Here is a 144,179-nt window from a genome sequence, read left to right on the forward strand (position 1 = left end):
CCCTACTGTGCATGGATGCATCAGCTTGAATGGCTTGTTACAGGGCCTCTAAAGCTAAGCTGAAGAGGAGTGGAGATAAGGGACAACCTTGCCTGATGCCATTCAAAATAGGAAATTCAGCAAAGTTTCTTCCTTTAATTTTGGTTTTTACGGTGCCTTGCTGTCCATAGATGATGGCTCGCTTTCACTTGCACTTCCAAGCACTGAAATGCTCAATGAATAGCTTGTTATCTTTTACCAAACTAATCAAAATGGTTGCAAATTATCACAGATGGAAACCAATTACTGTACTTTATGTGCAATGGAGAATATTTTTACTCACACCTGACTGAGCTTACACATACTTTTTTTTAGGAGTGGATGGTGACCTCCTTGCACCTCAAAGATTTTAACTGCTGCTGTTCCTCTTCACTGTTCTAAGTTGAAAGTAGTAAATACAGCTGGAAAAATTATTGTGCCTGTGTGTCTTCATTTCAGGCTGCACAGCAACAAAATGTGCAGATTTGGGGGAGGGGATTATTTTCTGTACCTGCTGTATATTTATATATGATTCAACATGCACATTTTTAATAAAAATTTAAACAACATTTTTCAATGCAAAATACATTTCTGATTTTGGGAGCTCATCCTTAATACGTATCTAAATTGATAGTGCTGCTGACACAAGTAATGAATTGCTTTATTAGGCATGTTATAATTAGGCTGTGACAAGGAGTCAGAAGAACTTGTGAAGTCCTTCAAATAACTTGAAAAGGATAATATGGCTTCCTGTGAATTTGGCAATGTCCTCAGGCAATTGCAGATTGCTTTTAGTGACAGTAGTTATCTGGACACATACATTAATAATATCAGCATCTCCCTGAGAAGGAGCTGAGACATGACAGCGCAAATAAAACCCCCCAAATTCAAATTTTATTACAAAACCGTTATTTGCTTTAGAAAAGTGTTCATCAGAGAACAGCTTTTAGAATATGAAAAACCATTAAATAGTGTTTGAAATCCTACTAAACAATATTGTCTAGTTTATAAATTCTATTCTGTGGAAAATTTACATCAGCATTAACCTGTATTGCAGGAATGGATGCCATATGCACAGTTTATGCAAAATAAAAAAAAAATACCTACAATATATTACTAACATGAAAATCCAAAGAAAAAAATAAAATAAGTTACTTTAACCACTTGTGTAACCGAAGTCTCTGGCCCCTTAACCTCCTTGCCGGTTATCCCGGTAACCTGCGCAGGAGGATTGCTCAGGCCCCGCTGGGTCTATTTGCATAATTTTTTTTTTGTTACAAGCAGCTAGCACTTTGCTAGCTGCTTGTAACTTCCGATCGCCGCTGCTCGCCGCCGATCCGCCGCAATCCGCCGCGCCGAGCCGCTCCCCCCGCCCCAGACCCCTGCGCTGCCTGGCCAATCAGTGCCAGGCAGCGTTGAGGGGCGGATCGGGATTCCCTATGACGTCCCGACGTCCATGACGTCGGTGACATCATCCCGCCCCGTCGCCATGGTGACCGGGGAAGCCCTGCAGGAAATCCCGTCCTCAACGGGATTTCCTGCATACTCTGATCGCCTAAGGCGATCGGAGTGGGTGGGGGGATGCCGCCGCTCAGCGGCTATCATGTAGCAAGCCCTCGGCTCACTACATGATTTAAAAAAAAAAAAAAAAAAAAAAAAAAAACCTCCTGCGCTGCCTCCTTGCCGGAGGAATTGAACCGGCAAGGAGGTTAAGGACCAAAGACTTCTGGGTAAAAGAAACAGGGCTCACCGACCTCACGGTGCATGGGCCCTTCTCTCTCGCCATGATTGGCTCAGAGAGATCACAGGGACCGTATCGCGGAGCTCTGCTGTCATTGCAGCAGAGCGAGTGGGGTGCAGTGGCGGGAGTGTGCAGTAGTGATGAGCGTAATGACCTAATTACAATTACGCTAAATTTCGCATACATCGATATTGTAATTACAGAAATGCGTAATTTTGTGGAATTACAAGCAATTACACAGAAATTCGTAATTCCTATCGTTTTTCATAATTATTATCATTTCCGTAATGGAAACAAATCAGAATTTTGTGTTTAATGTGTAAATTCGCCGTTTTCGAAATTGTGCTCCAGTCCAGAGCCTCCTGATACATTTAAAGTGACAGCACATGCAGGGACGTTTGCATTATCAGATATTGCAAGGCGCAAAACCAAGTGTCTCAGCATGCATGACCGCTAAGTGCATCTTGACAAAGAGCACCTGTCTTAGAAGTGGCTGCAGGTAGAGCCTCCTGATACACAGAGATGGCCCTGTAACGATTGTGGAATTATCTCCGTGGTCAGTGCACAAGATGTGCGCTGTCACTGTGGAAGTCCTCCACAAGCGTACAAAACGGCAGAACCCAGCTTTGGTGTAATGCACTTGTACAGGGAAATTCCCACCAGCAGATGGAGCTGTGGAGTGCAGAGGAACAACCCCTCTGCACTGCCACAGATGCCATTTGGGAATTGTACGAATTGCAACAATGCAGGGCAAGATAGCCCTCAGAGAGAGAGAGAGTGAGCACAGCGACAGAATGTATGCGTGTCCACCAATCTAGTCGTCACCCGGCGACGGTGAACACACAACAGCGGAAACCAAGTGGGAATGCAATCGCAAGAGTTGCGATTGCCAACAGTGACACAAGACCGAATAAAGACAGAGCACAAGTGTAGCAAGAAAGACGCAACAAATAACAATGATCAGAACGCCAAGGAAAATAACAAACGCACTCGCTAAGCACGGTCGCCGCACGAAAAGCGCAACAGCGACAAAGCACGCCAATGGCGCGGTCTCTGCACGAAAAGCGCAACAGAGACAAAACAAGCCAACCCTAACTAACCAATGTAACACGAAAATGAATAGAGAATGTGAACGCTTGCTAAACGGTTACCTCACCGAGCCTACAGCAAGCATTCGTTCCAGACAAGACAGACAGAAGGAGTAACCAGTAGCAACCGCAGCTCTGGCCTACACTCCCACACAGAGTACAGAAGGAACCACCGCCACTACCGCTAGGGCGGACGCGATCCAGACAGACAGACAAATGGCGCAACCAGTAGCAACCGCTGCTCTGGCTTGCACCCCTAAGACAGAGTACAGAAGGAACCACTGCCACTACCGCTAGGGCGAATGCGATCCAAACAGACAGACAGATGGGGCTACCAGTAGCAACCGCTGCTCTGGCTAGCACCCCTAAGGCAGAATACAGAAGAAACCACCATCTCTACCGCTAGGGCGAATGCGATCCCAACAGACAGAACAATTTCCTGTCGACCGCCGCTGGCGACAAGACAATCGCAACAGACAAGACAGAACTAGGCAAAACAGATAATACAACCTGACTACGCTATAAGGAATGCTAGTGCACTCCCAAGGAATTACTCTAAGATAATCTTAGCAAACGATTAGCTAAGGCTGAGACTCCAGGTAAGTTAGCAGGAACAAACCATCATGACCAGCAAGGGATTCTGGGAGGAAATGGTATTTATACTGCAAGCCATCAAAGGAAGCAGCTAAGCAATTTGCATGCCAAATGGATGCAAATTCCTCACCAGAGCAGCAGCTCAGCAAGTTGCAGAATGAAGACAGGTCTCCTTTCCAGGGACCTGCAGCATTCAGATCTACAAATTGGTCAAAAAGCTGTCTGCCTGTGCAGACAGCAGAGCAGATCATTACAGGCCCGAACTGTTCGCCGGGGGACAGTATTCAGCAAACTTCTGCTGTTCGCATTCGCGGTGAACAGCGAACATTTGGCATATTCGACCCTCCCCTTATACATCATCATTGAGCTAAACTTTGACCCCTTACCTCACAGTCAGCAGACGCATGGCAGCCAATCAGCTAGCACCCCCTCCTGGGCCCACCCCCCTATCAAAAAGTAGTTGCAGTGGCCATAACGGATTCATTCTCTGCCGGCCGCTGACTGTTAGTGAAAGCAGGGTCAGACTTGCTGCAGATAGGTAGGTAATACACTCCAGTGCATTATTATTTCACTGTATTCTGATAGTACTATTTCATTTCTCTGTGTGAGATACTCCACAGCCCACTGACACCCAGAGCTGTGCATAATGTGATTTCTGCCCTTTAGGGATTAAAATCCGACTTTGCATCAACTCTGTAATTTTTGGAGAAACTTTTGGCATTGATCCCCCTCTGGCATGCCACAGTCCAGGTGTTAGACCAGGCATGGGCAAACATGGCCCTCCAGCTGTTAAGCAACTACAAGTCCCACAATGCATTGCAGAAGTCTGACAGCCACAGTCATGACTCATAAAGGCAAATGCATTGTGGGACTGGAGGGTAACAGCTGGAGGGCCGAGTTTGCCCATGCCTGTGTTAGACCCATTGAAAACCACTTTTCCATCACTTTTGTGGCCAGAAAGGTTTTAAAATTCGCCTGCTCATTGAAGTCTATGGCAGTTCGCTGAGGACGCATGATTACGAACATTTGCGGAAGTTCGCATTTGCCGTTTATGAACGGAAAATGTTTGCAACATCTCTACTGATACATTTAAATTGACAGCACGTGCAGGGACCTTGCATTATCAGATATTGCAAGGTCCAAAACCGAGTGTCTCAGCATGCATGACCTCTAAGTGCACCTTGATAAAGAGCACCTGTATTAGAAGTGGCAGCAGGTAGAGCCTCCTGATACATTTAAAGTGACAGCATGTGCAGGGACCTTTGCATTATCAAATATTGCAAGGCCCAAAACCAAGTGTCTCAGCATGCATAACCTCTAAGTGCACCTTGGCAAAGAGCACATGTCTTAGGCCTAGTGCACACCACAGCGGTTCTGCTGCAGTTTGTGATCCGCTTGCGGGTGCGGATCCGCTAGGGTAATGTATTTCAATGGGCTGGTGCACACCAGAGCGGGAGGCGTTTTGCAGAAACGCATACTCCCGGGCTGCTGCAGATTTTGGATTGCGGATGCGTTTCTGCCTCAATGTTAAGTATAGGAAAAAGGCAAACCGCTCTGAAAAATGGCACTTCAGAGTGGTTTGCCAGGCGTTTTTCGTTACAGTAGCTGTTCAGTAACAGCTTACTGTAACAATACATGAAATCTACTACACCAAAAAGGCTTCACAAAACCGCAAAATGCTAGCTGAAACGCTACAGAAAAATAAGAAAAAGCGTTTCAAAATCTGCTAGCATTTTGCGGATCTGCTAGCGGTTTTTGGTGTGCACCAGGCCATAGAAGTGGCTGAAGGTAGAGCCTCCTGATACATTTAAAGCAACAGCACATGCAGGGGCCTTTGCATTATCAGTAATTGCAATTAATTAGTGACTTTCCTGAGTTTAGCAATTAGTTAAATTTGCATAATTACTAATAGAAACAAAATGACGTCCATTTTCTTAATTGAAATAACTTTGTTTCTATAGAAAACACAAAATTATCAAATTTGTGTTAAATGCAAATTTGCGGCGGAACGCAAAATTACACGATGGAAATTAAGCCTACAGAATTCGGAATTACGGTTTGTATTGCAATTACAAAATTACGGATTCACATCGTAGCTGCCAAATTCGTGTCCGTAATTACGGAAATGCGAAATTACGCAAATTTCAGCTCATTACTAGTGTGCAGCAGGGTAACTGAAATCTACGCCCTGGCAGGGATAACATGCCCAAACAGGGCATAGATTTCAATTAGCCCGGTCTGTATCAACTTGAACACAATTTTATTTTTTTTCCCTTTGACAGGGCCTAGATAGATGAACATTTTTGCAAACAAATATTTTCATTATGCATTTACCATATGACATGCACTTTTTCTCCCCCAAAGATACGGAAGAATTAATGCAGAATGCACAGGGAAGCTTTTACTATACTTTTCCTGCTCCTGCCGCTGCAATCCTCTCCTACTGGCTCTGGGTCTTGCATCTTCCACTATCCTCTCCAGCATGCCTTCTCCTATCCTCTTCTCCTGGCTCCTGGCAGCGCGCTCCACTTCAGTAGCAGTGGTAGGCAGGGACACCGGCCACCCACCACTGATCAGAACATCCCAGTAGAGATGGTTCGATTGGTTCACCGGCGAATGCTTCCTGGTGAACTTCCGTGGTTCGCAATCATGGAGAACCGTGAACATTTCTGGAAGTTTGGTTCACCCCCATAGTGCATCATGAGGGTCAACTTTGACCCTCTACATCACAGTCAGCAGGCACATTGTAGCCAATCAGGCTACACTCCCTCCTGGAGCCACTCCCTCCCCTTATAAAAGGCAGGTATCGTCAGGCTTTTCACTCACTCGTGTGCCTGTATTAATTAGAGAAGGGAGAGCTGCTGTGCAGAGACCTGTAGGGAAAGCTTAGTTAGGCTCTTGTAGGCTTCTTAGCTTGCTTTTTGCTAATTCTTATTGCTAAAAAAAAAGCACCCCTCAACAGCTCTTTTGAAAGCTAATCTTGTTCTTGTGATCTATTTTTTTTTTGTGTGCGGCCCACTTGCATTATATACAGCCCTGTCAGTCAGTCGCAGCTGGCCTTTGGCACCTTGGTGATATAATTACTACTGTGCCAGTGTGAGAAAACGCGGAAAAGCCGTCGCGTGTGCTGAAAGCAAGGCGGCTGATTCTGTGTCCAACGCGGCGGTTTGCACGCGTAGGCACGCGTCTGGTAGTGTGGCAGAACGCGGAAAAGCTGCCGCATGTTCTAACAGCAAAGCGGCTGTTTCCGCGTCCAAGGTGGCGGTTTGTACGCACCAGCGTGCCTTTGGAGTGGCTGGGTCTGTTAGTCCACATAGATGGGCCAGAAGTCAGGACCTTTATACCAGCAGGGGAAGTGTCAGCTGATCAGGACGATCAGCTGATTCCTGCTGGACTCATGATTGGCTGAGTGGCTCGGGCGGGGCAGCAGAGTTCAGCTACTATATATTCTGCTTGCTTGTCAGTTGCTGGTTGTCTGCCATTGCAAACACTTTGTGGAAGCATTCAGACCATAGTCAGATCCTTACAGTGTGTTTGAACCACGTGGACCTGGGAAGTCACACTGAGCCAGATTACCTTGTACTGTTATTATTTGTTAGACCAGTTCCAGGGTGTTGAGATCAAGGCCCTCACACCCCAGACTAGGAATACTGTGTATCTTCTGTGTATTCTCTAGCATAGTTCCAGGGTGTTGAGATCAAGGCCCTCACACCCAAGACTAGGGAACTGAATTGTCTTTGTGTTATATTCCAGACTAGTTCCAGGGTGTTGATGATCACGGACCTCACACTCAAGACTAGGGAATTGTATTATTATTTATGTTATGCTCCAGACTAGTTCCAGGGTGTTGTGACTACGGACCTCACACCTCAGACTAGGATTGTGCTATTACTGTATTACGTTAGCCCAGTTCAGGGCAAAACCTTTCATATTAGCTGCAGGGCTTCCTGCAACCCAGCCTCGGTCCCTCGCCCAGAGGTCCACAGGCTACAGGAATATCACCCACAGTCGGGGGTGAATTCCTCAGGAGTCTTAGGCCGCCAGCTCCTCTGGTGGTCTCCACTCAGAGTTGTTACTGTTACACCAAACACTCTCACTATTCTGGTGTCCAGAGGTTAGTAATACATCTGCATTATCGCTGATTCTGCAGATCATCGATAATCAGGCTTGGTGGTACTGCAGATCGCCAATAATCAGATTCTCTCTGCGTGCTGACACCAATCGTTACAGCCAGGTGCACATTATAATACCCATCACTGCATATACTTACCTGTTGTTCACAGTGCACCCACCGACCTACGTGAGCGCATGCAATGTCACTGTGCCTGTCCGGTACCTGTCTGTGTGGGACAGGTGCACATTGTAATACCCATCACTGCATATACCTACCTGTTCACAGTGCACCCACCTACCTACGTGAGTGCACGCAGTGTCACTGTGCCTGTCCGGTACCTGTCTGTGTGGGACAGGTGCACATTGTAATACCCATCAGTGCATATACCTACCTGTTGTTCACAGTGCACCCACCTACCTACGCGAGTACAGGCAGTGTGATATACCACTCTGTGCATACCTGTTAACTGCACCTGTGTGACTGACTGCACATTGTATTAGTCAAGTCAGTGCATACATTTCACTTCATCCCCCCCAATATGGACAAAACAAAAGGCAGAGGCAGGCCACCTGGCAGGTCTGTTCGAGGTTGCGCTGTCGTGATTTCGTGCGGCCCTCAACCAACCAAAGTACAGTGTTCAGAAGAAGTAACGTGCCATCAACCCCCAATATTGTCAGGACATAGATGACTATTTAACACAGAACACCTCATCTTTCTCAGCTTCCGTACAGAAGCGTGACATATCTTCTTCCTCCTGCTCTGATTCTGGCACCCCACTTAACACTCAGTCGGCCGCCACCACCAAAGTGCCATCACCCCAGGACTCAGCGGTGTGGACATTTTTGTGTGTGTCTGCCTCAGATGAGAGCAATGCCATCTGTACTCTCTGCCACTGAAAATTGAGCCGTGGAAAGACCAAGACCCGCGTAGGGACAACTACCTTACAAAGGCACATGATTACAAAGCACAAACTGCAATGGCATGACCACCTGAGGAAAAGCAGCACACAAAAGCAAAACCGCAGTGGAAGATACCAGGCCGCAATTTTTTCTCAAAAAAAGGTGATACCTAAACTGTACCGTGATGTTGAAAGGCAAGTTGTGACATCTCTATTCTCTGGCACACAGCGTTGGGTCAAGGGTCCATCTAACCACGGATGCCTGGACTGTAAAGCACGCTCAGGCCTGCCCGAAGACTAAGTCAGTCCCCACACACAGCATCTCTGCCTGAACGCCATGTGACTGCCTGCCCCAAGACTAAGTCGCTCCCCACACAGCACCTCTGCCCGCAGGCCGCTTGACTGCCTTCTCCACCATCACGAACAGGGTCCAGGACTCCAAGTGGATTCCTGAATTTTTAATTCCCCCTCGTGATCATTACCTTGCTGCGGTGAAGGGGCTTGCGTATCACAATGAAGCAATGACCGACGGCTATATGAGTGTCTCAGGGGGGGCACACCCAAGATAATAAGGTCGTTGCTTCATTGTGGATAGACCAGATTTGATCAGCTGGACAGTCACTGTTGTTCTATCATTGAGCTACCACAGCCCAGCGACCATTTGGGCTTGAAAACCGCCACGGCCTGCACTCTCGCCACGGTGTGCACCAGTTCAGCACGGCCGTCACAACACAAACAGCTGTTTGCGGTGCGTTACACAGTGAGTTTGGTCTGTCAGTGTGAAGCAGTACTCTAATTACACTCCGATTGATGTATACACATGCAAGATGTTTTAAAGCACTTATGAATTTAGCATTCAATGTGATTTCTGCCCTTAAAATGCTGCTTTGCGTCAAATCCAGATTTTTACCCAGGACTTTTGGCATCTATCCCACTCCTCCATGTCCCCCTCCAGGTGTTAGACCCCTTGAAACATCTTTTCCATCACTTTTCTGGCCAGCATAAGTGTTTCTAGTTTTCAAAGTTTGCCTCCCCATTGAAGTCTATTGTAGTTTGCGAAATTTCACGTAAACCGAACTTTTGCGGAAGTTCGCGAACCGAAAATTGGAGGTTCGGCCCATTTCCACAGCCCAGTCCTCCATATCTTTCTTGTTCTGTATGTGCACGTGACATCTTCGGTCTATTTCTGTCTCCTTCCAACATTTTCATCCATTAAATTCTATCTTCTTTAAAGTTCATTTCTTACGGCAACCTGTTATTCTTTCTCTCCCCCCCCCCCCATTCTTCTGCATTTATTGATAGACATCAGTCACTGTAACCAGTTGGAAATGAATGCCAACCTAGGTTTGAAAAATACACAGAAATCCAGCCTGCCCACCAAAAATCTTCCAGCAGGGTATTTAAAGGACAAGCAGCAGTAACATGGAACTATAGAGTCCAATACATTTTTCCACCTTAGATACAGAAAGGAGAAGAGGCGCCCTTTAAAACCAATAAAATAAAGAAGATTGAGGTGGCTTACCTCATAGATGACAAACTCACTTTAGATAAGGAAGTTTAATAGATTATTAAGCACAGGCAACGCGTTTCGTGGGCCCATGCCCACTTCCTTAGGCCAAATAAAAGTGCCAAAGTAGTCTATATGCCGCATATAGACTACTTTGGCACTTTTATTTGGCCTGAGGAAGTGGGCATGGACCCACGAAACGCGTTGCCTGTGCTTAATGATCTATTAAACTTCCTTATCTAAAGTGAGTTTGTCGTATATGAGGTAAGCCACCTCAATCTTCTTTATTTTATTGGTTTTAAAGTGTTTTATATATTCTGAGCGCCTCTTCTCCTTGCTGTACCCCACTCCCCCCACCTATCTAGGAGGGGGGCCTTGCACACCTATTTTGGTGCACAGGCTCTTTTGCTAAGAGAGCGAACGAGTCCAGGACTGCTGGCAGACCTGAGTGGAGTCAGGTATAATACACTCCACGTGCCTGAAGTGGTCGGTTGCCCCCTGTGCAACCCACCTTTGTGAGTACCCCTTTTTAGAAGTATTTTTTAATACTCAATACTCGTGACATACTGCACCATTTGGGCTCCCGTTTGTCTTTGTTTTTTCTTTCCCCTCCAGTACTGGCCTACTGCGTGATGGCGCTATGCTAGGGGCAGTGTGGATGATGGTTCTCATTACTGGAGCATGTGCGCACAGAGTCTCCCTGGCCTGAAAACCCTGCATTAAGGCATCTTAACACAGATGCGATGGAGTGAGGCTGCTTTCGATTTATGGAACTGACTACTGAGTGGTGAGAGCCTCAGTGAGGCAGCTGTCCTGTGTTTGCAATTGACTGCAGCTTTGGATCATCCTTATGCATTATTGTTGGATGCAATGAGAATTGTAGGATAGAATCCTGGATTTACTGCTGGCATGACATTGTGACTTTGTGTACAGCCCAGTTTGGAACTTCTATGGAACTGCTAATGTGGACCTATGCAAGTGTCTTCTATTTTTGAGGAGTATTAGAGGCTGTTTTTAAAGAGTAACAGTTGCACTTTATTGGACAGTTATCAATCTAGGATCCCTGTATGTATGGCGAGCATGGGAGCAAGTACCTATGCATGTGTGAGTCCAGCCGGCTGTACTATACCAACATATTGGAGAGTGTGGTTATCCAATGTTTTCTATTTCTGAATAAAGTTTATGGTGATTTGAAGTAGGGTTTGGTCCTTTTAGTTTTTCTCAATATTCTATCTTCCAAGACCCGTGTAAAAAAAAGAACCGCGCTCAAAAGCCAAGATGCAATTGAAACATTCATACAGTTTACCACAGCAGTCCAATACAGTTCAGACTTTTCTCTTGCGTATGGTACACACTGTAGTACAGTGCTGGGCCGAAATTACGCATGAGCGTAATTACGCATCGTAATTCAATGTAAATTTACGCGTAAGCGCTATGCATAACTTACAGTCTTATGCGTAATTATTTACGCGTAAGCAGTAAAGTGGTATCATAATTACGCTGTCTACCGTAATTGCTAAGTATGCGTAATTTTACGAAGACTTACGCGTAATTTTATGCGTAATTACTAACGTAAAAACTCCTCTTTTCCAAGAGTAGCCAATCAGTCAACATCCTAAGCAACCAATAGTATCTTCTCCCGCCCTTCAGTATATAGCGTATGTTTTGACGCATACGAATTATGTGTACGCAATAGCTGTCACATTGACGGCTATTGCGTACATATCGTCTGTATGCTTCAAAAAGTACGCATTAATGGGTATTACGGCACTACGCGTAACATCATAGCGTAAGCGCCTACATTACGGAAATCTTACGCGTAACTGCGTAAGTTAATGCGTAATTACAGTGATGAACCGTAAATAATTTCCTATGCCGTAACCGTAATTGCGTAATGCGTAATAGCGTAAAATTACGCATAACGATCCGTAAGCATAGATTTTTCCATTACGACCAGCACTGCTGTAGTATAAGCCACACTGTTATCAGTATCACATTTCCAAGACAGATGCTCCCTCACAATGTGAGGTACCACCATTAGCAGTGGCCAGTGTGTTTCAGGAACTTCTTTTTGTGAGGTACCCCCATTAGCAGTGGCCAGTGTGTTTCAGGAACTTCTTTTTGTATTCCCTAATGTCCCATTATTCTGTGAGGTATAGTACGCCCACCAGGTTCTTAAAGGACATACATGTAAATACATTCACTTCAAGAAACAACAGGAGCGACAAAGGATAAATTGCATATTCAACAGTGATGCATCATGGGAGACATAATATTCTCACTCCAACCTGAATTATCACAAATACCTTCTGTTATAAGAAGGCAAACTTTTGTTTTCTAAGAAACTAATAATACACTTTAAAAAAGGTGCCTGGATCACTTGAACCCTAACTATCCTTCTGGTTGGATGTCTCTCAAAAGGTTCCTTACCTCCACTGGAATGAAGGTCAACTGATTCAATGCCTAATTCTATGCTGAAGTGCTAGACTGTGCTGCAAACAGCAAAATCCAATAAATAACTTTGGCTGGCTGATAAACAGGGCTGGATTTGCCTAAAGGCACTGTGTGCCTACAGGTGATCCATGTATAAAAGGTGGCTCTTTGGCCACCCCAAATTGCCCCCTTTGCTCCCACTCCCTCCCTCTGCAGAGTCGCAGTGGAGTAGTTACGAGAAGAGGCTCATCAGCTCCTAACATTCCAGCGATTATCTTCAACAGTGGCAGCTCATCCAGCTCTGTCTTCATAGCTACAGCGGATCTCTCTGCATGTGACCCAGCGGCTCGTAACAGTGTGTCACATAATACATCACGTGAGCTGCCGTTACAAGCCACCGGGTCAAACGCAAAGAGACCTGCTGTAGCCATGGAGACGGCCCTGGACACTCTGCCACTGCTGAATGGAGATCATCGCTGGAATGCTGGGAGCGGGAGAGTATCTTCTAGTAACTGCTCCCTTGGCACTCTGCAGAGGAAGGGAGGGGGAGCAGAGGGGGCACCTATACCAAGCTATACTGTGGCACCTATAGCTGGCTAACCTATACTGTGGCACCTACAGCTACAGCTGGCTAAGCTATACTGTGGCACCTACAGCTGGCTAACCTAAAATATGGCAGCTATAGCTGGCTTACCTATACCCAGGTGCCTACAGCTGGCAGACCTATACTGAGGCACCTATATGCAAATTTCCATAAAACAGTTCACAATTACACTAAATTATTTATGACTTCAAAATGGAATTGATTTTGTTTAAGCCATTCATAAATTTTGCATGTTAATTGAAATTAGGAATGTGGCAGTTGTAAACTCTTTTTTGCATTAAGTGCAAAAATGTTTGTGAAAACCAGAACAGTTAGGTTAGGAGGAATAGTTGAAACAGGTAAAATTTATTTTATTTTATTTTTTTAAAGAGCTGGCAGCTGTTAAAAAAAATTGTTTTTAAAAAATTCAAATTAAAAAAAATGTTTTTAAACACTTTAGTATATCCGGAGCTCTTGGGCTGGAACCCACTAAAGCGATTTTGTGAGCGTTTAGGGAGGTTTTCAAAACACTAGCGATTTTTCTAAATGCTCAGCTAATGTTAGGCCCGGTTCACACTTGCGGTTGTTTGCCAAACGGACCGGATGACCTGACCGGATCCGGACCGGATCCGGATCGGAACCGTATGGTTCTGATCCGGATCCGATCCGGATCCGGTCAGGTTGCATCAGGTGTTCATCAGGATGCGATCCGGATCCGTTTGGCAAAAGTAACGTAAAAAACAAAAAAAATGTTGGGGTCTGGGAGGTCAGCAGAAGGGGGACCTGTGGAATCAGGCCCTCTGCTGTTTAGCACTCACCTCCACCTGCGACATGCTGCCAACATCTCCGGATCCGGATCCAGCTGTGCTGCTCCACTCCAAAATGCTTGCCCATGTGTCCCCATCCAATATCGCCGCAACAATCCGCATAGGAAGTGGGGTAGAACATCCGGATTTCTCAGCCAGTGTGTTGTGCGCTCTCCGGTTCCCATTGGTTTGTATTGGCCGGATGGTGCAGTCCGGCTCCGCCCCGGATACGGCTGCCGGAGGAGCCGGATCAAAAAATAGCGCATGTTGGAACGGAGGCCGGAGTCCGGCTCCGGTCCGTCAGAACGGACGCATGTGAACGGACGCATAGGCTTTCATTGCTATGCCGTGCGTCCGTTCCGTCCGTTCTGCAAGCGGTGCGGCTCCGGCACGGCGATTCCGGACGGCCACCGCTAATGTGAACCGGGCCTTAATGGATGGGCAAATTTCTACTGGAGTGATTGCAATTTCCAAAATCGTAAACGCAGGACATGCAGCATTTTAAGCGTTTGGGTTAGCGTTTCTGCAATGTAAAGTATATAAACGCTGGCGTAATCGCTCATCAAAACCTACACAGAGCGATTTGGCTAGCGTTTTTTAATTACTGCACACTGTTAAAAAATTTAAATGAATTTCAAGGACCAATCAGAATTGAAAATGCTAATCGCTACACAATCGCTGGCAAAATGCTTACACTTTTTAAAATCGCTACCAAAATCATCAGAAAACGCTCATGAAATCCCTTACAAAACGCTCATTAAAAACACTAGCGATTGCGATTAGCAATAGCGATTTGTAGTGGGTTCCAGGCCTTAGTTCTGTATACTTATTGTAGGGCACCGGAGGTGGGGAAGAGCCTCTTGTCCATGGTATTGACAAGGGCTTTCGGGGAGGGAAGGGATTGCCGCCCCTCTCTTCCACCCCCCCCCCCCCCACACACACACACACACATACACATACACATACACATACACATACACACATACACACAGAAACACATTATGGACCAATGCGAGCTAGTATAGCTGAAGGTGCAGACCTCCAAGAGGTATGGGTGCTGAATGCTAACTATACCAGCCTGCAAGGGTAACAGGGGGTCACAGAGGAGTGAGAAGGGGAACCCTACGTTGGCCATTTACTTAAAATGTGTATACAGAACTTGGTATAAGTTAAAGTGTGCTGAAGCAAAATCTCATTTTACCGCGAAAAATATTTTTTCTTTAAATTAAAAAAAAAAAATTCTCAGAAACTACAAGGTCTTTTTGAACTTTATTTTTTTTAACTTGTTGCCAAAGAATCAGATTTTGCATTTTAGTGTAATTACATGTAGTTGTGGAATTATGGAACATAATTATGGTTATGCACAAAATTACTTACGGTGGAAACACTGAATGAAAGCTCTGGAAAGCTCTCCTGCTTCACTTTTAAAACAAGATATCAAGTAAATAAACTCAGCAGGGAATGGAAATGGTATTAATCAGGAATAAATAACCAACTATGGTCATCTGTGCAGACCCTTCAGGTGCCCATACCCTAACAGATAGGCACCAAATAAGGCCAAAAACGTGTTCCCCCTCAGATCAGAATCTGATCAGAGAAGGATCAAATCCTTCCACAAACCTGACATAGATTTTTAAATGATTTAAGCATGAAATCCATTCAAAAAAAGCTATCCAAATGCAGCGTTGCACTGATCAATGCAGTGCAACACCATAGGCCATAGATCTACCACTGCTCCTGACCCCCCCACTGATATTTTCCAGCCAATTAATCCAAATGACTGGAAAATTCAACAAGTCTATGTGCACCTCAAATTGAATCTGAGGTGAGAGTGATATGGAAGCTGCCATATTTATTTCCTTTTAACCCCCCTGCCGTTTCAAAAAAATTGGCAGGGGGGCGGCGCAGGGTAGGGCTAGCTACATGATAGCCGCTGTGCAGCGGCATCCCCCCACCCCTTCTGAGCCTGAGGGCCTGAGAAATCCTCCTTGGCGGCTTACCCCAAACTCTGTTCAGGATAACCGGCTGATCTACTTGGCTGCAGTAGTCGCTGAATTACACCAGAAACAAGCATGGGGATAATCTTGTCAGTTCTGTCCCCTGTCCCAGGCTGATTTTTGTCCAATGTCTTTCTCCTTAAAGTTAAATGCTCCCACCTGAGCTTCCACTTTCCTTTTGCTCCAACATCTCATTTCCTTCCTAAAATGACATTCTGAATTGAAGGTTCCACTTTCTTTCAGTTCCTACAGATGATCTCCCTCTGGTGACAGCTTCAGACAATGCAAAGTAACCGAGCTCCAGCTTCCAGCTCAGATACATCTATAAAAGCATGGGAAGAACCTGCTCCAACTCAAGTAAAACTTTAAACAATTGTTTATGGTATTTCACATGCTGAAATATACTTACATAACCTCTCTTGTACAACTTATTATCATTCAAGATAATGAATTGGCCCGTCAGCTTCTCTGCTTTATACAATACCATATGAATAATCCTATTAAATACAATAGTTCACTAAAAATTGTACCATTAATGATCACTGAAGGGGAAAGTAAGCAGAAAGAGAAAGCAGTAATGTCATCCTTTTAACATGTGTACATTTGGACATAACTGAAATGCTCCAGTATTTGCTACCCTGGATCTTTCTACAGGGATTTTACTTCAGGGCAGCTGAAGTGAGAGGGATATGGAGGCTGACATATATATTTCCTTCTGAACAATGCAAGTTCACTGGCTGTCCTGCTGATCATGTGCCTCCAATACTTTTAGCCACGGCCGGCCTTTGACCTGTGCGACCGGAGCGGTCGCTCAGGGCGCCGGCCTCCAAGGGGCGCATATGCAGGGGTTTCTATTCCCCTCACTCGCGGCTCCCTCCGATCTCCGACACTCACTGTCAGCCCTGTTCAGCTGTGGGTGAATCGGCAGCTGTGATGACAGAGGGAGCCCAGTGTTGGCGCTGTGTATCTCAAATACAGGAAGTGCTTTCCTGAATGAGCACTTCCTGTATTTGAAGTATACAGCGGCTTCCCTCGCTCTGCCATCAATGCTGCTGGACCACCCACCGCTGAACTACATGGCTGGCAGTCTGAGTGCCGGGGATGGAGGGAGCCACCACAGAGGGGAACTTGTTGCAGCCCACAGGTCTGTGTGACAGGAGCACATCGCCCAGCTCCCACAGAGTGCCAGCAAACGGCAAGCAATGGGGACAGCAGAGAGGCAGGTCAGTCACTCAGGGGGCTTTACATAGATCAAAATGCAGCCTTAATGGACCGGACTTTGTGCAGCGCGCACACACACACACACACACACACACACACACACACACACACACACACACACACACACACACACACACACACTCACTCACTCACTCACTCACTCACTCACTCACTCACTCTCTCTCTCTCTCTGTCTCTCTTCCCCCTCTCTCTACTCCTACCATCCATCCCTATATCTGTCTGTCTCTCTATCTCCCCATCTCCCCATACATCCATCCATCCCTATATATCTGTCTCTCTCTCTACTCCTCCCATCCATCCATCCATCCATCCATCCATCTATCCATCCATCCATCCATCCATCTATATCTGTCTGTCTCTCTCTCTCTCTCTCTCTCTCTCTCTCTCTCCTCAAACATACATCCATCCCTATAGCTCTGTCTCTCTCTCTCATATATGTCCCTAGATTATCTATTCCTATATCCTATCTATCTATCTATATATCTATCCACCCATCCATCCATCCCTATCTCTCCCTCTCTCACACCCTCTCCCCCCCCCCCCTCTCTCTCTCTTTTTCTCCCTCCTATCCCTCCATCCCTGTCTCTCTCGTCCTCTCTCTTTCCTCCTCTCTGTCTCTACCTCCTCTCTGTCTCTCCCTCCTCTCTGTCTCTCTCTCTCCTCTCTCTGTCTCTCTCTCCTCTCTCTGTCTCTCTCTCCTCTCTCTGTCTCTCTCTCTCCTCTCTCTGTCTCTCTCTCTCCTCTCTCTGTCTCTCCCCTCTCTCTGTCTCTCTCCTCTCTCTGTCTCTCCCTCCTCTCTCTGTCTCTCCCTCCTCTCTGTCTCTCCCTCCTCTCTGTCTCTCCCTCCTCTCTCTGTCTCTCCCTCCTCTCTCTGTCTCTCCCTCCTCTCTCTGTCTCTCCCTCCTCTTTCTCTCTCTCTCTCTCCTCTCTCTGTCTCTCTCTCCTCTCTCTGTCTCTCTCTCCTCTCTCTGTCTCTCTGTCTCTCTCTCCTCTCTGTCTCTCTCTGTCTCTCTCTCCTCTCTCTGTCTCTCTCGTCTCTCTCTGTCTCTCTCTCCTCTCTCTGTCTCTCTCTCCTCTCTCTGCTCTCTGTCTCTCTCTCATCTCTCTGTATCTCTCTCCTCTCTCTGTCTCTCTCTCCTCTCTCTGTCCCTCTCTCTGTCTCTCTCTTTCCTCCCCTCTGTCTCTCTCTCCTTCCTCTGTCTTTCATCCCCTCTGTCTCTCTCTCCCTCCTCTCTCTTTCCTCCCCTCTGTCTCTCTCTCCCTCCTCTCTCTTTCCTCCCCTCTGTCTCTCTCTCCCTCCTCCTCTCTCTCTCTTTCCTCCCTCCTCCTCTCTCTCTCTTTCCTCCTCCTCTCTCTCTCTTTCCTCCTCCTCTCTCTCTTTCCTCCTCCCTCTCTCTCTCTCTCTCTCTCTCTCTCTTTCCTCCTCCTCTCTCTCTCTGTATGTCTCTCTCTCTGTATGTCTCTCTCTCTCTGTATGTCTATGTCTCTCTCTCTCTCTCTCTCTCTCTGTCTCTCCCTCTTCTCTCTCTGTCTCTCCCTCTTCTCTCTCTGTCTCTCCCTCATCTCTGTGTCTCTCCATCTTCTCTCTCTCTCTCTGTCTCTCCCTCTTCTCTCTCTCTCTGTGTCTCTCCCTCTTCTCTCTCTCTCTGTCTCTCCCTTCTCTCTCTCTTTCTCTCTCCCCCTCCCTCCCTCCATCCATCCCTATATCTGTGATGTATATATATTTGTCTGTCTGTCCATCCCAATATTACCTATTCCTCGTGTGTGTGTGTGTGTGTGTGTGTGTGTGTGTGTGTGTGTGTGTGTGTGTGTGTGTGCAGGATGAAGGGGGAGGGGGCACCATAATCAGGCTTCGCTCAGGGCGCTGTAAAACCTAAGGCCAGCCCTGCTTTTAGCCATAGACCCTGAACAAGCATGCAGATCAGATGTTTGACTGAAGTTTGACAGGATTTGCTGCATGCTTGTTTCAGGTGTGTAATTCAGACAATGTTGGAGGAAGTATTAGCAGGACTGCCAGGCAACTGGCATTGTTTAAAAGGAAATAAATATGGCAGTCTCCTTTTTCTATTCCGCCTCTGCCTCTTCCTTATTCTCTCCAGATCTCTTTATAATGACCTCACCGCCCTGCATTTCTGATGCCACTATGGGCAATTTTCCAAGTGTCACAGAGTGTATAGTATGAGAATAGATGTGCAGGAGCACAACAGCAATATGCCAGTGTGTTAACGTGCCTCAGCGAGGACTACACAGCACAGCAGCCAGAAGTCATCAGTGGAAAGGAGACGCTGGCACCATCTTCGTATTATTGCTCTTTTATTGAAGGGATAAGGACATATACAGAGATGCTTCGGAGCATTGGTACGAGCTCCTTTCTCAAGCTTATGCAGGTCATTAGGGATTTGGATAAGCTTGAGAAAGGAGCTCTTACCAACACCCGAAACGTTGCTTTAAATGTCCTTATCCCTTCAATAAAAGAGCAATAATACGAGGATGGTGCCAGCGTCTCCTTTCCACAGAGTGTATAGTAAGGCACAAGAGAAACCTTGGCAGCTGAGGTGCATTTTCTGGGCAATCGAATCCAATCAGAGAGAGATCTGTTGGCTGCCCATATACTGCAGGCCAATTCCCAATCAATTCAGCATGAAATCTTTTGGGAATCGGTATCGTGACACTGCCTTGTTGCTTCTGAAGATGTCCCCCCAAATGTTATATGTGCCCCTTGGTGCCTCCTGGTGCATTAAAATACTTTAGCTGTCCGCTGGTGCCTATCTGCTTCCGCATTGGCGCCCCACGTAGCTGCCGGCATATACCACGTAGGGCACATGTAGGGCATCATACACACACTACGTGCTATACGCCGGTAGTCATGTGTGGTGCAAATTCACTAGTGGTGACAGTGGACAGGTAAAGTATTCTAGGGCATGGGGGGAAGGGGGGGAGGGATGGGTGTTACATATAACATATGTGGGGACAGCAGCCAGGGGTTCCGTCACTTTTGTCTCTCATCCTAATATCTCATGCCGTTACCACCGTGCACCCGATTGGCCATGTTGGCCTGAGATTTCCCAGTATCAATACATCTAAAAATTATGGTTACATTTCACAGCATCCAGCACCATACAGTGATGAAATGGCCCTAAGGCAGCATACGTGTTATCTCACCTGGGCACAGGGAGAATTTTTTCATAGTTGTCTGACATTCAGGAGCTACTGGGATCACAGGAACTTATGTCCAATAAAAGATAGCCAAACACCTCTAAAAAAAAAGTAGCTAGATCACTGCACAAACTGCCCTGCATGCCCTTCTGCGCATGAGCAGACCTCCCGCGCATGCACAGAAGACCTCGACTGATGCGACTGAGCCAGTTACCGGGGCTAGTTGTGGCTGAACAGCAGACCATGGGAGGACGGCGTGGAACTCAGACTTGCTTATGGGGCTGGACGAAGCCTTGGGTAAGAATCAAATATTTACTTTAATACACCTCTGGTTTACTTTAAAAACACTGTGTTTTTAAACATTTATTCAGCTGTGGCTACAAATGCTATGCCAAAGTAAATAAGCCTCAAGGAGCTGAAGAACGTTCTGAAGCTCTTAGCAATGACTCTGTAATCAGCCTTTCCCATCTAATGTGCTTCCCCGTGCTTGTCCACCAACATGCCTCCCCCTGTGTCTTCTCCCCATACCATGGCACTCCTCCCTGTGTCTTCTCTCCCAGGGCGCCTGTGTCATGTGATAAACGCTAGAGGCCAAACACTAGTGGTCCGGCATTTATGTTGCCCTTTTAGGGTTTGGCCTCTATCATTTGTTACATAACACAGGCACCCCAGGAGAGAAAACTCAGGGAGGGGTGCCCCAACATGGACAGAAAACACCGGACAGCTGGAGGACGCATGCTGGTGGACAATTGAAAGTTAGCTCTGCTGCCAACACCCTGCATTGGTAATCCCTAAATTGAACACTGAGATTCAACTGATTTTGACCAAAAAAACTATTGTGTATGGCCACCTCAAGAGAATAGCATCCTTGTAGCTCAAACTAGAGCTGTTATATAATTCCAGTATATTGCATCAGTGTTCAGACAAGACGTGTTACCAAACCAAAGTTTAGTAAATTAAAGTTTATAACAATGTATACGAAACTACAGAAAAATATGTAGGGTCCTAACAGTTATTCAATGATGAAAGCATGGGCTGTTAAGAAAAGAAAGACTGTGGCCATAAACATGGTTTTAATATAGATATATATTGTTACCTGGGTTTACCCACAGATCAATGCTTTTTTTCATTCCATATTGGTAATGGTGTTTTTTTTCTCTACTTGCACAACTTTATTTTGTTCTCTTATCACACATTTCATTTGTAGATAAAGATTGCAATCAACACTCTAGCTGGGACTGGCAAAATAAGTAGCTAGTCTGATTTCCAAAGTATTCAGAATTGTTGCCATTGATAAGCAGGATCTTATTCTGTTTAGCAATGGAGTTTGCAGAATAAAGCAACACGGAAAATACTTTACCAAGTCAAAAGTCAAAACTTAATGGAACAATTCTAAGAAATATTCTTTAATTTAAAAATGAAAAATGAATGTTTTTTTTTTCTTTTAGTTTCTTAAATGGAGTTTTGGTACTTCTACATCTTTCTCAAGGCACTTTGTGATACCTGCTGTAGCAGTTTATCTAAAAAATATTCCCCGTATGAATTTCTAAGAACATGACTGTGGATATTTCAATAGAAGCAAAATGCATTCAATGTGTTCTATATATTCCATTTTTCACAATGTGGTTGGTGAGGATACAGGTTTGTAATGGTAAGGTATTTCATTTGCTTTTCAACTTCAATATGTTTCAGAGCCATTGCTGCAACCACTACTGTCACTGCCACCACGAGTGTTGCTGCCAAGCCAATACATAGAGGAATGCCAGCTGCTCTATTTTATTCTCCCCAACCACTGGAACTACTTTACTTTCTCAATGCATTATAATGCTGAGAGTCTTCAAACAGCTCCACTTCCACCTGACTGCATGAGTTTCAGTGGACTTAAAGAGAATCTGTATTGTTAAAATCGCACAAAAGTAAACATACCAGTGCGTTAAGGGACATCTCCTATTACCCTCTGTCACAATTTCGCCGCTCCCCGCCGCATTAAAAGTAGTTAAAAACAGTTTTAAAAAGTTTGTTTATAAACAAACAAAATGGCCACCAAAACAGGAAGTAGGTTGATGTACAGTATGTCCACACATAGAAAATACATCCATACACAAGCAGGCTGTATACAGCATTCCTTTTGAATCTCAAGAGATCATTTGTGTGTTTCTTTCCCCCCTTAGGGGGGAGTGCATAGCAGAACCACAACACTGAAGAACTTGGCAGCCTTCCAGACACAGGCTGACAAGTCTGACAAGGGAAAGATACATTGATTTATTACAGAGACTGTGATAGTACAAAGTGCTGCAGTAAGCCAGAACACATTAGAATAACTTTTGGAACTTGTAGGATGATAAAAAACAGGATGCAATTTTTGTTACAGAGTCTCTTTAAAGGATACCCGAAGTGACATGTGACATGATGAGATAGACATGTGTATGTACAGTGCCTAGCACACAAATAACTATGCTGTGTTCCTTTTTTACTTTCTCTGCCTGAAAGAGTTATACCAGGGGGTCGCCTGTGTCCCTTGATATTAAAAACTATATACTAAATCTGTTTGAGAAAGACTCCTAGTCCTCCAAACTCTACAAGGCCTTTATGATAGAAATCACCTTTGCAGTTAAGCAATGTATAGCTTTCTGATGGTTGTCCCCAATTTGTCCTACGGAGGGAGATTGGAAATCTAGGATTAAAAATTCACTCCCCTATAAGAAACTTGTTTATCAACACAGGATTTGCCCTACTAAATTCAACAAGATATGGGATCGCTGGCTCATCAATTCCAACTTTTAACATTTATGGATATGTTTTGATAATGTGATCTCCTCCCACTAAAATCCTGTTCTCCTCATTCCCTGTCTTTGATCACTACACTAATTGTATTAATGGACAAAGATGTACATGCTCTGTACATTGTATTCTTTGCACAAGCTAATGTTTCTACTTTGCACTATTTTGTACTAACTACACAGTTCCTTTTTCAGTAAAGAACCTTTTGATCAATGAAAAAAAATATGTTTTGACTGGAGTTGTGCTTTAACCTTTTCCAGACATATAGTAGGCTATTGAAATTTACCCTTTGTTTGGGGCATCTTATCCCTGCTAGGGTGTAGATTTCACTCTCAGAGGCCAGTCACATCATGCTCCTGCTGTTATCACCCCTGTACTCAGCTGTTGAACGACAGCTGAGCTCATTGGATCCTCACCCTGTGATTACTGTGAGCCAATCACAATGATCACAGCGTTTAAATAAAACATTTTTTTACTGTCAGATTGATTATTTCCTACATGTAAAGCTGATTTCTTATTGATTTTTGATTCCCCCATGGCAAATCGATCGGAAAATGGTTGGAAATCGATCGGACATGTTAGAAATAATCACCTGACAGTAAATCTGCCAGAAAATCTCATCATTTGTGCCTAGGCAACAGCCAAATGGTACAGAAAGGGTTAATCCCCTTTGTTTACTATGCTTGTTTAAAGGGGCACTATGGCGAAACATTGTAAAAGTTAAAATATGTGCAAACATAAACAAAAAAACTGCAAAAATACAATCTGATTACAAAGGTGTCAGTCAAGCCAGCAGATAGAGCTCCAAGCTAAAGAAAATTTTGCTTGCAATACTTCTTATTTATCTTAGTTTAAATTTGAAAAAAAAAACTAGTTCTAAAGGTAATAAATTACACAATAATGTGAGGGAAAAAAAACACTGTACATGTCATTTAATGACAGTTGTGATGATTTTTTTTAACAAACGAGGAAACCAACGGGTTCCTGCTCAGAGACATATTTTCTGTTTTTGCACATAGGCTAACAGAATTTCACTGCCACCTTTACTTCTGTCCATTCCATGCCGCAATAAATATTCTACTGGCTGTGTCCTCTCCACAGACGTATGCTTTTGTATACAAATGCATGAGCACATGAACCTGATTTTTCCAGTGAAGGAGAGTAAACAAAGCTTATCCTTGCTGACAGCTTGAAATGATCTATCATAAATCACGCCCTTGAGGTAAATGAGTCAATTGTCAACAAGAGGTTAATCTCATGCTGCTAGGCAATTAAAAATCCTCGGAGTAGCTAAGTCAAGAAACTGAGCACTGTTTCTGAATATGAATTGTCATGAAACTACCCACAAAGAGTAATGACTTTTAACCATAATACCAAGAAAAAATATAGGAAGTATTTTATTTTAAGAAATAAAATCTTTGTTTTAAGCCATTTTTCAGCAAGATAGTGTTTCGGCTAAATGAGTTTACTGCTTAATCTGGCCAAACACATAAAACATTTTGGGGTTATCCCACCCTGAGACTTTTATATTGATTTGTGGGTTCAGTGATTACCCCAGGGATAATGCCTCCTCCCTAACCCTACTTTGTATTAGTAAGGAGGAGTTCACATGAATGCTTTTTTAAAAAAAAAAACACCTGTAAACAAAGGCCTACAGTATATGACACAGCGCAATAGCTTCCCAATCTTTATGTCAGGATGTGGTGAATGGAAAGGATTGGTCAAAATGAAAAAATAAAATCCAGTCCCAGTCTCCCCTCGGACATGCACACTTATTCTTTTTGTAACAAATGGTGAAATACAAGAAACCTAGAGGTACTGTATACAGTGAAGATAGTAAAATGTTATTTCTTATTTTATGTAGTCTTCTTGATAGGTGGACAACTAATGATACAAACAAAATTCTGGTAAGCCCTGCATACAAAATTTTACACTGCTGCTATAGTGTTCAGCAAGGATTTTTTCTCTTACCAGTATTTCACAACATTCAGTAAGGGCTGGTGCACAGCAAGAGCGGTTCTGAGCGGTTTTTAAAACGCTTGCAGGGGGAAAACCACTTGGCTAATGAATGTGAATGGGATGGTGCACACCAGAGCGGTTCATTTTTTCCCCAAACGCAAACTCGGGTCCTGCAGCATTTTTGCGATTTTCTGAGGCGTTGCTGCCTCAATGTTAAGTATAGGAAAGTGGAAAACTGCTCTGAAAAATGCTAGATCAGAGAAGCTTTCCAAGCATTTTTTTGGTACAGTAGCTGTTCAGTTACAGCTCTACTGTAACAAAATATAAAGGGCTTGATTCACAAAAGGGTGCTAAACTCAGTTAGCATGCCTAAAAGCTGGTGTGCTAACTAGGGTGCTAAGCAGTTAGCACACCTAAAGCTTTTATTGATCACGCGCAAAGTTTAGCACGGGTTTGATCGCACCCGGTACGACGTTTTGCGCGCACCACTCAGCGTTTAAACTTTGCTCACGCTAACTTAGCGCACACAACTTTGCACATCCTAAAGGGCTTTAGCGTGCTAAGGGGCTTTTAGACGTGCTTACTAAGCTAGCACCCTTTTGTGAATCAAGCCCAAAATCTACTATAAAAAAAACGCTTCAAAAAATGCTAGGCATGTTTAGAAAATCTCTCTAAACATGGCTAGAATCACTCTGAAAAACCTCTTCAAAAACCACTGGCGTTTGCGGATCCGCTAGCGGGTTTTGGTGTGCACTGGCCCTCAATGGCCATTGTACTGTTAATTTTTTTTTTTTATTCACGTAGAGTAATCTTTTAAGCAAGGAAAGTTTCACATTCACTTGTATATAGGACAAAGCAGCAGCGCACATCTAAAAGTAGCAAACATCAATCGATAAAAATCATCATGGATCATGCAGCATAAGCTCAGGTAGAGAGGTAGTACAAAAAGTACTGCCTTGTAATGGACACGGGCAGTGTTTTGCGCACTGTAATGTGGTACAATTTAAATTCTATGAAGTTTACATCTCATCAGTTGACATTGATTCAACAGATTCCATTGCAAGAACACAGAACAGAACACGCAGTGCATTGCTAGAATTGCACATGTTGACGCGCACAATGTTAATCAATGAAGGTGCTTTTTTGTGTGCATTACATCACATGCCACTGAAAATTTTGCTTTTGGTTGTAATGCAACGTCCCATGTGGAGTTAGCCTAAGGCTTGTATTTTAAAACTAACTATACAATGTAGTGAAATGTGGTTTGAATGAAAAATGACAAATAGAAAAAAGAAAGGAAATACAAATTACTTTTTTCTTTCTTTGAAATATGTATGAACAGTCTTTCCACTAAAAGAAAACATCAAAGTGTGAGTAAAATGCTACACAAACTTTATTATATTACCATATAATGTAATTCAATCAATGATCATGATCAAGAAGTGATGCAAACATCAGAATTCAGTTCATTATTTACCAACCTTTGATTTTACATAAAAAAATTGCAAGACTTTCAAACTTCACAATACCAAATCACATTTTAAAGAAAAACTTCTAATCTCAGATGACCCTTGAATGAATATGTCTAGATTTTAATATACACTCCAAAGTTTAAAACAAGCTTCAATACAGTGTAATATGACACAAGTGAGATTGGTGTTCATTGATTTGCAGAGGATAATTTCTGCTGATTCGTTAAAACGTCTTTTCAGATAACTCTGGTTGAGATGTGAAAATCAATGCCGGTTCCCAATTTCTGTAGAGGCCTAGATTATTCTGCTTATATTCTGCCAACATTGATTTACTCATATTAGCTGTCCTCACTCTGATGCTCTGCAAAACATGTTATGCAATGTCGATTACAGTCCATCAAATTCTGTTTAATAGGTACAGAATTTTAAAAGCAGCATTAACACTTCAAACAGTTCACTTCTACACCATAATTTGCTGTGAATGAGATTTTCTCATTATATACTGCAATGTTCAAGGTTCAGCTATACAGGTACTAGCAGACAAGAAATGATCGTGCAAGTAGTTCAAATTCGCCCAATATAACACAAAAGTCAGGGAGTCAATTCAGACTTAGTGGTTCTATACAACTACAATCTATGCCCTGATAAGTCTTTATTCACCAGGTAGTTGTGGTTTTGAGCAACCTCATATAGTTTGTATTGAGAGATCTAGAGTCTCATCTGTTTGCTAGGAGTCTTCTACCAATGCTGCTTGAAGAATCTTGTCATCTTGTGTGTATACATTGTCTTCTTGTTGCTTGTAGTCTTGACCGCAGAGACATGCATGTAGCATCTGTCCCCTTTGCTCTCCAATGCTCAACTGATAAACTACTGTAAGCCCTTTTAATAAACTGCCAGGGTGATGTGGCTGTTTTACATCAGTGGCAGTGGCAAATTCAAATATGCATTAATATATAAATACGTGTAAGCATAAATAAGTACATGGACACAGGCTAGTGGGATTTCATCAGCTCCAGATCTCAAATAGGGCAGACCCCTGAGGCAGTGCTTTTGCAATCAAAAATTTAAACAGCATGATGGAAGCAGAAGCAAAAAAGATGACAAGATTCTTAAAGCAACATTAGAAAGAAGTGTAGCACTTAGAAGACTTACAGCAACCAGAAAAAGCTGTGGATCAATATGGTCCAAGATATTGTCGGTTAAATATGCCTCAGTTTGTTTTGAAGGTAGACCGGCACAAAATGGATGTGTATACACAACCCAATAGAGACAGTATTCAAGTACGAGATTAAGGGTATGCTGGCAGGCTGGGATATCTACCAGCACTAACATGATCATGTTTACAGGCGTTTTACAACTAATAACCATCCCTCTCACTGATAACCCCCCCCCCTGCCGGCAACTAATAACTCTCACCCCAAGCAAATAATAACCCTCCCACCTTAACTTCCCCACGCCCACTATTGGTTACCATAGTGCGCACCCATTTTTGGTCATGCTACAATTAGCTGCTTTCCCTACAGGCTTGGAGTCCTTTAAAAATCAACATTGCCACTATATATTTATTTATTGTATTTATAAAGCGCCAACATATTACGCAGCGCTGGACATTAGATTACGTTACAGACAATATTTAGGGGTGACATACAGCAATGACAATACAGGAATAAAAGAAAAACCAGATCACGCAGCACAGTATGAGTACAAGGTAATGCTTAGTCACTGGATGGGAGCATGGAGATTAGGCAAGTTAGGTTCACTCAGATGCATAGCATGGGTTCACAGTAATGGAGGTGCATGATCAGGTAGGACACAAAAGGAGGAGGACCCTGCCCAAAGGCTTACAATCTATATATATATATATATATATATATATATATATATATATATATATATATATATATATATATATATATATACATATACATACATACATACATACCGTATTTTTCGGACTATAAGACGCTCCGGACCATAAGACGCTCCTAAGTTTAGAGGTCAAAAATTAGAGGGAGAAAAAATAAACCTGGTGGTCTATTGTGCAGGAGCATCTTATGTACCTTTTGCTCCAAACTGTCTCTACCAAGAATGAGCCCCACTGCCCTCCCAGCACACAATGTAAGCATACACCCCACTGCTCTCCCAGCACACAATGTAAGCATACACCCCACTGCCCTCCCAGCACACAGTGTAAGCATACACCCCACTGCTCTCCCAGCACACAATGTAAGCATACACCCCACTGCTCTCCCAGCACACAGTGTAAGCATACACCCCACTGCTCTCTCAGCACACAATGTAAGCATACACCCCACTGCTCTCCCAGCACACAATGTAAGCATACACCCCACTGCCCTCCCAGCACACAGTGTAAGCATACACCCCACTGCTCTCCCAGCACACAATGTAAGCATACACCCCACTGCTCTCCCAGCACACAGTGTAAGCATACACCCCACTGCTCTCTCAGCACACAATGTAAGCATACACCCCACTGCTCTCCCAGCACACAATGTAAGCATACACCCCACTGCTCTCCCAGCACACAATGTAAGCATACACCCCACTGCCCTCCCAGCACACAGTGTAAGCATACTCCCCACTGCTCTCCCAGCACACAGTGTAAGCATACACCCCACTGCTCTCCCAGCACACAGTGTAAGCATACACCCCACTGCTCTCTCAGCACACAATGTAAGCATACACCCCACTGCTCTCCCAGCACACAATGTAAGCATACACCCCACTGCTCTCCCAGCACACAATGTAAGCATACACCCCACTGCCCTCCCAGCACACAGTGTAAGCATACTCCCCACTGCTCTCCCAGCACACAGTGTAAGCATACACCCCACTGCTCTCTCAGCACACAATGTAAGCATACACCCCACTGCTCTCCCAGCACACAATGTAAGCATACACCCCACTGCTCTCCCAGCACACAATGTAAGCATACACCCCACTGCCCTCCGCACACAATGTAAGCATACACCCCACTGCCCTCTCAGCACACAGTGTAAGCATACACCCCACTGCCCTCTCAGCACACAGTGTAAGCATACTCCCCACTGCTCTCTCAGCACACAGTGTAAGCATACACCCCACTGCTCTCCCAGCACACAATGTAAGCATACACCCCACTGCTCTCCCAGCACACAATGTAAGCATACACCCCACTGCTCTCTCAGCACACAGTGTAAGCATACACCCCACTGCTCTCTCAGCACACAGTGTAAGCATACACCCCACTGCCCTCAGCACACAATGTAAGCATACACCCCACTGCCCTCTCAGCACACAGTGTAAGCATACACCCCACTGCTCTCTCAGCACACAGTGTAAGCATACACCCCACTGCTCTCTCAGCACACAGTGTAAGCATACACCCCACTGCCCTCCCAGCACACAATGTAAGCATACACCCCACTGCCCTCCCAGCACACAATGTAAGCATACACCCCACTGCTCTCCCAGCACACAATGTAAGCATACACCCCACTGCCCTCCCAGCACACAATGTAAGCATACACCCCACTGCCCTCAGCACACAATGTAAGCATACACCCCACTGCCCTCTCAGCACACAGTGTAAGCATACGCCCCACTGCTCTCTCAGCACACAGTGTAAGCATACACCCCACTGCCCTCCCAGCACACAATGTAAGCATACACCCCACTGCCCTCTCAGCACACAGTGTAAGCATACACCCCACTGCTCTCTCAGCACACAGTGTAAGCATACACCCCACTTCCCTCCCAGCACACAATGTAAGCATACACCCCACTGCCCTCCCAGCACACAATGTAAGCATACACCCCACTGCTCTCCCAGCACACAATGTAAGCATACACCCCACTGCCCTCAGCACACAATGTAAGCATACACCCCACTGCCCTCCCAGCACACAATGTAAGCATACACCCCACTGCCCTCTCAGCACACAAAGCATACATTGCTTTGTGCTGCTTTTCATCAACCTTTCCCCTACAGTTGCATAACGGTTTACTAACCAACACCTTATTGGTCCCCTGGATGGCTTCCACAATCCCAGCTTCTCTTCAGGATCCCTGCTGGTCAGAGATCAGCGATCCCTAGAACTGCCATCCGGTACTAGTTTAGCAAAGTCCTGTGTGATTAGCCAGGCAGCCGTTCATCTGCAGGCACGCATGCAGGAAATATGACAGCATGTGGCAGATACCCAAGGTCTGGTGTGGCAAGGACCGAGGCAGCCGTTCACCTGCGGGCATCGATGTAGAAAACTGGCGTCGGGTGGGAGATCAGGGAGGTCCGCTGTGACAACGAGTAAGGTAGCCATCCACCCGCGGGCATAACACGCGATGCAGTCCAGCCTACAGCCCGCACGCTCCTCTCCTGTGCCTCCATCTCAGGATGCAGCCGCTTTCTAAAATCATAATAGCGCTACCGTTTCCGGCTCCTCTGAACTTCCTGGTTGTGGTGTCCAGTCACCACGTGACCCACGGTAGAGATGCATATGGAGGGAGCAGGAGAGGAGAATACCGCATGTTAAGTGCCCTGCTGCAGTCGTATATTCGGACTATAAGATGCACCTACTCTTCCCCCCCAGTTTTGGGGAAGAAAAAGTGCGTCTTATAGTCCGAAAAATACGGTACATACATACATACATACATACATACATACATATATATATATATATATATATATATATATATATATACATACATATATATATATACACATATATATATATATATGTGTGTGTGTGTGTGTGTGTGTGTGTGTGTGTGTGTGTGTGTGTGTGTGTGTGTGTGTGTGTGTGCATATATATATATATATATATATATATATATATTTATTTATTTTTAAAATGTGCTTACATAGACAGCAACTGGAGGCACTACAAAGCTGGAGAGTCTTTCAGTTAGCATTGTTACTTATACTGTGACAACAATAGGGAAATTCTCAATCTCATCTGTAGAACGTCGTTCTAAGAACGACTGTAAAATGAGCAATGCTTAAGCCCACATTGTGTCAGTCATGCAAACAAATTTATTAGAAATGTTCAAGCTGCATTATAATTTGATAATGACAATTTTTACTCTGCAGTGTATTACACAGAACTCTGTTCATATTTTGTGATGATGCCAGAAAGCTGCCAATTGATGCTGCTTCTATTAACCTCTGAGATGAATATGACACAACCATAGCTGGATTTGTTTGGGCCTAAGTTTTCTACCAGTTAGGGTCAGAAATTTTTGTGGCATTTATACTGTCTTGATGAAGATTAGTAACCACACGTATATATTATAAACCAAGATTTAACTTTTGAAATTGTGAAAAAATAATGAGGGTCATGATCACTATGGCTTCTTTTAATAATATATCTGTGTGGGTTTCCTCTGGATACTTCAGTTTCCTTCTAGTCCCCAAACCAATAAACCTAGACAGATAGATTAATTGGCTTTAACACCCCTCCTACCCACCCCCCAAAAAAGTGGACTTAAACTACAATCCTCTATAATAAAACCCAAGTGTCTCTGCGTCCCATCCCTGTACTTCCGGTGTGTGTGTGTCCGTGTTTTGCGCTACTGCGTATATGTGCAGGGAGGGACGCAGAGACTGAGGAGAGCTGAGGGAGGACGGGCAGGCGGCGTGCGCGGAGGGAAGCGAGTGTGCACATGTGCGGTGACTGTGCAGCAGTCATGGGGTAAATGAGAGGGAAGGAAGGGGAGGGGAGGAGAGGAGAGGTCTACTAGTAGACTAGTAGTAATATAAGATGATGACTGACTATGGTAGGCACTGAATTTTGTAAGTTCGCCTGAAGGACAGTTAGCGACATGGCATTATACAATATACAACAGGCCAAAAAAAAAATAGACACAGCATATTTGAAAGTAAACCAGTCACATTGCCTGCAGGCGGACCTCATTCCTCCAAATTTCATGTTCTTGGGAGCATGCTGCTAACAGTGACGTAGAGTGACATAACAATGCAGAGTTGCTTATATAAGGAACATTCAGCTTTAGACAATGGGCTCTATTCACAAAACTTGTCATAAACGACTTATTTAACACCTAATTGATTAAAAAAATAACCTTTCAGCACATTTACAAGCAAAATAATCACTCAAAGTAAGTTGTTCCTGATTAACTTCATTTCAATATTACTTTTCTTACCTTAATTATATTTTTGCTCTTTGGAAGCTTAAAAATGTAACATAGATAAGGTGAAAACAGGTGAAAATAGGGGAGATGATGAGTGAGACGTGGGCAGCGTAGTGAAGTAGGAGGAGGAGGCGCCCGGCCTCCTGTCACCAGGAACTTGGGAGTGAACTGCCGCGTGCGAGTGGCAGTTCGTTAGAGCAAAGAGCCGTTGAGGAGTAGTTGATGAGCCGTGGATGAGTCACTGAGGAGCCGGCTGAGTAAAAAGAGCCGGATGCTGAAAAGAGCGTGGAAGTAGGAGCTGGTCACTTTCCCTGGGTATGAGTCGATTCGTCTGTGCCTCTAGTCAGCGAGCACTTGCGAGTAAGTCATCCCTTGTGAGCGGCGTGGAGGAAAGATCTGCTAAAGAGCCTGTCAAAATTAAAAGGAGCCGGTTGCTGGAGAGAGCTGTGGGAGTCCAGATAGGCGGTAAAAGCAGGACACTTTCTGTGAGGAACCGAATCGCCTGAGTTTGCAGAGGCGTCTGGTTTGAGGAGGAAAAGTGAAGTGGCAGAGGATCCAGCTGGCAAGTGAGGGACCAGGTGCGATTGGCCTGTAGTCCTAGGTCTAAGATGACGCATGGAAGAAGGGGGAAAAGTGACAGCAGCTCACAGACCTCAGACATTAGAGGCTTTCTGGAGGTGAAACCAAAAGAGCTGGCAGGGGAGGTGGAAGGAATTGAGGAGTCACAGGCTGAGCAGTCTGGAGGTGGTGGAAGCAGTGGTGCTCACCGGCAGGTCGTGATCACGCTTACGCGTGGATTCACGACCATTTTGACGCATTCCGCCTCAGACACGCTAAGCCGTGAATAGATTTTCAACCACGAAAATCTACTTCGGCTTCGCGTGAATGCGGACAGAAATCCGCATTCACGCTCGTGAAACCCGGCGCTGAAGTCGTGGTTTGCGGAAATGCGTCAAACTATGCGGAAGTGACACATTGCAGGCCAATCAGAGTGCCCCAGCCAGGCCCTAGCAACCAATCACAGGAGGGGAGCTATGCCCTCCCCTCCTGAATATAAAGCGGCGGCCATGATGGAAAAGCTCTGTCCTTGCTAGACTGTGGTGCTGAGAGGATTATCTCCAGGCCATTGTTGTTTGAGCAAGTGCATTTATTGTGTTAAAAACAAAGCGTTTTTTTTTCTAACACTGCTCTTATACTGTACACAGTTAGCTAGTCAGTGAGTGATTGCTGTAGTTAGTTGTAGTCAGTGTAGTGTAGTGGGAGTGTGGGAGTCTAGTGATTATTTAACTGTGTGTAGTGCAGGCAGGTTCAGTGCTGCAGTGTAGTCAGTGTAGTGGGAGTGGGGATTATCTGTGTGTAGTGCAGGCAGGCAGGTTAGTGCAGCTGCAGTGTTCACTTGTATATTCCAGTGACAGTTATACACTTGTACTATTTGCAGGCAGCCAGTCACACCGCCGGCGCCGCCACTCTCTGCCAGCGCTGTTCATTCATTCTGTCAGTGAACTTGTGCCATGCCCAGTGCCCACTGCTCGCTCGCTGGCATATGAGCATCTCATTACACAGTGTGACATCCTTGTGTGCCCACTGCATCCTTCAGTGACCTAGTTGTATATCCAGTGCCCACTGCTGTGCCCACTGCATCCTTCAGTGACCTTGTACTGTGCCCACTGCATCCTTCAGTGACCTAGTTGTATATCCAGTGCCCACTGCTGTGCCCACTGCATCCTTCAGTGACCTTGTACTGTGCCCACTGCATCCTTCAGTGACCTAGTTGTATATCCAGTGCCCACTGCTGTGCCCACTGCATCCTTCAGTGACCTAGTTGTATATCCAGTGCCCACTGCTGTGCCCACTGCATCCTTCAGTGACCTTGTACTGTGCCCACTGCATCCTTCAGTGCCGTTGTACTGTGCCTGGTGCATCCTTCAGTGACCTTGTACTGTGCCCACTGCATCCAGTGATCCATTACTAGCAACATGTCTGGCAGGGTTTCGCGGGGTGAGAGGAAAGGGAGTTCAATTGCTTCAGCCACTTCTGGGACTGCTCCACGTCCAGGGAGAGGACGCCCAGCTGTACGTGGTCGTGATGCAGCAGAAAGGGGGGCAGCAAAGCCTGGGCCGAGTCAGCGGACGCCATTGTCCAAATATTTTAAAGTTTCTGGTCCCCGTGTGGTGGTTGAGCAAATGGAACCTGACGTACTCATGGACATCATGACTTCCTCCCAGACCTCTACTGTGAGCACCACTCCAAGCAGCAGCAGCAGCAGCAGCCAACGTCCCACGCTTGTTGTGACATCCACCCCAGCACCCACTGGTCAGCAGCCCTCCTAGGATGACAGCGTTCTGTCCCTCAGTCCGGCTTCTGGGAACCTGCTGATGCAAGAAGCTCAGGACTTACTGGGGACCGATGTGGCAGAGATTGAGATCGGGCCACAATCACAAGCGTTGTTGAGTTCTGGTGATGAAGAAGAGGGGTCTGTGTCTGGGGATGTAGGGACAGAAGAGGAGGCGGGGGAGTCAGAGGAAGAGCTGGATTATGATGATGCTGCTGATGATGACGACGTTGTGGACCCTAACTATGTGCAGCCTGCTGAGTCCGTGGAAGAATGGTCAGAGGCAGAGCAGGATGACGAGTCACCTCGGCCTAGGCAAGGATATCGCCATATGTCAGGCAGGGGCAGGGGCATCGGCAGCAGTGGGCGTGGAGGAAGTAGACAGGACACTGCTTCAGCCGGCACCACCACCATGCAACCCCCGGCAACTACTACCACACATTGTTCCGCTGCACCCTCTGCTAGTGGGGGCCGCAGTAAATTAAAGTCACCAGTGTGGGATTGCTTTGAGGAATGTACTGATGACAAAAGGTATGCGGTGTGCAGGTTATGCAGCAAAAGATTGAGCCGTGGGAAAAGTCTGAGCAAGATGGGTACCTCATCCCTCCAGGGCCACCTGAGAAGCCGCCACTGCCGCGAGTATGCGGACTTTAAGAGGAAGCAGGCACTGCTGGCAGGGGTTCCTGAGAGCAGAAGGCCCACCAGCGCAGCAGCATCATCCCTCCCTCAGGGTCGTGAATCCCCCACAGCAGCAGCAGTAGTAGCACGCAAGCGCTCTTCCACCTCGGCTACTCAGGACACAGACATTGAGGCTGGCAGCCAGTGTTCGTCTCTCTCCTCTGTCTCCCCTGCATCCCAGCATCGTCAGACCCTGCTGAGCGACACCTTTCAGGGTCTGACCAAGCCTCTGCCTCCAAGCCACAGGCGGATCCGCAAACTAAATGGCTTGCTGGCCCGGGCCATGGCATCACAGCTGCTTCCCTACTCCCTGGTGCAGGAGGGGAGTGCCATGCGGACGCTGCTCCAATTTGGCATCCCCGAGTGGCAAGTCCCCAGTCGCCACTATTTCAGCAGGAGCGCGATCCCAGCACTCCACAAGTTTGCGGTGGAAAACGTGGCCCGTTCCCTGGACTATTCTGTGGGCAAGCGGGTCCACGTGACCATGGACTCGTGGAGTAGCAGATTTGGGACAGGTGGCTACCTGTCCTTTACGGCCCACTGGGTGACACTGATGGAAGGGAGGGAGGACAAGAGCGCATCAGCCCAGCTAGTGGTGCCACCACGCGGGATCAGGGGGGATGCAGAAGGGTCCTGTCACGACACTCCCTCTGCACCCGGAAAGCAAGCCCGCCTCGGCAGCAGAAGCGCCAAGCCTCGGCACTGCCAAGCCCTTTTAAAATTGGTGACCCTGGGGAAGGAGAGGCTTACGGCCACCAACGTCCTGGCCGCCCTCAGGAAGCAGGAGCGGAGGTGGCTGACCCCCAGAGGCCTGGAAGTGGGGTATGTGGCAGCCGATAACGGGGCCAACCTGGTGGCAGCAGTGCAGCAGGGAAACCTCCAGCACATCCCCTGCTTGGCCCACGTGCTCAATCTTGTGGTGCAGCGCTTCTTGCGCACCTACCAGGGGATGAGCGAGCTGCTGCAGGATGCCCGGGCGGTGGTATGCTTTTTCCGCCTGTCAGCCACTGCCTCTGCACTCTTGTCCACCTTACAGCAGCAGTATGGAAGGCCACAACACCGGCTGATCATCGACATGCCAGTTCGCTGGAATTCGACTCTGGCCATGTTGGAGTGGCTGTGTCAGCACAGGCTGGCTCTTAGGGCCTACATGCTAGACCCAAGTGTCCCCAGCAACCAGCAAGTCCCCATGATTACTGCCACTCAGTGGACACTGATGCAGCAAGTATGCCTGGTGCTGAGTCCCTTCCTGGAGGCAACCAAGATGGTCAGTGAGGAGCGGGCCTCTGTGTGCCAGTGGGTGCCCTTGGTTTGTCTACTGGAGCAGGCAATGGACAATTTAATTGAGCGTGGGGATGAAGCCCTGAGGCAGTTGGAAGAACAGGAGCAGATGGCAGCACAGTCCAGCTCAGAGGAGGGCTCACAGCAGGTAGTGGAAGAGTTGGAGGTCCCTAACCTGAATGAGGAGGAGGAGGAGCAGAGTGCAGCAGGCGTTGTACGTGGATGGCGGTTTGAGGAGGACAACGACATGGCACAGGAAGAGGACAGGCATGCGTTATGGGACAATGGCGAGGACGAGGAAGATCTTGCTGGCAGGGCCCACTTGTTTCCCATGGCTGTGCACATGTTGCGCTGCCTTCGCAGGGACCCCCGGGTGATCCAGATGCGTTCAAGGGAGGACATCTGGATTACCTTGATGCTTGATCCCCGTCTGAAGGGGAAGCTGGGAGACTTAATGACGCCATCCACCACCGAGCAACGCACAAGGGAGTTGAAGGAGGCCCTTGTGCGCAGACTACTGGAAGCATTCCCCCAGCCTTCCACCCCCACTGTAACTGCTCTGCCAAGCCAGCAAGAGGTGCCTGCCATTGCCACTAGCAGCACAACAACAACAACCACCAGCAGCAGCAGCAGCAACTGGCGCCCCGGAGACCTGAAGAGCCTAAGCAAGAGCCTGTATGCAGTGCAGCAGCCCAGAACAGAGGTGCCCGCCACAGCATCCACCACCAACCAGCACAAGCAACGACTGACCACCATGGTGTCTGACTATATGGGGTCATCCAGCGGGCTCAATGACACCGACAGCCCCGTGGACCCCTTGGAGTACTGGGTCAAGAGACTGGACATCTGGAGCGAGCTTTCCCAGTACGCCCTGGAACTCCTATCCTGCCCTCCTTCCAGTGTCCTCTCAGAGAGATGCTTTAGTGCGGGCGGTGGCGTGGTCACAGAGAAGCTCTCTCGGCTCTCCCACGCCACTGTGGACAAACTCACCTTCCTGAAAATCAACCAGGCTTGGGTGGAAGGTGAGTTCCTGGCCCCTATTGTCGGACACAGGGGGACATGAAGTGGCTGCTGCATGTGCTGTTGTTAACTATGCCTGCCTTTATAAAGACAGTTACTACCTGCCTAGTGCCTACCTTGGTTAATTTTTTGGTGTTATGGTACTACTACCAGTAAGTTGCCATGGTCCTCCTTCTGAGCTGCTGAACTGACCGCCCGATTTGTCCTCCTGACTCAGTCGCTACTACACTCTGCGTTCACACTGCCCGGGTCACTGGGTGCATTTAATTTTTTGGCCAGCACTATGACGCTGTGCTACTACTACTACCACCAGTATGTTGCCATGGTCCTTCTGTGCTGCTGCTGCTGAACTGAACGCCTGCTTTGTCCTCCTCCTCCTCCTGACTCAGTCGCTACCACGGTACCACCAATGTACTCTGTCTGCGTTATCACTGCCCGGGTCACCGGGTGCATTTAATTTTTTGGCCAGCACTATGACGCTGTGCTACTACTACTACCACCAGTATGTTGCCATGGTCCTTCTGTGCTGCTGAACTGAACGCCCGCTTTGTCCTCCTCCTCCTCCTGACTCAGTCGCTACCACGGTACCACCAATGTACTCTGTCTGCGTTATCACTGCCCGGGTCACCGGGTGCATTTAATTTTTTGGCCAGCACTATGACGCTGTGCTACTACTACTACCACCAGTATGTTGCCATGGTCCTTCTGTGCTGCTGAACTGAACGCCCGCTTTGTCCTCCTCCTCCTCCTGACTCAGTCGCTACCACGGTACCACGAATGTACTCTGTCTGCGTTATCACTGCCCGGGTCACCGGGTGCATTTAATTTTTTGGCCAGCACTATGACGCTGTGCTGCTACTACTACCACCAGTATGTTGCCATGGTCCTTCTGTGCTGCTGCTGCTGCTGAACTGAACGCCCGCTTTGTCCTCCTCCTCCTCCTGACTCAGTCGCTACCACGGTACCACCAATGTACTCTGTCTGCGTTATCACTGCCCGGGTCACCGGGTGCATTTAATTTTTTGGCCAGCACTATGACGCTGTGCTACTACTACTACCACCAGTATGTTGCCATGGTCCTTCTGTGCTGCTGAACTGAACGTCCGCTTTGTCCTCCTCCTCCTCCTGACTCAGTCGCTACCACGGTACCACCAATGTACTCTGTCTGCGTTATCACTGCCCGGGTCACCGGGTGCATTTAATTTTTTGGCCAGCACTATGACGCTGTGCTGCTACTACTACCACCAGTATGTTGCCATGGTCCTTCTGTGCTGCTGTTGCTGCTGCTGAACTGAACGCCCGCTTTGTCCTCCTCCTCCTCCTGACTCAGTCGCTACCACGGTACCACCAATGTACTCTGTCTGCGTTATCACTGCCCGGGTCACCGGGTGCATTTAATTTTTTGGCCAGCACTATGACGCTGTGCTGCTACTACTACTACCAGTATGTTGCCGTGGTCCTTCTGTGCTGCTGAACTGACCGCCCGCATAGTCCTTCTCCTGACTCAGTCGCTACCACCACTGCACTCTGCGTTCACACTGCCCGTGTCCACTGACAACTCTGCTGCGATGTCATTGCTAATTGCTGCAAAAAAAAACAAAAAAAAAATTACAAAAACCTCTCTGGGGCCTTTTTGGCGTCAGCCACTCATCCTCCTCCAGCGGTACCTTCGCCGCCAAGTGCCATTGGAACTCGCCTTCACCTCTTTGACTGCTTAACGCGTATATCCCTTTTTAAAACCACTTATTACCAATTAATAGCCCCATTTAAAGTGTTGATTTCATTTTAAAATCCATTTTCTCTAGAAAAAAAAAATCTTTTGGAATTTTTTATGTTGAAGTTATGTTGCCCCTTATCACCTCGATAATCCATGCAATTTGGGGGATTGTAGCATGTATGGGGGCTTTGTTATTAACGTTAAAAGAAAAACCGCCTCCGGGCGGGAATCCACGTGTGATTACGCCATTCACGGCAGAAAATCCGCGTGGTTGCGTGGACGCGGACGAAAATCCGCATGCGGCGGGGCCGAATGCGGATTTTTTTTTGCAACCACGCGGATTGCCGAATTCGTGGATGAGGCACATCCGAGCATCCCTAGGTGGAAGTTCAGGAGCTGAAAGTGTAACAGCTAACGAGCCTGCAAAGAAGAGGAAAACTCTGTCTGTAACTGAGATGGAGGAGCAGGAAGAGGACGATGACTGGCGTGAGCGGGTGAGATCTTTGCCAACTTTGTCTGATGTAGAAGGTTTGAATGATCAATTGGAAAGATCGTTTCATAAAGAAATGTTTGAACTTAAAAATGAAGTGGTGAATATTGGTCACAGGGTAGCGGCGGTGGAGGCTAGGGAGGAGAAAGTGGAAAAATCTGTGGCTGACTTGTCTGCAAAGATGAATTTACATGGAAAAAAAGTTGAGGATTTAATCACCCAGCTCGACGATTATGAAAATTGTAGTTATTAGCATTGTTTTGAAAAATGATAAGTTAATTGAAATTGATAGAGTGCATAGATCTTTGGGGCCTAGGAAACGAAACTCCAGTAATCCAAGATATGTGATCTGTAGACTTTTGCATTTTTCAGACAAAGAAGAAATTATGTGGAAAGCCAGAGAGAGAGCCTGATACAGTTTGAGGAAGGACCTTGTCCGAAACAGCGTCTGTCGCTGTTATGGCTATCTCTTTGTCTTTTTAAACAATAAAAGAGCTATATATTACTGATGTGGTGCTGTGGACTTTTCGTGTTGGACTTTACTTGACCCATTCAGGGCTACTGGGTCTATCCACTCTAGCACACGTCTGTCCCCATTTGGGTGCTGGTCTACCTGGTTCCTGAAAGCCAGGGGTATTGGCCCAATAGAACTGGACAGAAGCATAATTAATTTGTATCCGGATTTGTAGTGGAGAACTTTATCTATTAGTAGGACAGTTAAGCCATTGCTGGATGAATTAAAGAAAGCGGGTGCAAAATATAAGTGGGGTTTCCCGTTCAGTTTGAAGTTTAAATGGGAAATCAGCTGTTTTGAGGTCTAAAGATAATTTGCATAAGTTTTGTGACATCTTGGAACTACCTCTGGTGAACTTTGAGAATTGGAGAAGTGAGGGATTTTCTGTTCCTTCCACACAACAGGATAAATGGCAGAAGAAATAGTTAGATCAACTAAATGTGATTTGGAAAATTAGTGTATATGGCTGGTTGCTACATGGAATTTGTTCCGGGGGGGGAGGGGGGGGGGGGTGTCTGCTGAGTCTCCTTGAATTCTATAAGGAAGTTCTCTATGGGTTTGGAGAATAGGGGAATGGGGTTCTCGGAGGGTGGGTGTCCTGTGGGGACAATTGGGGGTATGACAAGGGAGGTTGGTGTTTGTTGGGTAAGTGTTCTTGTTTTTTTTGTGTTGGGTTTTCCTTTCTTTCCCCTATGTGCAAAATAAATATTGTAGCATTGATCCAATGCTTCAGTTAAGTGATTGTTTAGGGGTTCTCTCATATAACGTGAAAGGGTTAAGTTCACCAATTAAGAGGGTGAAATTATGGATGGAGTTGCATAGAATCAAACCTCAAATTCTCTTTTTGCAGGGAACACATTTTTGGGGGGATAAGATGCCGGGTATGCCCCTGTCTATGTTTGATAAGTGGTACTTTTCGAATTCTCCTATTATAAAAAGGGGGTTGCTATAGCAGTAGACAAGAATTGTCCATGTGTTTTTCTGGATAAGAGACAAGATGAAATGGGCAGGTATATATTTTTGAAAGGCCAGATTAATGGGTCAGATATATACTTTTGTTAATATTTATGCACCAAATAGTTCTCAAGTTACTTTATTTAGGTCGATATCGGAGGGGTTGGAGGGTTTCAGGGAGGGTTGTGTGATATTTGGGGGGGATTGAAATTGGATCTCTAATCCTGCGATGGATGTGTCTTCGGGAACCAGGGCTTTTTCGGCAGTTGCTAATAAATCAATTAAAACATCTTTGGATAATATGCATCTAGTAGATGTGTGGAGAATGTTGTTTCCTTCTGTGAAGGATTATTCTTTCTACTCTAATATGCATACGGTATATACTAGGATTGATATGTTGTTCTTGGACCAATACTTTTTGGATAAACGTAGAGGTGCATACAGTATATTGGGAATGTTACTATCTCAGATCATGCACTGGTGTGGTTTGATTTAGAGTTATCATTAAGAAGTAGACGTGATTGGCATTGGAGACTCAATTGCAATCTGTTGGATGATCAGGAAATTAAAGATAAAATTAAGGATACAATCATAGAATATTTTGAAATGAATGAGTTGGAGGACATGGACAGGGGCATAGTTTGGCAGGCCCATAAGGCCGTGGTGAGAGGGGTTCTGATTTCCCTGGGAGCCAAAAGAAAGAGGGAATATAGGGAGAAAGTTGCAGCTTTATTACCGGAGATAGGGGGTTTAGAATGAAAGCATAAGTGTTCTTTAGATCAGGAGATTTTAGTCAAATTGAATGGGGCAAGAAATAAATTATCTGGCTTGTTGGAGGGTAGATTAAGGAAGAGGAATAGGATTTTCTCTGCTAAGTGGTTTGAACATGCTAATAAAAGCGGTAAATGGCTGGCGAGAGCCTTAAAGGGGCAAAGGAAAAGTATGTATATTTCAAAGATAAAAGATTCAAAGGGGGTGATTGAGCTGCAGGCACATAAGATTGCGAATTTTTTTAAAGAATATTATTCTTCTCTTTATGGTCTTTCTAAAAATAAGTCAGGGGACTTTATGGGGGAAATGTGGAAGTATTTGGAAGAGTCGGGAACACCAAAATTAATGCAGGAAAGGAGAGATATTATGAAGAGAGAAATAACAGAAGATGAAGTTGTTAGCATGATAAAAGCTATGAAGTTGGGTAAAGCTCCAGGTCCTGATGGTTATTCTAAGAAATATTTTTCTACTTTTTGTGAGGTTTTAGTGCCCCCTATGTGTAGATTCTTCAATCATATCAAAAATGGAGAAGTATTACCAAGAGAAGTGCTGGAAGCACATGTAACTGTTATACATAAAAATGGGAAAGATCCAACATTGTGCCAAAGTTATAGGCCCATGTAATGAATAGTGACATGGCAGCTGCGGTGAATGGCATTACCACCGCCGCTGCTTCTGGTTCTCTGCCTGCCAGTCTCCCCGCACCTCGGGTGTCTAGCACGCCGAGGACGGGTGTCTCTGCTGCTCAGAGGGTTGCATTAGCGCGTTCGCACGCTCACCGTCAGGATCTTTATGCCAGGAGGAGGCGCATCAGAGGGCACGCTCGCCGCTTCTGATTGGTTGAAGTGCAGTGGGCGTGCCTCGGGGGTCTCCTCCGTTTCTTAAGCACGGCGGATTCAGTGGCAACTTGTCTGCTGTTGTGATCACTTCGTGTTAGCGCTCAGACCTTAGTTAGATCCGGTGTGCTTTGATCCGGGAAGAAACCGGGGATTTCACACAGTGATAGGATTGTGCATTTACTGTTTATTATCTGTGTATGACCCTGCTTCGTTCTGACTATTCTTACTCTCAGTGACTCTGTACCTTTGCCCATCTGATCTTGTTGCCAACCCTGCCTGAATATCGTTACATCCCTCTGCTCAGTGACTCTGTACTTTAGCCCATCTGATATTGTTGCCGACTCTGCCTGTTAACCGTTTTATCTCTGCCTTCCGATTCTGTACTGTATCTGTCTGTTTGTTGCCAAATCGTTTAGTCTCGAACAGTCAATGGTATAGTAGAGGCGCCTCACGTAATATCAGCCGGTATTCTTTGACAGAGTTTCACACTGCAGCCACTGTAGAGGTAAATCCTAATACTCCAATGAAACAGATATAACACAAAAGCAGCAGCGCTGTGTGGTCAGTCTTAAAATGATGCAGTTCTGCAGTTCCACCTCCAGAGATCCCAATGAATGATTCTTCCACTCCTAAAAAGTGCCACTCAGTGCACAATAAAAAAGGAGATAGGGATTCTCTCAGTGGAATTAATAAAATGCAAAATTTATTTGAGTATACAGGTTTTTAAAATTGAGCAAAATAAACTCACATATAGAGGGTCCTACTCCAGTAGGAACCCTCCTGGCAACAAACGCTTCCCACTCCGTGTGGTACTACAAGTATCAGCGATCAGTGTAACATTGCCCGCTCTCGTCCCGACTAGTTTCGGCCTTCCGCCGTCATCAGGGGATACGAGAGCGGGCGGGCAAGACACAAATATATATAGTTTGATAGCCATAATTACCTCTCCAAGAGTCAGCATAGTTGCGAATGGCGCCCGCAGTACGTAGCAAGAACTTCCGGTTAGTGCGGCAATAACTTCCGGTTTACGTGAGAGGACCAAGCCGTCACTGGGGCGCATATGCGCTCCATTGCGGTATGCGGCCAAACAGCCGCATGATATATCTGCTTGCGTACAAGTAAATTGATAAATTTTTATGCAACAATAAAGTCGCATATGTTGACTCTTGAGACAGGCATCACAAATCTTCATCTTTTAAGATTCATATAAAAATATACAGCCTCTAATTATGCATAAAAACTCTCAAGCAAGTATCTAAAAATATATATATGTATAAATAAAATAAATATACACATATCTTCAATAGTAAAATTTTCAATCTGTTGTAAATAAATAAATATATCCTACCACAACCTCTATGTATTCTAACAAAATAAAATAGTACATGAAAAAATTATTGTAAAATTACATTCATGTCCTCTGTTTGCAACAGTATTTCAATCCAAGTACTCATGAGCTCCATCTTGTGGGTAAAAAATATATAAGTCTTCTTATTGTTTGCTTTTCGTAATGTCCAAGTATTGCAGAGGTTAACAGAAAAATCCTCCTACTCCATCTTGTGGGCAAATACTATATTGCACATATGTCCCTTAATTCATGTTAATAAACTATTTTTTTATTAGGTAATTATTACAATTGTATGGAAGGGGAGAAAAGCATACCGTCCTGTTCCACTTCCTTTTCATTACACTGTTGATATTATTAAGTTTCTCACCTCAGATCTTTTCTTCATATACCTTAACTGTTGGCCAAAAAACAATCCAAATTAAAGTCTATGTTTAGACCATTCGGATGCATGCAGTTTAATCTCACTATCCAGTTCATCTCCAACTTTGCTAGATCTCTGTTCATATTGTTTCCTCTCCAGTTTCTCTTCACTTGATCAATGGCTGTAAATACCAAACCCTTTGGGTTGCAATAGTGTTTCTCTTTAAAGTGAGCTGAAACGGAATGGTCCATAAAACCATTCCTTATATTTTTTACGTGTTCATAAGTTCTCTCCCTGAGTGCCCGCGTTGTTAACCCTACATATTGCATACCACACGGGCACCCAAGGAGATATACCACCATTTTTGATTCACATTTTAAAAGATTGTTAATAGGGAAGATATCTCCTCCCATTCTGCTAGTAAAAGATGGAGTTTTCCGGGCAACATTCGGGCAATGTCTGCATGCAAAGCAAAAACCACATTTGTAGAACCCTTTAAAGTCACCTAATGTGCCAGTTGGTTGATTTGGGATATCTACAGCACTCCTTGTTATCAGATCTCTCACATTTGGAGCTCTTCTAAATATCACTCTCGGTTTTTCTGGTATCAAAAGTGACAATTCGGGATCCGCTTGTAAAATATGCCAGTGTTTTTGTAAAATCTTCCTAATGTCTCTATGTTGAACACTATAGTCCGTTATCATAGATATTTCTGGCTCCTTCAAATTGGTTGCTTTTTCTTTAAATATCATAGTTTACCTATCTTTTAGTTTTACTTCTGCCCGAACTTGATTTATTTCTTCCTCATTATATCCTTTGTCCAGAAATCTCTGTGTTAGTGAGTCAGCTTCTAAATTAAAATCTGTCAACTGTGTGCAATTCCTATAAATTCTCAGCATTTCACTTTTGGGTACCGATTTAAGCCAGTTCTGATGATGGCAACTATCACTGGGTATATAGCTGTTACGATCAGTAGTTTTGAAAAAGGTCTGCGTTTTAACATTTCCATCTAATTTGCTGATAGTTAAATCTAAATAATTTACTTTTGTTGTACTATAATCACACGTAAACTTCAAATTTTCTTCATTCCTATTGATGAACTCAATAAAAGTAAGCAGAGACGTTTCATCTCCTTCCCACACAAACACTACGTCATCTATATATCTATTCCAGAATTTTAAGATGGAGCAGGAGGATTTTTCTGTTAACCTCTGCAATACTTGGACATTACGAAAAGCAAACAATAAGAAGACTTATATATTTTTTACCCACAAGATGGAGCTCATGAGTACTTGGATTGAAATACTGTTGCAAACAGAGGACATTTTAAATGTAATTTTACAATAATTTTCTCATGTACTATTTTATTTTGTTAGAATACATAGAGGTTGTGGTAGGATATATTTATTTATTTATTTACAACAGATTGAGAATTTTACTATTGAAGATATGTGTATATTTATTTTATTTATACATATATATTTTTTAGATACTTGCTTGAGAGTTTTTATGCATAATTAGAGGCTGTATATTTTTATATGAATCTTAAAAGATGAAGATTTGTGATGCCTGTCTCAAGAGTCAACATATGCGACTTTATTGTTGCATACAAATTTATGAATTTACTTGTACGCAAGCAGATATATCATGCGGCTGTTTGGCCGCATACCGCAAAAATTCACTTGTACGCAAGCAGATATATCATGCGGCTGTTTGGCCGCATACCGCAATGGAGCTCATATGCGCCCCAGTGACGGCTTGGTCCTCTCACGTAAACTGGAAGTAATTGCCGCACTGACCGGAAGTTCTTGCTACGTACTGCGGGCGCCATTCGCAACTATGCTGACTCTTGGAGAGGTAATTATGGCTATCAAACTATATATATTTGTGTCTTGCCCGCCCGCTCTCTTATCCCCTGATGACGGCGGAAGGCCGAAACTAGTCGGGACGAGAGCGGGCAATGTTACACTGATCGCTGATACTTGTAGTACCACACGGAGTGGGAAGCGTTTATTGCCAGGAGGGTTCCTACTGGAGTAGGACCCTCTATGTGAGTTTATTTTGCTCAATTTTAAAAACCTGTATACTCAAATAAATTTTGCATTTTATTAATTCCACTGAGATAATCCCTATCTCCTTTTTTATTGTGCACTGAGTGGCACTTTTTAGGAGTGGAAGAATCATTCATTGGGATCTCTGGAGGTGGAACTGCAGAACTGCATCATTTTAAGGCTGACCACACAGCGCTGCTGCTTTTGTGTTAAATCGTTTAGTCTGACCATTCTACTCACCAGTGAGCCCTCGTCACTGGTGAGGTGTCACTGTGCTGACAGTGCCCACCAGCTCCTCTGGTGAGGTATTGCCAAATCTGTCAGTACTTACTGTTTTGCCCACCAGCTCCTCTGGTGAGGTATTGCCTATCTGTCAGTACTTACTGTTTGCACCAATCACTACACTCAGTACAATAAAGTGTGACTAAGGTCACGGTATTCCTTAGTGTTGCTATATTTGAATTATTGGTGATTCTGCAGATCACCATATAATCAGATATAGTATCTGCATTGTTTGGTGATACTGCAGATCACCAAATAATCAGAACTTTGTACTTGCTGACACCAATCGTTACAGCCCACATCATTGTTCAATCTGGACATAAAGGTATTTGCAAAATTTTTAGTTGAGAGAATTAAGCCATGGCTGGGTTCTGTAATTAATTTGGATCAGGTGGGATTTGTCCCTGGGAGGGAGGGGAGGGATAATGTGGCCAAAGCTATGTCATTGTTTAAATCAATGGTCATCCATGAAGGGGATTCAGATGATGGTCTTGTCGACAAATGCGGAGAAGGCGGTCGACAGGGTAAATTGGGATTTTATTATGGCCACTTTGAAATATGTGTGGTTTGGGGAGAATATGTTAAAATGGGTTGCAGCGTTGTATTCAAATCCTACTGCACGGGTTAGAGCGAATGGGGCCCTGTCGGACGCCTTCTCCTTGTCTAATGGTACAAGACAGGGATGTCCTATGTCACCCGTTATATTTATTTTGACATTGGAGGTATTTTTATGTACTATTAGGAAGATTGGGAGTGTTCATGGGATAAAGATTGGGAATGTGGAGCATAAATTATCGAGTTTTGCAGATGGCATTTTGTTTTATGTAACGGAGCCATTAATATCGCTACCGAATTTGTTGAGAGAATTTGAGAGGTATGGTACTTTCTCTAACTTTAAGATTAACGTTTCTAAATCTGAGGTACTTAATGTGTCATTGACCCTGGGAATATTAAATCAAGCTAAGAGTACTTTTACTTTTCCATTTAGGAGTCAGGCAATTAAAACTTTGATTTTTTTAATGATATTATGAGTAATGGGAGTATTAAAACTTTGGTTAGGTTGAGGGAGGAATATGGGAAATTCCCGTTTGATTTCTGGAGATATAGACAATTAGTTCATTTTCTGGTGGAGAAGAAGAAAGCTTTCCATTTTAGTAGGGAGCTATCTGGTTTTGAAAAAAAAAATTTGTGTTGGAGGCTTATCCTAGACATCTGATTTTGTTACTTTATAAAAGCATGATTTTGAGGGGGAATGTGTTTTTTCCTGAGTATTTAAATAAGTGGGAGGAGGATCTTGGTGTTTCTTTGAATGATAATCAAAAAAGCAAAATATGTATCTTGGCTAATGCTACTTCTGTGAGTTCTAGGATTAAAGAAGTAAATTTTAAGTTATTGACTAGATGGTATAGAACTCCTGATTGGCGGTTATGTATCGGCGGGTATTTGATAGATGTTGGAGAGGGTGTGGTGCAAAAGTTACCTTGATACATTTAGTATGCGAATGCCCGTTAATCGCTACATTTTGGAAGGATGTGTTGGATTGCATTGGAAAGATCCTGCGAGAGTGTTGTTGCATGAGTCGTCAATTTCTATTAGTAGGTATAAGAAAATGATTATACCGCAGTTGTTAATAGCTGCCAAGAGTTTAATTCAAGTAAAATGGAGATGCCAGAATCCTCCTACCTTAAGTGAATGGATATATAGAGTTAATTCAGTTAAGAGCACAGAAAACCAGATGGCTCTACAGCAAGATAAGATAGAGGCGTATAATGTTAAGTAGGAGAAATGTTGTGAATTTCAGGAATCAGTGGAATATAGGGGTTTGGTGGAGGTAGGAAACGATGTTCCTTGATGTTTAAGGGTATGAGAATATTATTGAGGTTCATGGTGGGAGGATCTCTTATATGTATAAATAAGATGGGGTAATGATTTTTTTGTGGATTATAGTCTAATGGAAGAGAGGGGAGGAGGAGGAATTTTGGGGTGGGATTATTTAATTTTGTATTGTTTTGTAAGTGAAAATTGTAAAATGAAGAGACAGAATATGGAAATGTATAGAAAGTTTTTGTCTGTTAATATTTTTCTTGTATCTTCAATAATATATATATATATATATATATATATATATATATATATATATATATATATATATATATATATATAATGGAAATAGGTGAAAAAGCTTTGTGAATCATGCCCAATGGAAGTTAAAGAGACTCTGCAGTGAGTCTCAATTCCCGTTTTTAAATAATATTTATGTAAAGCTGTATAGGGCATGCTAAATCCCTGCTATCCCGCTGCAAAACGAGGGGTTTATACCCCCAAATGCCCTCTGCAAAATCCCAGACTTTCTTGGTCGTGGATTTTGCTGCTCATGGAGGCAGAGCTATGAGCTGCAGCTCTGCCTCCATGCACGTCAATCGCCGTGCGGATCTCCGCCTCTCCCCTGCCTTTCTCTGTGAAGGCAGATGAGAGGAGCGGGGAGAGGCGGCGAATCGGCGATCAGCGAGGTTTGACGCGCCAAGAGGCAGAGCTACAGCCATAAGCTCTGCCTCTATGAGGAAGCGCTCCCCAGACCTAGAAGAGGGGATTTTGGGGGTACAAACCTCTCGTTTTGCCACGGGATAGCGGCGGTTTAGCATGCTCTATACTGCTTTACATAAATACTATTTAAAGATGGGAATTGAGACTCACTTCAGAGTCTCTTTCAAGGACAACTGAAGTGAAAGGGATATGGAGGCTGCCATATTTATTTCCTTATAAGCAATACCATTTGCCTAACTATCCTAACAATCCTCTGCCTCTAATACTTTTAGCCATAGACCCTGAACAAGCGTATGCTGATCAGGTGATTCTAACATTATTGTCAGATCTGACTGGATTAACTGTTTGTTTCTGGTGTTATTCAGACACTACTGAAGCCAAATAGATCAGTAGGGCTGCCAGACAACTGGTATTTTTTTCAATGGAAATAAATATGGCAGCCATATTCTTCTCTACGCAGTTGTCCTTTAATGTCAAAATGGGTAAGACGAAAGATTTATGTGACTTTGAAGGAGGGATGATCGTCGGTGCAAGAAGAGCTGATGCTAGCACCCCTAAAATGGCAACTCTTTTAGGATTTTCTCGCCCAACAGTATCTCGGGTGTTCAATCAGCGAGTGGCAGTTGAGAAAAAAACTTCAAGCAATGACTATTCTAGTTGAAAAAGGCTGGTGAATGAGAGAGGTGATAGGCAAATAGCACACAAAGGGCTTGATACACGAAACCGTGATAACTAATATCACTGCCGCGCTAGCGTTTTCACGCGCAATGTTGCGCTTTGCACACGTTTTCACGTGCAATAGCGAATTTTCATGCGCAATTGTGGGCACAAATTTGCGATTGCGCACGAAAACACATGCAAAACATGAAATTGCATGCAAAAACGCTAGCACGGCCATAAAAGTCCGCAGCAGAAGGGCAATATCACGACAAATAACAGCTGAATTTGATGCAGGTGCATTACAAAGCATATCCCAATACATAATAGGAAGAACTTGTGGAAATGTTCAAGTAGTTAAATATAGAGGATTCACATGGTAAAAAGAGAGGATATGGCCCTACCTTTCATCCATGCCCACAAGCGCCCACAAGCCACCACAGCGTTATGTCCCATTTTCCCATTTGAGAGCCTGCCTCTGCACTGCTCTGTGTGGCGCCATCATTCATGATGTAGGATATATGAAGGTATAGGAACTTTATTGAAACATGATGCTGGCATCGGAATCATAGTGAGTACATATATATGTGTGTATATATATATATATATATATATATATATATATATATATATATATTTGGGCATTTTACACATTCCACTTGCATTTTTCTAATTTTTAGCCTGACCCCAATCAATAACACTGTATGGGAGCTTACTGCTGCATAGTGCATAGGTGATAGTGCTATGTGCTGTTTGAGATCTGTGCGTGTCGCACTCTATATGCATTTATGCAATCCACACAGGAAAGTATAAAATAAAGTTACTTATTTCAGCTGTGTGTTTGACTGCCCTGGGTTTCAGGTTGAAGGCATTATGCAGACAGATATATCATTTAATTCAAACAACTTGTAGCAGTTAAAATACGGTGGTTTATTTCAGTTTATTGGCTCAGCACAGTGTGCTGAAAAATTTGTTTCATTATAAAATTGCTCACACAAACACAATAACAGTGACTATAGCAGTTATGTTTCACAATGCATGACTTTAGCTTCCAATTTTTGTTTGAGTACCTAAACAGCTGCATTGAACAAAGCTATACCCTCTCCTTTCATTTCAGCTCATGAATAGTGCTTTATCCTATTGTAAATTTGTCAGATCTATTTTCATAATGATTTTATATGATATTATTTTCACTTATTCTTACATAAAATCATATCTTTCTTTAAAGCTGAACTGTAGACTCTGAAAAGCTGATCTCATAGTAATATCTCTTCCTCTGCTGACTGCTTGCAGTTTTTCAAAGAAAAAAAATGTATATACATTAATATAAATACAGTAAAACCCTGGATTGCAAGTAACTTCGTTTAACTACTTTGGCCTCCTGGACGTACTAGCTACGCCCAGGAGGCCATGTGCGCGTCCGCGCGCTCCCGCGGCCGATCGCGCGCGTGTACGCGTGCTCCCGGCTGTGGTTCATTAGCCTGGCAATCAGTGAATCGGGCTATGGTGCCCGATCACTGTTTCCTCTCCCCCGCTGAAAAAGCGACAGCTTCTCTCGGAAGCTTTGCTTTTTCTGGCTGTAACGTCCCCATGCGTAGCTCTAAGCGTATGTTACGCTTAGAGTGACGTCATGTAAACAAACTCATGGCCGCCATCTTGTGGCCAAAAAGTAAAACTACAACTAAAAGTGAAAAAAATAAAACTCAAGACACATTTACATTATAAAACTATAGTTTACATCCCACCCTCCCAAAAATACCCAAATAAAATGTTTAATACAAAAAAAAACAAAAAACATTACAATAAAAAAAACATGTAAATATTTACCTAAGGGTCTAAACTTTTTAAATATCACTGTAAAAATGAAATATTTCTATTTTTTTTTTTTATTTTAAACTTGTAAATAGTGATAGATGCAAAACGGAAAAAATGCACCTTTATTTCCAAATAAAATATTGTCGCCATACATTGTGATAGGGACATAATTTTAACGGTGTAATAACCGGGACATATGGGCAAATACAATACGTGAGTTTTAATTATGGAGGCATGTATTATTTTAAAACTATAATGGCTGAAAACTGAGAAATAATGATTTTTTCCCGTTTTTTTCTTATTCTTCCTGTTAAAATGCATTTACAGTAAAGTGGCTCTTAGCAAAATGTACCCCCCAAAGAAAGCCTAATTGGTGGCGGAAAAAACAAGATATAGATCAGTTCATTGTGATAAGTAGTGATAAAGTGATAGGCTAATGAATGGGAGGTGAAAATTGTTCGGATGCATAAAATGAAAATGACTGAAGGCTGAAGTGGTTAAAGGAAAGCTTAAAGAGAACCCGAGGTCGGTTTGAAGAATATTATCTGCATACAGAGGCTGAATCTGCCTATACAGCCCAGCCTCTGTTGCTATCCCAAACCCCCCTAAGGTCCCCCTGCACTCTGCAATCCCTCATAAATCACAGCCACGCTGCTGACAAACAGCTTGTCAGAGCTGGCTGTGTTTATCCCTATAGTGTCAGTCTGCTGCTCTCCCCGCCTCCTGCAGAACTCCAGTCCCCGCCTGTATCCCTTCCCTTCCTGCTGATTGGAGGGAAGGGACGGGGGCAGGGACCGGAGCTATGCAGGAGGCGGGGGAGCAGCTGAGACTGACACTACAGATGTAAACACAGCCTCACAGCACGGCTGTGATTTATGAGGGATTGCAGAGTGCAGGGGGACCTTAGTGGTAGAGATGAGCGTAATGACCTAATTACGATTTTGCGAAATTTCGCGTAATTAGTGTAATTACGATTATGGCCGTAAGTACATAATCGTAATGAAGAAGGGTTTCGCGAAATTTCGCGTAAGCGTAATTTTCGCGTAATTTTCGCATTACAGTCGTATCATGCCGTAATTTCGCATTAAACGCTACCGTAATTTCGCGTTAAACCGTAACGCTCCGTATAATATAAAAAAGCCACCGACTTTAAGGGTTAATAGCAAAGCCCCCTTAAATGCTAAGAGCCTCAAATTTGGAGAATATATTAAGGAGATCAGGAGGAATAAGAGGAAAAATTTTTTTTTCAAAAAGACCTTATAGTTTTTGAGAAAATCGATGTTAAAGTTTCAAAGGAAAAATGTAAACATTTAAAAACCCGCCGACTTTAACGGTTAATAGCAAAGCCTGCTTAAAGTTTAGGAACACCAAATTCCCAGGGTATATTAAGGGGATCAGTGGGAATAAGAGGAAAAAATTTTTTTTCAAAAAGACCTTATAGTTTTTGAGAAAATCGATTTTTAAGTTTCAAGGGCGAAAATGTCTTTTAAATGCGGAAAATGTCAGTTTTTTTTGCACAGGTAACAATAGTGTATTATTTTCATAGATTCCCCCAAGTGGGAAGAGTTTTACTTACTTCGTTCTGAGTGTGGGAAATATAAAAAAAAAACGACGTGGGGTCCCCCCTCCCAGACCTCTTTAACCCCTTGTCCCCCATGCAGGCTGGGATAGCCAGAATGCGGAGCACCGGCCGCGTGGGGCTCCGCACCCTGACTATACCAGCCCGCATGGTCCATGGATTGGGGGGTCTCGGAAGGGGAGGGGCAGCCAAGCTTTCCCCTCCCCCTCCGAGCCCTTGTCCAATCCAAGGACAAGGGGCTCTTCTCCACCTCCGATGTGCGGTGGAGGTGGAGGCCGCGATTTCCTGGGTGGGGGGTTCATGGTGGAATCTGGGAGTCCCCTTTAAAAAGGGGTCCCCCAGATGCCCACCCCCCTCCCAGGAGAAATGAGTATAGAGGTACTTGTAGTACCCCTTACCCATTTCCTTTAAGAGTTAAAAGTAAATAAACACACAAACACATAGAAAAAGTATTTTAATTGAACAAAAAACATAACCACGAAAAAAGTCCTTTAATATTCTTAATTAACCATTAATACTTACCTGTCCCTTTAAATAAATGATCCCACGCAATATCCTCGGAAATGTTCTATCAGTTACAATGTAACAAAGTTATTATGTAACAACTTTGTTACATTGTAACTACGCCGCACCCGACGCCACTCGCCGCTCAGCCGCCGCATACGCGTCCGTGCAGGACGCTAAGTCCCCGCAGCTCCCGCTGTCCACCCCGCCCACATCTGTCACCCACATGTCACCCACATGTGGGTGACATGTGGGTGACATGTGGGAGAGGCGGGGAGGGCAGCGGAGCCGGCGGGGACTTAGCGTCCTGCACGGACCCGACAGAGCTCTGAGCTATATAGCTCAGAGCTCTGAGAAGCATCTTTGTATTTGGGCTCCAAGGAGCCCCATTGGTCCTTAGCAGACCAATGGGGTTCCTTCAAATCAGAAGGAACCCCATTGGTCTGCTAAGGACCAATGGGGCTCCTTGGAGCCCAAATACAAAGATGCTTTTGAGAGCTCTGAGCTATATAGCTCAGAGCTCTGTCGGGTCCTGCAGCGCAGACGCGGTGGCGGCGGCGGCGGTGAGTGACGTCGGGTGCGGCTTAGTTACAATGTAACAAAGTTGTTATATTGTAATAACTTTGTTACATTGTAACTGATAGAACATTTCCGAGGATATTGCGTGGGATCATTTATTTAAAGGGACAGGTAAGTATTAATGGTTAATTAAGAATATTAAAGGACTTTTTTCGTGGTTATGTTTTTTGTTCAATTAAAATACTTTTTCTATGTGTTTGTGTGTTTATTTACTTTTAACTCTTAAAGGAAATGGGTAAGGGGTACTACAAGTACCTCTATACGCATTTCTCCTGGGAGGGGGGTGGGCATCTGGGGGACCCCTTTTTAAAGGGGACTCCCAGATTCCACCATGAACCCCCCACCCAGGAAATCGCGGCCTCCACCTCCACCGCCCATCGGAGGTGGAGAAGAGCCCCTTGTCCTTGGATTGGACAAGGGCTCGGAGGGGGAGGGGAAAGCTTGGCTGCCCCTCCCCTTCCGAGACCCCCCAATCCATGGACCATGCGGGCTGGTATAGTCAGGGTGCGGAGCCCCACGCGGCCGGTGCTCCGCATTCTGGCTATCCCAGCCTGCATGGGGGACAAGGGGTTAAAGAGGTCTGGGAGGGGGGACCCTACGTCGTTTTTTTTTTATATTTCCCACACTCAGAACGAAGTAAGTAAAACTCTTCCCACTTGGGGGAATCTATGAAAATAATACACTATTGTTACCTGTGCAAAAAAAACTGACATTTTCCGCATTTAAAAGACATTTTTGCCCTTGAAACTTAAAAATCGATTTTCTCAAAAACTATAAGGTGTTTTTGAAAAAAAAAATTTTCCTCTTATTCCCACTGATCCCCTTAATATACCCTAGGAATTTGGTGTTCCTAAACTTTAAGCAGGCTTTGCTATTAACCGTTAAAATCGGCGGGTTTTTAAATGTATACATTTTTACTTTGAAACTTTAACATCGATTTTCTCAAAAACTATAAGGTGTTTTTGAAAAAAAAAATTTCCTCTTATTCCTCCTGATCTCCTTAATATATTCTCCAAATTTGAGGCTCTTAGCATTTAAGGGGGCTTTGCTATTAACCCTTAAAGTCGGCGGCTTTTTTATATTATACGGAGCGTTACAGTTTAACGCGAAATTACGGTAGCGTTTAATGCGAAATTACGGCATGAACGAAACGCGAAATTTCGCGTTGAAAATTACGCTTACGGTATTTTCAATTACGATTTTAATGGCAATTTCGCTACGCTAATTTCGCATCGTAATCGCAAATTTCGCATGCGTAATTATAGTAATGCGAAATTACGAAAATTTCAGCTCAACTCTACTTAGTGGGGATTGGGATAGCAACACAGGCTGGGCTGCATAGGCAGATCCAGCCTCTGTATGCAGATAACATTCTTTAAACACACCTCGGGTTCTCTTTAAGTCATGCAAATGACGGGCTACTGAAAACTAAAGTGATTGAGCAAGCAGCTCTGTTTATTTTTCTGAAACTAAAGCTTTTTTATTGCAGCTTCTTTTGCGTGATGGCTTAATTTTATGCTGCATTAATTTAAACAGTAATTCGCCATAGCGCCCCTTTAATCTTCCTGTACAGAAAAACAATATGAGACTCATATCTTTGTTACTAATGTTCAATTTCTTAGCTGTACTACACATACAATTAATTATCTCATACGTTTATTTTCACTTTAGGTGTGCTTTAGGAGAGAATTTGCAACTAGGGTGAACCATGGCAGCAGTAGGTAATAACAGTACAATTAATTTAGATGAATATCCATAACATTTCTTTGAAAAACAACGTAAACATTTTTGTCTATAGCATTCCTGACAATGTAGGAGAGGTAAACATATACAGGCCATTAAAAACATCAATGAAATATCACAGTCAAAAAACATCATTAACATATGTAGGCTAATATATCATCCAACGTTCAATTTAATTAGTGTCACATTAACAACAATGCCCAAGGCTGCATTTTTAATGTGTCAGAAATTAGATTGAACATCAGATGCTATATTGACTTACACACATGTTGATCACATGTGTTGATGGTTATATTTTGCTGAAGTATTTGTATGTTCTGCATATGTTAATGCTTTATACATTGTTTTCTTCATTATTATTTAATATTTATGTAGCACCGACATATTTCGCAAAGATTTTACAGAGTACATAGTCTTATCACTAACTGTTCCTTTAGAGGGTCGCACAATCTACTCCCTACCATAGTCATATGTCCATTTTAGTCTAGGACCAATTTGGGGGAAGCCGGAGTGCCCTAAGGAAACCTTTTGCAGATATGGGGAGAACGTACAAACTCCATGGGATTCAAATCCGGATCCAGTGCTGCAATGTGAGAGTGTTAACTACTACATCACCGTGCTGCCCCAAACTACTTGTTTGTGTGAACTACTAACTACCGTATATACTCGATTACAAGTCGACCTTGTGTATAAGTCGACCCTAATATTCAACCCTCTTAAGCTGGAATTTTTATTGACGCAAGTATAAGTCTACCCAGCAAAGTTAATGGCTGCACTTGGGGTTCAGGAGGGGTTAATGAATGTGCTGCATACAGTATTGCAGCCATTAACCCCTCCTGTCCCTTAAGTGCAGCCAATACCTCTTCCAGGCCCCCAAGTGCTGCAATTAGTCACTCCCTTTTATGCAGCCCAGTATTTCCCCCCTGTTAATTGTTGTGGGCAGGACTTTGAGACCTCTGCTTTTTTGGCATTTGCTTTCCTCAAAGTATCACATACCACTGGGTAATTTTCTGCAAATGGGAATGTCGCTATTAGTACACACATTACTCATGGTTGCCCGTGCCTCGAGTATATGTCGACCCCTATACTTTTATGAAGTGAATCAGACCTAAATTTCTAGACTTATCCTCGAGTATACACAGTATTTACAAAAAAACAAAAACACTGTTTAACTAGGATGATCAATTCTGTTGGTGACCTCAGTCCTAGAATTTAATAGTGTCAGTAAAGTAAATAGTGGTTGTTATTTTTGTTCATATCTCACAGCATCCCTTTGCGCCAAGAAATAAAACAGTGTGTACATCGCAATAAAATAAAATGTATGACCAGTTATATGCTGTACACACTTATTATTAATAATCATTCAAGCAGATAGTCAGCCTTCAGGGGCATTTGTGTTGGAGCAAGTACCGGTATAATAACCACGATATCATCCTATAGTCTAGATTACACCAATTTAATCTATAGAACTCACCCTCTGAATAGACTTTAAGCTTTTGCTACCTTCTAAAAATAAAGCAAAAGCTTTTTTTTATAAAAACTTAAGGAATAAATATGGCGAGTAATGCACTGTAATAATGGCCTGACAAGCCCCACTGGCTCCACCACAGTAAGATGATCAATGACTGAGAATTCTACAAGAATCAGCACCTATTCTTGCCACCTGGAGCAAAATATTTATTAAAAAATTCTTATATGAGGAACTGCGAACACAGAAGCTTATGACATGAGATACATGGGCTGCCTCTTTCTGTTATGCTATTTTTACTAGATCATCCAAACCTTATTTCATTTTTCTTTGTATACATTTCTCAAAAAAAAAGAATAACCTAGTTTGTTGTGATAGAAAATTTTATTTGTGTATGTTTAGTCATTGTTTTTGTTGAAGCATATTATATTGATCTTGTTGTTGGCTTCAATGTGTAAATTTCATGTTTTGAATATAGTTGCATTTTAATTTTAACATTTTATATTCACAATACTCCTTTTTTATCTCTATACAACTTTTGATAGAGGTACAATCCCACAAAAATGACACCAATCAGTAAAGTAGGCTCCCTAACCAATCTATCCAATATATACATTGAATATTTGTGCTACATGGAGTTGTTTGTGGAATTTCATGGAATTAAATGAAAATTACATTGTTTCTTAATATGTCAAATTTTCTGTTGTTTCTCAGGCTAAGGCTGGTTTGTTTTTGGAGTATGCTGAAGGGACCAGTAAAAGTCATATCATTTAACCTTTCAGAGAACACTTATTACAGTACTGCACTTTTAGACTACTATTATTCAGTATTTAAATAGCAATGACATCCATCGCAGTACTGTACAGAGTATATAGTCTTGTCACTGACTGTACCTCAGGGGTAATCCCTACCATAGTCATATGCCCATTATAGTCTAGGTCCAATTTAGGGGGAAGCCAATTAACTTATCTTTTTGTTTTTGGGATGTGGGCAGTGCCGGATTTCTGGGAAGGCTACAAAGGCCATGGCCTTGGGTCGTAAAAGCAGTAGGGTGGCAGGGCTTGGTGAGATAAAAGGTCACATATCAAAGTAAATTGTTTATCCTGGTCGCAGCCACCCTGATTTGCTCTGCTGCCTGAACTCCATTCTATCTTTCTCCCTTCCTTTTGTGTGAAGACAGTCAGCATCTGCTGTCACCTGATGATGCTCTGCATGATGAGCGAGACATACAAGCTGCTGTGAGAAGTATCAGGGGTTTACAGTAGAGAGCGGAACCCCTTTGAGATCATTGCATTTTCATACACACATTCACAGTTTATTACTGGTCAGCACTGCTAATGACCCTCTGAGCCCTGCATTTGTTCTTATCTAACCCTGCACTCTTAAATGGCTGGCTCCCCCCCCCCCCCCCGAGGTAATGACTGCAGCAGTCTCTGTGCTACTGATTGACTCAGTTTAGTAGAAGTAGTGCATTGTACTGTGTTAGCCATCATGGAAAGCAGAAAGTTTTGAAAAAGGATGACGTCTGAATGACATTTAGTTATGTTTGCAAAACCAAAACAATCTATGTATCTCCTTCTTATGCTGAATGTATATCTAGCTTTGTGCTCTAATATCTTGTCAGTAAACAGGAACAGAGTCTGAAGAAGGGCTTATCAGTCGAAAGATTACCATTTTTATTTAAAGTACAATACATGGTAACCAGTTTCATAACTTCCTTTTGACTAATTCTAAGATCTGTCCTTCCTTGCCTTGTCCTAAATCACAAACGTGCTAAATTGACACTAACTGAAGGACACCTAAGCTACGCTGAACATACATCCCGCTTTACCCGGGACACGTCCCGCCTTCGGGGGGCGCTGTCCCAGGCTGCATGAGGTCCTGGGAAACGCCGGCCTCGGGACTCTGGCCACCGTACTGAATGAACTAGCCGCAACGTCTCATAGACGCTGCACTAGTTCATTCCCCGCAGCCCCGCTTCAGCAGCCTGCATTGTCCTCCGGCAGGCACAGGCAGAGCAGGGCTACCATCTTGCCGTAGCCCTGCTTTGCCTGTGAGCGCGGGAGATTGGAGGAGGATCGTCTGGGGGAGCTGCACACACACCAGAGGCCGGCTGCGTGAGGGGACTTCTGTGAGGTGAGTAAATGCTTTTTTTTTCCAGGTGAAATGTGCCCACATTCCGTTTACTTTGTGCTGACATGTTGCCTGCATTGCGTTTATTTTGTGCTGACATGTTGCCCACAATGCGTTTATTTTGTGCTGAAATGTTGCCCGCAATGCGTTTATTTTGTGCTGACATGTTTGCCCCCATCGAGTTTATTTTGTACTGAAATGTTGCCCGCAATGCGTTTATTTTGTGCTGACATGTTGCCCGCAATGCGTTTATTTTGTGCTGAAATGTTGCCCGCAATGCGTTTATTTTGTGCTAACATGTTGCCCCCATTGCGTTTATTTTGTACTGAAATGTTGCCCGCAATGCGTTTATTTTGTGCTGACATGTTGCCCGCAATGCGTTTATTTTGTGCTGACATGTTGCCCGCAATGCGTTTATTTTGTGCTGACATGTTGCCCGCAATGCGTATATTTTGTGCTGAAATGTTGCCCGCAATGCATTTATTTTGTGCTGAAATGTTGCCCGCAATGCGTTTATTTTGTGCTGACATGTTGCCCGCAATGCGTTTATTTTGTGCCGACATGTTGCCCGCAATGACCTTTCCTACACTGATTTGTACTCTCTTCAGCAATGGTACTGTACCTTTAACTTTTTCTAATTAATAAATGAAACTGAATTTTTGCATTGGATGTGCGTGCCCGCTTTTCTTCTTTTTGGGATATAGTGTGGACTAATACTGGGCTACTGCACTCCTTATGCTTAAGTCACGGTCCTGTGCACTGACTTTCTTTCAAATTGCATGTTGTCCGCAATGCGTTTATTTTGTGCTGAAATGTTGCCCACAATGCGTTTATTTTGTGCTGATATGTTGCCCGCAATGCGTTTATTTTGTGCTGACATGTTGCCCGCAATGCGTTTATTTTGTGCTGACATGTTGCCCGCAATGCGTTTATTTTGTGCTGACATGTTGCCCACAATGCGTTTATTTTGTGCTGAAATGTTGCCCGCAATGCGTTTATTTTGTGCTGACATGTTGCCCGCAATGCATTTATTTTGTGCTGACATGTTGCCCACAATGCGTTCATTTTGTGCTGACATGTTGCCCGCAATGCGTTTATTTTGTGCTGACATGTTGCCCATTGCGTTTATTTTGTGGTGTCTGGGATAACTGTTGCTGCATTTATTATTTAATGGTCATAGTTGGCTATGTCTGCTGCTTGGTATACTATTAAATAGCATCACACAGTTTCTGCACACCCATGATGCGAATCCTCGTTTGACCACATCATGGCGTAAACAGTGCTTTCTTATGCCTCGCTGTTACATCATTATGTTAGCTCTGCCCATAGTCATGTCATGGCCACGCCCATTTTTTAGCGAGGCGCTTACGCCGCCAACTACACCCTCCCCCGCCACCACGTCCCAGGTTGAGCCCACAAAAATCTGGTCACTGTACCTAAGCTGACACTTCATCTATGCTAGTGTGTATAGTTTGGCATCCTTCTACTTACCTGTTTTGGATGGGCTTCTCTCCAATGCGCTGCTCTGTCCCCCACTCAGGCGCGGAGCTAGGGGGGGTCGGGGTAGGTCAAGTGCCCCCGGGCGCCGGGTCCCTAAGGGCGCCCAGCTGAGCTGATTTTTTTTTTTTTTTCTGCGGAGGGGAGCAGCGCAGAGAAGAGAAGAGGGAGAGCTATGCGGACGGTGGAGAAGGGGGCCATTTCCCCCCCTTCTCTCACCTTAGGGCTCTCCCTCCCTCCATCGCTGTCCCCTCCGTTATTGTCCGGGTGCTGGCGCAGCGGGCGGGACTCACCTCCGTCTCGCTCCAGCGCCGGCCGGAAGTTCGGATCCCACAGCCGCTGCTCTGGTCTGGACTAGACCAGAGTAGCGGCAGATCCATCCGCGCTGCGACGAGACGGAGGTAAGTTCCGCCCGCCGCTGCCAGCACCCGGACATTAATGGAGGGGACAGCTAGGGAGAGAGAGCAGCTCTCCCTCTTCTCTGCGCTGCTCCCCTCCTGCTGGGGAGGCAGGGAGGGGGACACCTGGCTACCTACTCTGGGCATATATACCCCTGGCTACATCTACTGGGCATATATACCCCCTGGCTACATCTACTGGGCATATATACCCCTGGCTACATCTACTGGGCATATATACCCCTGGCTACATCTACTGGGCACAAATACCCCTGGCTACATCTACTGGGCACATATACCCCTGGCTACATCTACTGGGCATATATACCCCTGGCTACATCTACTGGGCATATATACCCCTGGCTACATCTACTGGGCATATATACCCCTGGCTACATCTACTGGGCATATATACCCCCTGGCTACATCTACTGGGCATATATACCCCTGGCTACATCTACTGGGCATATATACCCCTGGCTACATCTACTGGGCATATATACCCCTGGCTACATCTACTGGGCATATATACCCCTGGCTACATCTACTGGGCATATATACCCCTGGCTACATCTACTGGGCATATATACCCCTGGCTACATCTACTGGGCATATATACCCCTGGCTACATCTACTGGGCATATATACCCCTGGCTACATCTACTGGGCATATATACCCCTGGCTACATCTACTGGGCATATATACCCCCTGGCTACATCTACTGGGCATATATACCCCTGGCTACATCTACTGGGCATATATACCCCTGGCTACATCTACTGGGCATATATACCCCTGGCTACATCTACTGGGCATATATACCCCCTGGCTACATATACTGGGCATATATACCCCCTGGCTACATATACTGGGCATATATACCCCTGGCTACATATACTGGGCATATATACCCCCTGGCTACATATACTGGGCATATATACCCCCTGGCTACATCTACTGGGCATATATACCCCTGGCTACATCTACTGGGCATATATACCCCCTGGCTACATCTACTGGGCATATATACCCCTGGCTACATATACTGGGCATATATACCCCTGGCTACATATACTGGGCACATATACGCCTGACTATATATACTGGGCACATATTATTCTCCTGGCTACATATACTGGGCATATATACCCCTGGCTACATATACTGGGCATATATACCCCTGGCTACATATACTGGGCATATATACCCCCTGGCTACATATACTGGGCATATATACCCCCTGGCTACATCTACTGGGCATATATACCCCTGGCTACATCTACTGGGCATATATACCCCTGGCTACATCTACTGGGCATATATACCCCCTGGCTACATCTACTGGGCATATATACCCCCTGGCTACATATACTGGGCATATATACCCCCTGGCTACATATACTGGGCATATATACCCCTGGCTACATATACTGGGCACATATACGCCTGACTATATATACTGGGCACATATTATTCTCCTGGCTACATATACTGGGCATATATACCCCTGGCTACATATACTGGGCACATATACCTCTGGCTACATATACTGGGCACACATATCCCTGCCTACATATACTGGGCACATATACCCCTGGCTACCTGTTCTGTGGACATCTCTACCCCTGGCTACCTGTTCTGGGGACATCTATACCGCTGGCCACCTATTCTGGGGACATCTATACCGCTGGCCACCTATTCTGGGGACATCTATACTGCTGGCCACCTATTCTGGGGACAACTATAGACCTGGGGCTACCTATTTTTGGGGAACCACGTCAGATTGAGTGTATTTTGGAGAACTGCTGCCAGGTGAGAGGTGTCTACCATATTAAGGGGGCATTCTACCTATTTATGTGAAATGCTGTCTATTTATGTGACTCATGACTGCTGAATTTGTCTTGTTGGGGGCCTCATGGTTACTGAATTTGTCTTGTTGGGGGCCTCATGATTTGTTGGGGGCCTCAAGATCGCTGAATTTGTCTTGTTGGGGGCCTCATGATTGCTGAATTTGTCTTGTTGGGGGCCTCATGATTGCTAAATTTGTCTTGTTGGGGGCCTCATGATTGCTGAGTTGGTTATGTTGGGGGTCTCATGATTGCTGAATTTGTCTTGATGGGGGGGGCTCATGATTGCTGAATTTGTCTTGGAACATGCTGGAAGGTACATACTGAGGGAGGGTGGGTGAGCGTGAGCCTGCTAACCTCCATATACATTTGGCTCCACCCATAACCACGCCCACATTTATTACGTGACCACGCCCCTTTTTGGCGCGGCGCGCTACGCGCGCCGCAACCTTACCTTTCGGGGGCGCATTAATAGTCTTTGTCCCCGGGCGCTGAAAACCCTAGCTACGCCTCTGCCCCCACTTGAGGCTAAGACCGAAACAAGTCGCAGAGAGGAAAAAGAAGCAGTGCATGCTCTTTCTTCTCACGCTCCCTGTAATTTTGCTCTCCTGCCCGGATGTGCATAGCAGTCGAGGCCAGTAATGTTATGGTTATGAGTACTTGACAAGTGCTGCTCATACATCTGCCTCATTTCTCAAGTATGCATGCCAAAAACACTATCAGCTGCTGTGCACATTCAGGCAGGAGGGTGAAATGACAGGGAGCATGCTAACAGGGGGCAGAGCAGCAAAATGGAGAGGAGCCCATGCAAACCAGTGAGTGTCAGGGTGTTAGACAGAAAGGGGTGGGAGTGGGGTGGTGTGATACACATGTGATGTGTATGGAGGTTTGACTATTTATTTTGTGGATTAAGGTTTACTCTTGAAATGATTTAATATGGGGTTATTTACAGTTTTTCAAAATATTCTGTGGCAGATGGCAAAGGAGTTATTGGAGTTCCTCGCTGAATACTCTGGTTTCATCTTGTTTCAGAGGCAGTGTGGGTGAATCCCCTGGTGGTGGGAGCACCGGGGCTCACCTGCACCCCCCCCCCCCACTTGGTCTCACCTGGGGATTTGGGGTCCCGGGTGGTGGCAGAGCTCGGGGCCCCGCCTGCCATGTGCACCAGTGTTTGTGTTTTTAAATTTCTTTTTTTTTTCAGCTTCCAGTATGCAGAATCGGGTGAGTGGTTAGGGAGGGAGGCATGAGATGGTATACCTGCACGTGATGCCCCCTGCTGGTGATATAGTCTGCGATTATGTCCGACCAAACCCTTTCACCTGAATTGTGCTGAACTCATGCAATTCCTGCTAGATTTGGTACTGCAGACACGGGTGTATACCATTGCACTTGATTGGCTGATGGGAAGTTTGTGGACCATATAAAATAGCAGATTACTGGCTAGGAGTGAGCATTTGCTTCTTGTGTGTGTTGCATTCAGCATTTATATAGAGGCAGTGAGGGTGGATCCCCTGGTGGTGGGAGCACTGTGGCTCATCGTCACCCCCCTATTGGTCTCAGATGAGTATTTGGTGGCCCCCACCTGCCATGTGCACTAGTGTTTGTGTTCATCTTGTTTCATCCAGATGCTGGTGTACTCAAATTTATCATAATTTGTTTATGTTTGTGCATGGTCTCTGTTAGCTGTGATTGGTCCATGCATGCTAGAACACCAATATCGTGCGCCCGAACGCGTGGAAGATTACAAACTTCTGACTAATGCTCTTGCGTGATGGTTTTGAGTGACTACACAGTCTATGGAAAAACACCTTCCTTTGGGATTATTGAGAAGCTAAGCCGCTCATTGTGCGGCTCATTCCAGGTGTTTTTCCTCGTGGTGATCGCCGAATTCCCCTGATCCCTGAGTGATGCTACAATGGCCTCAATTCACTAAGCTCATCTCTAGTCTTTAATAACGTTTCTATAGTTATCACCATGGTGATGAGGCATGTAGTATTCAGGAAACATTTTACCTCAGGCAAACCTAACGTTAACTCTTCTGTCTTTAAGTTAACTCTTCAATCCTTAAAATAACTCCAGAATTCTAAAGTTAGGCCTCTTTCCCAACAGTACGTTGCGTTTTAGGGGACGTTATAGGTCGCATAATGTGCCCCTAACGCAACGCCTGGTGGTGTTGGAGGAGGACGCTACCTAGAGCTGCGTAATGCAGCTCTTGGTGCGCCTTTATTGTGCTATGCGATGCGGAGACCACGTGATCCGCATCATGTGGTCCCGCCAGCCAATCGCTGCACAGAGCGGCCACTCCAGGAAGTAAACACTGCACGTCACACAGTGCAGTGAATATTAATTAGCCATGTGGCTGGCCGTGGAGGAGGAGGAGGGGAGACCTCCTCCACCAACATCACTGAGCATGTGCAAACAGTCTAACGCGGCTTAGCAGCATATAACGTACTGCATGCAGTACTTTAACTTGACGTGCAGCGTTACAATGTAACGCAAAGTGGGCACTGTGAACATCCCATTTAGTTTTCATTGCTGTGAGTTAGGCTGCGTTACAGGCTGCACTAACGTGCGCCTGTAACGTCTTACTGTGAAAGCAGCCTTAAAGACAGGCTGTTAATTAACTGCGTGTGAAAATAACTACAGAGGAGGTAACTTAACTACAGAGGAGGTAACTTAAGGAATGAAGAGATAAGATAACTCTCTCACTGTGTGGTGGTAAGTTTTCTCTTGCCTTATTATCTCCAGCATGATCTTAGTGAATTGAGGCCAATATCTGGTAGATGTATTGATGATTCATTCTGTGGGCTTGATTCACAAAAGAGTGCTAACTGTTAGCACGTCCGTTTTCGCGCGAATTTTTGCATTGCGCGCGATCGCAATTCGCGTGAAAACGATATCGATTTCACTGGAAAATTTGTGTTTGACGTAAAACGTTATTGTTTCACGAAAAAAATCGCGATCGTGCTCAATGCGAAAATTTGCGCGAAAACGGCCGTGCTAACAGTTAGCACTCTTTTGTGAATCAAGCCCTATATGTCTAACTATGATTCTGCACGAATACATTTATTGAGCTAAATGTTATCTTGTATTAACAGAATTGTAGAATAAAAATGATTTAGTTTTAGTTTAGCCAGACCAATTATATTTTTCCTGATCATTTCAGTGAGCATAGTAGAGATAGGCAAAACAGGTGGTTGCTGACAGCAGGCCTTGGGCCCTGAAAAGTACAAAGCCGGATATGGTAAGAAACTGGAGTGTCCAAAGGAAACCAAACACCGGAAGAACATAGAAACTCATTGCAGATAGTGTCCTGGCTGGGATTTGAACTGGGGATCTAGCGCTGCAAGATGAAAGTGTTATCTACTACACCACCATGCTGTGCATATACACAAACACTATATACACTAAGATTAAATTGTACAGCCCTATATAAACACTATACAGTATAAACAGCCCTATATATGTACATTGCATGGTGAGTAGAATGGCAAGTAACCAACTGCACCTGCTTGATATGGGGCTTCTCAGCCAGTTAAAAACACAGCATGCAATGAGACTTGCGAGCTAGCTTACCGCTAAAAAAAAGTAAGAAAGAGACATTGCAGCACATGACAATGTGGGGCTACTCGGCCAATTAAGCACAGAGTGCAATGAAACAACTAACCTGAAAAGAAATTACAAAAAAAAAATGAAAAAGGCAAGCGCTCTGAAACCAAACAGTCCCTGATTTGTATAGGGCTGCAGACAGGCTTTTCAACCAATTAAATACTCAATGTGTGCAATTGTTTCTTCAATACAAATACTTTCAAAGCTGAAAACCTAATGCAAACAAAAAACAAACAAACAAAAAAAAAAACATTGGTACCACATATTGGCCTCAATTGTGGTAGTGTTTTCAAAGAAATTACTTCATATATGGTAATTTACCTCATGAAGTGAAGTAATGACATTTAGCAATTCTGGTAGGTTTCAGGGCCAGTGCACACCTAAAACGCTAGTGTATCCACAAACGCTAGCGGCTTTTTAAGCGGGTTTTCAGAGAGATTCTAGGCATGTCTGGAGCAATTTTCTAAGCATGCTTAGCGTTTTTTGGAGCATTTTTGTGTAGCATTTTTATGTTTTGTTACAGTACAGCTGTAACTGAATAGCTACTGTAACAAAAACACTTGGAAAACCGCTCTGATCTAGCATTTTTCAGAGCGGTTCTCCACTTTCCTATACTTAACATTGAGGCAGAATCGCCTCAGAAATCAGCAACAATGCTGCAGGATGCGAGTTTGCTTTTGGGATTATTAGCCAAGCGGTTTTCAACCCGCAAGCGTTTTTAAAAATGTTCAGAACCGCTCTTGGTGTGCACCAGCCCTTAGTCATGTTTTACCTCATGCGGTAAATGATGTGGTAATTTGTGTGGAAATTTGCATTCATTTTACCGAAAATCTTTATTCTCATGGAAATTAGGGGGCATGTTAGCACATAATTTACCGATTAGTTTAACCCCTAGCCGATCGCTCCACGTCTATTGTCGTGAACGCGGTGGCAGCCCCAGGACCACTTCACGCTAATTGGTGTGAATGGCTGCAGGCAGGGATTGCAGGAGATCGAATTGAATAACATAGCAGAGCTCCTCCTCCAGTCTCCCTGCGGCAATCGCCATCTATTAACATTGTACAGTGTTGCGATGTACAGCAGCATTGTACTGGGGACAGCCGTCTGACACGGCTGTCCCCCTGGGGGACACAGGAGCAATCTGCTGTGATAGGCTGAAGCCTATTACAGCCGATCGCTGTGATAGGATGATAAGAGGATGGAGTTTTATAAAATAAATACAAAAAATAGATACATTTAATAAAAAAAATACATTTATAATAAATAAATAAATAAACAATCCTGGGGGAGATCTGTCCCCACCTACCGAAAGCTCTGTTGGTGGGGAGAAAAGGGGGCATCACTTGTGTGCTGAGTTGGACGGCCCTGCAGTGAGGCTTTTAAGGACTTATGAGCCCAAATAAGAAAAAAGTTAAGTACCTTCCTGAAATTTGAATGCATGGAGGACACCATCCGCACCCTCCGTGCAGTTCCACGGGGTCCCCGTAGTTAAATCGTCCCCCAGGGCCGCTCCTGACCCCACAGCCTGGGTCGGGCTCTCCTGCCTCTAGCAAAATGGCCGCCTGAGCTGGCCGCGCCTGCGCGGTCCGCACAGATGCGAGTGCGGCTGTGCAGCTGTAGGGCCTCCCCCCCATCCACGCTACAGGCTTTTTCCTGTAGCGTGGATCAGGGGGGGGGGAGGCCCTAAAGCTGCGCAACCGCAGTCACGTCTGTGTGGACCGCGCAGCTGCGGCCAGCTCAGGTGGCCATTTTTCTAGAGGCAGGAGAGCCCGACCCAGGCTGTGGGGTCGGGAGCGACCCGGGGGGTCGATTTAACTGCTGGGACCACGCGGAACTGCACGGAGGGCGCAGATGGTGCTCTCCGTGCTTTCAAATTTCAGGCAGGTACTTAACTTGTTTTTTTATTTGGGCTCGTAAGTCCTTTAAAGCTGCAGTGGCCCAATTAGGAGAAAATGGCCTGGTCACTAGGGGGGTTTAACACCATGGTCCTCAAGTGGTTAAGATCTGCCTGTACCTGACCTAAAGTCAATTTGTATGTATTTTGAAGTTTTTAGCGGAGTTCCTATTGCTGTTTTAGTGGAGTTCCTAATCAGGCTGTGTAATAGAAAAGAATAGTAGAAACAAAACTACAAATAGTTACTGGATATTTTTTATAAGGGATGCCTATAAATATATTTTCCATAGGTTGCTACATAATCAAATACACCTCCCCCCCCCCCCTCAAAAAAACAATGTTTCAAAATCGGATGGAGGAGCACCCATGCAAGGCAGGAATAGTGCCTAAAGGTGGCCACACACCTTAGAGTTGGGCCGAACCTCCGATTTTAGGTTCGCGAACCGGGTTCGCGAACTTCCGCGGAAGGTTCGGTTCGCGTTAAAGTTCGCGAACCGCAATAGACTTCAATGGGGATGCGAACTTTGAAAAAAAAAAAATAATTATGCTGGCCACAAAAGTGATGGAAAAGATGTTTCAAGGGGTCTAACACCTGGAGGGGGGCATGGCGGAGTGGGATACACGCCAAAAGTCCCCAGGAAAAATCTGGATTTGACGCAAAGCAGCGTTTTAAGGGCAGAAATCATATTGAATGCTAAATGACAGGCCTAAAGTGCTTTAAAACATCTTGCATGTGTATACATCAATCAGGTAGTGTAATTAAGGTACTGCTTCACACTGACACACCAAACTGTTCACAGAACAGGTATGCAGTGGCGGGTTCACTAAACAGGTATACAGTGGCGGGTCCACTGAACAGAACAGGTATGCAGTGGCGGGTCCACTGAACAGAACAGGTATGCAGTGGTGGGTTCACAGAACAGGTATGCAGTGGCAGGATCACTGAACAGGTATGCAGTGGTGGGTGGGTTCACAGAACAGGTATGCAGTGGCAGTATCACTGAACAGGTATGCAGTGGTGGGTGGGTTCACAGAACAGGTATGCAGTGGTGGGTGGGTTCACAGAACAGGTATGCAGTGGTGGGTGGGTTCACAGAACAGGTATGCAGTGGTGGGTGGGTTCACAGAACAGGTATGCAGTGGCAGGATCACAGAACAGGTATGCAGTGGCAGGATCACTGAACAGGTATGCAGTGGCAGGATCACTGAACAGGTATGCAGTGGTGGGTGGGTTCACAGAACAGGTATGCAGTGGCAGGATCACTGAACAGGTATGCAGTGGTGGGTGGGTTCACAGAACAGGTATGCAGTGGCAGGATCACTGAACAGGTATGCAGCCAGGAAAAGCTAAGCCTAACTAATCTTTCCCTATGAGAGACAGACAGCAGCTCGCCCTACTCTCTCTAATGCAGGCACACGAGTGGCCGTAATGGCCGCCGCTGCCTGCCTTATATAAGGGGGGTGGGGCTCCAGGGGCTAGTGTAGCCTAATTGGCTACACTGGGCCTGCTGACTGTGATGTAGAGGGTCAAAGTTGACCCTCATAGTGCATTGTGGGGCGAACCGAACTTCCGTAAACGTTCGCCTGCGGGAGGCGAACGCGAACCACCGAAGTTCGCCGGGAATCGTTCGCCGGCGAACCGTTCGGCCCATCTCTACACACCATACAATTTTTTAAATATCTGATCAATTTAAGAATTGCAATCAATTTTTCTGACTGATTGTAACATTTCAAAAATATGACCAATGTACCACACGCATATGTTCAATTTTTCCCCCAATTATGATAAAAATGATTGGAAACTCTGACAAAATTGCTAGGGTGTGTATATTAATAAATTGACAATCCAACACACACCATACAATCTTTAGAAGGATTTAAAAAAAAAATCTGGCATTCCGGATCGATTAAAATCGAAGAAAACGGGAAATCCGATCCGAGTTTTCAGTCGAATGAAAAAAAAGCTTTCGATTTTTTGGGGAGATCCAATTGTTTTTTCAAATTACCGTAAAATCGGATCATTTTATTGTATGTGGCCACCTTAAGCCTCGAGTCCCAGTACCATCGGGATTCCTTAGTCCAATCCACAAGAAAGGCTGGCACCACAAAAGTAAAAATCAGCTCTTTATTAGTTTGTCATTAAAATGACATAAATGTCAGCAAAAAGATCAAAAATGGCGATAGCAGCGACAGCCCGCTGTTTCGAGCTGGCAAGCTCTTTTTCAAGCCACTCAGAGTGGCTTGAAAAAGAACTTGCCAGCTCGAAACAGCTGACATTTATGTCATTTTAATGACAAACTATTAAAGAGCTGATTTTTACTTTTATGGTGCCAGCCTTTCTTGTGGAAAGACTATCTTAACGTATTGAAGACAATTTAAGACTACTATTATTTATTTACCGTATGCTAACGGCTGAAATACCGCACATTTTATCACACTTTATGCATTTACCGCATGTTCAGAAATGCTTAAAAAAAAAAAAAGGAAAATACTGCATGAGGTATTTTACCTACAAAAAAATATTTACTACCATTTATAGCTAGTTTAGCTACCAGAATTGAGGCAATTGCAATATGCTGTATGTTGGCAGGTGCTGCTTGGTTTTAGAGAACTTGCCTTTTTACATCCTTCCTGCACTATGTATATATACTGACACAATACACACTGCCTAATACATACAATGACATTATATAAACAGACCTACACACAGTGGCATTACTATCAAGAGAGCTATCCGTGCACCTGCAGTGGAACCAAGCAAGAAGCCAGAGCTTACTTTATTTCTTCTCTCCATGAATCTCTTCTCCTGTGATCCCTGAAAGTTACCCAGAAAGTAATTGTCTCTCCTTACCTTATGCCGGGTAGTAAAGAGGTAGAGTTATTAAAAAGTATTGTTGGTTGAATAGCTCCCCGGTTGAATTTGCCAGCCAAACAATTTGGACCCCAAAATTTGGACACATTCGATCGAATCAAACGCAATTTTTCTCCAAATTGCATTGAAGTTAATAGGGGTGACCTTAGCAGTAGGGATGAGCGAAAATGCCAATATTCTTTTCACATTTTCCTTAAAACAATGTAAAATTCGATTTAAAGCAAACATTCCATCAAATAAGGTTTGTTATTGTTCAAGTTTGTCACAAATTTTTGAGGTAGAAATATTGTTTTTGCTGAAAAATAGTTGTGATAAAACTATTGTTTTTTCGAGTTTACGTGGTAAAAATACTGTTTTTCGCATTTTTGCCAAAAATGCAAAAATGCAAGCACTTTTTCACGAAAATGTTCTTGAATTAAAAATACTGTAAGATTTTTGATGTGAAAATGACTGACAAAAATGTGCAAGCAATTGCAGTTAATAGCAAAGGCCCATGCATGCTAGAATCACCAAATTTGCTACGTATGTTAAGGCCAGGCACGTGCAGAGGGGGTTGCTCTGGGTGCCCAGGCACCCTTTCTCCCTTTTAAATTCTTCAAAAAAGGCCCCTCTTGCCGTGCAAAAGAAGCTCCGCCCCAACCAAGATAAGCCCCACCCTCCCATTGGAAGCCCCGCCCCACTGTGTGGGAGCAAGTAAAATGGTGTCTCCCTAGCTGCACCCACTGTGACCTCTCCCTCCCCCAGTAGCCACACTGACCTCTCCCTCCACCTAGCAACCACAGTGACCTCTTCCAACATCTAGGACCCATACTGACCTCTCCGCCAGCACCTGCAGTGACCTCTCCCTCTACCCCTCCACCTAGCACCCACAGTGACCTCTCCCTCCACCTACCATCCACAGTGACCTCTCGCTCCCCACAGCACCCACAGTGACGACTCCATCCACCTAGCACCCACAGTGACTTCTACCTCTACCTAGGACCCATGCTGACCTCTCCATTCACCTAGCACCCACAGTGACCTCTCCCTCCACCCAGCACCCACAGTGACCTCTCCCTCCACCTAGCACCCACAGTGACCTCTCCCTACCCCAGCACCCACAGTGACCTCTCCCACCACCTAGCACCCACAATGACCTCTCCCACCACATAGCACCCACAGTGACCTTTTCCTCCACCTAGCACCCACAGTGGCCTCTCCCTTCCCCAGCACTCACAGTGACCTCTCCATCCACCTAGCACCCACGGTGACCTCTCCCTCCACCTAGCACCCACAGTGACCTCTCCCTCCACGTAGCACCCACAATCACCTCTTAAAGTCTGCCTAATACTGTGTGTGTGTGGTGGTGGGGGGTAAAACTGTCTAATACTGCTTTCTGGGGAGGGTTTATTACATACACAATTTAGCACGATTGATCGATTAGGGCCCCTTTTTCAAATTTGAGCACCTCCCCTTAAGGATCCTCTGCACGGCCCTGGTTAAGGCTAACAGTGGGAACAAGAGGGAAATTTAAAAAGACCTTGTATTTTTTGAGAAAATCTAATTTAAATTTACAATAGTAAAAATGGTTCTCGAATTCTCGAGTGTAGTTTACGGATAGATAAAGGTTATTAAAGGATTTCTGGCAAATATAGACATTAATAACATAAAAAAATTAATAAAAATGACATGGGGTCCCCCCTCCCAAGCCTCTTTAACCTCTTTTCACCCATCCAGGCTGATATAGTCAGAATGCAGAGCCCAGACAGCCAGGGGCTTCACACTCAAAGCTATAGGTCCACTGATCCACTGGCAATCATTCACAAAAAGCTAAACATGGAGCCCTGGCAGAGATGATCGATTTCCATTCAATTCTATGAAAAATCAATCAGAAAAACGATCGAAAATAAGATCGAACCTTTTGGAAATTATCTATTGAACCATAAATCTGGCAAAAAAATCTCATGGTGTATTCCCAGCACTATGCCCAGGCTGAATATTGCAGTGAGTTTTGAGAGTTGAAGTAGAGTGAAGCATGTTGATGGTGATGGGTGATATCTTCATTCAAGATTTTAAGAAGACCCTAGAGGATCACAATGAGGACAGTTACTAAGGATTGGATTACACCATTTTATTTTATACTAGATACATTACATAGTTACTTACCCTTCATACTTAGTGAGTGTTGTAATTGAATTAGGCCCCTACTTACTGTTTTAAAAGAAATATCAAACTAATCTGTAAATGCTGTTGCAAATGTTTAATACTAATGGTTGATCCTATTTGTATCAAATATGTCTGCATGTCTGGCATCTGGAAAATGTAAGTGAAGATGTTAACTTGTCAATAAACGTGTTGTGAAAAGGACTACATTCATATATGCACATTAAAAATATATATTTGTATATATATTCTCATCAATATATGACAATGGCAGCCAGTAACTCTAAACTGAATTGTGCATAATCTTCCACCATCTGCTGTAATCAGATGGTATATTTTATTTCATCAATTACACTTCTTTGTCTCATCTGAATCAGATGAATCAAGCAGAGTTTTTGTCTTTGTGTTTTGACTTTGTTTGCCTTCACAATGATGAACTGGGCCACACTACAGCACATGAGCAATCATTTAATTTGAAACAAGTTCGTGATTATGCACCATATGCTACATTGTATATACTGATGACATGGCATATATTTGTGCACAATTTAAGAAATGACAGCAATTAACACTTTTAATGGCAAGGAGGCCTTAGAGCACCATCATAGGCCTCTTGTCACATCTGGAACATTCAGGTAGCCATTAATCAAGCAAGTACATTTTAATTGCTTCCCTTCTAGTTTCACACCAGGCAAAGTAATCTATAGTACACTTTTCACAGTAATATTTTGTATGCACTAATTGCACAATATTTAAATTTTAAGTTTTATGTCCCATTTTAAAGCAATGTAACCAGGGCTGTTAGTAAATTAAAGTTGCTGATATTCCAGCCATGTGCAGCACCTACAGCAAGACCTTATAAGGCCAAAACAGCCTTGATTTATTAAAATAATAATACTCTCTGATGTTTACATAACTGGAGTTACAAAATCTTTAATAAGTACATAGCTTTCAGCTACTCCATTAGGCATGTCGAAAAGCCTATGGGTATGTTCTGCACATGTGCATTCCATACAAACTGCAACTGCGCATATGCCGAATGCTTTCAGCCTGGTTTGGGAAATACACTATAGGTGACGCAATGCAACATTCTTGCAATTGCTCATTAGTAGCTCACGCTGCACGCATACAGAGAACAGTGCTTCCTCATTAATCTAGTTGAAGTTTATTTATCTATTTAATTCATCTATTAATTTATATTAGCTCAAACAAATATGGACGCTGTGCTGCAAGACTGTAAAATTATTGAAAAATGTTCTATGGTTACATTTCTTTGAGCAAAGCATGCAGTTCTTTGTTGTAGGCGTAATTGAGACCAACAACTCGCAGAAAAAGAAGAGAAATGCTTTTAAAAAATGCTGCACCTCAATAATGTACACCCCCATGAAGTGGCAATAGATGCAGTGTATTTGCCTTTCACATCCTTCCGACTACCCATTTTTGGCACCATGTGATTATTATTACGTCTTCATACCACGTAAAAGATCACTATGTGATTGTAGGTTCACTTTTATAGACCAGATAGCTTGAGTTGGGAGCAGCTGAATATGTTTTAGTACAAATAAATGAAGAAGCTAGTGAAATAATTCCAAAAGTGCATAAAACTATAGGGAGATTTGTAGAGATATACTGATATATTTATGATGCTCATGTGCTTACAGTTATCAGTATTACAGAGTATGCAACCTTTAAAGCCTCAGTGAGCCAATGCAAAAAATGGACTGGTCCAAATATTGCTACACTAGGACTCATGAACTATACTTAGTTAAAGAAGGTGGATGGCTAGCCTGATCTAGAATTATGGTTTGAACTTTTTTTTCCTAATTTTTGCCTTCTATCTTAAAATCCACAGACAGGTAATTATTTGTTTACATCAAATGTGGATAGTCTGGTCACTAGGGTAGATAGTGATTTTGCACAGTGGTCCTTTGTAAACACTGTATTGCTAAAAAGAAGCCTCTGCTGCCAAGGAATTGGAGCAACTGCCAGAAACATGAACACATGCCTTAAGATTCTGGGATTAGTAAAGTCTCTGTTCTGCTACAAATTCAATCTTGACCCAAACACTGAGGCTCCTACTGGGAGATGAAGGACTTGTATAACCAATAGGGGAGTAGAAAAAATACTTCCCAAGCAGTGATCACCACACCTGTGTTAAGTCACTGGTGTATACTGGGGGGTACCTGAAGGAAAACAAGTTAGTCCATTTTGCAACAGTGTAATTGAAGCTTATTAATAAAGTCTTTCCACAATAAATCACACAGCACGTTGCAGCGAGGTGGCATAGTGGTTAGTGCTCTCCCCTTGGAGCACTGGGTCCCCGGTTCAAAGCCCAGCCAGGGCAGCATCTGCAAGGAGTTTGTATCTTCTCCCCATGTCTGCGTAGGTTTCCTCCAGGCACCCCTGTTTCCTTCCACATCCCAAAAGCATTCAGATAACTCAACCTCCTTGGCGGTTATCACGAGTCAGGGGGAAAAGCAAGCCAGGAGCGGTAACCCCGAGTGTGACTCGTGGTAGCCTACAGGAGTACACAAGCCACAAGTCACCTTGGGCAGAGCATAGGACACAGTGGGTATTTTAACTCACATCCAGACCCTGGTAGGCATTCTCCTTCCTGTCCTTAGAGTTTCTGCATCCCTTGAGGTGAGATCACATGCAAAAAATTGCACCACTTTTAGACCCTAAAATCTGAAAAGAAACATACCGCCACGGGGGTTATTTGACTTCCCTCTAAAATTTGCTCTAGACTACAATACATATACTTTAGTATAGAGACATATGACTGTGGTAGGGATTAGATTGTGAGCCCCTCTAAAGGGACAGATAAGTGACAAGACAATATACTCTGTACAGCACTGCAGAAGATGTCATCGCTGTATAAATACTAAAAATTTATTTCTGTTTTTCCGATTTTCCAATTTCCAAGGAGTATTTTATTTGTCTTTTTTGCATCAGATAATGCAAAAATTACAAAAAAGAAATTGGAAAATCGCAATCTTGTGATTGGTCTAAAATTACCGCGGTAATCCAATTTTTGCAGAAGAATTCTGCATTCTGTGACTGGTCCAATGTTTCCAAATTCTTTGTTGTGGTAAATCGGATTTCTACAGAATTCCGATTTCCATTTTCTGATTTCTGAACCCTGATTGGAAATGGAAATGCAAAAATTTCAATTCTGCGGAATATGAATGAGCATCCCTAATGTACCAGTCTGTTTTGGGCTACACAAACCCTTCCTCAAGCAGAATAATAAGTGAAAAAGAAATATAAATGAGAGGACCATCTGGCGATAGACAAAAAAACAAAGCCAAGTCAATCTCGCAGTGATCCTGGACACTGAATGGAGGCTTCACTTACAGATGAACTTCAGTTACACTGTTGTAAAATGGAACTGCTTGGTTTCCTTCAAGTCCCCCCAGTATGCAGCAGGGAGACATAAAATACATAAATAACAATAACACACATTTGTAAAGTACTTTTCTCCCATAGAACTCAAAGCGCATAAGCATGGCTCAAACCAGTAATAAATTGGCTCAAACCAGCAAATTGTGGTAGAGGAAGAATTCTGCAAATGCCAGGCTAAACAGGTGGCTTTTCAGTCTGGATTTGAATAGCTCCAGGGATGGGGCTGTCTTAACTGGGCGTGGTAGGGAATTGCAAAGGGTAGGGGCAGTACTACAGAAAGCGCAGTCTCCAAAGGTTTTAAGGTGCACTCTGGGAGTGACCAATAGTGTACATCACCACTGTTCGTTATTACCCGAATATCGGGGTGTTTGGGTTCTGCTCGAACCCATCTGATCACCTCATGGTGCTCAGCCGAACAGCGGTGGGGGGGCGGCCGCCCAGCTGGAGGGGTAGCGGAAAGGACAGGATTATTGGGCAAAGTGGCGGGGAGAGGGGTCGGATCCCCCCTTCCTCACCTGGATCCTCCCCTCCAGCTTTAAAAAGTTAAGTAGCATCGGATACTATTAAGAGGTAGCGGGCGGGGATCACTCACCTCTTCCGTGTTCCAGCGTGCGTTCCACTGACGTCACTTTCTGCAACGCCGCCCACTGTATTGTAAGTGGACTGCGTTGCAGGAAGTGACGTCAGTGGAGCGCACGCTGGAACGCGGAAGAGCTGAGTGATCCCCGCCCGTTACCTCTTAATAGTAGCCTAAAGCTACTTAACTTTTTAAAGCCGGAGGAGGTCGGGGGACCCATTCCGACCCCCCTTCCCGCCGCTTTGCCCAATATCCCTGTCCTGCCCGCTACCACCTCCAGCTCTGCGGCCCTCCACGGCTCAGGTCCCCATAGACTTTAATGGGGTTTGGTGTTCGGCCGAATATGCCGAACATCTGGATGATGTTTGGCCGAACCAACCTGAACATCCAGGTGTTCGATCAACACTAGTGACCAAGTTTATGGATCCTGCTGACCTGAGGTTATGAGAGGTGTGGTGCAGTTTCAGCAAGTCTTTCATGTATCCAGGGCCCAAATTGTGTAGTGATTTCAAAGTCAACAGTCCAATCTTGAAGAGTATTCTCCATTTTACAGGTAGCCAGTGCAGTGAGCGTTAAACTAATGTAATGTGACAATGGCCAGTCTGGTTTGTTAGTAATCTGGCAACAGCATTCTGTACTAGTTGCAGGCGGTACATGTCCTTGTTTGTGAGGCCTGCATAGAGTGCAATGCAGTAGTTCAGCCCTGATGTGATGAAGTGTGAACTAGAGTTGGAAGATCCTCTGGGGGAATAAGATGTTTAAGGTTTTTGAGCTTAGTGAAGCCGTTGAGCTGGAGTGAATGCTTTCCAGATACATTTTTTTTTACTATAGAAACACGGTCATGCCGCTTATCATATTAGTATCATTTGTATTCTCCAATTAGCATGAAGCAAATTGAAGTAATGCCCCAATATCTTTTAATCCACTTTGTCTAGTAAAATGCAAGACATGTTGTCAGGACTATTTATGCAAATCAGTTTATTTCATGGCTTATAACATTTGCAGGCAATATTACTTCATAGTATTGCCCATAGCATTGTAGGAGCAATATGCAAATGCCTTAGTATTTGAAGTACATTATTGACACCACAACGAGCGAGCAGACATATTTCAGGCAAAAATGTGTATAGTAGCCTTATTAATACCTAAAATAGGTTAAATAACTAGGAGGAAAGAGGTCGTCGACCTCCAACTATAACACTCACTAAACAAAAGAACAAAGCTCCTCCTCAAATAACATGTAATTAACACTATAGAGCAAATGGTCAATCAATGGCCTGAGACAAAAGTATCAAATATGAAAAATCTTTATTCCATAGCCAACTCAAAATTAAAAACAATAAAAACCAAGCAGCCCGCCTAGGTCACAGGCCCCTGAATAATAAATATTATAAATAGCTGAGTCATATGTCAACCTGGTATACACTAAATAACTCGATTGCTTGCCTGGGGGATCATGTGGAAAAATAAAGGTGGTGTCCCCTATGTAAAATAACAATGATTATGATTAGAGACATCCACCCCACATCTTGACCCACAGGGAAACAAGACAATAAAACAAATAATAACTCTCCTCACGGATACTCACTAATAAGGTGCTAGTGCTAAACTGTGATCACCAATAGGTACTGATAATAAACATCATAACTGACAAAAATAGCCAATAACATTAATACAAACAATGTGCAAATATGCAAATGAGGTAGATAACCATATATCGTGAAAATGCAGATAAGGTGAAGAAAATAACACACAAATAACCATACAGGTAAATCAGGCATGTGCTGCAGCTTAGGGAAGATGGCGACATGAGAGACGCCAATGAGAAATATGAGTGAAGTTCAGGGTGAAAACCTGGAGTCAGAGAGGAGAGGACATGGAGACTCACCCAGTGAAAGAAAGATGAAGGACCTAGGAAGGCTGCAGTAGCGCTGCCCGCCCTATCCCACTAGTTCCGCCGAAGCTGCCAAGGGACAAATGAATAACAGAGCTGGCGCAGTTTAAATAACCCCCCGGAGACGCGGCCGCGTCATTGGCTCAACCCTGCGTGCCGTCTGAAACGTCAGCACGCACGGCCGGCCAAGCGTCTGTTGAGACGCATAAGTCTCATTGAGACGCATAGAAAGTCACGTAACTATGACCTATACGTACAAATGGTCGCGTCACCGCCATCTAGTGGACAGTTGCCAAAATGCATCAAAGACAAGAATAAACCAAAACAAATAGGTATTTCATAGCCATCTAGTGGAGAAAAAGGGAACTTCAGTATAAAACAGAAAATATAGAAAAAGATTCCTCAGAAAGATCCAAATATCACAGGCCTACACATACATCTAGAGCACAAGCAACATGATCATAGCAATTATATACATACAATCATATCAACTCCAGTATAATTATATCAATACAGTCATAACAATTATGGTACATAATTCTAAAGATCATTACAACAACAGTTAAACATAGATCCCTGCAATCAACACAATAATATAAAAACAATCCAATCATGTTCTTATTGGAAATATCAAGCAAAGATGTTCTTGATCCCAATGCGGTGATTTCTTCACCCCCATAGGGTCCCAAAAGCCCAGATTTCCCATCACGGTCCAAGAATAAGATTCAAAGGTAGTCCTAAATTCAAACATAGAAAAACCATGTATGAATATATATCAATCTGACATGTAAAAAACATATATGGGGAAATAGCTATCTCACACATAACCTTCGCAGCAAGATATACTCAAGCATACTAGAGAGAATAAAAAAGAAGACCAGTCCCCTTACCAAGGACCGTGGAAATCAATCTAAGGCCATCAATTACTCACCAAAAATGGTGGCCAAGTAAGTGGAACAATATCAGTAAGAGTCTGTCCAACCAGAATTCTATAAGAACACCCCAAGGTGTAGACTAAGAGTAGAAAAAAGTCTGACCTCCTCACCTTAAGGTCATAGAATCACTATACATAGGAAATTCTAATACAGAAGGAAGATCCTGAAATACGGAAAAACAAGATTTGCACCCTGGAAGCAAGGTGAGCCAGGCATACATGTTTCATTGTGGTAAATAACAACCCAGATTAAAATCTTCATTAAGGCCATTGGGAACCCGCGTACCCAGTTTATGTATCCACCGTAGCTCCCATTGTAACATCTTGGTGATATGATTTCCACCTCTAATATTTGGTTGTAACTTTTGGAGCCCATAAACCTTCCAATTCTCTATCCTGCTCAAAGAACATGTTAGGGAATGTGCTGCTACGGTAGTTAACATCTTATTGTCTTGATAATCTCTATATGCCAATTTTAAATTTGAACGATGTTTTTGTACTCTGAACTTAAGAGGATTCTTCGTCTGGCCAACATATCTCTTTGAACATCCACATTCGAGAAGGTAAATCACCCATGGTGTCTGACAATAAAGTCATAAAAAACAATTGAGGAGTTGTCCACAAAATTGACAATATTCTTAGTGGGCGGCATCATTGAGCAAATGGAACAGTTCCCACATGGATAACTACCCTTGATACTTAAGGATCTTTGAGGATAGGAATAATGGCTGTGACACAACTTATCTTTCAATGTAGGTGCCCTCTTAGCAGTTATTGAAGGCTTTGACGTAATAAATTTCTTAATAATCGGATCACTCTGTAAGATCCTCCAGTGAGTCTTGAGTATCCCATAGATTTCATTCCAACCTTCATTATAATCAGTGATATCCAAGTGGAGAGTAGTGACCTTCTGGTGACCTGTGATGTTGAGAGCTTATATTCAAATATCTCACATACACATGGTCTACAAGCAGTCAAATATTTCCTTGATATGGAATCTAATGAGTATTGCCAGAGGAATCGGTGGTTGTTGGAGTTATTAGAATTTGTGCTTTTACACAATTATTTCCTGTTTAATGGCACCTATTACCTACAGGTGAGGGGTGTGGCCATGGGGGCTAAATGTGCGCCCTCCATGGCCAACCTCTTCCTTGGGTGGTGGGAGAGAGAGTATCTATGGACGTCGCCGCTGGAACGATTCCACCCCGCCATTGCGGGGTGGCATCGTTTCATCGATGACGTCTTTATCCTGTGGCAAGGTAACTTGGATTTGCTAAAAGAATTTATGATGGTCCTCAATAGCAATGATCTCAATATTTTTCTCACTTTTGATGTTTCTCAGAAAGAAATTTGCTTCCTGGATATCAAGATTTTTAAGGGGATCGAAGGGCAACTGAATACCACTCTGTTTCGAAAAGCGACGGCCGTTAACAGTCTTTTGCACTATTCTTCTTTCCACACTACGGCTACAAAACGTGGAATCCCAACGGGACAATTTTTAAGGATCAGACGTAACTGTACTACCAGTGAGGAGTTTGAGAGAGAGGCAGTGCAATTGGCGGAAAGGTTTAAAAATAGAGGATACCCCAACAAATATATACGAAAAGCATGGCGGAGAGCCAGGTTTACTCCAAGAGAGCAATTGTTGCAGACAAGAAGTAATCGGATTAAGGCTGACAATATGGTGAGATTAATGACGACTTATAATGAAGGTTGGAATGAAATCTATGGGATACTCAAGACTCACTGGAGGATCTTACAGAGTGATCCGATTATTAAGAAATTTATTACGTCAAAGCCTTCAATAACTGCTAAGAGGGCACCTACATTGAAAGATAAGTTGTGTCACAGCCATTATTCCTATCCTCAAAGATCCTTAAGTATCAAGGGTAGTTATCCATGTGGGAACTGTTCCATTTGCTCAATGATGCCGCCCACTAAGAATATTGTCAATTTTGTGGACAACTCCTCAATTGTTTTTTATGACTTTATTAATTGTCAGACACCATGGGTGATTTACCTTCTCGAATGTGGATGTTCAAAGAGATATGTTGGCCAGACGAAGAATCCTCTTAAGTTCAGAGTACAAAAACATCGTTCAAATTTAAAATTGGCATATAGAGATTATCAAGACAATAAGATGTTAACTACCGTAGCAGCACATTCCCTAACATGTTCTTTGAGCAGGATAGAGAATTGGAAGGTTTATGGGCTCCAAAAGTTACAACCAAATATTAGAGGTGGAAATCATATCACCAAGATGTTACAATGGGAGCTACGGTGGATACATAAACTGGGTACGCGGGTTCCCAATGGCCTTAATGAAGATTTTAATCTGGGTTGTTATTTACCACAATGAAACATGTATGCCTGGCTCACCTTGCTTCCAGGGTGCAAATCTTGTTTTTCCGTATTTCAGGATCTTCCTTCTGTATTAGAATTTCCTATGTATAGTGATTCTATGACCTTAAGGTGAGGAGGTCAGACTTTTTTCTACTCTTAGTCTACACCTTGGGGTGTTCTTATAGAATTCTGGTTGGACAGACTCTTACTGATATTGTTCCACTTACTTGGCCACCATTTTTGGTGAGTAATTGATGGCCTTAGATTGATTTCCACGGTCCTTGGTAAGGGGACTGGTCTTCTTTTTTATTCTCTCTAGTATGCTTGAGTATATCTTGCTGCGAAGGTTATGTGTGAGATAGCTATTTCCCCATATATGTTTTTTACATGTCAGATTGATATATATTCATACATGGTTTTTCTATGTTTGAATTTAGGACTACCTTTGAATCTTATTCTTGGACCGTGATGGGAAATCTGGGCTTTTGGGACCCTATGGGGGTGAAGAAATCACCGCATTGGGATCAAGAACATCTTTGCTTGATATTTCCAATAAGAACATGATTGGATTGTTTTTATATTATTGTGTTGATTGCAGGGATCTATGTTTAACTGTTGTTGTAATGATCTTTAGAATTATGTACCATAATTGTTATGACTGTATTGATATAATTATACTGGAGTTGATATGATTGTATGTATATAATTGCTATGATCATGTTGCTTGTGCTCTAGATGTATGTGTAGGCCTGTGATATTTGGATCTTTCTGAGGAATCTTTTTCTATATTTTCTGTTTTATACTGAAGTTCCCTTTTTCTCCACTAGATGGCTATGAAATACCTATTTGTTTTGGTTTATTCTTGTCTTTGATGCATTTTGGCAACTGTCCACTAGATGGCGGTGACGCGACCATTTGTACGTATAGGTCATAGTTACGTGACTTTCTATGCGTCTCAATGAGACTTATGCGTCTCAACAGACGCTTGGCCGGCCGTGCGTGCTGACGTTTCAGACGGCACGCAGGGTTGAGCCAATGACGCGGCCGCGTCTCCGGGGGGTTATTTAAACTGCGCCAGCTCTGTTATTCATTTCTTCCTTGGCAGCTTCGGCGGAACTAGTGGGATAGGGCGGGCAGCGCTACTGCAGCCTTCCTAGGTCCTTCATCTTTCTTTCACTGGGTGAGTCTCCATGTCCTCTCCTCTCTGACTCCAGGTTTTCACCCTGAACTTCACTCATATTTCTCATTGGCGTCTCTCATGTCGCCATCTTCCCTAAGCTGCAGCACATGCCTGATTTACCTGTATGGTTATTTGTGTGTTATTTTCTTCACCTTATCTGCATTTTCACGATATATGGTTATCTACCTCATTTGCATATTTGCACATTGTTTGTATTAATGTTATTGGCTATTTTTGTCAGTTATGATGTTTATTATCAGTACCTATTGGTGATCACAGTTTAGCACTAGCACCTTATTAGTGAGATCCGTGAGGAGAGTTATTATTTGTTTTATTGTCTTGTTTCCCTGTGGGTCAAGATGTGGGGTGGATGTCTCTAATCATAATCATTGTTATTTTACATAGGGGACACCACCTTTATTTTTCCACATGATCTCCCAGGCAAGCAATCGAGTTATTTAGTGTATACCAGGTTGACATATGACTCAGCTATTTATAATATTTATTATTCAGGGGCCTGTGACCTAGGCGGGCTGCTTGGTTTTTATTGTTTTTAATTTTGAGTTGGCTATGGAATAAAGATTTTTCATATTTGATACTTTTGTCTCAGGCCATTGATTGACCATTTGCTCTATAGTGTTAATTACATGTTATTTGAGGAGGAGCTTTGTTCTTTTGTTTAGTTAGTATTTGAAGTACAAACAGTGAGGTAGTGTACATTAATGTCAGTCTGCAGCTGCATCCTTATTCCATGGTTTTGAGCATGGTAGAAGCATGCGTATATAAAACCCTTCCTCTGGGGGTCATTGAATATTGATATATGTGACTGCTTTTATGACCTGCTTGAAGCAACATTTGCAGTATATATGCGTTATGACATGTGTTACATGCAAATTCTACATTTCTTTGAATAAATTAACTTAGGGCGATTAACATAATGACAACCATTCTGTTTGCCATAGTTAAAGAGCATTGTCTTCAAGGTTTAGATTTGGGTCTTGTTTCCTGCGAAAGATTCATGGGTATGATTGCCAAGAACCTCTCAGGTCCATCTGTGCTGTCTAAGACATCTGGGTTTCCCTGGCCCCATACCCACATCAGCGTAAACCATTGCAGATTTGTTTTGTCAACTGTTCACAGTCCATTGATCCAGGAAATCAGATCCACAGCAAGATATTTTCTTTGAAGACAATTAGACTAGAATTAAAAACCTCCGACTGCCTTTTTTTCAGAAAGAACTTTGTGCACATTTTTTTTTTCATATTGGAGAAATCAGAATTTAAAGTCTTTGAAAAAAGGTAGACATTGACCTATGAAAAATCAATAGACAGCCGAGCATTTCAAATTAAATAGTGAGCTCTCTTAACGAACTACGGTTTAAGGCTCTGCCTAAATATAGAATCCAAAGCATCTGGTGCAGACGTTTCATTAAATCAGTTCTTGACCTTCTTTAAAATCTAGAGGGAAATATAAGACTGATACTCACTATTAATCCTTTTATATTTATAAACAGCAGTTTGAGAAAATATTTCTAGGATTAGTTCAGGAAGAAGCGAAAAAAAAAATAAATAAAATTCCTGTATGTATTAGTGTAGATTAGGATTCAAATTATTCCTGATTATTTACTTACACACCCATATGGTTGGCGATTACCCAGCTGATGATACCTGCTGTGTTTCAAAACAGATTACAAGTAAGAAATGGATATGTGTTTGACATATTGTGTAGGATTAGGGGTTGCAGAAGTACTTGCAACTTGCCACTGCAGCCAGGCCTGTATTCCAGAGGGCCCACTTAGGGCCTAATGCCAGCCACCACAAAAGCTCTTAATTGCTGCTGTAGAGACAATGATGACCACATTGTGTTGTGAATAGTGTTAGCCATGAATATACTGTTTCCAATTTTGTTTCTCACCACACTTGTCTTTGGGAAGCAGATTCAGCGGTAAGGAAGCAAAGTGCTGGTGGTTCTCTGTAAAATTTTAGTGGGGCATTGTAAATTTGATCCAGGACCCGCAATTTTGTAGCTACATCATTGGCTAAAAATCTTGCATTTACATAGCCTATATTGTGCATTGCAGCACTTGTAGTTCATTTTAGTAGGCAGCAGAAAGAGCAGTAGAGGACATACAGTGAGATTGCTTCAATGCAGCATTATTGCTAGCATATTGTGTGCCATTGGGTTTAAAATCACTTTCAAAAGCCCTGTAGATGATTCACCTTTTTCTCTTTTTCTAAAAACTTGTGAAAACACATTTTTTTCCAGACAATTTTTTTTCTATTTTTTTTTTAGAAAAGAATATGAACATCATGGTATTTTTCTGAATAATAATTCTGAACTAGGTGTTAAGCTGCTCACATGTGAAATCCCAATATAATGTCTCATACCTCTGTATACGGTATTGGCAAGAAAATACCTACCTCCCACACACCCCTCTCTCTCCCAATTTTCCAAAAACACATTTTTGCAAAAATTAGGGGATATTTGAAGCCACTTTATTGAAATGAAACTGAGATTCAGCAAAAATAAGGGCTAATCTCCAGATGCATCTACTGTTGATACAAGTATAAATGTATATATTTTTTTTACACAACAGGGCTACATTTAAAAAAAAACACACAAGAGCAAGAGTATTTACTAGCAGTGGTCACCATGGCAGGGGGTGACACTGGAGTCCTGTGCAGCAGCTTGTGTCTGCTGTGTCTGCACTTCCCTTAGCTGGACAGCAATATAGGATATTTGTGTGAGCAGAAGTTGTGCTCATTTATCTCACCTGCACGCCGGAGTCCAGTGATGTCTGACCTCCTGTCACCACTCAGCTCTTCACCTAGTGGTAACATCTATTCCTGCAGTCGTGTAATCGCATGATGCAGGGACACATGCCAGACCCTAAGGGGAAAGCACAATACTCTGCATTGCTGGTGCTTTGTCAAGACCCCCCCCACCTATGCCTTGCACCCCCCCCCCCCTCCCCCACATATGTCTAATACTAACCTAACTTACCAAACACACAATTAGAGAAACTCACTCCCAAACAGTTCTCTGCTGCTTTATAAAGCCTGCAGGCTGCTTATAAGCCAATGAGAAGTGCACACATAATACACCTAGCTTGCAGTGATAATCAAGCAGAAGCTGAGGAAGTCAGCCAATTAGTTGGAGAGGGCTTCAGTTGCATATAGACAATGGCTATATGACCAGCAGGGGGCACCAGCGTGCAGGATATTCCCTCTCATCTGCCCCCCTCCTAACTAAACTGCATGGGATACTACAATAATTAAAAACAATGGTGCATGAGCCAGCCTGGGGCCACGGGAACTCTCACTGCCCAGGGCCCCAGAACCAGCATCTAACACCATATGTGAGCGCAGCCAAAACCTTGGAGCTGCCACCTCCAAGGCCTGTCTCCTACTGCTCTAAAACTTACCAAACACACAATTAGAGAAACTCACTCCCAAACAGTTCTCTGCTGCTTTATAAAGCCTGCAGGCTGCTTATAAGCCAATGAGAAGTGCACACATAATACACCTAGCTTGCAGTGATAATCAAGCAGAAGCTGAGGAAGTCAGCCAATTAGTTGGAGAGGGCTTCAGTTGCATATAGACAATAGCTATATGACCAGCAGGGGGCACCAGCGTGCAGGATATTCCCTCTCATCTGCCCCCCTCCTAACTAAACTGCATGGGATACTACAATAATTAAAAACAATGGTGCATGAGCCAGCCTGGGGCCACGGGAACTCTCACTGCCCAGGGCCCCAGAACCAGCATCTAACACCATATGTGAGCGCAGCCAAAACCTTGGAGCTGCCACCTCCAAGGCCTGTCTCCTACTGCTCTAAAACTTACCAAACACACAATTAGAGAAACTCACTCCCAAACAGTTCTCTGCTGCTTTATAAAGCCTGCAGGCTGCTTATAAGCCAATGAGAAGTGCACACATAATACACCTAGCTTGCAGTGATAATCAAGCAGAAGCTGAGGAAGTCAGCCAATTAGTTGGAGAGGGCTTCAGTTGCATATAGACAATGGCTATATGACCAGCAGGGGGCACCAGCGTGCAGGATATTCCCTCTCATCTGCCCCCCTCCTAACTAAACTGCATGGGATACTACAATAATTAAAAACAATGGTGCATGAGCCAGCCTGGGGCCACGGGAACTCTCACTGCCCAGGGCCCCAGAACCAGCATCTAACACCATATGTGAGCGCAGCCAAAACCTTGGAGCTGCCACCTCCAAGGCCTGTCTCCTACTGCTCTAAAACTTACCAAACACACAATTAGAGAAACTCACTCCCAAACAGTTCTCTGCTGCTTTATAAAGCCTGCAGGCTGCTTATAAGCCAATGAGAAGTGCACACATAATACACCTAGCTTGCAGTGATAATCAAGCAGAAGCTGAGGAAGTCAGCCAATTAGTTGGAGAGGGCTTCAGTTGCATATAGACAATGGCTATATGACCAGCAGGGGGCACCAGCGTGCAGGATATTCCCTCTCATCTGCCCCCCTCCTAACTAAACTGCATGGGATACTACAATAATTAAAAACAATGGTGCATGAGCCAGCCTGGGGCCACGGGAACTCTCACTGCCCAGGGCCCCAGAACCAGCATCTAACACCATATGTGAGCGCAGCCAAAACCTTGGAGCTCCAAGGTTTTGGCTGCGCTCACATATGGTGTTAGATGCTGGTTCTGGGGCCCTGGGCAGTGAGAGTTCCCGTGGCCCCAGGCTGGCTCATGCACCATTGTTTTTAATTATTGTAGTATCCCATGCAGTTTAGTTAGGAGGGGGGCAGATGAGAGGGAATATCCTGCACGCTGGTGCCCCCTGCTGGTCATATAGCCATTGTCTATATGCAACTGAAGCCCTCTCCAACTAATTGGCTGACTTCCTCAGCTTCTGCTTGATTATCACTGCAAGCTAGGTGTATTATGTGTGCACTTCTCATTGGCTTATAAGCAGCCTGCAGGCTTTATAAAGCAGCAGAGAACTGTTTGGGAGTGAGTTTCTCTAATTGTGTGTTTGGTAAGTTTTAGAGCAGTAGGAGACAGGCCTTGGAGGTGGCAGCTCCAAGGTTTTGGCTGCGCTCACATATGGTGTTAGATGCTGGTTCTGGGGCCCTGGGCAGTGAGAGTTCCCGTGGCCCCAGGCTGGCTCATGCACCATTGTTTTTAATTATTGTAGTATCCCATGCAGTTTAGTTAGGAGGGGGGCAGATGAGAGGGAATATCCTGCACGCTGGTGCCCCCTGCTGGTCATATAGCCATTGTCTATATGCAACTGAAGCCCTCTCCAACTAATTGGCTGACTTCCTCAGCTTCTGCTTGATTATCACTGCAAGCTAGGTGTATTATGTGTGCACTTCTCATTGGCTTATAAGCAGCCTGCAGGCTTTATAAAGCAGCAGAGAACTGTTTGGGAGTGAGTTTCTCTAATTGTGTGTTTGGTAAGTTTTAGAGCAGTAGGAGACAGGCCTTGGAGGTGGCAGCTCCAAGGTTTTGGCTGCGCTCACATATGGTGTTAGATGCTGGTTCTGGGGCCCTGGGCAGTGAGAGTTCCCGTGGCCCCAGGCTGGCTCATGCACCATTGTTTTTAATTATTGTAGTATCCCATGCAGTTTAGTTAGGAGGGGGGCAGATGAGAGGGAATATCCTGCACGCTGGTGCCCCCTGCTGGTCATATAGCCATTGTCTATATGCAACTGAAGCCCTCTCCAACTAATTGGCTGACTTCCTCAGCTTCTGCTTGATTATCACTGCAAGCTAGGTGTATTATGTGTGCACTTCTCATTGGCTTATAAGCAGCCTGCAGGCTTTATAAAGCAGCAGAGAACTGTTTGGGAGTGAGTTTCTCTAATTGTGTGTTTGGTAAGTTTTAGAGCAGTAGGAGACAGGCCTTGGAGGTGGCAGCTCCAAGGTTTTGGCTGCGCTCACATATGGTGTTAGATGCTGGTTCTGGGGCCCTGGGCAGTGAGAGTTCCCGTGGCCCCAGGCTGGCTCATGCACCATTGTTTTTAATACTAACCTAACCTCATACCTACAACTAACACTAACCGCCCCATACCTACACTTAACACTAATCTACACCACCTATGCCTAACACTATAACCACCATTACCATAGACGCCTAACACTAATCTCCCCATACCAACTCTTAACACTACCCTCCCCCAACTACTGTATGTCTAACAATAACACCCTTCTCACATACACTGAACGCTAACCCCCCACCTAAGCCTAACCAGAGCAGTTTTCTTTGTGCCCTGCACTCACCCCTTTCCTTTTTTTGGAGGTGTGGTGTCTGTAAATGCTCAGCACCCAGTGTCAAATATCCTAGGTTCTGGAACTTTTAGCGAGGCAAAGTCAAATAAACAATAGATCAGATCAGTGTGATAGCTCTTGTTCAAAAAGGTTATACAACAGATAACTGGACCACAAGATAGAACGGTGTTTCTTGGTAATTCAATACATCTAAATACTAACTCCCTATTGATGACCATGCATACCACAAAAAGCAGACATTTTGTTATGGGGGAGGTTTGTTATGGGGGAGGTTTGAGAGATTGGCAGAGCTTCCGGACAGATGCAGAACCCGAATTAACTACCTGCATTGATGTGCAGAGCTACAAAAACGGGCAAATGACACAACTTACATTCAAAACAGGTACAGCAAAGGAGGGCGTTAGCTTCAGTATATAATATAGGTGCACAAATGATTCCCTTCTAGACTCTACCACGACGTGCCCCCACAGAATAGACCTAACCACTAGTTAAAACATAATTCTTACCTGGTGCTGCTAGTCATAAATGGTATACACATTTTTTTCTTTTCACGAGACAGCAAGCAATTGACAGCGCTCCGAGGCTGCAAATGAAATGAAACACCAACAGCTTGCTAATCTCTTCTGCTTAACAAAACAAACTTAAAGGGACTCCGAGCAGTGCAGAAACTATGGAAAGATGCACATCATTTTAAAGCTCTCTTTCTCATCTTTCCAATGATATATAAACCGCCACCCTACGCCTTTTAGTTTTCGCTATTTTCGCGATTGAAATTGCCGCGGCCGCGATTTCGATCGCGAAAATAGAGAAAACTAAAAGGCGTAGGGCAACGATGTAGGTGTCGTCAGAAAGAGGAGAAAGAGAGCTTTAAAATGATATCCATCAAGCCATAGTTATATTGTATTACACAGGGCGACTTTTTGTCAAAGTCAGCAGCTGCATTCAGCATAATGGAGCTGCTGACACTGGGGAAAGTGTCGCCCTGTGTAATACAATATAACTATGGCTTGATGGATATCATTTTAAAGCTCTCTTTCTCCTCTTTCTGACGACACCTAAATCGTTGCCCTACACCTTTTAGTTTTCTCTATTTTCGCGATCGAAATCGCGGTCGCGGCAATTTCAATCACGAAAATAGCGAAAACTAAAAGGTGTAGGGCGGCGTTTTATATATCATTGGAAAGAGGAGAAAGAGAGCTTTAAAATGATATGCATCTTTCCATAGTTTCTGCACTGCTCGGAGTCCCTTTAAGTATACTCATGGCTAGCTGCATCCATGCGCTTCAGTTTGCATTCACATTTTTAAATTATGGATTTGTGCATAGTTTGCATATGATTTGTATTTAAGGTGTGTGTTTCCTTTTAATACCAGTTGCCTGGCAGCACTACTGATATATTTGGCTGCAGTAGTGATTGAACTACATACCTGAAACAAGCATGTGGCTAATACAGTCATACTTCAGGCAGAGTACCTGATCTGCATGCTTGTTCAGGGTCTATACATAAGGGTAATAGAGAAAGAGAGTCAGCAGGACAGACAAGCAATCTGCATTGTTTTAAAAGGAAATACATATGCCAGCTTCCATATCCCTCTCAGTTCAGGTGTACCTTAAACAGCTGGTGGGGATTGATCTTCCTGACTGTACACAGTGGCTTTTTCATGCTGGTTGACTGTTCTCTCAGATTACAAAATTGACATATTCTTGAGAGAGTGAATATCATTGTTTCACGAAACACATCTACATAACTCCTTAGGCCTGGGGCCCACTAGAGCGGTTTCAGCAGTGATTTGTGCTTTCTAGGAATTACAAAAGTGCTAGTCTAATGAAAGCCTGTGGCAGTGATTCCCCAGGAGGGATTTGCTGAAATTGCAATCGTGGTACCTGCAGAATTTTCAGAGCAATTTCAATTAGGGGATGCAATTTCTGAAATTGTTCCAGAAGTCATTCTGATTTTAGTAGCACTATGGCTCTCAAAAAATGCTAGGGTTTTTGAGAGTGATTTGCAATGTGTAGGGGGCCCAAGGCCTTATATCAGCATGAAAGATTGTTCACAGGATGTTTAGATCACATATGTAAACCTCTCTTTAAAGAGAATCTGTATTGTTAAAATCGCACAAAAGTAAACATACCAGTGCGTTAGGGGACATCTCCTATTACCCTCTGTCACAATTTCGCCGCTCCCCGCCGCATTAAAAGTGGTTAAAAACAGTTTTAAAGCGTTTGTTTATAAACAAACAAAATGGCCACCAAAACAGGAAGTAGGTTGATGTACAGTATGTCCACACATAGAAAATACATCCATACACAAGCAGGCTGTATACAGCATTCCTTTTGAATCTCAAGAGATCATTTGTGTGTTTCTTTCCCCCCTGAGGGGGGAGTGCATAGCAGAACCACAACACTGAAGAACTTGGCAGCCTTCCAGACACAGGCTGACAAGTCTGACAAGGGAAAGATACATTGATTTATTACAGAGACTGTGATAGTACAAAGTGCTGCAGTAAGCCAGAACACATTAGAATAGCTTTTGGAACTTGTAGGATGATAAAAAACAGGATGCAATTTTTGTTACGGAGTCTCTTTAAACAAATCACCTGCTATTTGTGTTATGCTTGGTCATTAGTGGGGAGGTGGTATTTCAGTGCATGTCCGTCGCTTTTCACTACACGATACGTACATACATAGACATATGACTATGGTAGGGACTAGATTGTGAGCCACTCTGAGGGACAGTTAGTGAGAAGACACTATACTCTGTACAGTGCTGCGTAAAATGTCAGCGCTATATCAATACTTAAATAAATAAATACAGATAAGCTATTGATCTGACAAAATAATGATGTATCGGCAGGAAATTGATTTGTTTTAAGTCATCAGACAATTATTTTAGATTATTTTGGAATCTTTGTTAACTCAATAAGCATAACATTATCACCTTCAAAATGTAACTGAGGATGACCAGCTGTAACAAGTACTGTGGATACTAGTTTTATTAATACAATATATATTTTATTTTTTTTACCCCCATTTATAACTTTCATAGAACATTGGTTATGTGCTGTGTAGGGTTTCTTCAAGTAATAAAGTTGTACATCAATGAATGCATAATTGCCCTTGCCATCACTGATTCAAAGTCAAGAGTCTGACTGACTGAATACAGTTGTCTTTGTACCATATGTGGGCAAATCTATTACAAATTCTCAAGTAGAAGGTGATGTAGTTCTTTATTTTTAGACAGCCTTACATCTATCATCTGCCAGTGTTAATAGCCTCCCGCAGGAGCCAATACCCATGTGATCCTGAGGCCTGGGCTAATTAATAGTAATGCTCTTTCCAGGAGCTGTAAAGTATAATGTACAATATGCAAAGTGATGATTAAGTACTACCCCCAGTGCAATGACTGTTTCAGCGCAAATCTCATTTACGGAAGAAATTGATGAAATTGATATGGCAGTCTAAATTCTGTGGGAATACATGTGAAGAAACAACTAACGCACGCACGCACGCACGCACACACAATCTGGAAGAAAATGAAACTTATAAAAACGTGCGTAATTTTTATTAGGGAGTTAGGCCTCTTCCAGAAAGAAATGTAAATTTGAGAAGTAGAGAGCTGACATTTACCAAATGAAATTTCGTTATTTGACCTCTCTCTGTAAACATTGACATTAAACTCACATTTATAATAGATTTCTGTCAGTTTCTTCCACAGCTGAATGTTTCCAGGGGGAACGTTAACGCTTATTATAGCTAGAAATTCACCTGCACCAGCTGTGAGGCCGAGACATAAAACACGAGCCAGCTCCCAAATCCCGCAGTCTCTTAACAGACCTCCGCTTCATGATTGTCATTAAACAAGTATTCATCCTGGCCTGGCAGGCACAATATCTCCCATTTAATTTTTGGAAAAAGACAACATATCCATTTTTTATTAAAACCAGTTTATATATGTAGGGAAGATTGCCCGTTACCTACTAAATGCTATTCACGCACTCATACATGTAAAAACAGCACATAGAAATTCTGGAGCACTGTAAAGCCGAAATGTTTTGTGCATTGGATATAGTAGAATATCGGTTGTATTACTGATATTAACTACTTACTGCAGCAGGTGCAGTATAATCCCGTCCTGCGAAACTTCATTTGAAGTCCCAGGGACGCGAAAGTTAGTCAATGGGAGCGGGCGTCTGCGTGCGCTACCATTACCGCCGGTTAGCAGGGACATGAAACAGGTACAGCAAAGGAGGGTGTTAGCTTCAGTATATACGGTAATATAAGTGCACAAATTATTCCCTATTAGACTCTAAGTCCCCGGTTCAATGAACGCCAGTGTCTATGAGACGTCTGCGGCCAGCTCTGCTGGAAGGGACGCTTCGAATGCAGTTCTAGTAAAAAAAAAATGCTGGTTCTATATAATATGCTGTAAATAATCTATTAGAGCAAAGTATAAATGCTGGGTTTCATTCGGCTTTAAAGGGGAACTGAAGTAAGAGGTATACGAGGCTGCCATATTTATTTCCTTTTAATCAATACCAGTTGCCTGGCAGCCCTGCTGGTCTATTTCTCTGCAGTAGTATCTGAATAACACCAGAAACAAGCATGCAGCTAGTCTTGTCAGATCTGACTTTTACGTCTGAAACACCTGATCTGCTCCATGCTTGTTCAGGGGCTATGGTTAATAGTATTAGAGGCAGAGGATCAGCAGGGCTGCCAGGCAACTGGTATTGCTTAAAAGGAAATAAACACGGTAGACTCCATATACCTCTCTCTTCAGTTCCCCTTTAACTATTTCCCACCCACACTCCCTCATAGTACCCAAACAAATATAAACAAACAAATATATATGTATATATATATATATATATATATATATATATATATATATATATATATATAGATAGATGCACAAGGGATCAGCAGCTCCACGTGAATATCCCTGGCTGAGGGAGGGTGTGCAAGCAAACAGAGGATTCCCCAGGTCCAATAATACAACAAAGTTCCACAAAGGTTTGCAGCACACGAGTGCTCTTTATTGAGCCAACAAGCTACAATGTAGCAACAGTTTCTGGTGTCCCCACCCTTTGTCAAGCCAACACATAACAGGAAATAATAAGATATATATATAGCCACCCCTACAGGAAGTGACCTCGTGGTTGCCTGGACTACAGGCCAAACACAAAAAGCACACATAACTACTGTATATACATGAGAACATGCATGATCATTCACACTTATCTGTGTGATGTCTGAAATAAACAGTCAGTTCCAAAGTGTTCCTGCGGATCCATATCAGTGTGAACCAGTTGTGACCTGCAAATCACAAAAACAGATGCAAATCGTAATCCCTATTGAAACCAGAGGGAAATAGAGTCCCTAATTTATCAATCCAAAAAACTTCACGCTGTTTCAATCTCGTGATCCGGTCACCACCTCTCCTAAGTTTAGGTACATGATCAATGACCATAAATTTTTAATCAGAGTCTTTGTGCCCCATCTCAACACAGTGTCTGGACACAGGCAGTTCACTGCATGGAGTACGTGCAGAGCTCCTATGGTGTGCAATTCGATTGCGCACTTTTTGCATCGTTTCGCCGATGTAAAAGATCCCGCAAGGGCATCATAGTAGGTACACAACATAGGAGCTCTGACATGTAAGGAAATGTTTAATCTTATACCTCTTGCCTGTACAGGGATCCTCAAACGATTGGCCCTTAATTAAATGCTGACACTCACTGCAACAGTGACTGGGGTAACAACTAAGGCGGGGGGTACTCAAAAAGGTAGTATGTTCCCTTCTTTCAGGACGGAAATCAGATCTCACCAGCTTTTGACCAATGGTTTAATTTTTGCGGTATCCTGTGATCAGGGGAGAGGCAAAATCAGCAATCTCAGGATATGTATTACTCAATATATGCCAGTGTCTCCTAACAATCGATTGGATTTTGTGAGACTAGCCATGATACTGACATACAAAAGGTATTCTCTTACCTCGATCCGGTCTGGAGTCTGGGGTGACAGATGACCGTGTCTCAGTCGAACCCGCCACCTCGGACAGAAGAGCAGACAGCCCTTGTCGTCATGAATACTAAAGACTATGAGGATGAAATACGGTCTCAACTCTCAGATTGTTCCGTGTATAAATCTCTCCCTGGGGATCCCATCAATGGCTTTAAAACGGCGCTTAGAAGTATATTGGAGAAATCCCTCAGAGATTGGATTATTGCTAGGTATCTGTATGATTTTCTTTACAGCCAATATCCAATTACTCCGGTATTATATACATTACCAAAAATTCACATGCATCCCACTAAACCCCTTAGACGCCCTATAGTGGCGGGGATTGGGTCCATTTTCTCCTCAATTGCCACTCTATTAGACAAAATTCTGGCCCCACTGGTGAGGAAAACACCTGCCTATTTAAAGAGAATCTGTATTGTTAAAATCGCACAAAAGTAAAAATACCAGTGCGTTAGGGCAGTGTTTCTCAACATTTTATTGGCATGTACCCCTTTTAAAACCCTGTACTCACCAAGTACCCCCTAGCATAGTAAACACTATCACAAGTACCCCTTGACAAATATATATTTAATCGTAGTACATGATAATTGGTTCTAAACAATTTTCAAGCATTTACTATTGCTTTTAATTAGCTAAAACACTAATTTGGTGTTGTTTAAATAAGATTTATAATTTTCTAAAACTCCAAATTTGTTATTCTTGGTTAATTATATCAAGCCCGAGTACCCCCTGGAACCATCAGAAGTACCCCCTGGGGTACGCGTACCACACGTTGAGAACCTAGGCGTTAGGGGACGTCTCCTATTACCCTCTGTCACAATTTTGCTGCTCCCCGCCGCATTAAAAGTGGTTAAAAACAGTTTTAAAAAGTTTGTTTATAAACAAACAAAATGGCCACCAAAACAGGAAGTAGGTTGATGTACAGTATGTCCACACATAGAAAATACATCCATACACAAGCAGGCTGTATACGGCCTTCCTTTTTAATCTCAAGAGATCATTTGTGTGTTTCTTTCCCCCTGCAGCTATCTTCCACTGAAGTGTCAGGCTGTTTATTCCTGCAGAGTGCAGACAGCTCTGCCTGTATGTAATTCCTCAGTATGTGAAAGCCCAGCCAGCTCAGAGGAGGATTTATCCAGCTTGTAAAAGATAATAGAGCAGAGAGAAGCTGCCATAATCTAAATAACACACAGGCAGTGTGCAGAGAGGGGCCTGGAGAAGGGAGATGCATCACAGAACCACAACACTGAAGAACTTGGCAGCCTTCCAGACACAGGCTGACAAGTCTGACAAGAGAGAGATAAGTTGATTTATTACAGAGACGGTGATAGTAGAACGTGCTGCAGTAAGCCAGAGCACATTAGAATAGATTTTGGAACTTGTAGGGTGGAAGAAAACCGGATGAAATTTTTGTTACGGAGTCTCTTTAAGGTGACTTTATTTAAAGTTACTTTCTGGACAGCATGGGAGGACTGGCCAGGGGGGAAGGAGGGAGATTTCCCCCCAGGCTGCCTCTCATTTAATGATTTAGGGCTGATACAGTGCCTGGTGCTTTCATGATTTTGTATAAGGCAATGTGAACCACTAGGCTGGCTGAAATAAACGGGCAAGCTGGTAAATATACATAGCATGATGCAGAGAAGAGACTTGCCTGCAGGGTCAATGGGAAAAAAAAGCCTGTCTAGTCCCTCACCATTGTTAAAATGACTGCACGTGCACATCTACATGAGCTATTGTCTAGGTTGAAAAGTTTTCGACAGTCCTTAGACTTCAGAAGGGCTGCTTGCAGGTGAATTCTGATGATGAATTCTGAACGCAACCGAAAGCCCTGCCTTTGTAACTCAAAATGTATCACTGCCCCCCCCCCCCCACCAGTGCATTATACTTTACCTGTCACGCTGTCCCTCAAGTGTTCTTACTGTATTTCCCATGTGTCTACTGGCATATAGCATGTGGGGCGCGTGTGTGATGTCATTTGGGCTTGGGCTGCCGTGAAAACGGGTCTCTAGTTTGTGTTTTCCCTGCAGGCCAAAAGGTCCCAGTCCTCCCCTGCTGGACAGGATCTCGGAACTCACACTTGATCCTTCTAAAGAATATTGGCTTGTCAGCTGGGATGCACGTTCCCTTTATACCTCTATCCCGACGACGCAAAAAGTGCACAACATAGGAGCTCTGCACGTACTCCATGCAGTGAACTGCTGTGTGTTGAGATCGGGCACAAAGACTGATTTAAAATTCATGGTCATTGATCATGTACCTAAACTTAGGAGAGGTGGTGACCGGATCGCGAGATTGAAACAGCGTGAAGTTTTTTGGATTGATAAATTAGGGACTCTATTTCCCTCTGGCTTAAATAGGGATTACGATTTGCATCTGTTTTTGTGATTTGCAGGTCACGACTGGTTCACACTGATATGGATCCGCAGGAACACTTTGGAACTCACATTATTTCAGACATCACACAGATAAGTGTGATTGATAATGCATGTTCTCATGTATATAGTTATGTGTGCTTTTTGTGTTTGGCCTGTTGTCCAGACAACCATGAGGTCACTTCCTGTAGGGGTGGCTATATATATCTTATTATTTCCTGTTATGTGTTGGCTTGACAAAGGGTGGGGACACCCAAAACTGTTGCTACATTGTATCTTGTTGGCTCAATAAAGAGCATTCGTGTGCTGCAAGCCTTTGTGGAACTTTATACATATATATATATATATATATATATATATATATATATATACATATATATATATATATATATATATACTAATATAAATATATATATATATATATATATATATATATATATATATATATATATATATATATATATATTTACAATAAAAATAACACATACATAGTTGCCTTAGGGACTGAGTGATGGACCTTTATTTCCAAATAAAATATTGGCGCCATACAGTGTACTAGGGAAATATTTTAAACGTTGCAATAACCAGGACAGGTGAGCAAATAAAATGTGTGGGTTCTATCTACAGTAGAATTTTTTTTAGTTTAACACTATAATGGCCGAAAACGGAGAAATAATTTTTTTTCTTATCATTCCAATTGAAATGTGTTTAGAATAAAATAATTCTTAACATAATGTACCTCCCAAAGAAATCCTAATTGGTGGGGAAAAAAAAGATATATAGATCAAGTCGTTATGATTAGTTGTGATTAAGTTATTGGGGAAAGAATGGGAGTAGCGCTGAAAGGTGAAAATTGCTCTGGCTCTAAAGGGGTAAAAACCCCTCAGTGGTCAAGTGGTTATGCTATTGCAACCAGGGCCGGCCCGCCCATCAGGCGGGGTGAAACTTTTGCCTCAGGCGGCACTTCTGGGGGGGCGGCACCCGCCCGTCCGTAGGTGTGGGGGGGCCGCCCGAGCTGGAGGGGATAGCGGGCAGGAAGGGGGTATTGGGCCTAGCCGCCGGCGTAGCAGGAAGTGATGACCGTGGAGCGCACGTTGGAACGAGGAAGTGGTGAGTGATCCCCACCCGTTGCCTCTTCCAATAGCTGCAGCCAGCAACGTAACTTTTTAAAGCTGGAGGGGAGCAGAGGACGGGGGACCCAGGCGAGGGAGGGGGGGGGGTCCGACCCCCCTCCCTGCCTCCAGGCCCAATACCCCCTTCCTGCCCTCTATCCCCTCCAGCTCGGGCGGCCCCCCACGCCCACGGCTTGGGGGGGGGGGGCGGCGATTTCTTTAAAGATTGCCTCAGGTGGCAAAAAGTCTAGGGCCGGGCCTGATTGCAACCTAGCTCATATTAATCCTCCCCTACCTAAACCTGGTAGTAACCCCTCCCCCCCCACACACACACACACCAAAGCCTAACACTAAACCCCCTACTCAGCACTAATTTGAACCGCTAATTTGGTCCACCAATAAATCCTACTGCTACCACTGCTTAGTAATGTGTGCAAGAATTATACAGCTAGCGCTGCCATGTAATTGTTCTCAATGGTGCGCCAAAAGGGCAAGGCCTGAGGGTGACAGTCTCTGTTCATACTTGGATTTGAACATAAAATGTGAGTTGAAATGTTTAGCCTATTTCCATGATATACAGGCAGAGTTTACCAAAATGTGATACTTTCATTTTTAGCAGATATAAAAGTTATAAAACTTGAGGCCTATTCACAAAAATACCTTTACTGTTTTAAACTGTATTATATACAAATACAGAAACACTGAGAAAACCATTCAATTGAATGATGCTCGTTCACAACAGTGAACCACTATGTGTGACAGAAACATGATGGCGCATTGTCAGGAATCTTCTCCAAGACTGAGCAACATTTTGGAGCCACAATGCACCCCATAGCAGAACAGACCATAACATATTGGGCTTGATTCACTAAGACAAATAGCACGCCTTATCAAAGTTAACACGCCTTATCAAAGTTGACACCCTTTATCAGACTGGCATAACAAACTTATGCCTGCTAATTGGCAATGATGAGAGCTCCACTCGTCCTGCCCTGAGCTCCTGCAGGTTTGTAGTGCTTGCTATGCTACTCTGATAAGGTTTGTTCGCTTTGATAAGGCGTGCTAACTTTGATAATGCATGTGTAACACAGTATGTCAGCGGGATACCAAATTTCTGATTATGTGGTGATCTGCAGTATCACCAATAATGCAGATACTATATCTGATTACTTGATGATCTGCAGAATCATCAATAATACAGATGTAGTATGCAAGATGCGAAAAAGACGTGACAGAATTCTCTAGCTTTATTGCACAAAGTATAGTGATTGGTGCAAACAGTAAGTTACTGATAGAACCTCAGCGGTAACTTCACCAGTGGCGAGGGCCCACTGGTGAGTGAGAGTGGTCAGACAGATCAGGTAGGCAACAGACGGGCAGATAAGGTACAGAATCGAAAGGCAGGCTCGGAGTGAAGTTCAGGCAGAAGTCGGCAACAAGATCAGATGGGCAGAGGTACAGAATCACAAGGCAGAGAGAGTAGTCAGAGCAAGCAAAGAGTCATACACAGATAAATACAATTGGTATGTTTTACTACTGATTACAGCTATCAAATGTCTGAGCGCTAACACGAAGTATTCGCAACAACAGACAATGAGCTACTGACAGCTTGAGTCTTGTATGCTGGCAGACAATTCTACAGCCCGCCCAGACCAGTCTGACCAATCAGGAACGAGGAGCGTGCTCAGCTGACATGCCTCCTCAAACAATAAAGGCCCTGCCACTGGGCGCGCGCGTAACCCTGAGTCTATGCGTGGCGGAGAGACCTGCGCGCGGCGTCCTGCAAGTCCGAGTGGCAGGGATAGCAGCGGCAGTCACGCCGCTCTCCGTCACAGCGGTATCCCCGCCGCTTGTTACAGCATACTATTTGTCTTAGTGAATCAAGCCCATTGTCAGGTAATGTGTATTGCTGTCAGTATGGTATGGGAAGGCCCTAAATTAGATCATTCAGGGACTCTGAAATCACTTTAAAAAATAGTTGTTACACAGTCTAATGTATCACCAAATTGTGATTTAAGTGTTTTTGAATTGTTGGTGAATGTATGCAGTTAAATTGATGTAACTACTATCTATGGTCCCTGGGGTTGGTAGTAGGTACACTGTAATTACTCATGTCATTGCATCTGATTAGCATAGGCATTTACATATACATGCTGTCAGGGATTCCTCTTTTTGATTGGACAATAGATTTGGCAAGTCATTGATTAGTGACCCAAGGATCTCTGGGAAAAACCTTCTTTTAGACCTCTAAACACATTTATTGGCTCCTGACCCTGTGATCAATGTGAGCCAATGATATCACAGTGATCACAGGGTAAGGAGACGATGAAATCGGCTCCTGACGAGCTCACAGAGCTCTGCTGTCAATCAGACAGCAGGGCAAGCGGGCTGTAACGTGGTAGAGCGGTGCAATGGACAGTAGCCGCAAATTTGTGCGGGGCACTAATTTAAATTTATGTCCTGGCAGAGATTACAGCACCCAAACTGGGCATAGATTTCAATTAGTGCCGTCCAGAAGTGGTTAATAAAACATAGCTCTTTATTTCAAAATCTTAAAAATGGGTATAAAAGACACAAGGGGCTGTGCTTCAGAAATAGCCTTGCTGTTTCAGGCAAAGAAGCCTCTCCTCAGGCTGAACAACCCTTCATTTAGCCTGAGGAGAGGCTTCTTTACCCGAAACAGCAGGGCTGTCACTAAAGCACAGCTCCTTGTGTCTTTTATACCCATTTTTTAAGATTTTGAAATAAAGAGCTATGCTTTACTAAAAGACTGTACTTTTACATAGAAGTGCCGACCTAACTCTTCACTTTTTGGCTTTTCTGTCTAAAGGGTACTTAAAGGGAACCAGAGACGAAGCACCCTCATGTATTTTACAATATATCAATGGGAACATGACAGTAAACACCTACCCTGCTTTCTGTTTCATCCTTCTCTGCTAAATCTGCCTGTTATCAGCCCTGATAAGAATCCCCAACTGAGCATTCAGTCTAGCTTTTCCCCGGAATGATTATAGCTGAGTCAGTCTTCTGTGATGTTTTTTCAAGCCCAAGTCTGCCCCCTTGTGGCTCTGATTTTCTGCTATGTATCCTTGAAGCAGCAAAGCAGAGCCACAAGGGGGCAGGCTTGGGCTTGAAAAGACATCACAGAAGACTGACTCAGCTATAATCATTTCGGGAAAAGCTAGACTGAATGCTCAGTGGAGGATTCTTAACAAGGCTGATTTAGCAGAGAAAAATGAAACAGAGAGCAGGGTAGGTGTTTACTGTCATGTTCCCATTGATATGTATGGTAAAATACATGAGGGTGCTTAGTCTCTGGTTCTCTTAAGGACAGCTGGTTCTTGGCACTCCACAATTTTTTCATTCTTTGCATGGGTGCTGATCTCCCTACATCTAATATTATAAACCTGTTATGAAATTCTTACCATATCATACTTTACTGTAATGACCATATTTGGTGGTGTTAAATATTTAAAAAAATGTGTGTATAAAACAAAAAATCACTTATGCAGTTGTGCGATGATGCTTGTTCGTGTTTTCATTAAGTAGCTAATCTTTTCATATGATCTTAACCAGGTGTACAGCATGTTTAAATACAAATTGTATAGTAGCGCTCACAGATCATATAGGTTGACCACATATAAAAATAAAATAAAAACGTAAAAGTTGGTGAGCTGAACAAAACACCAGTTCATAGCAGGTGGTGCGCTCCCTGCTTTTTTGTGAAAGCTGAAGGTACAATATAGGAATTAGGATAAAGCGCTCAGTCTCTCCTAAGGTCAGCTTCTAATCTTGCACTTGACCACATAAAGGGGAGTATGCAGATCACCATATACCCCCCCCCCCCCCCATATGAAAGAACTCACCAGATGTAATGGCCAAACGGGCCATTATATATATACACACAATAACATACACACACACGCACACACACACACACACACACACACACACACACACACACACACACACACACACACACACACACACACACACACACACACACACACACACACACACACACACACACACACACACACACACACATACATATATATATATATACACACAATAACATACACACACACACACACACACACGCACACACACACACACACACACACACACATATATATACAGTGTGTATATATATATATATATATATATATATATATATATGTATATATATATATATATATATATATATATATATATATATATATATATGTGTGTGTGTTGTGTATGTGTGTGTGTGTGTGTGCGTGTGTATCCCACAGGAACAAGAATAGGTATAATCTTCTAAAGTTATAAATCATATTCTAAAAGTAGAATTTAGGTACTTTATGAAAATATGGATTTGTGTCAATGGAAACTGAGTGCGCAGATCACAACCCATCGTTGTTATTAGCAAATAGTGAGGGCCATTGGGAGGTCTAATAAGGGAATGTAATAAATACTGCCAATCAGATCAAGCTATAACGCAAAATTAACCCATACTGTAGTAGTAGGCAAATGTAAACAGTACACTTGATTATAGGATCTAAAGAAACCTAAGCTCACAAAATAACTCCATGAACTCAAACACCAGAATAAATTAACTGATTTTGTGACTCTTCTGTAATGAGGGGTAATTAGGATGCCTTTTTGCTGAAGTATTATACTTACTTTTTTAGTCTATTTATAGGCATTAGGCACTATATACTGTATATGACTAATGTTCCAGTGCTTCCTTACATAGTTAATGTTTTAGATTTTACAAATGACATCACTCTCCCATACTGTACCCTTAAAGTACTATTCAGCAGTGCTGCTCATCAGGATACCGGATATCCGAATAGACTCGGATATCCGAACTTTTTAGGCCTATCCGATCGGATCCGGATTCCGGATAGCTGGACGGAAATCCGGATAGCTCTATGCGGATAGTTGGTCGCATAACCCGGATATCCGCGGATACCGGTCGGATATCCGAATCCGGGTACTGTAACCATGGACATGATGTCCATGACGTCATTCAGCCAATCAGAGCGCTCCCAGCCTAAGCCCAAGCACCCAATCACAGAGGGGAACCTTGGCCAGTCCCTCCTGTATATAAGCAGGGGGGCATGTTAAGAATCTCGTCCTTGCTTTGTGACTGCCACTGAGATAGTTTGTCCAGTGTGTTTGGCTGAAGCAAGTACATTATCCCAGTGATAACCCAGCGTTTTAACACTAAAACACCTTCTGTTTTACTGTGTTGTAGTTAGCTTAGCTAGTCTGTGTAAATTGTTAGTGTCAGTCAGTCTTGTCAGTCAGTCTTTCAGCTGCAGCAGCTGCCTGTGCCTGCTACTAGGTCCTGTGTCTTTGTGTGTGCTGTGTCTGTGTGCACACACTCCAGGCTCCTTGCTGCTGACTGGGCTGCTATTACTACTGCTACTGTGGTTTTATATTGTGTAGTTGCAGACAGTGCTAGTACTACAGATTATTGCTGCTGTGCTGCTGCTGAGTGAGCAGTGTCAGTGTGTTTAGTTGTTGTACTCCTGTCTGTCAATCTGCTGATCATTTCCAAGCCCGCCGCCAATAATAAAAGTGCACCAAGTACCCCACACACATCATCTGTGACGTCGACTCATCAGTGACAGTGAGTCTTGTACTATGTCTGGCACTGGCAGTGTGAGACGGGGGAGGGGCAAGGCCAGAAGGAGAGTGAGCAACATTGCGGCCTCTGGCAGCAGTTCTGCCGCATCAGTCATTCCGCCGCTACCCACTGGCAGTCACGCTGCAGAGACGCAGCAGCGTGTTGCGTCAATTTTCAAGCAGGGTCAGCGGCGCAGATTGGAGGAGAAGGACGCCGTGTCTGTGATGCAGCAGATGGCGCATGACGAGGAGCAAGCCAGTGACAGTGAGGCCACCACCACCAGCCCTAGCCCTAGAGAAAATATTCTCAGCAAAATTGGCTTTACAGAAGAGTCTGAGATGCTGACAGTAATTGTTGGGGGGGAGCCCGTCCATGATGTGTCAGCAGAAGGGGAGTTTGAGGCAGGCTCATCATCCCAGCAGTTTTACGAAGGGGAGTTTGATGATGAGGTGAAGGACCCGGACTACCAGCGACCGGAGGGGCATGTCAGCTCTGACTCTGAGGAGGAGGAGTCAGTGTGTATGGCACGCAGGTTGAGCATTGCAGGGATTGGCAGGAGCAGCAGTGGGCATGGAATACGTGACCCGCAGGCTGCTGCTCCATCTGTCAGTGGCACGACTACCACCAGCCGCACCACTCAACCCCAGGCCCCAACCACCATCGGGAGAAAATCCACAGCAGCATCCCGTTCTGAGCCACGTAAGGGAAAACTCCAATCCCCAATATGGCAGTTTTTCCATCTGCCCTCACTGGATAGCAAATTTGTAACGTGCAAATTATGCCATGTGAAGCTGAGCAGAGGGTCTCACCCCTCCAGTTATGGCACCTCCAGCTTCATCAACCATCTGGGCAATAAGCACAAACCTGAGCATCAAGAATTCAAGATGCTGAAGGAAGCTGGCGCTGGCCCTTGCATAGGTCAGAGCACTATAACCAGCTTTGCCACTCCTGCTGACACTGAGGCCTGTTCAGGCAGCCAGTCCTCCTCAGTGGTCTCCTCTGTTCCCTCCTCAGCTTCCCGTGCAAGCCTAAAACGCCCCCACCACCAGACCCTGCTGAGTGACTCTTTTGTGGTCAGGGCTCAGCCTCCCGGCAGCCGTCGCATACGCCAGCTGAACGGCTTGCTTACACGGGCCATGTCCTCCCAGCTCCTCCCGTACTCGTTTGTGTAGGAGGGGAGCCGGATGCGTGCGCTCCTGCAGTGCGCAGCGCCGGATTGGCCAATCCCCAGCCGGCACTACTTCGCACGCAAGGCCATCCCAGCACTGCACCGCTTTGTAAAGGCCAACGTGGACCGTGGGCTGGATCATGCGCTTGGTGCGCGCGTCCATGTGACAATGGACTCATGGAGCAGCCGGTTCGGGACAGGCCGCTATTTGTCCTTCACCGCGCACTGGGTCAGCTTGGTGGAAGGGGGTGAAGAGGAGACAGCAGCATCATCACCCCGGTGGGTGGTGCCACCACGCAGCAGGGTCAGGGGAAGTGCAGCAGCTTCCAGCTCTGATCCGGTTCCATCCGCCGCCAAACAACCCTGCCTCAGCAGCAGCGTGAAGGCCCACCACTGCCAAGCGCTGCTGCAGATGGTCACGGTGGGCAAGAACAAGCTGACGGCAGACCACGTCTTGGCCAAGCTCCGAGAGCAAGAGAGGAGTTGGCTGACCCCCAGAGGCCTCAGAGTCAGAGAGGTGGTGGCCGACAATGGTGCAAACTTGGTTGCCGCCATCCAGCGGGGAAACCTCACCCACATCCCCTGTCTGGCCCACGTCCTGAACCTAGTGGTGCAGAAATTCCTGCACACCTACCAGGGGATGGACACTCTTTTGGGAGCGGCAAGGAAAACGGTGGGTCATTTTCGGCGCTCGGGTGGTGCCACAGCGACCCTTACAGCCGTGCAGATGGAGCTGAACCTCCCACAGCACCGCCTCATTATAGACGTTCCAACACGCTGGAATTCCACCCTGGCGATGTTGGAACGTCTGGTTGAACAGAGGCGGGCTGTCAACCTGTACCTGGCCAGAGCCACCATGGATGCCAACTTGTTGGGGACCGGCACCACCCACCTCCCAGACATCATCCGCCCTGCTGAGTGGGGAAAAATGCAGCTGGTGTGCTTTGTGCTGGCACCCTTCCTGGAGGCCACCAACATGGTCAGCCAGGACCATGCGTCGCTGTGTGAGTGGTTGACCATTGTGTGCATGCTGGACAAGGCCCTCGATGCTCTGCTGGAAGTGGGAGAGGAAGCCTTGATCCAGCAGCAGGAGCAGCAGCAGCACACTTCACAGTCCACCTCTGTGCAGCAGGAGGAGGATTCGGAGGAGTTGGAGGAGGACTTGGAGGAGTTGGAGGTCCCTGACCTTGAAGAGGAGGGGGCACAGCGGAGTGCAGCTGCAGTAGTGCGGGGGTGGAGAGAGCAAGATGAGGCTCCGGAATCAGAGGAGGACGACAGCACTGTCAGCGGTGCAGAAGATGATAGGTCAGCAGAGATGGCAGCCCTCTTCCCCATGGCAGTGCACATGCTGCAGTGCCTGCGCAAAGACCCAAGGGTGAAGGAGATGAGTGCTCGGGAGGACATCTGGATCACCCTGATGCTGGACCCACGGCTGAAGGGGAAGCTGGCTCAGTTCCTGCCTGTAGGAGGAGACCCTGTGCGCCGAATCAGGGACTTGCAGCGGATTCTGGTTCGGCGCTTGGAGGAAGCCTTCCCCCGGACTCCCCCCCCCCTGCTGTCTCAGTCCAGCCAGCACAGCAGCAGGTGCCTGCATCCAGCATCAGCAGGCGCCCAACAAACCTGCTGTCTCTGACAAAGGCGCTCTATGCCACACCAGTACCGCTGCCTACAGAGGAGGTGCCTGCAGCAGCATCCGGCTCTCAAAGCCAGAACCAGCACCTGACCCGGATGGTGGCCGACTATATGGGGTCCTATAGCGGGCTTGACACCGACACCCCTGTGGACCCCTTGGAGTACTGGGTGAAGCACCTGGATATCTGGGGCGAGCTGGCGCAATACGCCCTGGAAGTGCTGTCCTGCCCGCCTTCCAGCGTTATGTCGGAAAGGTGCTTCAGTGCGGCCGGTGGCGTGGTCACTGAGAAGCGCTCTTGTCTGTCAGGCCAGTCTGTGGACAGACTGACTTTTTTAAAGATGAACGAGGCTTGGGCAATTGGTGAGTTCCTGGCCCCTGTTGTTGGCAAGAGGGGGAAATGAAGTGGCTGAGTGGTTATCACTATGCCTGCTTAACCACCCTTTACCACCACAACCTCCTGACTCCATCTTCATGAAGCCAGGTTCTTATTTTTTGAACTGTGCCGTGGTACCTGCCATGGTCAACTATGTAAACACAATAGCTGTGTAATTTTTTTGGAGGTGTCTGTGCTGTGCGAGTTGTGGGGAGGCCCCAACTGCGTCAGTACGACCGCTTCCTGGAACCTCTCCTAATTTTTTACTGTGCCGTGGTACCTACAACAGTGCCATGGTCAAATATGTAAACACAATAGCTGTGTAATTTTTTTGGAGGTGTCTGTGCTGTCCGAGTTGTGGGGCCCCAACTGCGGCAGTACGACCGACCGCTTCCTGGAACCTCTCCTAATTTTTTACTGTGCCGTGGTACCTACAACAGTGCCATGGTCAACTATCTAAACACAATAGCTGTGTAATTTTTTTTGGAGGTGTCTGCTGTCCGAGTTGTGGGGAGGCCCCAACTGCGTCAGTACGACCGCTTCCTGGAACCTCTCCTAATTTTTTACTGTGCCGTGGTACCTACAACAGTGCCATGGTCAAATATGTAAAGACAATAGCTGTGTAATTTTTTTGGAGGTGTCTGTGCTGTCCGAGTTGTGGGGCCCCAACTGTGGCAGTACGACTGACCGCTTCCTGGAACCTCTCCTAATTTTTTACTGTGCCGTGGTACCTACAACAGTGCCATGGTCAACTATGTAAACACAATAGCTGTGTAACTTTTTTGGAGGTGTCTGTGCTGTCCGAGTTGTGGGGCCCCAACTGCGGCAGTACGACCGACCGCTTCCTGGAACCTCTCCTAATTTTTTACTGTGCCGTGGTACCTACAACAGTGCCATGGTCAACTATCATTACACAATAGCTGTGTAATTTTTTTTGGAGGTGTCTGCTGTCCGAGTTGTGGGGAGGCCCCAACTGCGTCAGTACGACTGCTTCCTGATACCACTCTGATGTTGATTGACAGCCATTTTTTTTGGGGGGGGGGATTTTAAGTCCACTCCCCACATCATCAGTGTTTCCATTTTCAAAATTATGATGCTACATGCCTCATATACCCTAAAAAACCTTTTTAAAGCAATTTAAAGGCCACTTCCGGGATTAAACACGGATATCCGAATCCGATCGGATACTAGGGTCGGATATCCGAATCGGATTCGGATCGGAAAATTTTTAATTCGGATATCCGACCCGGATCGGATAGCGGGGTATCCGGATCCGAATCGGATCCGGATTTTGAAAAGGGGTATCCGAGCAGCACTGCTATTCAGATGCAGCCTCTAAGACTGCTTTACTAATTAATAGAAAATCTGGACACAGCAGAAGTCAGCAATAGAAAGTTGCAGTCACACGCAAGTATATGAGGGCCATGTACTTTTATTCTATCAAATGCAATAAATAAATAAATAACCAACATTTTTTTCAGATCCACGGCTGGTCTCCTATAAATAAACTAAACTAAAATTAGTTTATTTATAGGAGCCATCCCTCCCAGCTTCTTCCTCCCCTCTCTACATGTGAACCACAATATTACATGCGGCAGAGGAAGGGGCAAGAACCCAGGAAGCCTGCGCATGCGCAGAGAGGATCCACAGGCTTCCTGTTCCGAGGCACAGCGCGACTTTATGTCAGAGTCGCTGGTTACAGTGGAATTTCTAGTGGCCAGCTCAGGAGCAGGAGCACTTACTGAAGGGTACAGGTGAGTGTCTCCTCTTTACTAAATAGCCGAGGGTATGCTTATATGCATGTCCAGGGCGCCTGCTCTGGGTCCCTTTAACTTTCCCCTTCTGTTTTCTTCAAGGAATATATTTTTTAAACCTTATCAATAATATACATTTAGAACTCACACCAAGCGAAAAATTACTCAAAAAAAGTTTGATATTACTTTTTTTTTTACCTACTTTTTAGTACATTTTCAATTGCCAACTGCTGAAAAGTTATTTTTAGATAAGATGAAAAATGAAAAAAGAAAACACAAAAGAAAAGTTAATTGGATAAGAGCCAATCTCTCATAAGCAAATATATTTGGGCTAAAGTATTAATCCTCTAAGGATCTCTAGAATATTGATGATGAACAAATACAACTTTCTAGGAGTAAGGGGAGTTCTGAATATCTTTGCTCTGTAAATGATTAGGATAAAAATGTATTAAGAAATAATGATTAACCCTTTCCAATCCTATGTTGGACTATGTCCGAAATTGGCCTTTTCCAGCATAGTCTGACACAGGAATAATGGCTGCCGTAAGTTTAGTCAGACACTTTGATTGCCGCTGGCCCCATCCTCTGCACCATGTAATTTAAAAATTACCTTGGCGCATTTGGGTTCATCACTAGGGCCGATCTGGTCCAGCCTGGTGTCACCTTATGTGGATCAACATGTCAAAGTCTGACACTTTGATCCTCTTCAGCACCACGCTGAACTGCATAATTACGCAATCACTCTGGCACATGAGCAATGGGGTAGAGCTACGGCATGCAAGTTGGGACCTGCCTTGCCCCTCCCCCTGATGCCGGGTCTCCTCCTAGCTCTTGTGCAAGGCGGTGGAGACCCACTGGATCCCCACTGCTGCAGCACTTGCAGGATAACACCCCCCATACACCGGAGAAAAGGAAGTACTGGTGGGGAATGTGGATGATCTACAAATTGTATTGGAAATGGTTAAATGTGAGTACACTCAGAGAATGCTGCAATAGCTGTGAAAGAACTATGCACTACTACTTGTAATAGTATGTCCATATTCTAATACTGTAAATTTGACCCCATTTACCCCCTATCACAATTTTTTTGGGTTATTTTAATGGCAATAAGACCCAAGCAGTTGTGATTTTTACACAGATGACATTATTTGGGGGGAAGGGGAAGAGGCAAAAGCATTTCTACTAATTCACAAGCAGCATTTACTAAGCACATCTGTGGTCATGCGGAGCTGATCAGGCACTGACTTTTGCAGAAACAGACTTTGCAATAGATAAGACTGAACAAACACAGAGCTAATTATAGTGTTACGAGCCTGAACGGAGAAACTGGGATTGATCGCAGTTTGCAGCAACACAGACACTGAGACAGGAATATACTTATGCAGGAAGGTTTATTTACAATCCTGCATACAGTATTATGCAAATTCAATGCAGCAGCATGCATAACAACTATGTACAGCAGTCAGAGAATATGGTGGCAACTATATACAAGAACGCAACCACCACATGCATACACACCATACAACCAAAGCAAGGTGCAAAACCCCCAAAACCCTATCTATCTATCTATATACCTAAATATATACAGGATATATATATATATATATATATATATATATATATATATATATATATATATATATATATACACATATACACAGGACAAATATATACACCAATCACAGTACAAGAAGGCAGGCACAAAATCACAGTCACAACAAAGCATAAGTCGGCAACAATCGAGCAATCACGGTACAAAAGGAGCAGGCAGTAAACGAGGTCAGACAGAATCAAGGTTCAGTAACAGGATAACAGATACAGAAATACAGAATACCAGAGAACCAGGGTTGTCCAGATACTCCAGCTAGCGAGCACAAAGTTCTGGCAAAGGTTGCTCCTTACAGGGCTCTTAAATAAAGAGGACACACCTGCAGCATGATCAACAAGCAAAGTCCATAGAGAGCAACCCTTGCAGTGGCAGAGCTGTCTCCAGCCAGCATAGAGCCACCCAGTGGTGGAACAAGGAAAGTTCAGGTCCTGCAAAGTCTCCAGAGCCACCTGCTGGTGGAATAAAGGAAGTTCATAAGAGTTCAACACGATACTGCCACCAGCAGGCAGGAAGTGGCATGACCATATTCCTAACATATAGTGTTTAAGGAATATACTATTCACTTTTGTAGCAGGGACAGGGCAGCAATATGATAAAATTCACTTCAAGCATAATGGAACAGAATGAAGTGTATGGCAATAGAAGCACAATTGGAGCCAACGCCCAATGCACGGCCATCCATGCTGTAGGCTACTGGTAGATGAAAGTAGTATGTAGATGTTTGAAGCAGGCTGCAGCAGCATCATTGGCACATCCAGAAAGAATGAGAAAAGCTGGCGTTTATAGCCACATGCAGGTGTCAGTTAGTGGGATTAAAAGAAGTTCAGAAGATGCTGGCAATATCATGAAGCCATCTGGTATAAGGGAAAATCCAAGAGGTATGTAATAAAAGCAATCATAAGTTCTGGCCTGGCCCCAATCACAGGATTGGTTCTTAACATAAGCCAAAAGAAGAAAAGGCAGCATTGTACAAGATTTTGACATGCCAGAGTTTATTGGATCACCAATGTAGTTCCCATCAGAGAATGAAAGTACAGGCAAGTTGGTTTTATGGCAAAAAACAGAATAGCTAAGTGCTGTTGCTTGCACATGGCCTTGCCAGTAAGCAGGGGAGTGGGTGGTCAGGGGTTTCAACAAATAATGTCACAGCAGACCACCCCACTATACACCCCCCCCCCCCCCCCCCAGTCCAACAGATTAGATGCATAACAGTGCCCTTGGTGCTTGAGGTGTAAATTGTCTCTATAGTAACAGGAGTGTATGTGTTGTGAGGCTGTTCGCAGTGCTGTTTTTTGTTGTAGCCATGTCTGCCCACTCCCCTGTTCACCGGTACAGCTGTGAGCAAGTGTCAGGAGACAGAAAACGGCTGTTAGCTGTTCCAGCTATTGCATGTCAAGGTGGCAAGGTATGTACAGAGACACTGATAGGTGCAGACTGGAAGAAGATGGCAAGGTGGGAATAGGTATATTGCTAGCAGCAGGCATATTATATCCACTTTATCATTTCATGATGTTGACAAACTTACCATATACTGCTTAACGTTACAGCAGTAGACACCCTTTGAATCATAGTTCTGAAACTTGTTACTTGTTTCAGCTAGGGATGCTCATTTGGATTCCGCAGAAATAAAATTTCCACATTTCCTATCAGAAATCGGCATTTCTGATAGGAACTTGGAAAAGGAAATCAGATTTCTACTGAATTACCGCAACTTGGAAATTTTAGCCCAATCACAGAACTCTGGTGTATCCGACCAATCAGAGGATGCAGAGTCAAATCAAAAGTATTTGGTAAATCAGAGAATGCAAAATGACCCCCCCCCCCCCCAAAAAAAAAAAAAATAGACTACTAGGAAATCTGAAAATAGAAATCCTCGGAATCAGTAATGGCGGAAATCGGAATTGTCGTAGAATCGTAAATCGGCATTTCCCACCATGCCTAGTTTCAGCTTCCTGGTCCTAGATATCATAGATACCAGTTTCTCAGTCTCAGGTGGGGATGGGGCCTTCAGAACATGACACGAGGATCCTTATTCATTTAATTTTTCTCTCTAAGGTGTGAAAACATCTCTTGAGAGAACAGTCTGAATGCTATGACACAAATGCATTTAATTTAGCAAATGCAAAACTAGAAAATCACCACGGAAATTTGGGTGATGCAAAAGCGGCCAGTTTTACTCTTGCCTACTAATAATGAGTCTAATAGACCCATTACTATTATTATTAGGCAGCAATAAACTACTGACATCTTCCACAGAACTTTGAGAAATGAGTAATTAATGTCTCTTCTCTCTACAACTCCCCATGCTATCTAATGTTCCTGCTCTAGTTATAGACTAATATCCCTACCACTGTCCAGGGCTAATTTTGTGGAAAATGACACACTATCTGCATGTGTTTGGGATGTTGAAAGAAATCCTGAGAGTGAGAGCCACTCAACTACTGTGCTGCCCTGATCCAGAAATTCAAAGTTTGACAGGGTAGAGTATGAGGGCCATCTGGAAAGTAACAGCCATTTGTTTTTATCTGCCAAGCAAGGTATCAGCGATGGGCCAAAATTTCACATATGCTAAATTTTGCATCGAAATTTGCAATTACGCATGGTAATCATAATGCGAAATTTAAGAGAAAATCGTAATTAATTTTGCATGTAATAAGAATATTTAATAATTTTCTACATATGTTAAGCAGAATACTGGGTACAAGTCAAAAAAATATTTATCAAGAAGACTTTGTAGTTTTTGAGAAAATCGATTTTAAAAATGCAAAGAAAAATGTTTTTTAAACGGTCATTTTTCTGAGTTTGAAAAACATTTTTTGTGTCAATTTTTAAAATCGATTTTCTCAAAAACGACAAGGTCTTTTTGGAAAATTATTTCTCTGACTCGTACCCACTATTCTCTATTCTCCTCAACATATGTAGCAATTTTGGTGTAAATAGCATGTATGGGGACTTTGCTATTCACTGCCATAGTTGGCACGAAATTACGCAAAAATTATGCAAAATTTTACTCGAAATACAAATAACTATACAAAATCAATTGAATTTACAAATTGTAACTACATATAGGCGTAATTGTGAAAAACTATGCAGCGTAATCATAATTAGCTGATTACGATCATCACTACAAGGTATTATTTCAGTGTAATGTAACACTGGTATCTGCTAATCTACTCTCTTCCTGTACCACTTATCACATGAATGCAGAACATCAGTAACTGTTTGTTTATCAGCATTAATAAGAAGACCACACCTCCCCCTCCCCCCCCCATTTCCTCCAACCCACAGATGAGGAGTGTGATGTTTCTATAACAAAGGGATTTAAATCCTCATAAAAAGGTATGATGAATGTTTACATAAAGGAAGTGATCATGTGGAGAAAAAGTCAGAAGATGCAGTGGGCCTGATGCGCAAAGCAGCGGTAACATTGCCATGTGCAGGCAGCACCCTGAAATTTGACAGCAGGGCGGCAGTGGTCATTACCCTATTAGTGCAAGTAGTGTTACCAGGGTAAAATACAAATTGCTATGGTAACTTGCGGTACATGTACATTACGATATTATTATTATTTTTTTTTTTATTATTTATATAGCGCCAACATATTCCGCAGCGCTTTACAAAGCACAATAAGACGACAAGGGGAACATAGATATACTAACAAATTGTAAAATAGAGTTCCAAGCAGCACAAATATTGTGACAAAAACAGTAAACATTAGGAGGAGGACCCTGCCCTTGCGAGCTTACAATCTAGTGGGTAGTGGGGGACACATTAGGTAAGGGGGTGAAAGATGGATGAGGCAGTGACCCTTTGCCTCTGATTACATTGTGTCAAATAAGTAAATAAGGGCTATAGAATGTTATAAGCTTGTCTGAAAAGGTGTGTTTTAAGAGTGCGTTTGAAGATGTCCAGGTTTGGAGCATGACATACAGGCTGTGGAAGAGAGTTCCAGAAAAGAGATGATGCTCGTGTAAAGTCTTGGATGCGAGCATGAGAGGAGGTGATCAGCTTAGAGGCCAGGAGAATTTCTTGGGAGGAGCGGAGGTTGCGGGAGGGACAATATCTTGAGATTAGTGATGAGATGTATGGAGGGCACAACTCATGGAGGTTTTGTATGTTAGAGTCAGGAGTGTCTAGTGCTTATATAGTAAGGGATCTGCCCTACCTACCTTTACTACCTGTAAAATTGCCACGGACTACTTGTGCATGGCAATTTTTCTGCAGGTTCATAGGTCAGGCTCAGTATGTCTAAAATAAAAAGTAAAACGTTTAATTCATTGATTTATTGAAAATGGCTGTTACTTTCCAGATGAACCCCATATATACCTTTACAAAACTTATTTGAAGTAGAGTCAGAGTCTGTACTCTAGGTAGTATGAAAGAGTATTAATAATAAAATTTGCTACAGTATAACTCTGATGTTACAGTTTTAAACTGAAAAGCATGTTGAAATGACACAAACTTTGCATTCTGCTAACTGTTGCCTAGCATACTCAGCCTGAAATGGTTAACTTTGTAAAGTAAAAGCTGTCAAAATATCTGGTTTTACAGTACAGAACTTCAGACAGCCTTTGAAAATAAAGGTGAGGTAGTAGAATGTATGAAAGTTGGAGCTTTAAAACGCTGTAGTCTTTCTGAATGTTTTTGGATGATTGATCTAAACGTAGTTCATCATTGATTTCTCACAGGGCAGTACCACCTCCTGAGCACTAGATCAGGAACTGCTTCCCTTGATAGATTATACTAATATATCATCCAAACGTAGTCAGGGCCATGATATGTTCAACTAATGCATCTTCCCGATGAGGACACTATTAAGATTTATTACTCAGAAGGCAGCTATACTAGGAACAAGTTGGCTTAATTGGAAAAGAAGTGTCTGTGAGGTGACATATTCAAAAGTGTATATCTTGATATGTAACTTGAGCTAAAGAAGGATCAGTTTATTACGATAAAGTATTCAGATGTAAGTGTTAAGGGTTTTGCATCTCATATTTTATATTCTAACCACAGTTAAAGATGGTTCTGCATGAAATGCAACTTATGTTTTGACCTTTACTTGTTTTCATCAAAAACACTACATTTGAGCATATGAAGAAAAAATAAAGAGTCAGGTACCATTTGCTGAAACGGAGTGTCCAGATGATCAGTAACGCCAAAGATAGGGCAGATTGTGATATGGAATATCTTTACTATGATTGTGAAAGCTGAGCTTAGGTGCACCTTTCACCTCTCCAGACTACCAGTGATGGTATAACTGGATTTATTGATCAGTAAGAAAGCTCAGGAATTCAACTCACCTTGTATATAAAACATATTTTGTGCAAAACATTAATGCTTAATTGCAGATGAAAATAACTGATTAAAGCAAAATAGAGAAAAAGAGAAGCCTTAGAACAAGTAAACATTGAAGGATAAAAAGGCATTGGGGACATTGTACACTTAATTTTAAAAGCTGATGATTGCATTTATTTAAAGAGTGTCTGAAGCCTACAGAAATGCCTCTTCAGCATTAAGGCCATAGCTGAAACGCTGCATCCCCATGGCTGAACCCTCAATTAATACCCAAAATCCCATGGCAAAATTTGGTTCTCCTTCCTAGTGGAGGCTGAGATTTGTGCAGTAGCTCTGCCTCTACTTGCGTCAATCTCTGCGGATCTCCGCCTCCTCCCGCCTCTCTCATTTTTTTTTCACTGAGAGGGGCGGGGAGAGGTGGAGATCCATGGAGATTGACGCGACTGGAGGCAAAGCTACAGCACAAAGCTCTGCCTCCCCTGGGCAGCAAAATCCACAACCTGGAAAGTCGTGGAATTTTACCCCAGGATTTCGGGGGTATTAACTGAGCGTTCAGCCAAAGGTATGCAGTGTTTCAGGTATGGCCTTAATGTTGAAGAGGAATGACAAGTAAAAAGAGATATTTTTGTAGGTTTCAGACTCTCTTTAACCACTTCAGCCCTCAGTCGTTTTCACTTTATGCATCCGAGCAATGTTCACCTCCCATTCATTAGCCTATAACTTTATCACTACTTATCACAATGGACTGATCTACATCTTGTTTTTTTCGCCACCAATTAGGCTTTCTTTGGGTGGTACATTTTGCTAAGAGCTACCTTACTGTAAATGCATTTTAACAGTAAGAATAAGAAAAATTATAGTTTTAAAATAATACATGCCTCTATAATTAAAACTCACGTATTGTATTTGCCCATTTGTCCCGGTTATTACACTGTTTAAAATAATGTCCCTATCACAATGTATGGCGACAATATTTTATTTGGAAATAAAAGTGCATTTTTTCCGTTTTGCATCCATCACTATTTACAAGCTTATCATAAAAAAAAATAGAAATATTTCATCTTTACATAGATATTTAAAAAGTTTAGACCTTTAGGTAAATATTTATGTGGTTTTTTTTATTATAATGTTTTTTTTTTTTATTATTAAACATTTTATTTGGGTATTTTTGGGTGGGTGGGATGTAAATAGTAATTTTTTAAATGTAAATATATGTTTATTTTTTTTTTTAATGTAGATGTAGTTTTACTTTTTTGGCCACAGTAAGTTTGTTTAGATGACGTCACTCTAAGCGTAACATGTACGCTTAGAGGGACTTAGGGGGGACGTAGGAGGCAGAAAAAGCAAGGCTTCCGAGAGAAGCTGTCGCTTTTTCTGCGGGGGAGAGTGATTAGGCACCATGGCCCGATTCATTGATTCCTGGGCTAACGATCCACGGCCGGGAGCGCGCATGCACACGCGCGCTCAGCCGCGGGAGTGCGCAGCAGCGCACATGGCCTCCTGGACGTAGCTCTACGTCCAGGAGGGGAAAGTGGTTAATAAAAAGTACTTTCTAACTTCTTTACCACTGGTAAACGGGTAAAGGCTTGTTTCCATATGTTCGCTTTCAGCCTCGCTTATGGAAATGGGATTGCATGGACAGCATAGGCTGCACTGTCTGCTGTTTCCATACATGCGCTGTGATTCACCACTGAAGGTCACACTTTGGGGGGATGGGGGAGGTCACTCTTTTATTTTCTTTTAGATTAATTCTGTGCCCAGCCCATGGTGCTGTAACAGGAGTACGGCTGTTAGTGTTAGTCAACTAATCAAACAAAAATATATAGAATGTAGTAATAAAAAAGAAGTACCAGAATCAACATAAAGTTGTACTGATAATATCTGCCAAACATGCTGCTTTTTCTGAAATACCTCAGAGATTGACAGATTGATTGGATTAACAAACAGCCAGGATGTTAGGAATGGCACTGGAGGTGACACTTGAGCATCCATAACAAATATTTGATGTTATACACCATACAATTTTGCCACATCCATATAGCAGGACACCTAATCTGAGCAATGTGCTCAAAGTATTTTCATTCTGTTTGCCCTAATTCTGCATATAGTTGCTGTGGAAAGAATGTACAAGTTTGCATGGTGCATGGCCGGCTTTTGTTTCAGGATTATCCCTTTTTATTGATCAATGTAGCAATGTATTTTGTCAATCAAAACTGTAGAGTCACAGCGTGGATAGTACAATCAGAATAGCAGCATCCCAAATGACAGGACACTTGGATTATGAAGGGCACTTGAGAAAGGGTGTATAGCATTAAACCTGCCTGATTATCCCGATTTGGCTGACTTTGTACTGTTATGCTGCACTTGTGGATGATGGAGCTGTTATAATATTGCAGCATCCATCTATAAATGAAGAAATCTTAAATCAACAGTTGAGCTCACCAGTCATCATTACTTCTTTATGGATATTTTTATTGCTGCAAGGAGAAGGGGATGCTCCCTTGTAGATGGAGAGCTATTGTACATTTTACAAAACTATAGGTTATACAGTATATCATTGGATATAATCTAACCCCCAGCAGTGTTTTGCTCCAAAGTCACTTGATTCCATTTTCCTACCATCTAGTTTCTATGATAAACTTGACCTGAGAAAGATAATAATGATCTATAGTAGTAGTGATGGACTAGTGTGGTGACCAGTTCAGAAGATAGATAATTGACATCTAAAGAGAAAAGGAGTGAGTTCTTGAGGAAAATGAGCAATGGCAACATAAAAAAAGTGAAATTATGGTGACAGGTAGTTAACAATAGAGAAGGAGGATACTGTTCAAGAAAATCGTTATGGATATAGATCACTCAATCTGGTATTACCTGGAGGCACAATTACCTCTTACGTGTATAGCTATTGCAAGAGTGATGATGCTCTATGTTCTCACTGAGTTCCGAGGGAGTCACATCATAATTACTGCTTGACTGATTTAGATTGTATTGTGGCTTTTTTGATTTTAAACTTCAAAGCAGGTTCCTCTACACCTATTTTGTAAGCCTCCACATTGCACAGCATCCAATCAGCTTACTCTCCTTCTTGCAAAATCAACAGATAGAAAAAAACAATCAACAAGATTGTCATTGACCCATCTCTATCCTTTTTCTGCCTTGAGTAGACATTTTCCATGAAGTGCAAAAAAAAAAAAAAAAAAAAAAAAAAATCCAACTTGCAAGTAAGTTTAATGCAGATTGCATGCAGCTAAGAACTAGTCCAATCAAATTTTGTTTTTACCACTTTTAATTGAGCTACATTCAATTTGCATCAAATTTGCATGCAACAGAATTATATGCATGTCTGAGACCATCTATAAACTTCAGGATTCAGATGTCAAAATGGAACTTCCCACACACACATTACTTTTCTCCCAGTAGTAGCCCTAAATAATGATGAACTGCACAAATAGGACCAGCACTAATGGATGTGCTGGAATACAAAACAGTATGCCTCAAAACTGTAATGAACTCTTTACATGCTATAAAAACAACTATTGCAAACTAATGTAAACTGTAAAATACATACATATAAATTTAGCATTTTTTTCCCAGAGTAAAATGCACTATATACTTTTTCACTATTTTGTTATTGCTTAGGCTGGATTCATAGTGGTCAGTTGCATAATGCATGCATTAAAATGTGTGTGAACTGCAATGGAGACTGGACATAGCCTTTAATACTAAGCATGCAAGGAGTTAAAATAACGTGATAAGTTACAACACAGGACTGTGAACAGGCCCATAGAATTGTATGGGCAGTGAGTTGACATGTAGAATTACTCTGCAATGCAACTGAGCTCTGTGAACTAGGCCAATAGGTAGTTAAGAGCTAACAAAACTGTTAGGTTTTGGACTAGTCCTTCTCCTCATGATGGATTCTATGTAATTTTTTTTTTTTTACAAAAATACTTACTAAACTGCAGTCAGGGGCATAACTAGAGGGGAGCAGTCCCTCCCTGTGCCACAAGGGGCCCAAAGCTGCGAGGGAGCCCCAACAATTTATTCACTACCTTGGATAAAGCGTTCCATTCTTCAAATCAGGTGTTTTTGTGGCTACACTCATTGTGAAGAGTGTAATGTCCCCACTTGTTTTATCGCCCTTGCGAGATGAGCCGACAGGCTGTGAAGGCCACCAACGGAAAGGATATGAGCATTGTGGAGCCCCATCAAAGGTTTGCAGGGGGAGGGGGGCATGATTTGCAGTGACGTCACTGACTACAGTTGCTCTCTCCCCCTGTCAAAATAGTGTGCCAACAAATAGGGAGGTTAGTGATATATTTCTATAGATCCATTTCAGGGAGTGCTTTTGTAAAGTATAAAGGTAATAACTGAAAACATCCCATGGGGAGATAGACTAGTCCAAAACCTGTCAGATTTGTCAGCTTTTTACTACCTACTGACAGCAAGGAAAAAGTAATGTGATTAATAGCTCATTTTAATTTGTGAGTAATGTACATTTAATATGTATGCATTTAAAATGTTCCCATTTTGTCATGATACTGGTCCTTTAAAGAGAGACTGAAGCGAGAATAAATCTCGCTTCAGACCTCAGAGTTAGCAGGGGCATGTGTGCCCCTGCTAAAACGCCGCTATAGCGCGACTTAACGGGGGTCCCTTCACCCCCAAATCCCCCTCCGTAATGCGGGGGAGCGCTTCCTGGTTGGGGCAGGGCTAACCGCCGCAGCCCTGCCCCACGCGCGTCTGTCAGCGCGTATCTCCGCCTCTCCCCCGCCCCTCTCAGTCTTCCTTCACTGAGAGGGGCGGGGGAGAGGCGGTGATGCGCCGCTGACAGACGCGACTGGAGGCAGGGCTGCAGCCGTTAGCCCTGCCTCCAGGAGTGACCAAATGCACAACCAAGTCGTGCTGGGGTGGGTTTGGGGGTGAAGGGACCCCCTTTGTGCGGCGCGATAGCGGCGGTTTAGCAGGGGCACACGTGCCCCTGCTAACTTTGAGCTCTGAAGCGAGATTTATTCTCGCTTCAGAGTCTCTTTAACACATATTATGTTATTATTATTATTATTTATTATTATTTGACAGATATATTGTTTGTGTTCACTGAGCAACTGCCAAGTTACATTCACCATGTGAACTTAGTCAAGCAATTAAAAACACTTTTGCTTCTGATTCAGATTCAGCTGGTGTAACATGTATTTTAGGAGCAGTATTAATACTAAATCCAAAAGACATCAACCACTATCGTGGATTAGTCCAGTTAGGCTTTCTTAAAGGGGAACTGAAGAGAGAGGTATATGGAGGCTTTCATGTTTATTTCCTTTTAGACAATACCAGTTGCCTGGCAGCCCTGCTGATCCTCTGCCTCTAATACTATTAGCCATAGCCCCTGAACAAGCATGCAGCAGATCAGGTGTTTCAGTGGTTCAGACTTATAAGTCTGATCTGACAAGACTAGCTGCATGCTTGTTTCTGGTTTTAATCAGATACTACTGCAGAGAAATAGACCAGCAGGGCTGCCAGGCAACTGGTATTGATTAAAAGGAAATAAACATGACAGCCTCCATATACCACTCTCTTCAGTTCCCCTTTAAAGACAAAACAAACAACATTTATATCGTGCCTTTCTCCTGGCGGAATCAAAGCGCTTCAGCTGCAGCCACTAGGGCGCGCTCAGTAGGCACTAGCAGTGCTATGGAGTCTTGACCAAAGTCTCCCACTGAATAGGTGCCGGCTTACTGAACAGGAAGAGCTGAGATTTGAAGTTTGAACCTGGCTCCCCAGTGTCAGAGGCAGAGCCCTTTATCATTAAACTATCCAAAGTTACATAGCGGCAATTTTTAGAAAGTTTTGAGGCAATGCCCAATGATAAACCTAGAGGTGAGTGATTGAATAGAATTTTAGCTTGACTAAAAGTTTAGCTTAAATAAAATTCAAAGTAAGCGAATGCACCCAGCTGGTAAAATGTGGCATTTAGCTAGAAGATTATTCGGAGATTGTTCCCTATACAGCCTCGGAAGCCAGAACTAGAGCTTGTCTGAATATCCTGAATAATGCAGATACTCTATACCACTCCAGAGGTCCATTGCATTGTTTGCTGAACTAGGGAGTGCATGTATCCCATTTATGTGCATCAATGCCAATGTCTCTGCTCTCTTAAAAAAAAAATGCAGGTCTGGTTTGTACATTGCAGAGATGCAGCTGTACACTGCATAAAGCCTATTAGGGCCCACCAAGTTATTTTAGCGAGCAACCTTAACTGCAAAAAAAATCCCACATCTGGTAACAGTATAGTGGTACTCATGGATGGTTCATTGGACTCCACATGAGCACCAAACTGCACATACAGTACAAGAATCCATAAGCAAATGAAGAGAATACACGCCATAGGCTCCTGCAATTAACAGCAATGGAGCAAAGAGTCATACAACATTTCAGGTGGAACTGAGGAAGGGATACAGCCGAAACATGTGTGACTCAAACTTGGTACACACATCCAATTTTAATTGGCCAATGATCGGCTCATTTTATCCCCTCCATGTAGTATAAGAGCTTACCTACCCAATCTGTTCATAGTATTTACAATCTGCTGTCCCACATACTGCATGGAGGAAATAAAATTGACAATCAAAATTGGATGCATATATGCACCCTGAGCTTCAATGCAGCTTTATGCAGCAGCCTTGATATGTAAGCTATGCATTTGGAAAACATCTATTGGCTTACATTTGCTACGTAAGCATTTCGAACATATCTATCGGCAACTTCCATTCTATGATTTTGACAGACATCATATTGCACCATAGAGTTTGTTACTGATTTACAACTGTACAAGGTCAGAGGCAAACTCAGGATTTTCAAGGGGGGATTTCTGAAAGGTCTCCCTCAGCCTTGCACAATACAGTATAGTATGTGTACACATACTGTAATTTCCCATCCAACTGACCAAACGGGATCAATCAGGAGAAGTTTGGATGCAGATAATAATGAGGACAGCCGACATTGGTAATAAAGGGGAAAGTGAAGCATTCACAGAGCAGGGCACAGGGCTGTGCTCATACCTGACTCTGTTAAGTTCCCCAGAGCTGCTCCATGCTCTATACACACACACTGCTGCTCCATGCTCTGTACACACACTGTTACTACATCCAAAGTCAACTGTAGCAGAGAAAGAAAGGGGGAAGTGCTGTGAGCTGTAGGATACCTGCAGATATTCTGGTGTCTCAACTTGTGCCTGTTCCCAGACACAGCACCGGCCCTGGTCTGAGAGGGGATTCTGGGCAGCTGTAATCCCCCCTGTGTTTGCCTATGAAGGTGGTGCACGAAACAGCAGCCTGGCTGCCTGTCATGAGCGTGAGTATACAGGCAAATGCTGGCTGGTCCCGGCTGTGCGCCTCTTAGGCTATCCCTACTGTGTGTGTCCTCTCCGGCTTAACTGAAGCCTGTGTTGCCTTCATTTGCTGCCATTTGTGAGAGTCTGCCTGTTTATTCACGCTTGTAATAGGCAGCGGGGCCACTCTCTTGTGTGCCTTCCTAGAGGGGTTGTCTTGGGGATGGATAATAATTTTGCTGTGGAGCATATCACACATAGTTATTATGTATCTGTATCTTTCATGTATCCTAAAATAACTTCAGTGTTTACATGTGCTTACTACATTCATTCTTGCTCGGCAACTTCACACCTGTATGTAAAATGATGTTGGTGTTTCGCTTTATGCATAATAATATATTAATTTGTACATGGAGAAAAAAAAAAACTTAAGTGGTTAACCTTCAGTTTTTGCAAGGATGCATTCTTCCATCCCACTGTTCCTTCCTAGAGGATTCTTCTATAAAATTATACTAATTAGTTTTTAATGAAGTCTCCAATGTGCCCTAATTTTGGCAAATAGAGTTGTCATGACCTTACTACACTTGACAGTGCTAGCTCTGGCATAACTGAAACATGACTGTATACAAGACCTAGTAAGCCCTCGGGTTACAGAGAACTGCAAAAGGAACTACCGTTACTATTGTACATTATTAATATTTAATATAAGTACCGTAAAAAACAGGAACTTCTTTGCTCAAAAATGCATCCGGTATAATTACACCTGTCTAGATTAGAAATTATCACTAAACATAGCATATAGCATTTTACAGACTTTCTTTGCAATGGAAAATTAGCTAAAATTCAATTTAGCAACTCACAACGACCAGCAACTGCAAAATATAAGCCTGTGGTAACCTAGTTTCTCTGTTACATTATGCTGAAAATATAGCTTAAAGGCCATCTATCATGAAAAACAGATTTACATTTAAAATATATACATATAAGATGTACATTGTCCCAGAGTGAAATGCACTAAAATTACTTTTTCCTACATTGGTTACCACAGAGGTGTGGTGCTGATGAGTGGAGTCCATTTTGGGGTTAACAGTGTTGAAGTCTCCTCCTATTACCAGTGAGGCTATTTTGTGGAGCTTGACTGTTTTAAACATGGACTTTGTTTTGTGTTGGGTGCTTAGTCATTGACCATTGTGAAAGGCTTAAGGTGGCCATACATCAGGCGACTTGGCAGCCAATCGACCATCCAATTCAATTATTATAATCGAATTGGATGAAAATTGGTGCCATCAAGTGCAGTACAGGATGGAAATTGGTCGCATGGTCAATCGCGCATGCCGCAAGATGTCGGGCCGAAGTTGGTTGGTCGGGTGTGCAGCAGTACGGCGGCCAATTTCGGAACGAGTGACGAGATGATGAAACCCCCGCCGCTGCAACCGCAATGTATAAATGTGCCCTCCGTGTGTGCATTTATACGTTACCTACCCTGTTGCAGCCTCCGCGCGGTGTCCGTAACCTCCGGGCGACTCTCTGTACACGCTACTGGCGCATATTGTCTGACGTCAGACGCTATGCGCCGATGTCAGACATTATGCACCAGTAGCGTGTACGGAGAGCCGCCCGGAGGTTACAGACACTGCGCGGAGGCTGCAACAGGGTAGGTAACGTATAAATGCACACACGGAGGGCACATTTATACATTGGGGCAGCGGTGGTGCCGATTCCCTGAAGATTTCATGCTGAAATCGGACGGGAATCGGCCTGTAGTTTATGGGCAGAATCAACAAAAAGACAAGTTTATCTCTAAGCAGATTCGATTAGAGATAAATGTGTCTCTTTGTCGAATCTGCCCATAATCGTTAGGTCAATGGGCACCTTTATTGTTAATCTTACAGGTTACAATGAGGAATCTGCTTTGTTTGTCTCTCACAATTTTGTGTATGTTTACAGAGAGGATCTGTATGAATGCAATGAGTAGACCCCTTTTTCTTCTTGTGGAAGTTGTTGAATATTAGGTGTGGAAATCCTAAAAGGGAGCAATAGTGTTCTGTATTATTAGGCTCAGCCATGTTGAATATGGTGCAAGAGATTGAGCTACAAATATTGAAGATGTACATAGCAGTGGCGTAGACAGGGGAGGTTACCGCTACCCAGAACCCCCCCTCCATGTGATGCCTGTACCAAGCACCCTCCTCCTTCCCTCCCCATGTAGATCTAATGCGTAAGCCTCTCTTTCACCTTGCTGGCATCTCTCTCCAGTCACTCAGGAAGTGAGAGAGGCATTCCGACTGTTGCAGCTCCATCACAGCCAGCCAGGAATGAGTAAGTGTTCTGGGCAGCAGCAGGATGGTGATCTGGCTTTCCCTTCTCATAACATTAATCTCCCAGGCATCGGCAGCACATATCCTGTAGTGCAGTCAGGTAGAGTATCCCACACAGGAGAGACGCTGGGATAGACTGCTGTGCAGGAGCGGAGACCACACGCAGTGTACAGTACACTAGTCTAACAATCAGCAGCAGCCAGCGATTCAGACTGTCACACAGTCTGTGTGACAGTGAGTGGAATATGTCACAGGGAATCTCCAGCACTTGGAATTTCTATATAAAGAATAATGCCAAATGTGTAGGGACTTGGAAAAAAATTATATACTTTTATATAGAGAGGCAATGCTCTCCTATAGAACGTTTCCTGTCCTCTCTTGGTGGAATTGTTCCAGCGCTGTACCTAATTCAAACTTGCCACCTCTTGTCGCTGAGTGCTTCCGAAGACAGGCAGTTCCGTACCGTGTGAACACACACTTACGCATGTGCAGTGCAAAGCCGCTTGTCTTTGGAAGCACTCGGGAACAGGAGGTGGCATATTTGAATTAGGTACAGTACTGGAACAATTCCACCGAGAAAGGATAGGGAACGTTCTATAGTAGAGCATTACCTCTTCATATGGAAGTATATCACTCTTTTTTTTTAAGATACCAGAGGTGAATATAAATAGTGTTATTTTACTTACCTTGGGCTTCTTCCAGCCCCCATAGGCTTGCCAGTCCATCGCTGCTCCTCTTCTTTGATCCGCTGTTTGACCAGATACAGAATCCAGATCGAGCACTACTGCACTGCACGTGCACTGACCCCAGCAGCACACGTCCTTGATTGTGCTTTTGTGGCTTAACAGTGCGCATGTGCAGAGAACTCTCAGCTACATGAACGTGATCAAGGATTTGCCCTTGAAAATCCTGGGTTTGCCCCTGCACAGGCAAAAAGCAAAGTTAAGAAAAGTAACATCAATGAGAACAATAACATTAATTGTGGCTATTAAAGAGTTGACTAAACAGATAGTCACCAGGATGTAAGGAGGAAATATCACATCTGAGGTACTGCACTACACTTCAGCAGGTGTGTAGTGCTACCATAAGGCAGATGAAGCACTTTACAAAAGAACAGTCATAAGGTCAACAAGCTCTGTTCATCTGGTTGGCTTACCCATTGACTGGGACCTGTTGGGGATTGAAGGGAGTAGTAATGTTCATATTGATTTTCTGTCTTTTAATCAGTTTCACTCCGCTTTCCACATCGGTGATGACTTGAGTGGTGCCCCCACTCTATTTATTAACAGTTGCAGAGAGAAACCCCATTTGTTCTTTATCCGGTGGGTCCTGAGAGTAGCTGTGATCTAATTAAGTGATCTCCTGAATTTTAGTGTTGCTGGCGAAAAGTTAGGATAGGTCTGGATATTTTTTTACTGGTCATTTAGCATGTCCGGCTTCTGTGTCTCGTATAAAATAGCTTCCCTTACTGGGAAAAAAGGTTCATTGTACAATGATGTCTCTAGGTGAGGCAGCTGGTAGGTGTTTGGGTTTAGGCACCCTGTGAGCCCTCTCAATCCTCAGATCACATTCTGGTACATTTGGCACCATACGCTGATAATTGTGTCAGATACGGTACAATCTGTTCATTTGTAATAAGTTCAGCCACCATCCTAATTTTCAAGTTATGTCTCCTATTTCTATCTTCCATTTCAATGAGTTTAAATTTGATCTGACTGACCTTATCTGTGGTATTCTCCAGCATGTCTACTACCTTATGTTCCTGTGTGAGCATGCTTAATCTGTGTTCCACTTCCACATGAAATAATGTAGATGCAATAGATGACTCAACAGAGTTAGATAAGTGAGCAAAATCTGCTTACAGGGATTGCTTTAGCATGAGCACCATGTTTCTCATGCTTTCTTGTTTTAATGCTTGATCTAATAATTGCAAGCCTTCCAGAGACAGGAGAGGATCCACACAAAGGGAGACAGGGCTGGGTTCAGGGTCTATCTGTTTCTGCTGAGCGCAAGGCCAGATTTATACATTTTTTCCCCCTAGGTCAAGTATGTTGTGGTTCCATTTTTGTGGGCAGCAGCATCCCTCCCATTCCATGTGCAGCCCCCTCTTCCATACGTTTAACCCATGTACTGTAGCCCCTCTCTTTCATTAACAGCTCCCTTAATCATCCGTTTCCCCTTCTCTTGTGTTGCTCCCTATTTTTATCTTCCTCTTTGATATGTAGCAACCCCTCATTAATGTTCAGGTGCCCCATTGGGCTGCAGCCGCGTAAGGCCCAGGCCTTGCCCTGGCTGAGCACAGAGAACATTCAGTTTTTATTTGAACCGGGCAGCACGGTGGTGTAGTGGTTAGCTCTCTCGCCTTGCAGCGCTGAGTCCCTGGTTCGAATCCCAGCCAGGGCACTATCTGCAAAGAGTTTGTATGTTCTCTCTGCGTCTGCGTGGGTTTCCTCCGGGCAGTCCGGTTTCCTCCCACATTCCAAAAACATACAGATAAGTTAATTGGCTCCCCCTAAAAAAATTGGCCCTAGACTACAGTACTTACACTACATAATATAGACATATGGCAATGGTAGGGATTAGATTGTGAGCTCCTTTGAGGGACAGTTAGTGACAAGATATATATATATATACTGTACAGCGCTGCGTAATATGTCGGCGCTATATAAATACTAAATAATAATAATAATAATAATAATTTGGACTGGACTGGGCTTTGTGTGGCGGTGAGCCAGATAGTAGGGAGTTATTTTCTAGTAAAGACAGATATCCACATACTGTGTCTGTGACTGCTGCCAGGATGTCTGACTCTCACCACAAGTAATTCACCTGTGTTTGTGAAGAGACCGCTGTGCCATCCTAGGAGTCCACTCTCAGCTTCGGGTGCTGCTCGGTAAAGTAATCAGTAAGCTTCTGCTGTTTACCAATCCCTTTTTTCTACTCTCTTGTGATGCCCAGGTCCATAGCGCTTTCCCCTTCCATTTCGCCATGAATCAGTGTACAAGGGAGGTGAGGCTGTTTTATTGCTGGATCGCAGAGCCAGTTCTCTGAGCAACTTACTCCATGCACCACTAGCCACTCCCCTCTCCAAAGGACTTCTTATAGATATAGAAAAAACAACCTTTGTTCACAATGCTACATTTTGGTTGATTTTTTTTTTTTTTTGAGAGGGAGAGAATCCACAGCCAATACTGTTTTTTACGCGTCTAGTGAAAAATGGCGCCGACAAAATAATGGCGCCCCCTTCTGCCCGATATATGTTTAAAACATACTTATCGTTTTAAAGGTTAAAATAGTGCAGACCTTTTAAACGAAATTTATCATTTTAAAACTTTTTTTTTTGTCCTGCCTGAACGATATCTATCGTTTTAACCCCTGCTTTGCTGTCATTTGAAAAATATCTGCCTGCCGGCTTTAATTTTTAATAGCAAAGCCCCCTTAAAAGTTAAAAACACCAAATTTGCAGGGAATGTTAAGAAGAAAATTGTGAACAAGAGGAAATTTTTTTTTTCAAAAAGACCTTATAGTTTTTGAAAAAATCGATTTTGAATATTCTTCTTCTGACCGTGGGAAAATTAAACGCCCGCCGACTTTAGCGGTTAATAGCAAAGCCCCTTTAAATGCCAGAAACACCAAATGTGTAGGGAATGTTAAGAAGAAAATTGTGAACAAGAGGAATTTTTTTTTTTCAAAAAGACCTTATAGTTTCTGAGAAAATCGATTTTAAATCTTCAAAGAGGAAAATGTATCTATTTAAATTGCGTACTGACATTTCCGCGGCGGAAACAATTCCCGCCGACTTTAGCAGTTAATAGCAAAGTCCCCTTAAATCCTAGCAACACCAAATTTGCAGGATATGTTAAAAAGATAACAAACAAAGAACAAAAACCAGTATATGCTGCTCAAAAACTGCACTTTATTGTAAATTATTTAAAAAGGCACACACATATGTAATCAATTGATTACATATGTGTGTGCCTTTTTAAATAATTTACAATAAAGTGCAGTTTTTGAGCAGCATATACTGGTTTTTGTTCTTTGTTTGTTATTATAGTTCTTAGTTACCAGTGCTGGTACCTGCACATAAGGCTACACCTCATAATATTCAACCTTTATTGTTATGTTAAAAAGATACTGGGAAACAATATTTAAAAAAAATTGAATTTTTTTTTAAATGTTAAATGTTTGGGTTATGTTCAGAGTGTGGGAAATTTTTTGAAAAAAATGACGTGGGGTCCCCTCTCCCGAGCCTCTGTAACCCCTTGTCTCCCATGCAGGCTGGGATAGCCAGAATGTGGAGCCCCGGCCGACTGGGGCTTCGCACCCTGAGCTATACCAGCCCACATGGTCCATGGTATGGGGGGGCTTCGGGGGGGAGGGGCGGCCAGGCCTTCCCCTCCCCCCCCCGGAGCCCTTGTCCAATCCATGGACAAGGGGCTCTTCCCCACCTCCGGTGCCCCAGGAGGAGGTGGGGGCGAAGACTCCCTGGGGGGGTTCATGGTGGCATCTGGGAGTCCCCTTTAAGAAGGGGAACCCAGATGCCTGCCCCCCTCCCAGGAGAAATGAGTATAGGGGTGCAAAGTACCCCTTACCCATTTCCATAAAGGGTTAAATGAAATAAAAACGCAACAACGAGAAAAGTCCTTTAATGTTCTAAATTAACCAGAAATACTTACCTGTACCTTTAAGAAAAAAATCCCAAGCCAATTAGGTCCCACGACAGTATCCTCCATCTTGCGATCTTCAGAAATACTTACCTGTACCTTTAAGAAAAAATTCCCACGCCATTATCCTCGGAAAAGGTCCCGCGCTATAATCTGTTATGTCCCACAACGACAGTATCCTCTGTCTTGCGATCTTCAGAAATACTTACCTGTACCTTTAAGAAAAAAATCCCACGCCAATCAGGTCCCACGCAACAACGAGAAAAGTCCTTTAATGTTCTAAATTAACCACAAATACTTACCTGTACCTTTAAGAAAAAAATCCCACGCCAATCAGGTCCCACGACAGTATCCTCTATCTTGCGATCTTCTGATACATCTTGATTGAAGATCTCCACCGCCCCGACGCCACACACGCCGCCTCCGCCGCACTGCTCTCAGCTATACTAAGTATAGCTGAGAGTGCATCTATTACAGACGCATTAGCGCTAGCTGCCGCTGCCCTCCCTGCCTCCCCCACCTGTCACCCTCACCCATGCTGGCACCCTATGCACCCATGGGTGCCAGCATGGGTGAGGGTGACAGGTGGGGGGAGGCAGGGAGGGCAGCGGCAGCCAGCGATACTTTGTATCGCTGAGAACAAAAAGCATCTTTAAATTTTGGCTCCAAGGCTCCCCATTGGTTCCTTATCGACCAATGGGGATCCTCCTGATCCCCATTGGTCTGTTAAGGAACCAATGGGGACCATTGGAGCTAAAATTTAAAGATGCTTTTTTCTCTTAGCTATACTAAGTATAGCTGAGAGCAGTTCGGCGGAGGCGGCGTGTGTGGCGTCGGGGCGGCGGAGATCTTCAATCAACATGTATCAGAAGGTCGCAAGATAGAGGATACTGTCGTGGGACCTGATTGGCGTGGGATTTTTTTCTTAAAGGTAAAGATCGCAAGACAGAGGATATTGTCGTCGTGGGACATAACAGATTATAGCGCGGGACCTTTTCCGAGGATAATGGCGTGGGAATTTTTTCTTAAAGGTACAGGTAAGTATTTCTGAAGATCGCAAGATGGAGGATACTGTCGTGGGACCTAATTGGCTTGGGATTTTTTTCTTAAAGGTACAGGTAAGTATTTCTAATTAATTTAGAACATTAAAGGACTTTTCTCATTGTTGCGTTTTTATTTCATTTAACCCTTTATGGAAATGGGTAAGGGGTACTCCTGCACCCCTATACTCATTTCTCCTGGGACAGGGGCAGGCATCTGGGTTCCCCTTCTTAAAGGGGACTCCCAGATGGCACCATGACCCCCCCCCCCCCAGGGAGTCGTCGCCCCCACCTACTCCTGGGGCACCGAAGGTGGGGAAGAGCCCCTTGTCCATGGATTGGACAAGGGCTCCGGGGGTGAGGGGAAGGCTTAGCCGCCCCTCCCCCCCCCCCCCCGAAGCACCCCCATACCATGGACCATGCGGGCTGGTATAGCTCAGGGTGCGAAGCTCCAGTCGGCCAGGGCTCCGCATTCTGGCTATCCCAGCCTGCATTTAAAGGGGCTTTGCTATTAACCGCTAAAGTCGGCGGGCGTTTAATTTTCCCGCGGTCAGAAGAAGAATATTCAAAATCGATTTTCTCAAAAACTATAAGGTCTTTTTGAAAAAAAATGTTTCCTCTTGTTCACAATTTTCTTCTTAACATTCCCTGCAAATTTGGTGTTTTTAGCTTTTAAGGGGGCTTTGCTATTAAACATTAAAGCCGGCGGGCAGATATTTTCCAAACGGCAGCAAAGCAAGGGTTAAAACAAAAAATATCATTTGGGAGCAATACAAATATAAATATAAACGATAAATTTCATTTTTAAAGCCAGCGCCGTTTTTTAGCTGTCAAAAACGAAAAATTACTAGCGATAGTGGTTCTCTATGGGGCGCCGTTTTTTAACTACGATAACTGGCGCCATTTTTAACGGACCCTGTTTTTTACACTTTTTTACACTAATTAATACTTACAATGCAATGCTAGTGAAAAGGTTTTGATTTGTTGGACATACTTAAAATAAAAACATAGGGGCTTATTGTTACATTTGGGAGTCCCAGAAAAGTCCATTAGTGATTCTGTGGCAGAGTGTGTAAAGCAAGAAGGGACCCATTACAAAGCTGACGACTTTTTTCACAGTAGTGATATGTAAGACCATCTGGTTTCATGTCATTGATTAATAGGGCCAGCACTTCCAGTCAGGCAAATTGGGCAATTTTCCTAGAGCCCCCACACAGCCGACCCCCCTCCATGTGTCCTCCCACTGCTCCCCAGAATGATTTTTGTAAGGATTACAATTTACATGTCCTGGCGCTGCTCCATCCATGCTTCCCATTTTCATCTCTGCTGCCTGCATCTTCTTCAGACCGGGTCACATGATGTGCACCCAGCACTGAGATGATGAGGTTAGCATAGATGAAGACAGGAAGCACGGATGGAGCAATGCTGTGGAATATACAAGTTGTAATCATCAAACAAATTGTGCAGAGGCCCTGGGGAACAGTCTGAGGAAGACTAGAGGCAGCATATGGGGTCCAGCTGCACTCAGGGTCAAATTTGCTGGGGCAGGATACAGGTTACCTTTGCCCTGGGGCCCTATTGGGCGCCGGGCGGATAGCTCAGAAACAGCCTTATCAGTCCACCGACAGACTGTACATATGCTGTACTGTCTGCTGAAAACCCGCCCAGCGTGAGGTGTCGACGGACTCGTTGTTGCCTTTGATCAGACGTGTGTACGAGCCTTAAGCTTTTGACCTAATGTGTAAAAAAGGGCAACGCCTGAAACATGTTTTTTTTTTAAATTACCTTCTAATTACTCCATTACAGCTGCGACTGTCCTTAGTGTACCATGTCCTGTGTGTGCTCTTAAACAGGAACTTTACCCAAAGATAGTGGTAGAGGGGAAAAAATCAAGACATTGCAAGAGAAGTGAGAAGTCAAAAAACAATAAATGATTCACACTTGCTGTGGAATTCATCCATGTTGTTTGATTCACAGTGACCCTGCAGGTTAGCATCCTTACTGCTGGCAGGCATGGTAGAAAGTATAATCAACAGCACCGTCATATATATATATATATATATATATATATATATATATATATATATAGTGGGTTGCAAAAGTATTCAGCCCCTTTGTCATTTTGTTGTGCCATACTCCTTCCATTTCTGAATGATCGCTTGAACAGTGCTCCTTGGGATGTTCAAGGCTTTGGAAATCTTTTTGTAGCCCAAGCCTGCTTTACATTTCTCAATAACTTGATCCTTGGCCTGTCTTGCTGTCTTGTGTGTTCTTTGGACTTCACGGTGTTGTTGCTCCCAATATTCTCTTAGACAACCTCTGAGGCCCTCACAGAGCAGCTGTATTTGTACTGACATTAGATTACACACAGATGCACTCTATTTAGTCATTAGCACTCATCAGGCAATGTCTATAAGCAACTGACTGCACTCAGATCAAAGGGGGCCGAATAATTACGCACACCCCACTTTGCAGTTATTTATTTGTGAAAAATGTTTGGAATGATGTATGATTTTCGTTCCACTTCTCACATGTACACCACTTTTTATTGGTCTTTCACGTAGAATTCCAATAAAATTGATTCATGTTTGTGGCAGTAATGTGACAAAATGTGGAAAACTTCAGGGGGGCCGAATACTTTTGCAACCCACTGTATATATATATATATATATATATATGTATATATATATATATATACATATGTACACACAAAGATGGTGCTTGATTGGCAGCTGGCAACAGCTGTTATCTCTCACAATGCAATGAGGTTCACAGACAGGAAATGGTCATGGCAATGACATCACACTGTGGGGGGGGGGGGTTCTCTAAATATCAGCCAAGCAGATGTCCCTGATTGTTTTTTCAAGAAAAGGGTGCAGATTTCTTGTGGGAAAAGAGGTATTGGCTACTGATTGGTGTAAACTCCTGTTTGATCCTCATTTACACAAACAGGACATACGTACAGAAAAATGGGACAGTTGTTTTTATAAAATACATTAAAAGTTACCTTAAGGGCTCAAGTTTTGTAATATATATGTCATGAGGGTACATTACTGTTATTTTAGCAAATAAAGGCTTGTAATTAGTGATAGGATACAGAAAAAAACACAAAAATACACTTTTATTTCCAAATAATTTACAGTATTGCTGCCATAGACTGTAGTAGGAACATGATTTAGATGTTGTGATAGCTGGAACAAATGGGCAAATCAAATGTGTGGGTTTTATCTACAGTAGCATTGTTTATTTTAAAACTATAGGGGATAGAATTGGAGAAATCGTGTATTTTTTTTATCCCCTATAAAGTCCATAGATAATTACTGAAAACAAGTATCGCTCACAAAAGCCTAATTTGTGGTGGAAAAAAAGAGAAAGGTAAAAGTGGCTCTTGGTGGTAAGATCAAAATAGCCTGTGGAGTGGAGTGGTTAAATAATGTGAGTAGGAGATGAGTACCCAATGGGACAACTGGCATAAGCTGACCGTGGGTCCATACCAGGATATACCAGTATATATGTTCTGGGAAGGAGAACTTCATTGCTAAATGCTAAATCAATAAATGCAACCCATAGAGAGTGTACCCCTTAAATTTACAACCTCAAAGGTAAAAATAGAAATATACAGATATTTTGTTTTCCTTAGGTCTTTTTTCATTATCATTATGTGAACATTTGTTAGTTACCCAGCAGGTGGTGATAACGAGAAGCAGAGTGTATAATGGTTGCAGTTACAGCACACAGAACTGGTTCTTCGGCTGCTCTTTCCACCTGTCTGCAAATATCAAGTTCACTGTATTTCACATAATTGAAAAAATCCTCATTACCTAAAATATCTGAATGGCATTTCTAAACACAGACCCCAAGTGCAGTACTGTCAAAACAATGTACATGTGACTGATCTTAAACTAAACATTAATTATTATAAGATCTAAATACGACAGTACTGCAGTAAAGTGTGTGTACATAATCTTTTGTCATGTTTCTACATCTTCAATTCTCTCGTATCCTAACAGCAGAACTGTAAAAAGATTACAACAGATAATTGCATTTCTGACACACACACACACACACACACACACACACACACACGCACGCATGCACGCAAGCACGCACGCAAGCACGCACGCACGCACGCACACACACACACACACACAGAGTTTATTTAGCTGTTGTGGAAATATTATTCATCTAATGCTAAACTCACCAGTGATCCTTAAAAATTTCTGCTCAGAGAACATGCATGATGGTATTCCCCTTAAAAAAGGGTTGTGTGAATTGTGTGAAAGTACAATAACCCAGATTTAACAACAGGTGACTGGGCTGGCTGACTCTCAAGCTAAGCAGTCATTCTTGACAAGGCACAATTAATAATAATGTAACAAATAACCTTTCAGAGGTACATGATTTGACAGTAGCTGCAACTAAGCGTCCCGATCAGCAGGGCCGGTGCCTTATCCAGAACGTTTTGCATGCAAACTGTGGTGTGCAAGGGGAAACTGTAGGGGCAGTCCTCAATTGCATGACATTCGGGTCTGACGTAGGTACGTCATTTACATCTGTTTCCTCATCTTATGTTACTTCAAGGCTGATTTTCCTGCAGCAAGCGAAATATGTATAGCTCCGCCCCAAAACAATGTCATGCTCCCTGCTGAAGAGGAAGAACATCACTGATTTTTGGCAGATCGGCACATGGGTGCCACACCGCCAACACAACAATGTAAATAGGTTCTCTCATGTGGCAAGGTGAAACATTTGCATCAGGCGCAGAGATTTCAGGGGCAGCATTTTTGTACTGTGTGTACCTTCCTGAGGAGGAATAAAGTGGCTGAGCAGTTTGTTTGTAACAGCAGTTTGTTGAGCTGCAGCATGTCATGTAAGAACAATAAATAAAGCAGAGTAAATTGTTGAGCGCTGTGCAATCATTCCAAATCGGGGTAGGGAGGCGCATCCTCACAAGTTTGCCTCAGGCAGCAAAAAGTCTAGAACTGGCCCTGATTGTTGCGGTTTCATTAACTCCAATGCAATTGCCTGCTGTGCTGTACAGCTCATACTGCTCAGCAACACACTTCAGAGTTTGCGTAACCTCTGCATCTTCGGAGCCATTTCCACCGCATCGCGGGTAGTGTGGCCAGTCTCTATGAGATAAGATGCAATGTGCTAGTGTGAAAGGGACCTTAAAGGGAACCAAGCACAATTTTTAGCAACCAGGGCATCTCAGTAGCACATTAAAAATGCATATTAATGTGTTTTTTTACAAAGAAAAATAAAAAAAATATATATATTCTACCTCTTCTTTTTACATTTAAAGGTTTATTATTGCCCTACTTCCGCCGGACTGCCATCCACAGAAAGATGAACAAGCAGGCAGATAAGGATTGCAGAAATTAGCAATAGCAATAAGCAAACAAAAGGACAATGTACTTCAAAAGATTTAGAGAGTGACTCTTGATTACTTTCACACCTCCCCACTGGATAACTAAGGGGATGGTCGAAATGGCAGCTCCTACAGCTATAAGAAGCTAGGACAAACTGCAGAAAAAGAAAGCCGCTTGGATTCTTTTAAGCACAATCTGAAAGTTAGGTAAAGTGTTACTAGAATATCAGTAATTTTACCAACATTTTAATAGAGGCTTCAACTGGCGCCCAAATTTCTTTTCAAGCCCCTATGGTCGGGCTGAGGTAGTACAATGACAGTAAAGTGACCCACAAAACACTGATTCTGCAGTGTGGGCCCAGTGTTGGCCTTGTAGGCTTTATTGATCACCTGAGATGACCGTGAAAAAAAAAATAATTGTTGTTGCCAAAACTTATCCAGCCGATCAAATTTGGTCTGTCCACAATGAAGCAATAACCTTCTCATCTTGGGTGTGCCATCCACCAACACGCTCATATAGGTCATGGGGTCATGGCTTCATTGTGATACACAAGCCCCTTTACCGTGACAAGGTAACAATCATGAAGGGGAATTGACATATGTCAATGCCTTTTTTTTGTTGTTGCAACTACAGTGCAGCACCAGAGGCCAGAAAAAATTAGGCATGTACACAAGCCTGAAAAATTATGTATTGTAGCAGCCACTGCTGTAGCAGCAGCTTGAAAAATTCAGGCTTTACCTAGAGAAAAAAATTCAAAAACAAAAGGAAACAGCAGCGGGTACATCATCATCATCATGACACCTTACGTCCATGTGTGTAATGTCACCTGAAAGATTTTAGAAGTGCTCTCTGAAAGGGAGCTAAATGTAGAGGTACATCATCTTGATGAATCTCTATGGCCATGGAGAGCGTTATGATTCATGTAACTCCCATAGCAAGTCTTGAAATTATGTCACCTGACAGACATCTCAGGTGTAACATTGTTATCTCCATCCTCTGGCAATAATGCTTGCGTTTCACTCATTTTCTCAAACTGATATGTAAATAACTCCTCTCACACATCAAGTGAAACGGCTGTGGTGCTAGTGGTGGGGTGCCAGAATCAGAGCCGGAGGAGGCTGGTGCGTCAAGGTTCAGAGCGGAAGCTGTAGAAGATTGGGTGTGCTGTGTAAGCCAGTGAACTACATACTCAGAATTTTGGGTGTTCAAGGTATGTGCCCTCTGAACACTGTACATTATTCTGAGGCTACAGGAAATCACAGCAGCACGACCTCAACAACCCCTGTGGGGTGGCCTGCCTCTGCCTGTAATTTTTTTTTATTTGGCTCTGGATGTCAGTGGGCTATACTGTCACACACAGAGAAATGCAATTGTACAATCAGAATACAGTGAAAAATAATGCACTGGAGGGGTACTGTGCCTGCAAGTTAATGTGGCAAAAATAGCACTAGTGTGCACAGCTCTGGATGTCAGTGGGCTGGCCTGTCACACACAGAAATTCAATTAAAAAAAACAAAAACAGGAGACCAATGTACCAGCCCTCAAAAGGGCTATTTGGGATGCTTCCACAGCAAGTAAGTCAGTGAACACCAAGAACACAGGCCTAGCTAACGCTTTCTCTATCCTCCAACTGCTCTCTCCCTGTTCTCACTCACACAGCAGCCTCATAATGAGCTTAAGATGGCTGCCGTGCTAGATTTTTCTTATAGGGGATGGGGAGAGGGGGGGGGGGGTTCGGGAGGGAGGGTATGCTGCTTGGCTGCCATGTGTCTGCTTACTGTGAGGTAAGGGGTCAAAGTTTGGCTCCATGAAGATGTATAGGGGGCGGGTTGAACACGCCATGTGTTCACCTGCCGACGCGAACACACGTTATTCACCGAGAACTGTCTGCCAGTGAACAGTTCGGGCCATCTCTAATGTAGAACAAATAATAGTAGCAGTAGGGTATTGTACTAAAAACAAATACATGAGCCAACATTTTTAAGTGCTTTTTTCCCCGTAGGATTCAAAGCACACAAGCAGCCAAAAAGAGCAGTGTATATTTAGCATGAGCTCAGTAAGGTACTTTGGTGTGGCAAAGATATGTCAGTTAAATATGCACCATAACATACAGTATAGTACAATGTAGTACATTTTTCTGGATACCCACCTGCTTATCCTTATTTCAGCATCAGAAACACTTCCTGTATCTACATATTGCTGTATATTGTATGTAACCCTACTTTCCTAGTGCTGTTTAACCTAGTCTGTTTACTTATGCAGTCTTCTCTTCCCAGAGCACCCTGGTAGACCATATGCAATTTACTTTTTCTCCTACGTTTTCTCCTAGGTGATATTTTTTCATTTACTCATTAAAATAACTTTTCAGTATTTCACAATTGAAAAAAAGTACCAAAAGTAGTAGAGAAACTACTATTAAAATTATTTTGTGTATTTTCTTTCTTGCTGGGGGTTTCAAAGGAATTTTATTAACAAGGTAATAACTATATAATAACTTAAAGAAAACTAAGGAGACAAAGTGAATTGCATATAGTCCCTGGTGTTTCTAACCATCTTGGAACACACAACAGAGAAAACATTTCATGCTCCATTTCAGGCAGGCCCGGCCCTAGACTTTTTGCCGCCTGAGGCAATTTTTAAAGAAATCGCCGCCGCCCCCCGCCCCCCCCCCCAAGCCTTTGTTGTGGGGGGCCGCCCGAGCTGGAGGGGATAGCGGGCAGGAAGGGGGTATTGGGCCTAGCGGCGGGGAGGGGGGTCGGACCCCCCCTCCCTCGCCTGGGTCCCCTGTCCTCCGCTCCCCTCCAGCTTTAAAAAGGTCCGTGCTGTGGCTGCAGCTATTCGTAAGAGGCAACGGGCGGGGATTACTCACCTCTTCCTCGTTCCAGGCCAGCGTGCGCTCCACTGACGTCACTCCTCGCCGCTAGGCCCAATACCCCCTTCCTGCCCGCTATCCCCTCCAGCTCGGGCGGCCCCCCACACACATGGACGGGCGGGTGCCGCCCCCCCAGAAGTGCCGCCTGAGGCAAAAGTTTCACCCCGCCTCATGGGCGGGCCGGCCCTGATTTCAGGAAGATTTTGCCGACTGTGATAATTTTAAGATTGTGAATCAGTGGGAGGAAAGATTTCACAGCTCGCAAGCACTGATTATATAGTTTACGGAAGATGTTGGTGCTGTATAAATAAATAACAATAATAATATTATCAAAATAAGCAATTTTATTCATTAACTCTTATTCGGTAAAGTTCCTTTTTAAAGTTCCTCTTTAACCTACTAGTGTGTTTTTGGAATTTCTTGCTATAAATTTGTAATCATTTATAAAATTGCAATAAAACGAAAAACAGTTTTTACCACTGGAAGTGTTCAGCACCATAAAGGAAGTGATGTCACTCCAGGTCACATAATAACTCCTACCAAACATAAAATTATTATCATATTTTTTTTTCTTTGTATTTTTGTGGTTGAAAAGGATATTCTAATTGATTTTCAGTCTGTTGCGCAACTTCACTATTTAATATTTCTCTAGGAAAATCAAAGCAAATGCCTATCATAATATTAGAAAAAAACACTGAGGTTGAGATGTTGATGAACACAGAATATATCTGACGCAGTATTTAGAAGAACATACAAACATACTGCACATTGGCTATTATCTATTTGCGATAAGAAGTAATTACGAAATGATATAAGATATTACTTTAAACCCTTTTTTCTCTAAATCAACTACTTTCAAGTTATGGATAACTCCACTGGATATGTGTGCGGGTTTGTGAGTATATAACGAAATATTACTGAATCAAGGGTCTTTCTAGGAGTCGAGGAGGGGAGAATATCATCAGGAGGACAATAGACAAATGCTGAGTAAACATAACTGAGCTGTAGTGCTGCTGATCAGATCTTAGAAGTGCTCTCTGAAAGGGAGCTAAATGTAGAGGTACATCATCTTGATGAATCTCTATGGCCATGGAGAGCGTTATGATTCATGTAACTCCCATAGCAAGTCTTGAAATTACTGAAGATTTGCTGAACAGCATGTATAAATATGAAGGAAAGACAGAATACTGGCAGCTTAAATTATGTTTTCCGACTCTTTTTTAAAACATACTGTTTTGAGCTTTATTGGTTCTTAAAGGTAAAAGCATACACAGGTGCAAGTATTGATTTTATTTTACATTTAAAGGAAACATTAACTGAACGGGGGGTAAAGAGTTTCACTTACCTGGGGCTATTACCAGCCCCCTGCAGCAGTCCTGTGCCCTCGGAGCCGCTCTGGAATCCTCTGGTCCCCCGCTGTCACTTAGTTTCGTTTTTGACGACTCACCAGTCAGTCGGCCGCCCTGCGTATTATTGGAAGCATTCCCTACCGCAATTAGCGATGTTGCGGACTGCAAAGCGTACAAAAATACGATATGCGGCAATGCGTATTTTTGTACGCGTTGCGGTCCGTAACAGCGCTAATTGCAGTAGGAAATGCGTCCAATAATACGCATGGCGGCCGGTCGACTGGTGAGTCGTCAAAAATGAAACTAAGTGACAGCGGGGGACCGGAGGATTCTAAAGCGGCTCCGAGGGCACAGGACTGCTGCAGGGGGCTGGTAATAGTCCCAGGTAAGTGAAACTCTTTACCCCCTGTTCAGTTAAGGTTCCCTTTAAGCCTTATATGTTAAAAAAGACAAACAAAAAAGCTATTCCAATTAGTAAATAAACTAAAAAGAGTGTTTAATGTTATGGTGTTTACAGATTAGAGGTGTAACTAGAACCTGGCAGGCCTCCCAGCAAAACTGAGCTAGCTGAGCTCCCTGCAAAACCCTTAAAACCCTTGCATTACCTTATAACTGCCTCCCCCCAGAGTGAGCAGAGCGTGGAAGCAGCAGCATACATTATCTGTTGTTAGCCAGCTACACGTCCTCTTCACTCCTCTCTTCAGCCGCACCATACAGTCTTTTGGCTCCCTGATGCACATCACATGACATGTAGAGATGGGAACTGCAAGGAGTTACACTGTGGTTGAAGGGAGGAGTGAAGCGGATGTGACACCAGGAAGCTCTGCTGACAGGTAATATATGATACTTCAGTTTCTGCTGCCGCGATTTGCGTCTCATAACAGAAGCGACTATTTTAGCCCCTGGGCCTCTCACAACGGTGGGGCTCACAGGGGCTATTGTAATGCCCCTGATAGAGATGCACAATTACTCCTAGTTAGGCCTTGGTTGGCTGCTGAAGGCATGGACTTGCTGTAGGATACTGCAGAGCCTGTATACTTTATACTAGAATAGTGTGTTCCTCTGTTCCTCTGTTTGCACTGATTGTTTATAGCACAGATATTACCATAAGTTGTGTGAAAAAAAACACTGAATGTTACAGTAAAATGGAAATACCTATCTTCTGAGGATTTGCACATTTGTGCAGAGTACATGCAAGAATGTAAATCTAGACTTATGTCT

The sequence above is a fragment of the Hyperolius riggenbachi genome, chromosome 1, assembly GCF_040937935.1.
Source record: "Hyperolius riggenbachi isolate aHypRig1 chromosome 1, aHypRig1.pri, whole genome shotgun sequence".
NCBI lineage: Eukaryota > Metazoa > Chordata > Amphibia > Anura > Hyperoliidae > Hyperolius > Hyperolius riggenbachi.